Source organism: Podarcis raffonei, chromosome 17, assembly GCF_027172205.1.
Source record: "Podarcis raffonei isolate rPodRaf1 chromosome 17, rPodRaf1.pri, whole genome shotgun sequence".
Lineage (NCBI taxonomy): Eukaryota > Metazoa > Chordata > Lepidosauria > Squamata > Lacertidae > Podarcis > Podarcis raffonei.
Window position 1 is genome coordinate 5105254 of NC_070618.1, and position 110061 is coordinate 5215314.

The window sequence follows — 110061 nt, forward strand, 5'->3', positions numbered from 1 at the left end:
GGGACAGACTTCCACTACATGTGACTCAATGAGGGTGTGGTCTGTTGTACTAGCATGAAGGAGCACACGGCCTCCATGTTTTGATCAGTGTGTCTTCTCCATTTTGTATGTTGCTGTGTGTTTGGAGAAATGACTGCTTAGTTGCAGTCACTTGTTGGGACTAACTTCTTCATGGAATAGTTCTAGTTGTTATGTAACCCAAGCCTGCCTTCAGGGATATGTCTGTGAACCTGAATGAATCAGTGACTAAACTACTTTTATATTAACGTTAATCAGATTCTTGTGTTTATTCTTTTTCAGAGGGATTAGAAGGGATTTTACCAGGAAGGAACCTTTAATAGTAAGGCTCAGATGAGTCAGCAACAAGCTGATCACTGCGTAATTTTAAAAGAGGGATGTTTGGAACTCTGCTAGAATATGGAACTTGCTAGCGCAAGTTAGGAAGGATGTCATTAAATAGTATATCCTCTCCTGCCTCCCTAATCATCCCCACATCATCGTGGCCCTTGGTGGGCACAGAGGAGCACCGGGCCAGGCCACACTGGGAGTGCCTGTGGGTGGCACCTAGTTCCCGTCCCCTCAAAAATTTGTGCCTGGGACACAATTTTTTAAATTTACTGCATGCTGTACACTAAAAGAGAATTATATGAGAATGATGTATCAGTGGTATTTGACCCCTACTAAATTAGCAAAAATGTATAGGACAAGCACAAATACCTTCTGGAAATGTAAAGAAAAAGAAGGTACCTTTTATCATATGTGGTGGCCTTGTAAAGTAATAAAAGCTTTCTGGGAGATGATATATAATGAAATAAAAAAATGATTAAAATAGTTTTTGTTAAGAAACCTTAACAAAAAGCCTTTTTATTAGAGATTACAGGTACTGACATACCAAAGGAGCAGAAAAGACTTTTTATGTATGGAACAACAGCCACCTGGATGCTATTAGCCCAGAAATGGAAAGAAGACAAAGTCCCTACCAGAGAAGAATGGCAAAGCAAGCTGATGGACTATGCGGAGATGGCAAAATTGACTGGAAACCTCAGAACCAAGAGGACAAAAACTTTATAAAAGAATGGGAAAAAAATTATAAGTTATTTAGGAGACCACTGTAAGCAGATGGAAACAAAGGCAGGATCTTGATTTCACTTGTGGTGTAAAAATTACAATGGATAATATGGTCTGATATTAAAAAAAACTGGAGTGTAGATGAATATACAGTAGCAGATGTTCAAAATGAGACCCCATGGAGGGGAAGTCTTGAGATTTGGAGAATCTCTTTATATAGATATACGGTACTTTTTATCCTTTGTTTATTTGTATTTTGTATTTGTAAAAACCAATAAAAATGAGAGAGAGAGAGAGAGAGAGAGAGAGAGAGAGAGAGAGAGAGAGAGAGAGGGAGGGAGATTTTTTAAAAAATGTGACTGGGGCCATGGCCACCCTGCACCCCCATGCTACGCCCCTGGTTTTAAGGCCTGAATTTCCTAGCCAGCAAGGTGGGGGCTGTTTGCTCAAAACCTCTAAAGGGTACCTGATCCTACAATGAATGGAAGCGAGACGATTAAAACCTTCAGAGGAAAGATCCACCTGGGAATCATCTCTATAGACCAATGGTAGCTTAAAATTCCAGATGCTGTTTTTTTTAGAAGGGGAAACTTTAACGAACTGAGCTGAATTTAGTCAGCTGTAACAGCAGAGCCCTTGCTTCCTCCCCTGTTTGCCTGCCTTTCCCCTGTTATGCAAAAGTTCTATTTATGTGCAGCTTTCAAGGTCGATTTAAAGTCAGGCTTAGGAAGATATCACGCAATGCTGCTTCCCCCAAAAATCTTCTTTCTGCCTGGAAGCCTCCAGACAAAATGTCTGAAAAGAGGCTCGGCTGGCAGACTCGGCTAGCCTCGAGTCCTGGTTGAAAGCCGGAGCGCAACGCTACAAAGATTAGTTCCTAGGAGAACTCTCCGGGATGATTCAGCTCGCCTAGAGAGACAAAAGGATTAAGCTATTCGAGGTAACACATCGCTAAGGTAGATTGTAAAAACGGTCAGGAGTTTAATTCCTGCAGGCTGGTGGAGGATGCCAAGATAGGATTCCAACTGACAAAATAATGGCGTGCAGGATCCCAGGGAGAGATCTGAGGAGAATGAAAAGAATGCCATCTATTCATTTTGTAGTGTATGTATCAAATAGCTTGGGCAGTGGTATTTCCCCACATATTCAGCTCATATTCACTGAGAGCCTGTGTGGTGTAGTGGTTAAGAGCGGTAGACTCGTAATCTGGTGAACCGGGTTCGCTTCCCCACTCCTCCACATGCAGCTGCTGGGTGACCTTGGGCCAGTCACACTTCTCTGAAGTCTCTCAGCCCCACTCACCTCACAGAGTGTTTGTTGTGGGGGAGAGATTGTTAGCCGCTTTAAGACTCCTTTGGGTAGTGATAAAGCGGGTTATCAAATCCAAACTCTTCTCTCTTCTTAACACACACCACACAAACCAAGGGTAGCCTCTGCGATACCTTCTGGTTTGCTAAGGGTGTTGAGAGTTGCTAGGAGATCTTTATTCCCCCCACAGAACTACAATTCTCAAGAAGGCTCGGCAGCCTTCTTCCGCAGGACCGCTGGAAATTGTAGCTCTAGGTGGGAAATGAGTGCCTCCTAACAACTTTCAGCACCCTTAGCAAACTACAGTTCCCAGAATCCTTTGGGGAAGCCATGACTGTTTAAAGTGGCATCATAGTGCTTTTTTTCCTCTTTACATTTCCAGCAGGTATTTGCATTCTATGGAATAAGTACAAATACCTGCTGGAAATGTAAAGAAAAAGAAGGTACCTTTTATCATATGTGGTGGCCCTGTAAAATTATAAAAGCTTTCTGGGAGATTATATATAATGAATTGGGGGGGAAATGTTTAAAATAACCTTTGTTTAAAAAAAAACAGAAGCATTTTTATTAGGAATTATAGGTACCGACATCCCAAAGGAGCAGAATAGACTTTTTATGTACGGGACAACAGCCACTCAGATGTTACTAGCCCAGAGATGGAAAGAAGAAAAAGTCCCTACCAGAGAGGAAGGGCAAACTAAGCTGACAGACTACTCTGAAATAGCAGTGCTGACAGGAAAACTCAGGAACCAAGTGGACAAAAACTTTTTAAAAGATTGGGAAAAATTTGTAACTTATCTAGGAGACCACTGCAAGCAGATGGAAACACTAGAAGGATTTGAAACCCACTTGTAATGTAACAAATGCTGTGTACAATATGGATGGATATAAAATATAGAATATGGAATAATATGCAGTTGTAAATGTTGACAATAGGACACATGGAGGGGGTGGGTGGAATTCTCAAGATTCAGAGTAATCTCTGTATAAAGGTAAAGGGACCCCTGACCATTAGGTCCAGTCGTGGCCGACTCTGGGGTTGCGGCGCTCATCTCGCTTTATTGGCTGAGGGAGCCGGCGTACAGCTTCCGGGTCATGTGGCCAGCAGGACTAAGCCACTTCTGGCAAACCAGAGCAGCGCACGGAAACGCCGTTTACCTTCCCGCCGGAGCGGTACCTATTTATCTACTTGCACTTTGACGTGCTTTCGAACTGCTAGGATGGCAGGAGCAGGGACTGAGCAACGGGAGCTCACCCCGTCGTGAGAATTCGAACTGCCGACCTTCTGATCGGCAAGTCGTAGGCTCTGATGTTTAACCCACAGCGCTACCCGCATCCCACTAATCTCTGTATAGGGAAATGTATTTGGAATGTTATAAATTCATATTTGTAAAACCAAATAAATATGATTTTTTAAAAGAACATCTGCCTGCCTTCTGGGGTAACACTAGCAGCCCCACTCCAAGACCAGCCCTGTTCTGTGTTCCTGGGCACTCACTGCCCCCCAGAACTGCCACTGCAGGGCAAAACTGCTCACCTTCCCATAATTCCTTTTCAGCCACACACAAACACACACCCAGGAAAGGAAGAGATTTCAGCAGGAAGTTTGATAATAAAGGCTGTGGCGGTTTTAGGCAGCAATTTAAAGTGCATTACTGTGACAAGGGAGATTAAGTCATTATCCTGTTACTCTTTAAATATCTGTTTGTAAGGCTATTGTTTTATGGCTGGAAATAGATGTTTTATTTGTCACCTCTCTGTCCCAAATGGGTGTTTAAAGCCTTTCCGGTTCCAACTGATCAAGACGGCAAACGTGAAGACCGCAAAATGCTCTTGTTGCTGTTGAACATATGAAAGGATGACACAGCTGACAAAGGACAGCTGAGCCGCCGGGAGCAAGGAGAGGGATTTCTGTGTCATGGCTAGCAGAACGGGCGGAAGGGGGACTGTCACCAGAAAGGGAGGCTGATGCAAAGCCAAGCCAGCACTGAGCAGGAGGACTTTTGCATGCTGACAAGCAGGGCAAGAGATCTGGTAGCAGCTTAGTCCTCCTGGTTCAAAAGGCGAGACTTGGATTGAGAAATTAGCCCAAACACTGGGGCTTTATAAAATAAACCTCATTGCCTTACCCGCTCTGTGTAAATCGTTAATGTTGCCAGTGGAAGTTCTCTCCTGGATCCGGCCTCTTGTGTAGAAAACAAATTCTCATCACAAAAAAATAAGATTTAAAGCTTTACTTGCGCAAACTTGGTTTAAAGGTAAAGGTAAAGGGACCCCTGACCATTAGGTCCAGTCGTGGCCGACTCTGGGGTTGCAGCACTCATCTCGCTTTATTGGCTGAGGGAGCCAGCATACAGCTTCCGGGTCATGTGGCCAGCAGGACTAAGCCGCTTCGGGTGAACCAGAGCAGCACACGGAAACACCGTTTACCTTCCCACCAGAGCGGTACCTATTTATCTACTTGCACTTTGACGTGCTTTCAAACTGCTAGGTGGGCAGGTGCAGGGACCAAGCAACGGGAGCTCACCCCATCGCGGGGATTCAAACCGCTGACCTTCTGATCGGCAAGTCCTAGACTCTGTGGTTTAACCCACAGTGCCACCCCCATACCTAAACTTGGTTTAAACATTACAAAAACAATAAATGATGCCTTGTCTCAGCTACATCTTTCTATTCTTACATCTACTGATCCCAGTAAAAGGCTCAAGAACGTATCTTTGCCCAGAACCAATTTTTCAGCTTAAAAATCAAAAGAACTCTGTCTGCCTCTTTTTCCAGCTTGCTGCATCTTGGCGAACGCCCTGAGAGATCTCTGCATGCTTGCAAAACAAACTTGTGGCTCAGAGCGGTGTGGGCTACTTCATTAACGTAAGTAAAGGCTCTGAAAGCCTGTGATTCAGTCACAAAAACTTAGCTTACCCCACCTTTGCTATGGAAAAATACTAGCCTTTGTACATTTGTTCAAATACCCCATATCACTCAACTGTCCCGATTTGAGCGGCACATCACTGATTCACAGAAGCCGCCCCTGCTTCTGTTTGAATTCTGGGATGTTCTACTTCCACCTCCTCACCTTCGCTGCCTCTTCCTGGGTGGCCGGGACAGCCTCCGCCTTGGACACCCCTGCACAGCTGGAAGTGGGCGCAGCACATCTGGAAGTAGACACACCACTTCTGCCAGCGAAGAGGAATAGGCCTTGAGAAGACTATGAGAAGACCTACTGATGAAGCCAACCACCACCACGGCAGCAGAGGACAGACAGCGAAGGTTGTCAGGAACTTGTCCTACACTTGAGTAGGACCCTGGCAGAGACGCATGCCCGACTGGCATATTCCCTCCCTCCTGGTCGATCGTTCAGGAGCTTCAAAAGCTTTCTTCTGCCCAAACATCACAGCAACCAATGCCAACAAACATCAGCACACTTAGGGATCCACAGAGTCTTCGCAGCTTGCATAACAGACCTCAGCAACTCAGCATTTTGGCTAATCTACTTTATTTATATATCAACACACACGGAGCACTGCAACATGGCTCCCTCTCTCTCTAGCATCAGACAGCAAAGAGAAAAAAGAACAAAGGACAATATTCCCACTTCACGGAACACAATAACACAAACATCCCGTCTCCGTCACTTCCCACTCTGTGGAGTCAAAACATATACCGTCATGTGATAGACAACAATCCCATGACTGCAGTCACAGAGCAGGAATTCTAACAAAGGTAAGGCAGTGGCAGAAGAGGTGGAGCTAGCCTCTCCGGCACCCACATGCTGTGTACCTGGGGGCAGGACCCATAGGGGGTGGAGCCGCCCATTGGGGGTGGGGCAAGCCACCCATGGCAGGCTGCTTCCTGGGTGGGTGGGGGGAGGGAGCCACACCGCTTTGCCAGCAGCCTTCCTCCCTTCCCTCTTCCTTTTGACAGATCAGGGGAGGCTTCACTCCCCTGGAAGCAGCCCCCGAGTGGGGGCAATAGCGTGCTGCCCACCCGTGACTCCCAAGCCTCCCCCGAGCTGTCAAAACAAAGGAGGAAGGGGGGGAAGGCCTCCGGCAAGGCAGTGCAGCTCCACTCCTTCCCCTGACGGCTCAGGGTAGGCTTGGAAGTCACGGACGGGTGGCATGCCAAATGTCACCCTCCTCAGTGATGACACCCAGGGCGCACTGCTCCCACCGCCCCCTTCCTCCGCCCCTGAGTGGCAGGCAAGGTTGGCTGTTGGCAGGTGGGGGCAAGATAGAGCACAGCTTTGAGTGGGTGGGATAAAGAGCAAGGAATTTGGGCGGGTGGGGGGTCTAGAAAGAGCCTGTGCTCCCTGATTGGCTGGGAATGGCCTATGTGACTAATCCAGGAAGGGGAAGGATGCAATACTGGAGGGGTTGTGCTGGTGCAGGAGTTGCAGCCAATAAGAGAAACAACAGAGGAACAGGTGAAAAAGTGATTTATTTTCACGATAAAGAATTTTGACAAATATTCAAATATTGAGGTTCTATATTTGGCCTGAAAACCAAAACTAGAAAATATTCAGTGCAGTCCTAAAACTTACCATTGCCTAGCAGAATACCAAGAGGTTGATATTCATAAGAGGCACCACTCTCTAGCCAAGCATTGCAATACGTATTAATTTTTTCCATGGTAATTCAAGTTAATTCAGTGTGTTTCTTTCTCCCTCTAGTGGCTAAGTTGTGCAAAAGTACTCAGAAGCCCCAGAACCTAGGCTTTTAACTTGGAACAATGTTCTTTGATGCCATTTCAGTTCCCTCTTCACCAGGCAGTGAGACGCTCAAGACAGGAGTCTTTTCCTTCAGGGAAGAAAGCAGGATTTGCCTACAAACAGGGAAGGGAGGAATTTACAAGTAAATACAATCAGCAGGGATGGTGCGATTAATAATAATTGATCTTAACAAACAAAAAATTGCAGGGTGTGTGAAGAAATATTTATTTTGCCTTTCCTGAGTTTCCTACTAATCCATTTCATTGAGTGACCACAACTTCTGGTGCTATTAGTGGAAGGAGGAGAAAAACCTCTCTTTGTCCACCTTTTATCCAATTGAAAGGACAGTTGAATGGTTTTCCTGAGAGTTTGTGAGGGAGGTTTATCTGCACATGCCTGAAGACTGAAGAACGCATTCAGCTTCTCTGGTGCGAATACAGAGAAAGTTTTTTTAAAAAAAAAAAAAGTAAAAATTGAGAAAGAGTTCAGGAAAAAGCAGGAAGCGCAAGCACTCTCAATGCGTCATCCAAGCTATCAAGTAAACATCACCCAAACTGAATCAAGATAAAGTGATATAGCCTGGAGTTGGGATGCCAGTAAACTGAAAACCTTGTAGCAGGGAATTCCACAGGTTAATTTCAACAAGCCTTCTAAAATCTTTATCCCACTTGATATATGTCTTGGAAATGGATGGTAAGTATGTGCTGTTGTTCTAAACTTTTATATTTATAATGGGTTTTTTTTAAAAAAAAAGTTTTTCTATATGAAACTTTTTTGGAGGGTTGTGGGCTTTTTTACAATTTTTTATTGGTTTTTACCATTTACATTTATATTCAAATCATAACCATACATGTAAAGGATTCACTGAATCCTTGCACTTCCCTCTGCCACTCTACCGGTTCCGTTAGAATTCTTTTTTTTCAACTGCATCCTATAAAATTCTCCATTTCCTTAAAAATCCCTGTTTTCCCATAGTTCTTGTTACATTGCAAGTGTTGTTACAGTCCATTTTTAGTTGCTTACAGTGTTCTCCAAGATAAATTATAATTTTACCCCATTCCTTAGTAAAATTTCTATCTTCTTGATTCCTGATCTTCTTGGCTTATGAAACTTTTTGAGCTGCTACCAAGAGAAAAATATTCTTGTATGCAACAGCTGCTGCCAGAATACTTATAGCAAAAAATTGGAAGGGGGAGAAAATCCCATCTGTTTGAGGGGGCAAGTCAAATTTTGTGAATATATAGTTTCGGCTAGACTTATGGTGGTGATAAGAGGACAAACAGATCAAAAATGAATTGAAGAATGGGATTGTGTAAAGGAGTACCGTATTTTTCACTTTATAAGACGTACCAGACCATAAGACGCACCTACTTTTTGGAGGAAAACAAGAAAAAAAATATTCTGAATCTCAGAAGCCAGAACAGCAAGAGGAATCGCTGCGCAGTGAAAGCAGCAATCCCTCTTGCTGTTCTGGCTTCTGGGATAGCTGCGCAGCCTGCATTCACTCCATAAGACGCACACACATTTCCCCTTACTTTTTAGGAGGGAAAAAGTGAGTCTTATAGAGCAAAAAATACGGTATATGAAAAAACATTCTTCTGGGACAAATATATCGATATGCAATGAATAAAGTTTACAGGGTGGAAATATTGAGGAAATGGATGGAAATGTAATAAAAACAATGTAATATTAATAACACAACAAATAAAAGAAGATTAAGGGAACGAGGTCAAACATGGCTGGAGGGAAGTCTATGTTTTTATGTATTTTTTGGTGTGTTCTTTCTATTACATTTTATTTTTTCTTTTGTGTAATTTGTTATTTTTCTTTTTTTGCTTGTGATATTGTTTGGTTTTTGTTACTGCAATTCAATAAAGTATTCATTAAAAAAAAGAAACGTTTTGAACTGTTTTTATATATGTAACTGTTTTGCATATACCATTGCAAATTGCACTGGGGTGCCCCATCAGCACCCGCTGGTGTGAACACAAATAGAAAGAAATCTGACACTGTGCTGATGGGGGAAGCTAAAGGAGAAAGAGCTGTGAAACCCACCAGGACAGAAAATATGAACACCTCCTTTGTGTATGACTACAGATCAGGGGTGGTGCAATTTGTATTTGGCCTTGTCCTCCCAAGCAGATTCTGCCTGCTATACTTTACCCTATGTTCTCGTTTTATTTTTATTTGAACTTTGGGACAGACAACATGTGTGGTGCAGGGCAAAGCGGGTTGCAACCTTTTAAAGGTTTACTTCTTTCTGAGACTGCTATCAGACCTGCAAATCTAGCCCAGTCTACTCAGAGTGTCAGGAAATAAGAGCTACCGCCAAGTTCTAATGGAGTGGAGTTCATCGTTACCGCTGCTGTTTTATATATAAAAGCACAATGGAGTGTGATGGTTGTCATAGCAAATTTCCATCATGCCAGGCACTTGCAAATCCTTGAGAAAATGGGTTGGAGGGAAAACTAAATAGTCTGAAAGAATGGGGGGGGGGGGAGAAGCCATTTAAATAGCTTTCTCGAGTGGCATACATACCTCAGGTTTGGGTGGAACAAATTCATCACAGCAGCTTAAATAGCTACCTAGACCATCAATTGCCATCTCCAAACAAGAAAAGGCCCTCATTGTTATCCACCCAGCAGATTTCCATCTCTGCAGAGCTGCTGCAAAAAAGAAACACGCCCAACATGCCTTCATTGCATAGCCTATATCAGAATAATAACATTGGTAAACATTAGACACTTTCAGAAAACAGAAGGATAACAAAGTGTGGTCTACAGCAAAGTGCTGGAATTTATTTGACCTGGGACAGAGAGACTAAAGAAAGTGGTCATTATCTCTCAAGAGAATATAGAAGCCAGAGTTTAAGAGCCCACACGGGAGGGGTGTGGAAACTGTAGTCTTCTAAATGTTGTTCAGCTCCGACTCCCATCAACTCCCTCCGACTCCTAGGCACCATTGCTACTAGTCAGGTTATGTATATAAAATAAATTTTGATGATATGCAAAGTAGCAGAGCAGCTTACAGCTAGGAAGCTAAATAACTTCTCTCGGTGATTAATAGCTTCTTTGTAAAGACTATATATTGTCCAGACACTTTATATTCAAAATAACTTTACAGTGGTACCTTGGGTTAAGAACTTAATTCGTTCTGAAGGTCTGTTCTTAACCTGAAATTGTTCTTAACCTGAGGTACCACTTTAGCTAATGGGGCTCCTGCTGCTGCCGCACGATTTGTCTTCTCATCCTGAAGCAAAGTTCTTAACCCGAGGTACTATTTCTGGGTTAGCGGAGTCTGTAACCTGAAGCGTCTGTAACCTGAAGCGTATGTAACCCGAGGTACCACTGTATAGAAAAAGTGCAGAGCGGTGCTGAGTGAAAAATGAATGTACTTGAGAATCGTAGCTCCCCCACCATTTAAAAAACAACAACAAATCAAGTTTCCAGGCTTCAGCGTGAAGGTATTCTTGAGAGAGTGTGTGCACACCTTGTCTGGTGAGCTCTCAGAAGCCAAAGGCTGCAGATGTTGGATGGTGGCTAAGGGAGTTTTGTCCCATCCACTTCCTGATCAGCAGAGGCAGAATATGCAGACCAAGAGCCTCATTTGTTTAATTTGAATAGCTTATACACACCGCTGAATTCTGCTTTCCGCGGGGCTGAATCTGGGTTACTTTGGCAGATAATGTTGGGTTTTATTTTATCGAGGGGGAGAGTGTCGCGAGCCCTATGGAGACTCCTTGGCAGGGCTGGTCCAAGCAGGCAGGGTTGGGGGAGGAATGGGGAGAAAGTATGGAGCCTGTTGCTAAGGAGGGGCCAAGCAGTCGACAGTGTTGATCATTGGGGAGAGGCTGAGTGCTTAGGAGAGGAATGAATGACTTCCACTAATCCCTGTGTGAGTGCAATGGATTATCAGGAGTCCTCACATAAACTGACTATATTACAGTCACCAGAAGAATACAAATATTCTCTTTAACCATAAAAATCTTCACATTTTATCACTTACAAATAATACTATTTTAAAATACACTATCTTCTACTTCTAACCCTGCAGCCTAAATCCACTTCCAAAGCTATTCTAATATTTAAATATTAACATATTTTTTTCAAATATCCCTTAAACTTCTTCCAATCTTCTTCCACCGTCTCTTCTCTCTGGTCTCGGAGTCTCCCGGTCAGTTCGGCAAGTTGCATACAGTCCATTATCTTCATCTGCCATTCTTCGATAGTTGGTAAAAGTATGGTTAAAGTAAGTGTGATTTTAAAAAATGGTTAGAAACTATGATATATGTAAACTGCTAAAGATGAGGTAAAATGAAAATCAGATAGGGGGGACTTGGGGAAGCCCACCTAACAATGTTTAGAAAAAATAAGGTTAAGACAAGAATCTGTTTGTATTGTTTGTTTTCCTGTTTGTGTTGTTTACAGTGGTACCTCGGGATGCGAACGGGATCCGTTCCGAAGCCCCGTTCGCATCCTGAAGCGAACGTAACCCGTGTCCGCGCATCTGCGCGTGCGCGTGTCATGTTTCGGCACTTCTGCACATGTGCGTGACATCATTTTGACGGTCTGCACATGCGCGAGCGGCGAAACCCGGAAGTAACGTGCTCCGTTACTTCCGGGTCGCCGCGGAGCGCAACTCGAATTTGCCTAACCCGAAGTGTATTCATCCCGAGGTATGACTGTATTTGTGTTATAAAATGAATAAGAACAATTTGGGAAAAAGAAGAAGAATACAAATATTCTCAGATGCTACAGAAAATGACTTGGATGAGAGTGAAACCCCAGCTGATGATACCTGCCTTGTTTCTCTCCCTCTCTCCCTCTCTCTCTCTCTCTCTCTCTCTCTGTGTGTGTGTGTGTGTGTGTGTCATTGCCTGTCGAAGCAGAATTCAAAAAGACCCTGACAACAGTGGTCCCTGGAGGACAAAAATTGTCTGTGGCCACAAAGCTGCCCCCATGACTTGAGGCACATCTTTAATAATGACACGCCGTCTGCCCTGTCGCGGCTCCCATGATAAAGGTGCTGTCTGCCTGATGCTATCATTAATGAAGATGACATAAGGGACCAAAAGAGGTTCAATACGTGGGGCTGGCTGGCGGCGCCTTGGGGCCTGTCATTTCTAATTCATCTTGTACGTGTTGGTCTCTATTACTAAAGGGGATTGAGGGGAGAACACAAGATGTCATTTCTTGAAGGAGACAAATTTGTAAGAGAGGGTGCTCATCAATGCAAGGAGCGCACAGAGTAAAGAGAATGGATGTCTTCTGGCTAAAGGTGTAAGGCTACAAGAACATGGGGAAATAAACCACAGTGAACATCGGCAGAACAGCGCAACCTAAATAGAACCAAGAGACAATCCCAAGGAACTGAAAATTGGGCTGCCTGTGAGAGTTCCCAGCATGCTCTGTTTCTGTGTCATAATCTTAAAAGCTCAATATTCCACCGTACGCTAATAATGTTCAGAAGATTCCATCATGCAAATGGAAGTGTGTGGCCATGCAGATAGGATCTGGCTCTGCTCTCAATGGCTCCCATTGAATGCTATGGAATAGGCATCAGCAGCCAAGCCAACTTCTTCCACAAAGGCTCCTCTCCTAACTAGATGGGAATGGCTCCCTCACCATCTGCCCCAGCAGACAAGCAGAAAGTTTTAAATTTGGCCCTCACATGGAGGGCCAGTCCTGGCCTGCCTCGTTCCCACCATCCTTCAGTAGTCATCCATCTTGGCCCCAATGTGTGTTCCCCAGTGGCAGAATCCTCTCCTCCTTGAAAGGCTCTTTGTTATGTTCTTGCCCTGATGCACACACCCAGGTTTATGGTGGATTTTGAAAATTTCTTGGGGGTTTTCGTGCTTGAAAAGGTAGTATATAGTGTTTGTTTGTTTGTTTGTTTGTTTGTTTGTGTGTTTGTGTTTGTGTAATAATAATATCATATCATATCATATCATATCATCATATATCATATCATATCATATCATATCACATCATATTATATATTACACACACACACACACACACACACACACACACTTTTCCCAGTAGTGATGTATGGAAGTGAGAGCTGGACCATAAAAAAGGCTGATTGCCGAAGAATTGATGCTTTTGAATTCTGGTGCTGGAGGAGACTCTTGAGAGTCCCATGGACTGCAAGAAGATCAAACCTATCCATTCTGAAGGAAATCAGCCCTGAGTGCTCACTGGAAGGACAGATCCTGAAGCTGAGGCTCCAATACTTTGGCCACCTCATGAGAAGAGGAGACTCCCTGGAAAAGACCCTGATGTTGGGAAAGATGGAGGGCACAAGGAGAGGGGGACGGCAGAGGACGAGATGGTTGGATAGTGTTCTCGAAGCTACCAGCATGAGTTTGACCAAACTGCGGGAGGCAGTGAAAGACAGAAGTGCCTAGCGTGCTCTGGTCCATGGGGTCATGAAGAGTCGGACACAACTAAACGGCTAAACAACAACGAACTGAAACACTTCTATGGTGTGTCTAGATCCAGCCAAAGTTTGATGCTGCACACCAGGGGTGGCAGAGCAAGCCCCCAGCACCAGATCCAGGAAATGGCTTGCTAGGAAAGGGGAAAGCAGCAAAGCCGCAAAGCAGAACCTGGAGCCTAGGACCAGGCCCCAAAAGTGATGGGTCTATGCTTTGGCTAGACCCCCAGTGAACAGAAATGAGGTGTCTCTTTTCAAAAGTTAACTCAGGGCTCGGTCGGTGCTCTTTTCCTCCCTCCCATGTGACATAGCTCTAATTAAAGAGAGTAAATTACTCTTAGGGATGATTGCCACCCCAGCCTACGCTGCGGAAGGTTCTTCATTGCTTTATAAATAACGAAGTGTGCTTTTGTCGCAAATAGCATAGTACAAAATGCATGCTTTATTAACTCATTTGCTATAACTGTTGCGCAGAAAACCCAAATTAGGAGCTTGGTGGAGGCTGCAGTGTATGTGCACGCATTTAAATCTCTTTTAGAGCAGCAATGACATTAGGTATATATAAATTGGCCAAGCCAAAATTCATTTATATATATATATATATATAAACATTTTATTAGTTTTCCAAAAATAACAAAAATAGAACAACAATACAAAAACAAAACAAAACAAATTCACTTCCCTCTTGTCTCTTCTTTGGTTCTATTATTTATCAACATAAGGTAAAGGTAAAGGTACCCCTGCCCGTACGGGCCAGTCGTGTCCGACTCTAGGGTTGTGCGCCCATCTCACTTAAGAGGCCGAGGGCCAGCGCTATCTGGAGAGACTTCTGGGTCACGTGGCCAGCGTGACGAAGCTGCTCTGGCGAGCCGGCACCAGCACAGCACACGGAAATGCCGTTTACCTTCCCGCTAGAAAGCGGTACCTATTTATCTACTTGCACTTTTTAGGGGTGCTTTCGAACTGCTAGGTGGGCAGGAGCTGGGACCGCAGATGGGAGCTCACCCCGCCACAGGAATTCGAACCGCCGACCATGCGATCGGCAAACCCTAGGCCACAGCGCCACCCGCATCCCCATTTATCAACATACCGCATGTCAATTATTAAATTTAGAACCTATCTAAATTACATTGGTACCTAGGGTTAAGAACGTAATTCTTTCTGGAGGTCCGTTCTTAACCTGAAACTGTTCTTAACCTGAGGTACCACTTTAGCTAATGGGGCCTCCCGCCGCCGTCCCCCGATTTCTGCTCTCATCCTGAAGCAAAGTTCTTAACCCGAGGTACTATTTCTGGGTTAGCGGAGTCTGTAACCTGAAGAGTCTGTAACCTGAAGCGTTTGTAACCCGAGGTACCACTGTACATATTATCCATTCATAACAAAATTACAAGTAATCTTAAAACCCTGCTAAGCCAAAATTCAAATGAAAAATGAGGTTTTTGTGTGCATCAGTGACAAGGTTGGGAAGAACACTGGAAGGACAGGATTCTAGAAGCCATGGAACTCACCCTCACTATACAATTTATATCGATTTTATATCCATAAACCTTTCCTACATTTAATTACCAAACTCAGTGGAACATTGTTCAGGTGACAGTTGGACAGAGATAGGACTTATAAACCCCAAAGTCAACTGGCAGATTCACACAATAGATTTAAAGCACATGGTTCCCCCCCCAAGGAATCCTGGGAGCTGTCATTTGTTGAGGGGGCTGGAACTGTTAGGATACTCCTATTCCCCTCTCACAGAACTACAATTCCCAGAATTCCCTGGACCAGGGAGGAGGGATGACATAAACAGGCAGTTTGGAGATGCGGTATGGGTGGAGGCACTAACGTTCAGTACGAGTGTGAAAGGAGAAGAAATTACAGGTGATGAGTAAAGAAAGGTACTTTGAAGGTCATGTGAGGGTTTGGAGGCAGTAAATAAACCACAGAGCCTAGGGCTTGCCAATCAGAAGGTCGGCGGTTCGAATCCCCGCGACTGGGTGAGCTCCCGTTGCTCGGTCCCTGCTCCTGCCAACCTAGCAGTTCGAAAGCACCTCAAAGTGCAAGTAGATAAATAGGTACCGCTCTGGCGGGAAAGTAAACGGCATTTCTGTGCGCTGCTCTAGTTTGCCAGAAGTGGCTTAGTCATGCTGGCCACATGACCCGGAAGCTGTATGCCGGCTCCCTCGCCCAATAAAGCAAGATGAGCGCCGCAACCCCAGAGTCAGCCACAACTGGACCTAATGGTCAGGGGTCCCTTTACCTTTACCTTATCTGACGTTTAAAAGACATCTGAAGGCAGCCCTGTTCAGGCAAGCTTTTAATATTTGATGAATTATTGTATTTTAATATTTTGCTGGAAGCTGCCCAGAGTGGTGGGGTATAAATTGTTGTTGTTGTTGTTGTTGTTGTTGTTGTTGTTGTTGTTGTTATTATTATTATTATTATTATTATTATTATTATCATCATCATCATCATCATCATCATCATCATCACCAGGAAGAATGGCATGGCTTCTTGCATAGATTCTGTTCTACATTCCAGTAGAATGGGAGTCCTTGTGAGCAAAATCGGTGTTAGTGAAGGCTGGGATAGTGTTTTTATTTTGTCAGAGACGAATGTGTCACTTTGCATGTTCTGAACTGATCCCTGGTGCAAAAAGCAATAATATTGTTCTATTACGATGTTATGAAAAAGGATCTATCTTTTCTAAGGCCAGCTCTGCACTACAGACTAAGGGACCAACTACATCTTGCGTGGAAGAATGATTCTTCCCCCCACCCTCCCGTGGCATTCTTTTATTAAAATGTTGAGGCTGGCAGGCTCCCAACTTGTGTGTTAACCTTTTCTCCCTATGCCACTTTCCCCATCAAAACAGTTGTATTGTGCGTGCACGTAATATAGGCACCTAGAATGACCATTCATTGTTTCTCCCTAGAGACTACTGCTAGCTGCTAGCAGTGCTAGGGATCTCTCAGCAGAATGATCAGCGTCCTCACCAGACGACAATTCCTAGAATTCCTTGGGGGAAGCCACAACAAAAAAGCTTGCTTAAATTATTTTTACCCTGCCTCACTTGCATGCAGGGTGGCTGACCCAGCAGTAAAACACAAGGAGAAGGAGATGCAGTTAAAAATGAAACAATTCATCACCCTAAAGCCACAATAAAAATAATTAAACACTGGTGTGTGTTGTTATGAAGCCATTACAGGTTGTTAGGATATAATACCCTGTGTTTTTCTATAGTCTGGTACATGATGATAGCATGAAGGCTGTAATTCAGCGGTAGGAGAGTATTTGCTTTGCAAAGTCCAAGGTTCAAATCCCCGGCTTTTCCAGCTGTGCCTGGGAAAGAGGTCTGTTGGGAATCCTGGTGAGTCATTGCCAGAGACCAGGCTTCCTCAACCTGGCTCCCACCAGATGTTTTGAGCTTCAACTTCCATCAGCCCTAGCGAACAGAGCCATTGACCAGGAGTGATGGAACTATAGTCTACAACATCTGGAGCTGCCAGTTCGAGATGGCTGGTATAGTCCATCAGTACAATGCAAGATGGACCAGTGTTCTGGCTTGGTGTAAGGCAACTTCCAACATCCAATAGCAGCAAGTTATTGGGCAACAAGTTCCAGGAGGTTACTGGCTACAGCGAGGAATCCTGGGATGCACCACGTGATCACATCTACCTATATGGGTGGATGGCATGGGGAGAAAAAGAAGGCTGATCGCTGAAGAATTGATGCTTTTGAATTCTGGGGCTGGAGGAGACTCTTGAGAGTCCCATGGACTGCAAGAAGATCAAACCTATCCATTCTTAAGGAAATCAGCCCTGAGTGCTCGCTGGAAGGACAGATCCTGAAGCTGAGGCTCCAATACTTTGGCCACCTCATGAGAAGAGAAGACTCCCTGGAAAAGACCCTGATGTTGGGAAAGTTGGAGGGCACAAGAAGAAGGGGGTGACAGAGAACGAGATGGTTGGACAGTGTTCTCGAAGCTACGAACATGAGTTTGACCAAACTGCGGGAGGCAGTGGAAGACAGGAGTGCCTGGCCTGCTCTGGTCCATGGGGTCACAAAGAGTCGGACATGACTAAACGACTAAACAACAACAACTGTCTGAGGGCTTATCCACATTCCTCTTCTCCTACTGCTTTCCCCCAGGGAAAATGGCTCTTTAGCATGCAATTCAGGTTTCCTCCGGATTGATGTTAGCACTAAAGAGAGGGTTTTCCCTTGGAAAGGGGAACCAGACCCTCCTATTTTCCAGGGACAGTCCCCAAATTTACAGAAGCCGTCTTGGTTTCCGATTTGGTCCTGGAATGTCCTGCTTTTCCTGAGGAAGTCCCTATTTTCATTGGAGGAATGTTGAAGGATACGGAGTCATGTGACCCCCAAGCCAAGGAAATAAGTAACTATACAACGTATACAAGAAGACATCTGAAAGCAGCCATGCATAGGGAAGTTTCTCAGTGTTTAATATTTCATTATGCTTTTATATATGTTGGAAGACACCTAGACGGCTGGGGCAACCCAGTCAGATGGGCGGGGTATGAAGAAGAAGAAGAAGAAGAAGAAGAAGAAGAAGAAGAAGAAGAAGAAGAAGAAGACCCTATTTTCATCAGAGAAATGTTAGAGGGCAGGAAACCACTCAGATCCATGCCTGAAAGTGTGGGTCAAGTGGGAAAATGCTTGGACCTGTGCTTTCTAAGTACAAGACAAGCAGAACTGTGGAGAAGCACTGGATTTGATCAGTCCTCTACTTAAGAGCAATTCAAGGACAGTCCTCTATTTCAAAGGCTGTCTGGTTTTTTTTAATAAATAAATATATAACAAGGGAATGCAGGGCCCTTGAAGTTGCCTGTCAACAGTTGTCACCAGGACAGCAGATTGAGGAGGAGGAATGCATTGCATTTCTGTCTAAAGCATACTAATTATTTCTACATTTGTATCTCTACATATAAATTATTGTAAGCAGATATTATTCAAGTCAATGTCCTCTTTTGTAAGGGTGATACATTTCATCCTTTTTGGTGGTGCACAAGTGATCACCCTTGAATTTGGTCAAACATGTAAATCAGGCTGGAATATTGTGATAGGAATTTTATAGTCTTAGATATATGGTAATGTTCATAAGCGTACCAACCAAGCACGTACATAGATCAGCACAGGAAGACCGACCTGGAACCATTTTGACTCCTAAACTGAGCAAATTTCTGTTTAGACCGCCTTTTCTGTGATGTATGTATGATGTTTCTGGGGGTGGATCTTGATCTACAGGGTGGGAATTTCAAAAGTCTTTATAAGGCCTTGCGTGCCATTTTTGGGGGGTTCCTCTTCCTCTCCTGCGGGTGAGGGGAGCACCCTGTTGCAACAGATCAATAAAGATCAAGCTTACTAGCTGCTTTGCTTCTCAATATTCTCTGGTTGGCCTCTGTTATCTTCTCCTACCAATAGGGAACCTATGTAAGGACTTTATGGGCTCTTGGGTACCCCATAAGGGAAAAGGGCAATTTTTGTTTTCAACAATATTTTCCTTAGCTATGTTTCTGGCTATCAGAAGCCGCTTTCTAAGGCTTTGGAGCACTAGATTTTTGTGGGAGCTGGATGGTGCTACTTTGCAGCTATTACTGCCGATTTCTGTACTTGCCTGCTTCCTGCCTTCTCACCCTGTACATTCTCTCTCTCTCTCTCTCTCTCTCTCTTTCTCTCTCTCTCTCTCTCTCTCTCTCTCTCTCTCTCTCTCTCTCCATTCTGTGCACAAACAAATAAACATGTATTAAGAATAACACATCAACTCCAGCATTCTCCCTACTCCATTAGAAATGGATTTTGTAATGCTGGCTCTGAAACTTCCTAATGTACAGAGCAGCGGAAGACCTGAAACAATCTGTTTCTGGGCCAGGTTTAAATTAGCCCCTGAGATTAATAAAGCCAGAAACTCCTTAGGCAGAATAATTGGGTCTTCGGCAGCATATCAAGTGAAACATCTTGCAAATTATCCTAATCACCACTTGGTGTCAGCACCGCTCTTCAAAAGTAGTAATGATTGTATTGATCCAAGTGAAAATATGAGAGAAACTGGATGTGGTGGGTTGGAGGGATTTTGTCTGCCTACAACAGGAATGGCAAAGGTGTGCCCTGCAGATCTCTCTGGACTTCCAGCTGCCAGAATCTCTGGCCATTGACCAAGATACCTGGTCCTGGTGAGAGCTGAAGTCCAGTGCAGGCCTGGGCAGGCCGGGTCATCCTCTTATATACCTGCAGGGATCGACAAGGCATCTCATCCTCACCTGAATCTCATAGCTTTCCTGTAGCTGCCTCTGATTAGTTATCATTTTTCCCAGTACTGATGTATGGAAGTGAGAGCTGGACCATAAAGAAGGCTGATCGCCAAAGAATTGATGCTTTTGAATTATGGTGCTGGAGAAGACTCTTGAGAGTCCCATTGACTGCAAGAAGATCAAACCTATCCATTCTGAAGGAAATCAGCCCTGAGTGCTCACTGGAAGGACAGATCCTGAAGCTGAGGCTCCAAGACTTTGGCCACCTCATGAGAAGAGAAGACTCCCTGGAAAAGACCCTGATGTTGGGAAAGATGGAGGGCACAAGGAGAAGGGGACGACAGAGGACGAGATGGTTGGACAGTGTTCTCGAAGCTACCAGCATGAGTTTGACTAAACTGTGGGAGGCAGTGAAAGACAGGAGTGCCTGGCGTGCTCTGGTCCATGGGGTCACGAAGAGTCGGACACGACTAAACAACTAAACAACAACAACTCTTGGGGAAAATAATTAGCATCACATGTCATGTGCATGGAAGTTGCTGAACCAATTAACCAACTAGAAGGATTACTGTTAATAGCACAGTTTTCCTATACAGTGGTACCTCGGGTTACAGACGCTTCAAGTTTCAGACGCTTCAGGTTACAGACTCCACTAACCCAGAAATAGTACCTCGGGTTAAGAACTTTGCTTCAGGATGAGAACAGTGGCAGCGCGACAGCAGCAGGAGGCCCCATTAGCTAAAGTGGTACCTCAGCTTAAGAACAGTTTCAGGTTAAGAACAGATACCTTCAGAACTAATTAAGTTCTTAACCTGAGGTACCACTGTAACTTGATATTGCTGTATAGTTTTGCAAAAACATTTTTAGTTTGCTTTCTGTTGCTACCCTGGAACTTTTCTTTATTAGTGCCACTTGGTTTTGTACAATTCCTTGCAAATGAAGGAAAACAACTTTTCTGCTTGTATATGTTGATAATATAATTTTGGTTACTGAGGACATACAAGATTGTACAAAAACAAGGTTGGATGCAGGCCTGGTCAGGACATAGGTGTCCTGACTGTGACAAAGGTGACCTGTGGACTTGCTTGTTTGCTTAACAGCTGTTGGGAACTTCAAGGTCCCTGCTCTCCCTTCTTACGGTCCTTGTACTGGACCTGGAGACTCCGATAGAGAGCATTCCATGTCAAGGAGGGCAAGTGGGCACCCTATCAAATGACAGGGCAGGAGTTACACAGAACAGGGCCTTTTTACGGGTGGTGCCCATTGTATGCTTTGCTCTTCCCAGACCTGCTCTCTTTTGGCCTCTATTTTGGAGCTTTATAATTTAGGAAGACTTTGGAAGAACTGGTTGACAAGTCTTATCAGTTGCTGATATCTGGATTCCGGAATATGAGAGGCACAGTAGTAAAAAAGCCCATCACTCTTTCACTCTTAATCACATGTCTCAACGATGGGTAGCGTTTGGGCAAGGCCCAATTAAAGGCATTACCTTGTGGAATGAAAAGGCAATTAAAAAAATTATCATCCATCACTCCAAAATAGTGCATGGAATGTGGTTTGCAGTGGGCTCTCCTGGTAAATGGGGAAGGAAGAAAAGCAATGGAAGATGTATCGAAGGAATTAAACACACTCTTCGGGCACCTTTTTTGCCTATGTTTTCCAGACGCCCGCTGCTCATTTCTCAACACAGTCAACCTTCCTCAACCTGGTGTCTTCTTGAGGTTGTAAAAGTAGAGCCCTCCCTCTTTCTTTCAGGACTAGACTCTTTTCAGGCACCCACTGTTTATATTTCAGTTCACAAGCTAGAATGCGGCTTGGCACAGATTCTTACGGACCTTAGTAAATAAACGCTCTCTTTGTACCTGCCACAGAATAAATGTTAAACTACTTGTGTGCTCTCGCTCTCTCTCTCTCTCTCTCTCTCTCTCTCTCTCTCACACACACACACACACACACACACACTTTTTGAAAGGTCATTGGCAAAAGATTGCTCCTTGGCCCGGCACGATATAAGATAAGATAACAGCTTTATTGATTTTTATTATTGACGTCAGCAGGGCTTTCAAGTCCTCCCGGTTCCCAGCCAAGCCTAAAGGGGCAGCTATTCATGTATAACGTTTTGAAAGCTGCCTGTGGCCTTCCTCACACATTATGTTTTGTGGCAGCCAGGGTGGGAGGGAAATGGCATTAGCAGCACCGTTTATGACATTATTATTATCATTATTATTAGGATTAATTTGTGCAGAACTTAAAATTTTCTAAGCGCTTCATGGTAAATTAAGAACAAATGACAAATCCCTGCCCAAAGGCTTGCAATCCAAACAGAACCAGATGCAATACGGAGTGGAGGAGGGGGACTGGAGGAAAGGCATGCTGTGTATATTAAAAAGCACTATACCAAGCTGTTTCCATGCTACTCCCTCCTGGGATGCTCTAGAATGTCATGAGAAATAAAGAAATGAATTAAGTTATTAAATGACCCCCATGAAGGATGCTGCCCACTGTACCTCTGTATGAGTCAGACGTGTTGACTGTATGGGGCTGAGGCCTCTACAGCCCCCCTATGTCTGCTGGGGCAGGGCTGAGTCGTCATCCCCCCCCCAATCTTGGGGGGTCAGAGGAGGCCTGGCAGGGTGTTGCTCAGTGTCACACTGTGTCAGGAGCATAGCTGTCAACTTACAGATTTGAAAATAAGGGACCAGCAGCCTCAAAAATAAGGGATCAGCAGCCAAAATAAGGGATTTTCCAAGCACAGGTATGTTCAACTTCTGAGCCCCTCCGAGCCAAAGGCAGAAAGCCCAGCCAGCAGCCAAACGAAGCCTCAAGCGGTGGTTCCCACAGCGCAGCAACCCGGCAAAGGGGATGCAGCAAGGAAAACCACCGTCACCTCTCTGCTGGGAAGCGCTGAGGAAAGGCGAGTCCCCAGGCAACACGGCCGATTTGATCAGCACAAGGCATGCAAGCTCCACCCCCCAGTTGTTCTTAGATTCCTTATTGGGTGAGCAACGCAGCCAAGCAACACAGTTGGAGCCTCCCTCCTCCCTGGCCGGCAGGGAGGGAAGGAGATGAGCTGCTTCCTTTGAAACCCGGGAAATTTAAGGGACATCATCAATAAGGGACAGCAGTGGGACACAGCGCTGGGATAAGGGACTTTCCCGCCAAATAAGGGACAGATGACAGCTATGGTCGGGAGTTGCAACGCAGCCTGGCAGAAAGTTGCCCAGTGTCAGGCTTGTAGAATTCTTCCCTCCCCCGATGGCACCAAGACGTAGGGAGGAAACAAGAAAGTTCTGACTTATGATTTATTCAGTCATCACAGTGAAAGACGAAGAAATACAGTCATTCCTCAGTGATGGCGTTACTCACCCTGAGCTCCTCCCCCTTTCCCTTCTAGCAACAACACCTGCTTCTACGGCGTCTGTCAGTGGACAGCTGTCTCTGTGCCCTTTGTTCTTGCACCCTTAACGAACGCCACATTTTGGGAGAAGGGGGGTCGGTTATGCTGTCCAGTGATGTGTCAGCAAGCTGCTCTGCCTCTCGTCCTCCTCCTCCTAACACTTCATAACTCTGCTCTTCACCTTTCTCTGAGCTGTTATCTTCCTCAAAGCCCTGCTTTAATTCAAGACTGCCTTCCTTCTCTCTGGAAGCTACAGGAGAAGAGGGAAGAGACCTCCACCGTTCCTCCTCCTCCAGTCCAGTCTGTGCTGCATCGGGAGATGTCGCACGGACCAGCGTGGCCTGGCGTGCAAAGGATGCATCTGGAGGAGGCCTGCTCAGCCTCTCCTGATGCGACTGTCATCACACACGCAACACACGTGACATCATGCACATGCAACATGCAGTGTGCATCACAAGCATGATTGGGTGCAACTCGGCACCTGTAGTACAAGTTGCTGCTCCGTCCTCGTCCCCTTCTACTTGGCTTCTTCCACATCACTCCACGGGGTGTGACTAAATCTTTCAATTACTAAATCCGCTATTAGCCCATTGTTTACAATCCAGATCTGGAGTTTCCACATCATCATCGGCAGGGATTTGAATCACACTCCCCAGGTGACATTCTGTCACTTGCAGTTGCTCCAGTCTTTGGCACGCTATACGCCACAGTTGCACACACAGCCATTGTTGAGTCAAACTCTCACACGGGGGCTGAACGGCAGTCTTCCAGCAAGGCGGTTCATTCATAAATGTACCCACCAGTGCCAAAATAGACAGGCAGTGCCACACTGTTGAAGGTCAAAGGCCCAGATCAGTGTTATTTTTATAACATATGCTTTTTCGTTCAAAATCTAAGATTTTTGTAAAGCAGGGCAAACTTGTCTCCTTCCACAGGCTGACGTAGAATAACCTTTTCAGAAAGCTGCACAGCTCTTCTGTTTCGTCAGTGGAAGATCCCTTCAGTTCGCTGACCTGTTATGCTCTTTTACTGGAAAGTGGGGGGGGAAGCACCTTATTAAGAGCTTCAACCCACCAGACTAGAGGTGCTACCTTCAGCAGAGGTGTGTCTGTTTGAGTGGAAGAACCATATTCCCATCATCAACATCGTTGCTGCTTACCTAGATGTAGAGTTGCCATATGTCCTCTTTTTCCAGGACACGTCCTCTTTTTCATTGGTATGTAAAATGAGTCATCATAGCGATCCCTAGTTAAAAGTAGAAGTTGACAAATGTGTCCTCTTTTCTTACTCTTCAAAATGTGGCAGCCCTGCTAGACGTGATTGGAGAGAGGCAGCGCAGTGGTGATGGCGGGGGCTACTAAGAGGACAGCTGCCAATCTGGTGCTCCCATAGGTGCAACTCTCTAGGCTTGGTCTCACCACGACCCTGTGATACCCCACCAGGAGAGCAGCAATGGTGCTGAGGTCAGGAACGTGGCTCCATCTCACCAGACACGCTACTGCTGGTTTTGTGCTGGTCTTGGTGAAGTATAGGTGGGTTCCCACGAGGCAGGACAAAGTGATAACAGCAAGAACCTTTATTGAACTAACAGAACTGGACAACAGGGGCAAAGCAACTGCTTATATACATTTCTGAAGGCCTGGGCCACTCCCACTCCCAGCGTGATTGGCTGTCTAAACTTCTAAGCTGCGAATCATGACACAGAGGCCAATGGCAGAGGCCCAAATCCTGAAATGTTCTGTTATTGGATAAAGGTAAAGGGACCCCTGACCTTCAGGTCCAGTCGTGACTGACTCTGGGGTTGCGGCGCTCATCTCGCTTTATTGGCCGAGGGAGCCGGCGTACAGCTTCCAGGTCATGTGGCCAGTATGACTAAGCCACTTCTGGTGAACCAGAGCAGCGCACAGAAACGCCGTTTACCTTCCCGCCGGAGCAGTACCTATTTATCTACTTGCACTTTGATGTGCTTTCGAACTGCTAGGTTGGCAGGAGCAGGGACCGAGCAATGGGAGCTCAGCCCGTCGCGGGGATTCGAACCACCAACCTTCCGATCGGCAAGTCCTAGGCTCTATGGTTTAACCCACAGCACCACCCACGTCCCTCTGTGATTGGATCAAATCAGCACACAGCGGCTCAGAATCCTTAGTCCAGACTCCAGCTCAGGGAAACACAGACCATGGAATACATAACACCTGGAATCATGAAAAAGCAAGCCTAACCTAAAAATTAAACAAAAAAGAATCTGGGACACAACCTACGTCTATAATAAACCTGTAGGACCTCAGCAAACTTAATGTATGTTGTTGTTGTTGTTGTTGTTGTTGTTGTTGTTGTTGTTGTTTAGTCGTTTAGTCATGTCCGACTCTTCGTCACCCCCTGGACCAGAGCAGGCCAGGCACTCCTGTCTTCCACTACCTCCCGCAGTTTGGTCAAACTCATGCTGGTAGCTTCGAGAACACTATCCAACCATCTCATCCTCTGTCGTCCCCTTCTCCTTGTGCCCTCCATCTTTCCCGACATCAGGGTCTTTTCCAGGGAGTCTTCTCTTCTCATGAGGTGGCCAAAGTACTGGAGCCTCAGCTTCAGGATCTGTCCTTCCAGTGAGCACTCAGGGCTGATTTCCTTCAGAATGGAGAGGTTTGATCTTCTTGCAGTCCATGGGACTCTCAAGAGTCTCCTCCAGCACCAGAATTCAAAAGCATTAAAAAAAATTAATGTATGGCTGTCTGCTAAGGCAACATTTCCTGGTTGGGGTGTGCAGGCAGGGTGGAGTCCATATAACACCCTGAGTTCTCATCTGAAGCACCCTCTCTCTGCACCATCCTACTTTTCATAATAGCATTTTAAGAGTTTTATAGTCATTTCATCCTCACAATTAATCTGGAAAGTAGATTATAGTGCAATTTAGCAAAACAACAAAAAGAACAATACCAGTACTTTAAAGATTAACACATCGATTCCAGCATAAGCTTCTGGGGGTTAAAGTCCACTTCATCAGAGGCATCGTTCTTGGTAATCCACAAAATCTTATTCAATAATACGTTTGCTAGCCTCTAAAGTGCTACTGGACTATGATTTCATTGTCCTGGAAAAACTGGGAAACACTGGTTTATACCAAGGATACCTGTTGTAAAAGGTGACGGTAAAGGGACCCCTGGCCATTAGGTCCAGTCGTGACCAGCTCTGGGGTTCTGGCACTCATCTTGCTTTATTGGCCGGGGGAGCCGGCGTATAGCTTCCAGGTCAGGAGCAGGGACTGAGCAACGGGAGCTCATCCCGTCGCGGGGATTCGAACCACCGACCTTCTGATCGGCAAGTCCTAAGCTCTGTGGTTTAACCCACAGCTGTCTAAAAGCCACCCTGGGTCTAACAAGAGAACAAGCAGGCAGGATTCTGCAAGAAAGGCAAGAATGAGGGCGGCTTGATGGATTTGTTTCCATCTTTGTGCTTCATAACTCCCCAACCAGGCAGGCTGGCCAGCCTTGCAGATAAATACACAGCAGTTACTAACAGACATCCATTGTTACTTGCCCGCCTGCCTCTGTTAGTCATCTGTAGCCAAGAAGGAAAGAAACGTCAGCAATGACTAGTTGCCTGGGAATCACTCTTCCTTGTCACAGACAGGTGAGAGAAGCGAGTTAAAAACCTGAATTAAGCCTGTCCACCATAAATAGATATCTGTCCATGTTCTTGGTCTATGGTGCTTTCATATTCATGGCAAGTCGCCAAAATGAAAAGTATCGTTTATCTTTTGGGCAAATATTGACACGGAAATGTTGACCTTAAAATGCCAGCAGGTGAATAAGTTATCTACATATATTCAACTGCTGTTTGCACTGTGCACACAAGGAATAGACTCCAGCATGTGTTTTCAGACGTAGGACAGTCTCCTCGCAGGATCCTCCTCTCCCCAAGTAGAATAACTTTTCAGAGTCTGTTGAAGATAATTTTCTCAGCTACCAAATACTCCATCTTGATCCAAGGACTAATTTGGAGGAGAGTGATGATGGCAGGGGACAAACCTTATTGCCTGCATTCACAAGTTCTGGAGCAAACTTTAGAGGCCAGGAACTTATAGACCACCGCCTCACTGACATTGGGGTTTGGGGCGCAGTCCTTCAATGGCTGCGCTCATTCCTCTCTGGTTGGGGACGGAGGGTGGCGCTGGGTGGGGGGGGAATTGTAGATTTAGAGGCTGAAGTCTAGGGCCTCTCAATCTAGGGGGCCTCGCCAGCCTGCCCGCTCCCCAGTGCCACAGTCTCCCCTCTCCCAAAATTGCAAACCCAATATTTTATGTGAGGGCAGGATAACTCAACATCAGCAACTGTTAGACTCAGGGCTAGCCAGTGGGACCCAATTTGAAGCAGTGGGGCGCAACTTGGTGGTTTTTTTTTTGGTAGGGTCCCAGTTCACAGCCAAAGTCTGCAAAATATTATAGATATAAATAAAATCCATCTAGATTGCCCTGGTGTAGGTGCCTCCTTAGGAGCGTCCCGCGGGGCCCAATTTGGCCCAGTGGCTCCAATTGCCTTAAGGTCAGCCCTGATGAGACTGTGCGAGGGTTGGACTGACAAGCCCTGCACCTTCTAGGTTCCTGGTGTCACCATTCAGAGTACAGACTCAAGGACTTGTTATGGAAATAAAGGGAGGTAACTTATTGGAAATCAGTTTTGTCACCTCTTCCTCCCAAATCCCAAGACAATGAGCCCAGACACCTTTTATTCACAGTCACATAAGCACTACACTACATCATGGCCATAAACTTTGTACGTTCAACCGCTGAAATATACACCCAATATGTAGCAATGGAGATTTATGTTACTGCTTTATGAATGAACACAGTGTTTTATGAATGGACTCTGTATTTTGTGAATTACCTGAGAGCCACCAATAGGGAGCTCTAGAATCTGAGGGCTAACCAGAGGCAGCTACAGGAGAGCTATGAGATTTAGGTGAGGGTCAGATGCCTTGTCAATCCCAGCAGGTATATAAGAGGATGTCCCAGCCTGTCTCACTCAATTTTGTTTATAACACTCTTCCATTTTCTTCTAGTTGTGAGGGTGGGGGGAGGGGCCACAAGTGGAGTAGGTATAAATATATTTGGACACAACAAGTATACCTGGTGTTATGTTCCTTTTCATAAGTTGTGACCTTAAAAGTTGACAAACAACTCTCACTCCCAACGTGATTGGCTGTCTAAACTTCCAAGCTGCGAATCATGACTCAGAGTTTAAGGGCCAATGGCAGAGGCCCAAATCCTGAAATGTTCTGTGATTGGATATCATGTATCCAATCAGAACACAGAGGCTCAGAATCCTTAGTCCAGACTCAAACTCAGGCAAACACAGACCACTGAATACATAACACTTATGGACCTCTGCCTCCCAGTTTTCTCCCTCTTTCCCCTCTGACAACTCATTGTTGTCCCACCACCACTCCCCAGGCTCTGAGACGTCTTCCCTTGGTGGTTCCCCAGCTGGTTCCTCCCATCATTTCTCTGTGTCCAACCAGCCCATGACATCTGGCATCTCGCACTGCTGTGGAGATTTGGTGTATATGCAGCCTGACACAGAGCCTTGCCCAATGGCAGCTATTGTTTGAAGACCAAGACTGAGGAGTCTATGGTCCTCCAGCGCCCAATGGACCCAGCTAGCACAGGGCTCAGGGTGATGGAAACTGTAATCCAACACCTGCAGGGCCACAAGTTCAAATCTCCATTCCAAAGGAGCCCTGCTTTTTAACTGCAAAGCCCTGGAAGTGTTGTTCAAGATTCAAGTTGCTGTTCTGCCTTGGTACAATTACTTCTGCAGGTGTTGGAGCTATTTAAAGAAAGTCAGCGGAGCGTGAGAGTGAACTATTTTTTTCCAGTGAAACACAGCTGAACAGTTTGCATCTGAAACAGAACATAAATCTGAAGTTTATCAAACTCCCTGGCATTTGCCGTTTTTGTGCAACTACCGTTTCCTTTTCTTTACCTTCCTTCCCACCTGCAAGAGGCAAACACGCCTAATCCATACTTGACTGGCTTCTCACAAAGCAAACATTGTGGTGCTTTGTTTAAGGGAAGTTATGATCCAGCACAAGGAAAAGACGGGAGGTGGTCAAGGATACAAATCCGGAATTATGGTTCCCCTGGACTTCTCTGTGCTACTGTAGTGATGTAATAAAACACACACCAAGGTCTCAACAGGAAGGAAAATGTCAAGGTGCCGTAAACCTTAATGCGGCAAATATTGTAATCTAGTGCTGTGCAGCACACCATTTAAAGCCCCTAAAGCCTATTGGGAACTGTATTTTGTTAAAGGTGCTAGGAACTGTCCTGCTGCGGCGGGGGGGGGGGGGCAAACTACAATTCTTCCTTTTCTGCCACTGTTTCCACTTTGTAACAGTTTGTTCCTCTCTCTTCAGCAGCTTCAGCACCGCATTCTCTCCCCCTGATCCAAGTAATTCCAGCCATTCGGGTATCAAATAATGAATGGAATGGTACCACTAGGTCTTCTGTCCTCATTCTGAAACTTGGCCATGTGGCCAGTCAGGTTTTGCTGCCTGATGACATCACAAGGGCATTTCAGAGTGACGGTCATGTTACCTGCTCTCTGTCTGAATTTATGAACAATGTTTTCAACCTTACTTACCACCCCACCCTATGTAAAGGTAAAGGGACCCCTGACCATTAGGTCCAGTTGTAGCCGATTCTGGAGTTGCGGCACTCATCTCACTCTATAGGCCGAGGAAGCCGGCGTTTGTCCGCGGACAGCTTCCGGGTCATGTGGCCAGCATGACTAAGCTGCTTCTGGTGAACCAGAGCAGCACACGGAAAAACCGTTTACCTTCCCACCGGAGCGGTACCTATTTATCTACTTGCACTTTGACGTGCTTTCGAACTGCTAGGTGGGCAGGCGCTGGGACCGAGCAACTGGAGCTCACCCTGTCGCAGGGATTCGAACCGCCGACCTTCTGATCAGCAAGTCCTAGGCTCTGTGGTTTAACCCACAGCGCCACCCGCATCCCCTCCCACCATCTGAGAAGCTACCAAATGGAGGATGTTATGTACTGAGTTGAATAGGATTCAGAATGCAGCAGTCTGATTGGTCCTAGAATAATAGGATCCAGAATGCAGCAGTCTGATTGGTCCACAGGAGCCACCCAATCCAGCTCCAGATGGAAGTGAATCTGCAACCTGATTGGCCTACAGGAGCAGCCCGGAATTAGCCAATCATGTGGGGCCCATTGTGTAAATAATGTATATAAGGCAGACATTCTGGGGGAACTTCCATTCCTCCTCACCACTATGAGCTGAATAAAGAGCATGAAATCCACTCTCGACTCCGAGTATATTTCAGAGGAGGTGCCTTTTTTTGCAGGGAATGAAAATGTTTCTGAAGAGCTCTCTCTGCATTTTGACTCAGCCCTAACCAGTGCTATTTTTCTAGAAAAAGAGGTACCAGAACCCACCATGTACGCTTACCTGAGAGGTGCCAGAACTGAGTTCTTGTGAGTTCCAGCTGGGGGAAAAGCCTTTGCCCGAACTACTGCTCTGTCTTTATTGAGCTCCTGCTACATGGGAATTTGTGGAAGAAAAGAGAGGAGGATACAGGAGTAGGGTGTGTCTCTCCCCCCCCCCCGCCATTTCTTATAAACTACAGTATTTTTCGCTCTATAAGACGCACCAGACCACAAGACGCACCTAGTTTTTGGAGAAGGAAAACAAGAAAAAAAATATTCTGGATCTCAGAAGCCAGAACAGCAAGAGGGATCGCTGTGCAGTGAAAGCAGCAATCCCTCTTGCTGTTCTGGCTTCTGGGATAGCTGCGCAGCCTGCATTCGCTCCATGAGATGCACACACAATTCCCCTTACTTTTTAGGAGGGAAAAAGTGAGTATTATAGAGCAAAAAAATACGGTACTTTTGAGGTCGTGCTCTGACTTAATCTTGTCCACATGATAAGTTCTCATCTATTGAGCACAGAATCTTCAAAGTCCCAGAACTTTCATCAAGGCTTATCATATTTCGACATTTAAAAAGATGGTAACAGGGTGGGACTTAGCAGTTGGAACCTGTGACTCAAGGGCAGAGCTGAGTGGTTTTTGACAAGTCCGGAGACAGACACCAGCCCCAAAGCAGTCAATCCACCCAGAGTTTACATCCTTAAACAAATTGGCTGGGGAAATCAGAACAGACTTGCTCCTTTGCTATCCTGGTAACCAGATGAAAATATTATATTTAAAAATTAATAATTTTAAAAAGATTGGGCTGGTTGGGTTATTTTATTTTCATTTTTGTTGTTTTGTTTTCCTGGCCAATTAAGCACTTTCTTCTGCATTTTATTTGCTGAGTAGTCCTGAGATTTCCTGAGGCTGCTGTTCTGTCCCATAAAGGAAAAAGAGCCTGCACTTGTGTCCTGATTAGGGTTGTTATGGAAACAATAACTCTATATTTAATTAAACAATGGATGGGAGAGAAGAGAAGGCACAAAGGAGAAGCAAAGAAAGAACAAAGGAGCACACTTTGCATTTGTCTGTCTCTTGGGTCCTTTTGTCCTGCATTTATCTCCCCTTCCGGAACTATTCAGAACAAAGATGGATACACAGTAAGGTTTCTAGATGTCAGCTCACTCTGCTAACATCCACTGCTCTAACTTTGCCAACGCTCTTTGTATTCCAAAAGGTGGGGAAGGAGTCTGTGAAATAGCCGCGCCAGAAGTTGCAGGGGCTCTTGAAGGGACCTAATGGCTGAAACACCACGCCATCATCTTGGCAACGCTCTGGGCCACAAACCCGGAGGGAGCTCAGATAGCTCACCAACCAGTGTGCAAATTTGGAATTTTGAGAAAGTGCTATGGGCGCCAGTCAAAAAATGGCTGCCATGGGGGTGTGGCATAACACAAAATGGCTGCCACATCTAAGAGACCAGGAAAAGGAGTGCACTTAGTGGTGATCTTGCCCGGGTATCAAACATGGCCATAGCCAGGGAGGTGTAAGGGGGGAAGCTGCCCCCCAAATCAAGTAAATAAATAAAAATACAGTGGTACCTCGGGTTAAGAACTTAATTCGTTCTGGAGGTCCGTTCTTAACCTGAAACTGTTCTTAACCTGAAGCACCACTTTAGCTAATGGGGCCTCCTGCTGCCGCCACACCACCGCTGTGCGATTTCTGTTCTCATCCTGAAGCAAAGTTCTTAACCCGAGGTACTATTTCTGGGTTAGCAGAGTCTGTAACCTGAAGCGCCTGTAACCTGAAGCATCTGTAACCCAAGGTACCACTGTACTTAATTAACTGATCAATTGCATCACAGATAAAGCCAACATAAAGTCAGCTGCCCCGCCCCCCCAAATAAATCCTGGCTTTGCCCATGTTATCAAATAATGTATTAGGGGATATATTGGTGACTATGATTCTAGCTGGATAGCACCTTAAGTGCAGTAGGGGGTATAAAAATAGCGCTAGGAGTTTGGGGTGTTAAGATGTATTCAAGACCCCTCTATTACCAGGATCCAGCAAGGGTTAAAAGCTAACCAAGCCTTCGAATTCTTGGAATAGCCAAGTTAGCTTTCTGATGGTGTGATGGAGGATTAAGGAGCTCAGTGGGAGACGGAAAATGGCATGTCCTTCAACAGACAAAGCCAGAGTTGAGGGCAGAGAGTTTGCTAGATGGAGCAAGACGGCTTGAACATATTACACCGATCCTGGTCCGACTGCACTGGCTACCAATTAGTTTCCAGGCCCAATTCAAAGTGCTGGTTTAGACCTATAAAGCCTTCAGTGGCTCAGGACCACAATACCTCAAGGACCACCTCTTCCCATATGAACCTACCCGGACCCTGAGATCATCTTCTGAAGCCCTTCTTCATGTGCCGCCTCCTAGAGAGCTTCGGAGGGTGGTAACACGAGAATGGGCCTTCTCTGCAGTGGCCCCCTGCCAGGCGCTAGGCAAAAATGTTGCTTTTTAAACCAGGCCTTTGGTTGATCTGATTTACATCCTATGCCCTTTTAAAATGTGTTTTTTGTGTTTGTGTGGCGGGGGTATTGGGTTGTTGTTTTTATTTTTATTAGGTATTTTGTGGTTGTAAATCTTGATTTTATTCTGGGACCCCTGAATATAGGGTATAGGGCGGTATATAAATTCCATAAATAAATAGATGTAAAGCAGCAAACTGGGGGAAGACAGAAAGACAGGGCAATGTTTGAGGGATTGGCATCAACTTGAACAAAACATTGGGGAACCTGTGGTTTGATGTCTGTTTGAATCCAGGGCTGCAGGTATGGGAGAAGCAAAACCTTTTGAGGGTGTTAATACTGTGAACTCCTCCGTCATAGGCTCAGGTTGTAAAGGTAAAGGTAAAGGGACCCCTGACCATTAGGTCCAGTCGTGACCGACTCTGGGGTTGCGCCGCTCATCTCGCTTTATTGGCCGAGGGAGCCGGCGTACAGCTTCTGGGTCATGTGGCCAGCATGACTAAGCCGCTTCTGGCGAACCAGAGCAGCGCACAGAAACGCCGTTTACCTTCCCGCCAGAGTGGTACCTATTTATCTACTTGCACTTTGACGTGCTTTCGAACTGCTAGGTTGGCAGGAGCAGGGACCGAGCAACGGGAGCTCACCCCGTCGTGGGGATTTGAACCGCCAACCTTCTGATCGGCAAGCCCTAGGCTCTGTGGTTTAACCCACAGCGCCACCCGCGTCGCTAATTTAACTGGTAGTTGAATCTTATTGCAATTGAGGGCAGTAGGGTACAGAACAGGCCATGTGGCACTTACAGCTCTGTCTCCTCCCTGCACCTCAGCACCTGCCATCTGAGGCAGCTGCTTCATTTTGCCTCATCCTAGGGCCGGCCCTGTCAGGTGATAACTCCTAATTTGTATGCTTTGAAAAACAACAGCTGGTGTACTATGGGAAATAAATTAAAAAATGAAAGGCTTCTGTGCATCCCAAGCATCCACAGATAGTGGAGGCTGCCCTCTACGCCCCTATATGATTTACTGATTCACTGGTGCCTCCTTCTAGCCAACAACTTTCTTTAAGATTGACTGGCATTTAGCTTCCATTCACGTGGGCTGAAAAGGCTGTAGTTTTCCACCCCGCCAGCTCCACTTCTCTCTCTCAGTGTGACCAAGTCTGAAAATCCCTGTATGTTTCCTTATGTGGGCTGAGGAAAAGCTTACATTATTATTATAACCTGCAGTCATTTGCGACAAGCGAAACTCCAAATTCATTCATACAGAAATGTTCTTTCATCTCAGGGGAACTTTGCATAAGGCTTCTTTGTAGCAGGCGATTCGTGCATACATGTATTCCCCATTGTGCAGTCATTTATTTAAGCAAGAGGCACTAATCCTGCACACAAACCACCCAGAGCCAAGGAGAAGGCTGATAAAATCTGCTTGCCTAATTTGAAACTCGTTTTGGCAACATCTTAACGTGTTGTATGCTTGGAATTGCCTAACACAATGGAGTTCGGGAAAGGTTCACAACCCTAATGATTTTTATGATGACTAGCGTTACCTTGAGGGGACGCGGGTGGCGCTGGGGGTAAAAGCCTCAGCGCCTAGGGCTTGCCGATCGAAAGGTTGGCGGTTCGAATCCCCGCGGCGGGGTGCGCTCCCATTGCTCGGTCCCAGCGCCTGCCAACCTAGCAGTTCGAAAGCACCCCCAGGTGCAAGTAGATAAATAGGGACCGCTTACTGGCGGGAAGGTAAACGACGTTTCCGTGTGCTGCGCTGGCTCACCAGATGCAGCTTTGTCACGCTGGCCACGTGACCCAGAAGTGTCTCCGGACAGCACTGGCCCCCGGCCTCTTGAGTGAGATGGGCGCACAACCCCAGAGTCTGTCAAGACTGGCCCGTACGGGCAGGGGTACCTTTACCTTTACCTTTATCGTTACCTTTGGTTGGAATTCCTGGCACGCAGTAATGGAGAAAGTAAATGCGGGTTTGCCCAGATGTCACGATAAAGGCAAGAGCCTTGTGGAGTGGCTGGGAGCAAAAAGAAGTTCTGTGTCACCTTGTGGCTTCTGACTTCAGCTTCAGTTGGTAGATCAACCATCCAATGTTTAAAGTGTCACTCCAGTACTCATCATAGGCTATAAGTGAGGAAGCTTGCTTTGGCGCATAGACCCTCTTTGATGGATGGGGTGTCAGTCAATTAATCAGCGAGGGTAATTTTAGATCAGTGAGACTGAGAACAACAGGCACACTTTATTGTGAAGCCTATTTTGGTTCTGGTGTGTCAATGCAGTAGGAATTGAAAAAGAAAATGTTGACTGCAATTTTTCCTATTTATCATGAGCAGTAGTTTGCATGCGTGTATTTTTGGTTAGTGGTAATTTCACACTTTAGTAACTCCCAAAAAGTACCTATCTTAAGATTTTGGAGATACGATAAATGAATAATAATAATTTATCTGTATGTTAGGGAGGGGTTTAAGATGCTTCATATACCGTACATTATCCTTACAATTGTCACAACAGCCCTGTAAGATAAGGCACTATTATTTCCCATGGTGGAAGCTGGATTCCAGTGTTCTGCACCAGACAAAACTTTCAAAGCTGCCATCGGGGACAGTCCTGCATTGAGCATATGACAATATATCTAGCCCCAAAGTGACCAAGCCATGCAGGATAGTCAGATCTGTGAGCAAAAGCCTGCAATACGATCATGCGACTCCTGCACGATATGCACATTAATTTAAATGTAATGCATTAATTAATCAATCACTCCAAAGGCTCTTGATTATGCTGATGGAGAATCATACTTCATTTTGTTTCTGTAAAAGTGTTTTCAAAAGGATGTCTTTGAGCCGGCAAGCCTCTCTGGGGAAAACAGGTGAAGCTCTGATAAGAAGATGTAGGAGTCAGGGAGGTTTCGACTGAGTCCTTAGCAGCTGAGACCAAAGTAGAAAGCAACTCCTGTGGCCAAGCAGCATGTGACCAGCTTGCAAAAAAGAATCACAAGGTCTTTCCATCACGGCCAAACTGGGCATGACAGAATCCTCTGTTTCATTTTCCTGCTTTTCTTTCTTTTTAAAAGAGACACAGCCTTGAAAGTTGGGAGAAAGTGTTTAACCCCATCCTCTCCTGTGGCTCATCCACTCAAAGCCATTCCCTTAAGCAGCTTTCTCCTGTGTGTTTCTTTTCCCCACAAAGGTGAAAAGCAGTCTGGGGAGGGTGCTTTTCAGTGGGCAAAGGCAGGGTGGCAAAAGGTTAAGGCTGTTTTCCCAGTCCTGACTACAACCTCTTTGATCTTCCAATAAAAGAAGCAACTGTAGCGGTGAGGCACGTTGGAGACCGTGGTGCCTTTAGGATACAGTCGTACCTTGGAAGTACAAGGCACCATCCAACAGTCTTAGGGACTCCACTCCGGATTTGTGTAGGCTTTACTCCAGGGTTAGGCAACCTAAGGCCCGTGGGCCAGGTGCGGCCCAATTGCCTTCTAAATCCGGCTCGCGGATGGTCCAGGAATCAGCGTGTTTTTACATGAGTAGAATGTGTTCTTTTATTTTAAATGCATCTCCGGGTTATTTGTGGGGCCTGCCTGGTGTTTTTACCTGAGTAGAATGTGTGCTTTTATTTAAAATGCATCTCTGAATTATTTATGGGGCATAGGAATTCGTTCATATGTTTTTTCAAAATATAGTCCGGCCCACCACATGGTCTGAGGGACGGTGGACCGGCCCACGGCTGAAAAAGGTTGCTGACCCCTGCTTTACTCCTTAGAGAGAGCCAGTGTGGTGTAGTGGTTAAGAGCGGTAGACTCATAATCTGGTGAACCGGGTTCGCGTCTCCGCTCCCCCACATGCAGCTGCTGAGTGACCTTGGGCCAGTCATGTTAAGTTGTGGGCGAACATAGCAGACGACACAGCGATTTCTCCAGAGCAGCTCTTTATTTGTAAGCTGGACAGAACTGAACAGCAAACAGCTCAGCCGGCCTGCTTTTATAGGCAGCCGGCTGTCAACATTGTAGCAACAACAACCCAGGGTTTCCCGCCTAAAATAACTGACGTGGACCTGAGTGAAAACTATCTACGGTATCCCCCTGCTGGCCCAGGGTGAGAACTTCAGTACATAACAAGTCACACTTCTTTGAAGTCTCTCAGCCCCACTCACCTCACAGAGTGTTTGTTGTGGGGGAAGAACGGAAAGGAGAATGTTAGCCGCTTTGAGACTCCTTTGGGTAGTGTTAAAGCGGGATATCAAATCCAAACTCTCCTCCTCTTCTTCTTCGTCTTAGCTTTTTCTTCTCCTGAAGATATCCTGCAAGGCAGTAGAGGTTTGGATCAGTTTTCCTTCTCCTAAGTGGGCTACCTTCCCAGGTTGATGAGCCCCCATCTGCTCCTCACTTCCCTCTACAGCACATGCAGGAACCACCTTCTTGACTGTTGGATCCACTTTCGATCTCATCCACTCAGCCCTCCAGAGCCTGTCTTGCATGCAGGGGAAGTCCCTAACTCACTGAGGGTTTGAGACCCATTGGCTATCCTCACCTGGTTTAGCCGGCCAGTCGAAGCCGTTTCCTGGGAGTGTGGTTGCTGTCGGATGCTGACAGCTTCTATGAGCCACAGGTAAGAGCTGAGTGCAGGGTGGGGACTTAAAGTGGACATACTACCCCAGAAGGAGCACAGCATGTCCCCCACCAGAGGTACTACCACTCATCTAACACCCCATACACCCCAAGGAAGGTCGAAAACACAAAGATCAAGTGGTCTGGTTCAGTTTGTGGACAGGGCTCCTTATTCCATAAAGACAGAGGAGACGTGCATAAGTCAAAGTGGTACATCTCAAAATTCTACCATCTCACATTGCCTGATGTGTCGAGCATCTCTGCAAGCAACAGAGAGCCAAGCGAGCTGGATGAGTGACCTGCAGTGACACTCCCTTCCACCGAGTCCTGTATTCTCCCCTCAGCAGATTTCAGGCTTTGAGGAGTTAAAATGGGTGGACACAGTCAAGGGGAGAGGACTGGCAGCTGGCAATGCAGGCTAAACAAGGAGGAAGGAATGCAAGTAGAACCGCAAACAAGAAAAACGAGTGGTCCAAGTTCCATTCAAGGAAGTGCTCCCATATGACATGCTTTCTGACCCTGTTGTAAAAATACTTGCTTTGTCCATCTTGCCCCAGAGCAAATAGATCTATATCACAGGAAGTTCACATTCCATTTTCTGCCTTACCCAGAGTCTCAATAGCCTTGTGCAAACATCTTCCTTTTCTAGTCACAGGAGTGTCACGTTAGAGCAGAGTGTTACTACTATGAACAGGCCAGGATACGTGCAAATTTAAAAGTTCAACTTTTTTGAAGCAGAGCCGTTTTCTTTGACGTCTCTTGTGTGGGTCTGATCCACCTTCACATATGAACTAAAGGCCTTAACTCATGCTGAAAGACTGTGTGTGTGTGTGTGAGAGAGGGGGGGGGAGAGAGAGAGAGAGAATATACTTACCCTTCTATTTTCTTCACAAGTGTTGTAGCATTACTGTGACTCAGTGACAGCACCATAAAACAATTTCTGGGGGGGGTACAGAAGGGGCAAAGTATATTTCCAGGTGGGTGATAAAGAAAAAGAGCAGCATATGTTAATGACAGGAGTTCAGCAGGTGGGGGGCAGATGGCAGGGCTGTCACATAGAAGAGAGCAAAGACTTGTTTTGCACTGCCCCCAAAATGCAGTGAGAAGGGATAAAAATTGGCTTCTAGGACTCTGGCAAAATCAACTGTAAGGAATACTGTGCCTGAGTATTCTGTGCCAATTTATGATCAGCCAAAGTTAGCAAGATCCCCACAGTCAGCTGGATGAGCTGCAGTAATTTCCCTTAATGTGTTGGTTGTATGATCAAAGGATTTCCTCCCAATGAATTTTCTGTACAAGATGGAAGACTCTCAGAAGGAGCTGATTTAACACTTCAATGGAATGGATGAGCCATTGCGAGAAGTAGAAGGTAATCATGTAAGTTCATTTCCATTTGACAAAATATCTCCCCAAAGAAGTGATTTTCCCAAAGAAGAGGAAAGTTGATACCAATTCATTGGGATTGTTGCTAAGCAGAACATATCAACAAAACACAAAATAAAGACTGATGTGTGTAAGGGATAACACACCAGCTCAAATGACAGCCTGAAGCCAGTTTGGACTGAGCAATAACCAGTGTATCAAGACATATAGGAATGACATATATTTTTCCACTGCATCAGGCCTGTAGACTCTCTAGGAATGAACCAATAAATGCAAATTTAGAAAGGTTCATTGGCTAGAATGAACTAAACAAGTATCTTTGCCGCCAGGAACACATACTGTACAAAATTTGTTCAGGTTGTTTAAAACCTATCAGGAGGGCATGTACTTGTGAATGCATATTTCTGCATGAATGAATACTACAAGACTAGTATATTTCCTAGCATGCTTCTCTTGTATGGGCACCACCATTGCCGTGAATACTCTGTATGCAAAGGTACCAAGATAAGTGGGGATCTGCTACTAAGAGACAGTCATAATTACAAGTGAAATTTGCATAATGTCACTCATTTTTCATAACCTGCAATTTTTAAAAAGTTTTGAGCATGATGTATTGTGCTTTTACTAATAATGGGGTGGAGTAAAGAGCTGGCTTGGACAGCCTGCCCTCTCACTCACCAACTCATCTGGCTTCTGAAATTCCAGGAGGCTTTGCCCCACACACATAAGCATTGTCTTCACAGCCATAACGACTAGGAACTTGAATTTGCTTGTTCTTTAAATGAAATATTCTTGGGGAGCCGGATTCTGTGGCCGGTAAATTCTGCAGCTTTTCTGCCTTGTCACGAAACTACAGCTCTGATCATAGCACAGAATCATTGTTTTCGGAGGGTAGCTCATAGCAGTTTTATGCCACCCCCTTCCCAGCCTAATGAGTAACCAAGGTAATAACTAGGTTGCGCTAGAACTGCCTTTGTACTACCAAGCACACAGAGGTTCATAGAAATGTGAGCAAGGTCTCAGTTCACCAAAGTCAACAGCTCTTTGTATGTTCTCAAAAGAAGGAGGCACCAACCAGAGCTGATGGCATCCAGAACATGTCTAGATGAAGGAGTGGAAAGTAAGCAATAATGGCAGATGAATGAATTTTCATCTAGGTCATTCTGGAATTATTGCCCGGAGCTACTAGGGGAGGCAACTCATTATAGCAGTGGAAGAGCAGCTCTCTGGTGAACTCCCTATGACCTCCAAATAATAAATGACTGCAAGACAGTTTGGGAAAATATTAGTCCCCCACCCCACCCTTGCTACATTGCGCCGGAAACATACAACTTCAGAAACCCTTCATCATCGCAATTATTGCAGCCTGGAGGAAGATCTAGAGGCAGTTTGAACCAATGCGCTAATACATCTTTGGTGATAAGCCTGAATCTGCGTAGAGCAACTAAATAATAATGACATATTAACAGCGTGACTGGATGTATAGGAGAGAAGCCTTGTAAATCAGTGATCTGATCTTGTAGCACTGAGCTGGCATGACTCCATGCAAGCTCTGATGCTTTGTCCAAGTGGGGAACATAATCACAAGCAAGCATGGCAAGGTAGGGTGGTGGGGAGCTATTTTATCCAGGAGCTAGTTTCTTCTAGGATCCATCACTTTCCAGGTTCCTGCAGGATTCCACCGCCAAGAACTGGCAAGCAGGGCCTCTTGGGCAACTGTGCACACACCTTCATGAGAAACCCTGACAGATCAGGGCTACCTTGTCCCAGGTCAGAGGGTGTGTGTATGTCTAAGTGACACACTTTCAGGAGTGATTGTCTTTCCCCTGGGTCATTCTTTGTCTCAGTGACTCTCTGTAGCATATCACAGTGACAGTGAAAACAGGATGAGATGAAATGACAGGGAAATTTCAGTCCTTAAGCCCCAAGGGAAAGGATGGGAGATAGGTCCCTAACTAGGAAACCAGTCCTGTGAGGCGGGGTCCTTATCCTGGAGAGAGCAGAGTGTTAGAAATGGGGACTTCATCATCCCTTTCTCTATGGCTCTTACCTAGCACAGGTGGGCAATGGTACCCACACACCGCTCTCACTGCCTCTCCTACCAGTATTTCGCTGCATCTTCCACTGTGGCCGAATCCAACACAGGAGGATTGTGTTAGCCGCAGTTTACCTTGCAAAAAGGCAGCTTGCACATGGCTGCATTTGCACATGAAGAGCACATATGCAGCATTCTTCCCCAATCTGTGCTGGCTGGGGCTAAGTTGAAGTCCAAAACAGCTGAGGAGCATCAAATTGGGAAACGTTGACCTAGAGTGAAACCTTTATCTAGAGATAAACTCTAGAGCAAGGGTCACCAATGTGGTGTCTGTGGGGAAAAATGTCACTCGTGTGTGTGTGTGTGTGTGTGTGTGTGTGTGTGTGTGTAAAAGAGAGAGAAACTGGGATCACAAAAGAGAGACAATGCACACAAAGATACAAGTTGGAGCCAATAAAACAGACCCTCTTGGAACTAAGTATTTTTTCATGAGTTTCTCTCTCCTTGTCTGACCACCATCAAATCACAGATTACATCTATCTGTCTGTACTATATTAACCAAACAGTAAAAACCACACATCTTAGTGCTTTCCAACTCTGCTATGGTACAAAGACATTGATCCCAAGCACTGGTCTTTATTAATCCTCTCTTTTAAAATACAAACTACCATCAAATCATAGGTCAAAACATATGCTTTTTTGTGCAGTACATCAGTGTAGGCTTTACTTTGCTGACGTTTTGCTGGGATGAACGCTCCATCAAATCGTGGCAATTTAAGAGGATCTGTCTTAATTCTGCTAGATCTGACTTGTACCTATGCCCCTTGGAAAAGGTGTGTTTGTGTGTGTTGATATTATTATTATTATTTGTACCTTTAGTTTTAGATCTTATTATGATTTGTGTGGAAATTGTTCAGTTTGGTCGTGTACATTTTGGTGTGTTTTATTTATTGTTTATTACTTCTTTTGCAATTATGAAAATATACTTATGTTGTAAGCCGCCTCGAACATGATTTTAACTATGGAAAGGCAGCATACAAATAAATCATTGATGTTGATGAATCTTGAATGGTAGGCCAGATTATTCTGCCATTGCCGATGGGAGGCCAGGAGACATTTGCCTAAGGCCAGCTAACGGATTTTGAAAATGGGTGAGATTTTAACAGGGAGAGTTTCCTAACTCACCCCTTCATGCATGGTGACACCCCATTATTACGGCTATAGTGACCTTCCTAAGTGACTGAACTCTCCCAGGAAGTTCTGAGTTCGATTCTAGTTTCTGCCATGGGCTATACAGTGGTACCTCGGGTTACATACGCTTCAGGTTACAGACTCTGCTAACCCAGAAATAGTGCTTCAGGTTAAGAACTTTGCTTCAGGATGAGAACAGAAATCGTGCTCCGGCCGCACAGTGGCAGCAGGAGGCCCCATTAGCTAAAGTCGTGCTTCAGGTTAAGAACAGTTTCAGGTTAAGTACGGACCTCCGGAAGGAATTAAGTACTTAACCCGAGGTACCACTGTATGTGACAGCAGCATCTCCCCTCTCCGATATGGGGCTATAGCTAACGGCAACCTTCACTACAGGGTTGTTGTAAAGGTCTTGTCATGTAAAGCGCCTTTGCGCTTAAAAGGGGCCCTCTCTGCTTCAAGATGGAGACTGGCAAAGGTAATAGGAAGACTCAGAAACAATTCCATTGGCTGCTTTTAGGGGAATAGGAAAACTCTTTATGTTTTCATCTGGAAAAGAGGCTCAGCTGACATCCTGGTTGCTACGAAGGAAGGAGCAAGCATATGAATGAGTCAGATCTCTCTCTCTCTCTCTCTCTCTCTCTCTGAATGACTTTCGAAGGGGGCAGGGCTTCAAGTGGAGAATGGAATTCAGGTGCCCATCAGAGCATCTCCCGGGGAAAGCCAAGAGTTGCTTCGCCCGCTAGAGCAGCAGGAGGACGCCCAGAAGCTGAGATCCTCTACAGGATGGGGAGCAACGTGCGCCTTCGCCGGGAGCAGCAGATCCCCCTCGGTCCCCATGTAAGCGAGATCTCGACAGAGAGCCTTTTGTTTCGGGAACTGCGGGCGGGAGGGGGGGGGAGAGACAGACAGACAGAGAGCGCGCGCCTTTGGAAGGCAATGGAGAAAGCGAAAGGGTTTGTTGCGACGAATGGGGGACGTGGGGGAGGCGTTTTTATGTGTGTGGGGGTCCCTTCCATCCTCGCCTTTTGTGCCTTAAGCCACCCGCACCTTTGTAGGATAGGGACCCCGCACAGCTCAGAACAGAATTGGACCGGTGCATGCATACAAAACACACCGAGATGGGTCTCTCTCCCAGCTACAATTGATGCACCGAGTCCGCTTCTGCTCTGCATTTCCTCCGGGCAAGATCCGTTCTCCGGCGACGGAAAAATGTTATGACTGGCCAGCGATTGCCGTTAGCTCGTTTCCAGACAGAGGGGCAGAGACTGTCTGGAAACGTCTGAGAGACAAGCCCTATTCCTTTTTCCACTCCCATTCTGGTCAGATACTCAATAGTAGTAAGTTGTTGTTTGGCAGGGGGTTGTTCCCCAGAGTGTAAAGGAAATGCACTCTTCACGTGCTCAGGGGCACTCTCATCTCCTGGGAACAGACAGCTGAGCTCAGAGGAAGCCTGGTTTAATTTATACACCAGTCTTCGCTTAGGAAGTCCAGGTCGCTTTTAAGAGGGGCTCTGAGGAGGGTCACAAATGCAGGCTTAGTTTCAGCAACAAGAGCCTTCCTGGTCCTGGGCCACCCCAGTCGCAACCTCTCTCACATCTTGTCAAAACTCCCCACCAAGAGCTTGTAGATGCAAGTCTTGATATACTAAAGCACTTTCTAATTTGAGTTGTGCCGCAATTGCTACCCTTACTCTAAGGAAGCTATGCTGCTATCCCTGCTGTGTTCTAGTTTGTGGCAGTGTGTACTGAGGCTGCAACTCTGAGACTGAGCCCCACAGAACTTAACTGGACTTCCTTCTGATACAGATACATATAGGATTGCACAGCAAGAGTTTGAAATCCCTGCAGCAGTTATTTTAAAAGCAATTATCTGAGACCTAAAGCTCGTAGAGCTTTGTGTCTTCAGAAATGGACAGCAGGAAGTTTGGGGGGAGTGCCTGTTGTTTTATTGCAAGATGTTTCCTCTGGAAGTCTTTGCGTGGAAATGAGGTACATGTTTCATGTCATCAAGCCCAGTCTTCCTTCATATAAATACTCAGAAATAAGAAGTTTTCTTGGGAGAAAGCCCTGATGAAAATTGCATAGAATTAGAGCACTTAACGGGACACGGGTGGCGCTGTGGGTTAAACCACAGAGCCTAGGACTTGCCGATCAGAAGGTCGGCGGTTCGAATCCCCGCGACGGGGTGAGCTCCCGTTGCTCGGCCCCTGCTCCTGCCAACCTAGCAGTTCGAAAGCACATCAAAGTGCAAGTAGATAAATAGGTACCGCTCCGGCGGGATGGTAAACGGCATTTCCGTGCGCTGCTTTGGTTCACATGACCTGGAAGCTGTCTTCGGACAAACGCCGGCTCCCTCGGCCAATAAAGCGAGATGAGCGCCACAACCCCAGAGTCGGTCACAACTGGACCTAATGGTCAGGGGCCCCTTTACCTTTACCTAGAGTACTTAACAGACTTTTTAAAAAAATGTGTGCATTACAGGTTCACACACTCATTGAAAGGCTGGAATAGCATCTATATGTGTACCTGTGAGATTGTGTTCAAAGAATGACAAATGTTTGTGCACAATGAGCAAACTCCCTGCCGTGTGTTTGAGGAGACGGCTCTTCCATCAAGTATTAAGCAACCATGTAAAGCACAGCATGAATAGTAAAGGAGCTTGATTTAAATTGTACAAGTTAAACTGAAGTAACTGTTGCTGTGAACACAGGATGGTCTTCAACCATGTGGCACTCCCACCCCTGTGATCCTTGCTCTGTAGAATTGGAGAAATCCCCAGAGCAGATTTAGGAGGCACACAGGGAAAGGAAAGCACAGAAAAGTCCCATTGCACAAGAGGAACTTGTTCCGCCCAGGCAAAGTGCATAGGGCTGCATCAAATACAACCCATAACGTCCCAGGTGTCTTGCTTTGGAAATCAAACTGTTGAGAAAAATAGCTGAGATTATGAATTTATAGAGGATTGATATGGGAAGTGATTAAACGTGCTCATCATGGGGCAAAGTGACCTATTGACTCCTTCCACCCACTATGCATATATAGTAATTGCTACATGGATTCTTGCATCTTAATAGTACACACAACATAAAAACAAGCCTCACTTATGTTTTGGATCAGGGTTGCTGAGCTGGACAGAAAGAAAGCTTCTTTTGTGGTGGGGAACCCACAATTCGCAACCATGAAAACTGGATTTTTTAATGTATTTGCTGATAAACTTGACCAGGTTGCCGTGAGATGTGTAGAGGGGACAAATGCAGCATTGATGCAAGCGGAAGATAATGGCTTAGGTTTACTTTGCAAAAATGGGAAGTGACTCAGTTTTTACAGGTTTTGCACTTCTTATAAACTCAGCTGAACTCAGGTAGAAGTTTCTGAGTGAGATTGAACAGCATGATTCTTAGAGCCATAGGGAAGATAGGGGGCAGGGGGCCAGCGGGTGTGTCTGCCAAAAAATAAATTAGTTCTGCCCTGCCCTCACAGCATTATTTATTGATTTTTTGCATATAAAACAGAGCTCCTTCTCCTTTAGAATCCAGTGCACCCTTTTTCTTAGCTCTACAAATATTACAAGTCTTGTGCACCCTCACTGGGCAGATTCAGGCTTTTCTGTACTTCTTGTTCTACAGGTTTGCCAAAGCCACTGATTCTGTTATAGGTGACTTTTACTGAGACCCCACTGAGTAAAAAAAGGTTTGTTCTTAAGTGGTTTGAGAGACCACTTGCTAGACCACTTGCTAGTGAGACTGCATGCCAGGGGTGTCCTTAAGACGAAAACCATAAACACAAAAGTAAGTTCAGGCAGTGAGTTCAATGGAACACAGTTCTGAACAAGCATGCTTCAGATCACACTCCATATTTTTTTCCAAGAACATGACGAATTACTTTGGAGATCAAGTCTACCTGGAAGTTAGGCTGTCTAATCTAGAAGCCCTACTCCCAAATTTCAGAAGCATAGCTTTCTGTGGCTGGGTTACTTGTGGAAGAAATGTACACTGCACAGACTTTTAGAAGCACTGTTACACAGCATGTCCTGCACTCGTGTGTATTTAACATTCAGCTCTGAAAGGGTTTGAACCTTTTGCAGGGGATCAGTATGTGCGTTCATTCAAAAATGTGTGTATACCTTTAACTCTCATGCCCAATAAAGAATTTATCACACGAGGAAGTAGAAAAATGTTGGTTTATTACACAGAAATATTAGCAGAGTATGTGGGTGCTGCTTCAAACAGGAAGCTTACAATTATGCAGGCAGAAAATAACCATACAGTGCGTACACAGCTTGATTCTAAAGGGTAAAGAAGAGTCCTTAAACTAAATCCAAAGTCTGGAGAGGGAGCGCAGCAATGTGCTACAGACAATGTGCACTAAAAATAAATAAGAGAAGGGGGGTTATACTGTCCTTGAAGTGTAAAGGAACACAAAGTCTGGGATCAGAGATCTGTGCCTTCTATGAGACTTAAGCTACCTGCTTGGGAGTGAGAGTTGCTCAGTGGGTAGATCATGAGACTCTTAATCTCAGGATTGTGGGTTTGAGTCCACGTTGGGCAAAAGATTCCTAAGTTGAAAGGAGTTGGGTTGATGCTTATAATCACTGAGGAGCAAAGAGGGGGTCTTCCTGGAGCTGTCAGCTGACTAAGTATTGAAAATCAAGGGTTTGTTTATACTTCAAAGCTAACTAAACTTTATGAAAAGGAGAGGCGGCATCCTAAGCAAAGACCTTTGAACCATTGTTTATTCCTGCTGCTTTACTGAGATTGAAGTAAAAAGGCCTAGTTGAAGAGGAACGTTTTTTGCCTGGCATCTAGATATGTAACAAAGGCACCAGGCGAGCATCCCTGGGGAAAGCATTCCACGAATGGGGAGCCACCACAGAAAAGGCCCCTTCTCATGTTGCTACCCTCCAAACCTCTCATGGTTAGGATTTATCCCTCAAGCAGCTTCATCAGGAAGAATCCAGGTTCCCCGGCCACATGTCTGGCCATCAGTAGCCAAGGTCAGAGGTAGTCAACATGGTACCCTGCAGAAATTGTGGACTAAAACTTTCATCAGCCCCTGCCAGCATGGCTAATGGTCAAGGATGATACTAGTTGTACTCCAAAACATCTACAGTCATACCTCATGTTGCGTCCGGTTCAGGTTACGGTACATCTTTTCAAGTTGTGTCCCGCGGCAACCCAGAAGTAACAGAACAGTTACTTCCGGATTTCACAGCTCGTGCATGCGCAGAAACACTGAATTGCGTATGCGCAGAAGCACTAAATCACGCCGCATGCATGCGCAGACGTGGCGCTTCTGTATGTGAACGCTTTGAGTTGCTGACGTGCCTCCGGGACAGATTACGTCCGCAACTCGAGGTTTCACTGTAGAGGCACAATGACTACCCCAGCCTAGGGTATCAAAATGTTGAAAGCTAACCCTGTGCTTGCTTAATCATATAAAGACCTAGGCAAAATTGATTTATTGTTGTGGTAATTTGATTCTTGGAGACTTTATTATGTATTATATAAGTTTATGCTGTGTTCTGCTCTGGGATTGGTTTTAATGGACAGCAGCTTCTAAATTACCTAAGCAAATAAATAAGCAGACAATAAGTAGAAACATGAACACAACCAAACCACAGATGACTGCAGAATCACTTTAACATGTACATTGAGGCCTAAAATAAGTGGATAAGCAGAAAAAGAAACATAACCAAAACCACAGCATTCATATACTGAACAGTTTTGCATTAATCGATCAATAAGACTGCATTAGCGGGACTAATACATAACTGAAAAGCAAAGCATGTAGAGTTGTCTTTGATGTAAAAGTTATATTAAATACCATAAAAACAATTCCAGTTACAAATATCTGCAGGAATAATGTGTAGCAAAAGTACTTGGAATCCTCTCCTTGAGTCTCCTACATCCTAGATTAAAGATCGCCACCTCACATTACTGTTATATTCATTTTATTGACTTAGGGAAAAGATAAACTACTTGCTGACTTGGTGTGAGAAATTGAGCAGATTTAATGGCTGATATAATCAACTGCTGGGGTTTTGTAACATCACAATTTTAAAGTAAAGCTCTAATTGCTGGGAAAATGTCTTTCTGACTCTATATAAAAACGTTCACCTGAATTGGCTCTGGTGGAATTACACTGGACAGTAGCAAAGCCTCATATCCAAGCATGAACCCATGCAGAGAGTGTGTGTGGTAATTTCAAATGGGAAAATGATCAGAAGACATCCTGCCCCAGCTTCTGTTGCTCCCGGCTACATGATTACTATTGTATCTCAAGGGCTACATAAGCCATTGTCTAGTGTTATGGGGGGAAACAATAACATCGATAGGACTGCAACACTCCCTTCGTCCCTCGTCGCCACCCCCATGCCAATATTAAATACTTGTGATTCCAGTTTGTGGCACACCAGTTTTGCCATTTCACCCAAATCTTGCAAACTAGGGTTACAAATTATGTTGAAATTATATTTTGCAATTCTTGTTTGAATAAAGTGGCAGAACTGTGGCTGGTTGCAAACCTGGAACAGAAATTGCTACTCTTGGTGAGTGTGGCAGGAGGAGAGATTATGAGCCTGAGCTTATTCATGCTTGTTTGTTTCTACTTAACCATAGTTTGGTACAGTCGTACCTTGGAAGTCGAATGGAATCCGTTCTGGAAGTCCGTTCAACTTCCAAAACGTTCAGAAACCAAAGTGCGGCTTCTGCAGGAAGCTCCTGCAGCCAACCGGAAGCCATGGAAGCCTCATTGGACGTTTGGCTTCCAAAAATAGTTCACAAACTGGAATCGTCATTCCAGGTTTGCAGCGTTCGGGAGCCAAAACATCCAAGTACCAAGGTGTTCGGGATCCAAGGCACAACTGCTTTAACAGCACTGTAGTAACAATAACATTCCCTATGGTTAGCCTTAAGCTAGAGTTTGATGCTGGCTTTGAAATATACTTTAGGGACATACAGTGGTACCTCAGGTTAAGTACTTAATTCATTCCGAAGGTCCGTTCTCAACCTGAAACTGTTCTTAGCCTGAAGCACCACTTTAGCTAATGGGGCCTCCTGCTGCCACCGTGCCGCCAGAGCACGATTTCTGTTCTCATCTCGAAGCAAAGTTCTTAACCTAAAGCACTATTTCTGGCTTAGCGGAGTCTGTAACCTGAAGCGTATGTAACCTGAAGCATATGTAACCTGAGGTACCACTGTATATTCTATCCTTCAACAAAGAAAAGGGAACAAAACCAAAAACAGTTTAAAAGCTGTGTTTTTAAAAGAGCAGCATAAAAGTATTCAGCAGAAATTAGATTGAAAAGCCTGATTATTTTTATTTTTATTTTAAAAAAGATGCTGAAACTGCATCAGAGTATGAATTGGGTGAGTCTCCCTGGGCATGCATGCCGCAGTCAGAGTGCCACCACAGAGAAGGTCCTTCCCATGGTAGCCACTCACAGGCTAGCAGGAACACCAAAAAAAAAAAATGTATTCTGAGGAATATCTTGATGTAAAGGCAAGCACACTGCAAGCTGACCTTCAAAGCTTGGTTAAAGGTAACTGTGATTGTACAAGGCCACGTCTGCCTTCAAGCAAAACATGCTGTGTGCTAGGGAATAGTTTGCCATTCTGTCACTGAAGTCAGACTGTTGTTATCTTCATCTGCAGTTCCTTGAGTGAAGTGTATTTTAAGAAGCGATAATAGGAGAAGAAGTGTTTCAGTCTGGCAGGGGCACTTCTTTCTATAGTTAGTTCTAGTTTGCAGAACTCTCAGGATGCAGGCCCATACATATTTATCTGAGAGATAAGGCACTTTGAGCTTCTGTAATCATGCGTAGGATTGGCGCAATAAGCACATATGATGATTCATTCATTTTGTAAAAGCACCGAGTGGTGTATTCAATGCTTCTAGAGCATCCCCAAATCTTGCATATGAATAATGCTGAAGCAGGAACGTTAACCGTATCTGCCTTAAAAAATACATTTGCAAATCCATTATATCACAGAACGTTTACCCACCTAATCTGAGTCTGAAGCAACATGAACAATGTACCAGAATTTTTACTGGCATGGTGTTGAGCCTGAGGGAAAATATATTTGTCAGGAAAGTTTTGCATTTATACATACAATCAGCATTTTGGACTTTAGTCATAATTTGAAAAGCAGGAAAGTTCACACAGGGCATACTGCATAATACCTCCTCCCTGTGGATCACAAATACCTCCCCCCCCCCGGATTTAAAGCAGGGACAATAGCATGGAGGAAAGGGTTAATAAGACCCCCCCCCCATTCCACTCAAATTATCAAACAACCACCTCTTTCTCTTGGCTGCATCTACACCATAAAAAGCAATAGCAGATTGCCAGATCAATAGCAGATCTTCTGGCAAAATGCATAGCTTAACTGTCATTTGTGCAAATTATTCAAGTATGGTCTTTGTAGGCAAACATGCACCTCTGGGCACCACACTGCTAATGCCTTGCATAAATGCATAACACTTTTGTGAATGGTGATTACAAAAAATATTCCAACTACCTATGTTTTATAGAGAAATTAGCAAGAAAAATATACGTATCTCAACAGTTATCCATGTCCTGCACTCACAGAAAGGATTCATGTGAGTCTGTTGCTCCAAATGTAGCATGCAAGGAGTGTGTAACATTATTCACATGGGAAATGCTCCTCTGTAAGCTACAACAGTGTGTTTAACTGCTGTTTAGGTACCTGGAATTTAAATTCACTGGCTGACCTTTTGACCATGTGTAAATTGCACCATTTATCCATTTGCCCTTGTGCACTGAATTAATATTTAACAAGAACTGTTCCTTTCTAAAACCTAAAGAGATAACCAAGCTATATTAAGCACCTTATCATAGGCTCTCCCTTTCTCTTGAAATATACCTATTGCATATAGACAATAAGGAAATAAACACCCTAATTTTATTATCAATATCTACAGGGCAGCTCCAAAGTGTATTCTGAAATAAGGCTATCACCACAAAGCATTATGCTTCCTGTCCCATATGGCACCAGGCCTTTTTCCGGTCCCATCTTGCCAGTTCATACTCTTTCTCTTCTTGACCTTTTAGTAAACCCCTGGAGGAATTTTATTTATTTTCTCCGGAAAATGAATTCCCTATGTACAGGTAGACAAATTACGATCACTAGGAACATCTGTAGTCACTGACTGCCCAACCTTATGCAAGTTCTTTCAATAGTAAATCCAACCAAGGCAGCAACCCTTTGCACCCTTACTAGCAGAGCTGCCTAAATACTTTTTATTTATTTATTTCGAGCCTCTCCAGCTTTCCAGCTTGCTGCCTCATTTCTCTGTCACATCACTCTCCCTCATATCTATGCACTAAACAGTGTTAGAAACTGAGATATGAAAGCTTAGGAGCTAAATGGCACCTTGAACCTAGGTTATGGGCGCAACAATGGAATGTCTAGGCACACTTTTTTATAAGAGTACAAAGCTGAAAATGAAGGAACTGCAGCTAAAATATTATGTTCATTTCTCACATGGACTAGTCCTTCCCCTGCCCGCCCCCCTTAATATTCTTAAGAGGGTCTCCTCTCCAGAGAGTAGCTGGAAGTGGGGAGGCAGAAAAAGGTCCTTTCTTTCCACTCTGTAGTTTTAATTTGAAATCTTAGGCCCAGAGCTCAGAAACTGCTCACACTAATGAAATTCCCTGTCGCAAAATGCGCAAAGAACAATGGGAGTTTCGAACACTGACACTAAACTCTGGCTTTATCTGTTTGTTGAGGGAGGGGGCCCCATTCATTTCTCATCTTGCACCAAACCCCTTGATCTTTTGTTCTCTTAATGGCCGGACTCTCAGGCAATCACAGAAAGCTAACCTGGCATAATTAGCTTTTAACACTTGCTGGATCCAGGGATTATAGGGGTCTGGCACCCACAAACTCATAACACTATGTTGGGTTTTTGTAAGTGGCATTGAGTTGCCCTGGCAAGGAAAAGTGACTAATAAATATAACAAATAATAATAATCAGGGGTGTTTTTTGAGCAGGAACTCGGAGGAATGGAGTTCCCTTACCTTTTTTTATAAAAAAAAATTGGGTTGGGTGGGGTGCTGGAACGTATATATACCCAATGCCTGAGCCAAAAATCTACCTATAACTGTAATCAATAAAGTTGTGGCCGTTTCTAATCCAGACCATTGTCTGCTTGAGTTTATTAACCACATTTCAGGGGTGCCAACTTGTCCAAAGAAATTGAGGGGGGGCAGGCAGGCGGTAAGCTCCACCCTGCATAATCAATCACATGATGGGGTGCGCACACACTACAGTATTTGAATGGCAATGCCCATCAACTTTGTGGGGTCCAGGCGCCTCAAATATTTTATGAGGGGCACAAAGACTCCATGGACCCTAGGAGTTGGCTCCTAGCATAGCTGTCAACCGTCCCATATTTGGCAGGAAACTCCCTTATCCCAGCGCCGTGTCCCGCTGCTGTCCCGGATTGATGATGTCCCTTAAATTTCCTGGGTTTCATGCTCGTCCGGCTCTGAGGGAAGCAGCGTCTCGGGGTCCTCCGCCGAGAGAGAGAGAGAGAGAGAGAGAGGGAGAGAGAGAGGGAGTGAGTGCATGGGCTGCCGCGTCCCCGTCTCTCCCTTTTCCCCCTCAGGGGCGCGTTGTGAGGAGACGGGTGGCGGTGGGCGGGCGGGCAGGCAGCCCCTCTCTTGCGAGACTTCTGCCGCGCTGCCAGGGGAAGCCGGAGGCGGCAGCGGCGGCTGAGGAGGCGGCCTGAGGGAGGAGGAAGAGGAGGGGATGGGGAGGGACGCAGAAGGGCGGCGCTTCAGCGGCCGCGGCGGCGCCGCAACTGCCTCATGCTGGGTTCGCGGGCGGCGTGGGCGAGAGTCCCTCTTCCTCTCTCTCAGGCGGGGAAGGGCCAATGGAACTCCTCGCGCCAGGACGACGGCAGCCCCAACGTGCTGCTTAGCATCCCCCCCAACCAGTGCAGCATCTTAATGTAGTGATTTCCCCCTCTGCACCCCTTTCATAACTCTATTTTTATAAATGCCGTATTTTTCGCTCTATAACACGCACCAGACCATAACACGCACGTAGTTTTTAGAGGAGGAAAACAAGAAAAAAAAATTCGAAACGAAATAGTGGATATATGATTTTTGTGGTTCATGCTGTGGCCACAGACATGTGATCTGACAGTGAGTTTGGAGTAGCCCAATGCAAAAATCCTGAGGATCCATGTGGATCCATGCTTTGTAACCACGGAGGAGGAAAGGAAGGGGAACCATGGATCCTCTGCTCACGACTGCAGCAGATCCCCCCGGCCACCCGCAGGCATTCGCTCCATAACACGCACAGACATTTCCCCTTACTTTCTAGGAGGAAAAAAGTGAGTGTTATGGTGCAAAAAATACGGTAATTTGTCCATCCATAGTTCAAATTTTTACAAGTTTTCTGTCAATCCTACCAATCTTTACAATAAACTTCCCCCATTCTTTATTAAAGAGGTCCGCTTCCTGGTTTCTAATTCCGCCTGTAAGCTTTGCCATCTCGACGTCGTTCATCAGTTTTGTCTACCCTTCTTGTTTGGCTGGAGTTGCAGACCCTTAGGATCATCTAGTCCAACCCCCTGCAAAACACAGTCAGTGGCAGTCAAAGCAGCATGGCTCCATCAGTGCCAGATTTCTGCAAAAGCTAAGCCAAAAATCCCTTATTTTGGCTGCTGATCCCTTATTTTCCAGGGGGACACGGGTGGCGCTGTGGGTAAAACCTCAGTGCCTAGGACTTGCCGATCGCATGGTCGGTGGTTCGAATCCCCGCGGCGGGGTGCGCTCCCGTCGTTTGGTCCCAGCGCCTGCCAACCTAGCAGTTCGAAAGCACCCCCGGGTGCAAGTAGATAAATAGGGACCGCTTACCAGCGGGAAGGTAAACAGCGTTCCGTGTGCTGTGCTGGCTCGCCAGAGCAGCGATGTCACGCTGGCCACGTGACCCGGAAGTGTCTCCGGACAGCGCTGGCCCCCGGCCTCTAGAGTGAGATGAGCGCACAACCCTAGAGTCTGTCAAGACTGGCCCGTACGGGCAGGGGTACCTTTACCTTTACCTTTTACCCTTATTTTCGAGGCTGCTGGCCCCTTATTTTCAAATCTGTAAGTTGACAGCTATGGCTCCTAGCCACTGCCGGGGTGTGTTTGTGTGGCACTGCGACTGGGCCCATAATAAACAAACAAGCCAATTTGGTGAATTCCCCCACATTTCTTTCCAGAAAAACAACAACGCTGATAATAATTAACGACATCAACAATACTAATAACACCCCTTCGTTCCCCACCCCCTCGCCTCAGGCAAGTCTTTTCTGGGGTCGACCCAGGGGAAGGGGAGGAGAGGAGGCCGAGGAACCCCTTCCCGCCAATTCCATCCTCTCTCTCTGCAAGAAGGCGGCGGCCGCCATGGGCGAGCAGAAACCGCCTCCGAGGCTGAGGGCGAAAGCGGCTCCTCCCCGGACTGCGGCCACGCAGGTGCTGCGAGAGAGCCCGCGCGCTTAACGGTGAGCCGGGCCGCGGCCACGCAGGCACCTCGCTCCCAGCGACGCGGCAGCCGCTCCATCCCCACAGCAACGACGCGCCCATTTTGTTTCGGAAATCGCCTCGCCGGCGGCCCCCAGGCGCCTCCGCGGCAGAAGCTGCCCCGTTAGGCCGCGTGAGGCGGAGCCCAGGCCCGGCGGCGGGGGGCGGGAAGCGGAAAAACTGAGGTAAATATTTCCCCTCACGGATTTTCTCTTCAAGCGGGGAAGCGGCGAAGGGGTTGGGAGGCCGCGGAGGCGGGAAGGGCCGGGGCCATCGCCCTCCCTCGCCGCCAAGGAGCAGAGAGACACGGCCTCGGCAAAACGGGCATTTGCTTTTTTTGAGGGGGGGACGCCGTATGTGTGAAGGGCTGCTCTTCTATTTGGGGAGAAGGTGCCATGCCTGCCTTTCCAAAAAAGAGAGACTTTGCTGCAGCTCCCTCCCCAAGATGCGCCCGAAAGAAGCACCCAGATAAGGGGGTAGGGCGGGGGAACCCACTTGTTTTCCGTCTATATAATTTGGTTTCCATTCTGAAGGGGAGCGTGGAGAGTAGCGGGTAAATCGTGGCAGAAGGGATCGCTGCCCTCACATGGCAATCGGAGGAGGCTCTCCATCTCCTCCTCCCCTTCCTGCTGCTTGCGGGTTTTAACATTGAGGCTGCAAAAGCCTGGCCGAAGCAGGATGTTAGTTAACAAATAGCCTTAAAAAAAAAAAGATGATAATCATCATCTCGCAATGGGTGCAGCGGTGGCTGCTAGAAAGCAGATGCTCTGTGGTTTTAGATTAGCGGTTGGGAGGAAATGGAGGGCAGTGGGTGCCTTGGCATTTGGGGCCCACCGTGTGCCAGAGGCAAGATGTTATCGCTCAGAGAGGCAGCTTCGAAGACCCAGGAAAGAAGGCTCCAATCTGAAGGATTCCCTATTTTGCTTAAACTGTTTTAAATCCTAGTAAATGCTCAGACACAGGTGGCGCTGTGGGTTAAACCAACAGAGCCTAGGACTTGCCAATCAGAAGGTCGGCAGTTCGAATCCCTGTGACGGGGTGAGCTCCCATTGCTCGGTCCCAGCTCCTGCCAACCTAGCAGTTCGAAAGCACAAAGTGCAAGTAGATAAATAGGTACTGCTCCAGCGGGAAGGTAAACAGAGTTTCCGTGTGCTGCTCTGGTTCGCCAGAAGTGGCTTAGTCATGCTGGCCACATGACCCGGAAGCTGTCTGCGGACAAACGCCGGCTCCCTCGGCCAATAAAGCGAAATGAGCACCGCAACCCCAGAGTCGGTCACGACTAGACCTAATGGTCAGGGGTCCCTTTACCTTTAAATGCTCAGAAAGGTGTTCCCCCAAATGGCAAGACAGGGTTTTTTTTAAAAAAAAAAAATCAGGGATATGTACCAGAAAAGTGGATCTGTTCCTGGGTAAAATAGGGACAATTCAAACATAAGTACATATGTATGTATGTATGTATGTAGGTAGGTAAAGGTAAAGGTACCCCTGCCCATACGGGCCAGTCTTGCCAGACTCTGGGGTTGTGCGCTCATCTCACTCTAGAGGCCGGGAGCCAGTGCTGTCCGCAGACACTTCCGGGTCACGTGGCCAGCGTGACAAGCTGCATCTGGTGAGCCAGCGCAGCACACGGAAACGCCGTTTACCTTCCTGCCAGTAAGCGGTCCCTATTTATCTACTTGCACCCGGAGGTGCTTTCGAACTGCTAGGTTGGCAGGCGCTGGGACCGAACGACGGGAGCGCACCCCGCCGCGGGGATTCGAACCGCCGACCATGCGATTGGCAAGTCCTAGGCGCTGAGGTTTTACCCACAGCGCCACCCGTGTCCCTTATGTATGTATGTATAAATAAGTAAATAAATAAGTATACTGCCCTATACCAGCAGGTCTCAGGGTGGTTCACAAGATAAATATATTTTGATAATGGGTATCAATCACTATAGATTGGTCCCATTTTGAGGGTGTTTGCCTTGAAAGCCACAGGATAAATATTTTAATAGCACCAGTTCAGCTTCAGAATATTGCCATGGCCCCAACATCGTTTAATATTAAATTACTGCATTATTTTTAAGTGTTACAGCAGAGGTGGGGAACCTCTGGCCTGTGGGCCAGTCTTGATCTGCCGAGAGTTCCAGTTTGGTCCATGAAGCCATTGTTCAAAATCATGCCAAACTGTCAATCAGCTGACATCAATAGGTGGGTGACATCAGCTGATGGGTAGGGGTTTGGGGTTCAATTCTGAATTGGCTTCATATGCCAGTTCCCTATGGATTTAACACCTATGGATATACCGTATTTTTCGCTCTATAACACGCACCAGACCATAACACGCACGTAGTTTTTAGAGGAGGAAAACAAGAAAAAAAATATTCTAAACGAAATAGTGGATATATGATTTTTGTGGTTCATGCTGTGGCCACACACATGTCATCTGACAGTGAGTTTGGAGTAGCCCAATGCAAAAATCTTGAGGATCCATGTGGATCCATGCTTTGTAACCATGGAGGAGGGAAGGAAGGGGAACCATGGATCCTCTGCTCACGACTGCAGCAGATCCACCCCGCCACCCGCAGGCATTCGCTCCATAACACGCACAGACATTTCCCCTTACTTTCTAGGAGGAAAAAAATGAGTGTTATGGTGCAAAAAATACGGTAAGTAGCAGGATTTAATGCCTGCTCATCAGCTGATGGTTTAAAGTGGGATGTGTAGCCTGATTGGGCATGCTGCTGAAATCATGGACACTTTGCTTCTTCCCTACAGTGACCTAAGCCATGGGCTGGCTGAACATTATATTCAAGCCCAAATTCGTGGTTTGTTTTTCCAAAATGAACTACCTTTAAACCATAGTTTAGTTTAATTATGGTTCACACATCTCTTTAAACCATAGTTCAGTTTAATTATGGTTTAAAGAGATGTGTGGACCAGGCCATTATCTTACTCCCTGCAAATGTTCTTCTGTTTATTGGTTACTAGTGATATTATATTGTTCTATTGAATTAGGCTAACATTATAATGTATATCACATAGAGGCTGCAGCATTAGGTTAGGTTAACATATGCAAAAAAATAATATTAATCTCCAGTGGGTAGAATAACTGTCTATAAATATAAATGAGGTTTGCATTCTGCAAGCATAGGCCTATTTTTCTGGCTGCTTTTGCAAGTGTTCTCCAAATCCAATTGTTTTTTCTCTAGTCCTAATTAATGGACCTAGCTGCATTGAATTACTTTTTTTAGCTGCAAGGGTGCTATAACCTTGAAATGTTATAGCATCTTAGATTGTTTGTATTGAAATAAAAGTTGAGGGATGTGCATTTTGCCAGGTGTATTTCCTAACTCCATCCCCTTAGGATGTTTTAGCTATTAGGTCCTTTATCAAACCAGTCCCCCACCCTTTAAAAAGTAATGATTAACTTGGAGAAGAATGGGTTTTTTGTCTGTCTGTCTGTCTGTCTGTCTGTTTGTTTGTTTGCTTGTTTGCTTGCTTGCTTGCTTGCTTGCTTGCTTGCTTGCTTGCTTGCTTGCTTTAATCACAACTAATATGTTTATGCATATCTGGATTTGTAATCTTCTTTTCCCCTTGTATGTGGGTGACCCTATTTTGCTACATGGTATCACCCACTATTGGAAGGGAATATATTATGCAGAAAACAAATAAACTACCACGTTAAACAAGGCCGTGGATCCTTACCAGAAAGCATTCACAAAAAACCTCCATAAATATGTGACTGAGAAATCCAAGATAAGCATAACGTTGGTTGGGTAAATGTTTCAGCTTCTGCCTTCATTGGTAACACAAAACTGTTTAATTTCAAAAGGAACACTTGGAGTCAAGGTTCATCAAATGCTCTGGACAGAGGGAATTCTCAGGAAAGCTTACATAAAAAGAGATATATATGTGCTAGAAATATTTAAAATAGGATTAAAAACACAGAGAACCCTTTATGTATTATCCTTCAAGTTGAAGCCTTCAGGCATTTCAGTTTTCAGTCTGTGTATCTGGGTGTTGTCTCTTGCTTCAGTTCTGTTAGAAATGACTCTTTTTGGTTGGAAGGGAAGGGAGTGGATGCCCTGCCAGCCATAGGGGCAGCACATTTCTCTTCTTGTGCCCTCAACAAGCTCTGAGGAGGACTTTGACACAGTAAAGAGGGCTTAGGGGCAAGGTGACCTTGCCACCCAGTTGCCCCTTTGCTTTTAGAAGGAGGGCAGAGGTGCTGCCTTCTCACTCAGGGCAACAGTAAATAGTCGCTGCAGTGGTGACCACCAAGTTTGCTGAGTACCAAGAAAAAGGAGACCCTTGCTAAAGTGGAGAGTTGTTCTCAAGCTGGCCTCAGCACTTGATGGCAGCTCAGGGGTGCCAAGCAGTGGCACAATTTTTGCAACCCCCCCCAAGCCTATGCCCTTGGCAGGGACCACCCTAGCCAACCCCTACGTATGCCCCTATGTGGACAGTAACTGACTGCAATGGGTAAGGTAAAGGGACCCCTGACCGTTAGGTCCAGCCGCGGACGACTCTGGGGTTGCGATGCTCATCTCGCTTTACTGGCCGAGGGAGCCGGCGTACAGCTTCTGGTTCATGTGGCCAGCATGACTAAGCCGCTTCTGGTGAACCAGAGCAGCGCACGGAAACACTGTTTACCTCCCCGCCGGAACGGTACCTATTTATCTACTTGCACTTTGACGTGCTTTTGAACTGCTAGGTTGGCAGGAGCAGGGACCGAGCGACGGGAGCTCATCCCGTCGCAGGGATTCGAACCGCTGACCTTCTGATCAGCAAGCCTTAGGCTCTGTGGTTTAACCCACAGCGCCACCCGCCTCCCTGACTGCAATGGGAGGTGGTAATAAATAAAAGTGGGTTTCTGTCGCTGATCCTGAAAACAGTTCATAAACTGGATAACTTATTATCATGGTTTAAAAGCATGTACCGGTAATTTGTTTCCAGCTCCCACATTGCCACAATAATGACAATGATTTCAGCTCAGAAAAGTATACCTATTTAATTTTCACATTCTGCTTGGTTAACAGGTAACTGTTCAGTTTTGTAGATCCTTTGCTACTGCAGTTCACATTCCTTTGCTGTTTTGGCATTTAAATTGGCCTAACCCTTTGACTGAACAGGTTCCCTTGCTCCTCCTATACTGTATGTTGCATGCTGTTTGTTTCAGCTGAAAAAGTATTAAGCTTCAAAAGAGGAGTAATTTATGAGTTAAACATGACTCACTAGCCAATGTTGAGGAAGGAGAGGCGGAGTAATTCTGATGCAAATATTAGTAAAAGCTAATGTTTAATCCTTCACTGGGTGGTGTGCAAGGAGATAGAAGGTAACATTTCCTTGTTCTAAAGCTAAAAATATAAATACAAAATTATTGAAAGAGTTGTCCAAAGTAATACTTTCTACAGTAGCATTTTGTGTTTATAGAAGGTGTTTTACTAGGTATTAAATGAAGAATAACTTTTTTCTCTCTCTTTTGTGACTCTGAGGGAAAGCAGTACTTTGGCCACCAATATAAAGTTGTATTGCAGCCCATCACTAATGATAAATTTGTTGTGAACAAACCTGCCAGCAGCTAATTTACTGAGTTTAAACATATTTTATATGAGAAAAATAATGAATACTTAGATGTGTAACTAGACTGAGCATCTTTGACTTGTTAAAACTTTAAGGAAATGTCTGTTCTAGATTTTTGTAGCATGCCATGTAGTTATTCTGAGTTTTTGAGTGGAAAAAATAACTGAATGACATGATGTCTAGCACGGCCACTTAATGCTATAAAAGTTGGTCAGTTAATGGCTCTGTGCCTACTAAAGCATGCAAATGTGGAGGGGGATAATTGTTTTCCATTTATCCTTGCAATTGGGCAATAAGAAACCAGAGTTCAGTCCTGTTCTGTTCTTTTGCTTAGGTCTAGGAAGTCCTCATGGGAGAGTAAGCTAGAGAGGTTATCCAATTTAGCCTACAGCCCTGTATATACATTTACCTTTGAGTAAGGCCCAATACTGCTTACTACCAAGGCAAGCTAGATAAAGATCCTGGGTAAGTCACAATAGCCTCATAAAATTGCTTCATTTTGCAATATGTAAGCAAGGCATGTAATGAGGTGTGTAATAAAAAACAGTACAAAACAGTTTTGTACTATTATCAAGCAAGGGCAGAGCACAATTCATTTTCTGCTTCTTGGAAAGTACCGGTACTTTGTATTTATGGGTGTGTTCAGTGAGACTACAGAAGGAAGTTGGTTGTGTACTGTATGGTTACCTTTCTACATAACAAAACAAATGCTAAACACGTATTTTGAAATAAGTTGGAACTGAAACTGTGAACTCTCCTTATAGCAGGAGGCCCCAGATTTAAAGAACCCTTTACAAAACAGATTAAATTGAAATTAATGAGACTTTCCTACTTAGGTCATCTCTTCCAACTCTGGATTTCTCTCTTTATAAGACATGAAAATGAAAACTTTTGTTCTGTTTTGCAAAATTTTCCATCCTTAGAATCCTGTTGGCAGCATATAGACATGTGTAAAGCAGAGCAGGGCAGTTCAGAACCTGCTGGTAGGTCTCTGGGTGGTTTGCAGTAGAGCAGCAAAGGTTTCCTGCTACTAATGGTTTAAAAAATATGACACCCCCCTCCACTCCTCAAATTAGGCTGTTGAATCACCGGAACTCCCTACTCCTAGAGGTGTGTCTAGCACCTTCATTATACAGCTTTTGTATAATGCTAAAGGTGTACCTCTTTATCCTGGCTTTTGACACTTGGAGTGTATGTTTTCAGTCCCACCTTATTTCTATAATTTTAAGTTGTTATAAACTGATTTTAATATTTTAATTGTTGTAACCTGCCGTTGGACCTTTGGATAGGGGGTGGGTGATTAGTGACAACAACAACAGAGGAAGATGATGATGTTTGTATGAAACAATCTATGTGGTGCTGGTATGATTCTGGTACTGAAAACAAATTTCTGGGTGAACATATTCTCAGAGACAATATTTTCCTCATTTCTGTGTCCTTTCTAAGACATTATTTTGTATGTGGCTCCAGATGTTGGATCTCAGGATTCTCATGACAAAGTAAACCCACATGCCTAAAGTTTTCCTGCTTCTGCTATAAAGGAATGGTACAGGGTCTAATATGTAACAATGACCAATTGCTAAAAAATCTGCCTCACATATGGAACAGTTGCTTCATTTACAGAATGAAGACATTTGTGCACCCAGGAATATGTTGTGGATAAATAGACACTTCCACATAGTTATTTTTTCCTGTACAGTATATGCAGTATGCTATGCTATTGCTTATGCATGCATGTATTATTAGTTATTACAGTACAGTATCTTGGGCATGTGGCCTTCTAGCTTACAACCTTTGCATAGTGCCCGTCTTGCAATCACAATTGTTTCCCACCCTTGCTCCAACGAGCTCTTAGCAGCATGCATCATCACTCCACCCCGTCCCCACTGTCACCCCAACAGCTATTTGACATAGGTTAGGTTGAGAATGGCTGACTATCCCAAAATCATCTAGTGGGTTTCATGACCGAATAGTATCTGTCACCTTGTCCAGTACTCTGTTTAATACTCTACTCTTGACTCCTAGTGTAATAATTCTTGTGCGATTGTATCTCGCTTCCTACATTTCAGGAACTATATTTCACGAACCTTTCTAAACAGAAACAAAAGCGAGTAATGGAGAAGAATGGGAACAACCGGAAACTTCGGGTTTGTGTTGCTACCTGCAACAGGGCTGATTATTCCAAATTGGCCCCAATCATGTTTGGCATTAAAGCAGAGCCACAATTCTTTGAGCTGGATGTTGTGGTTTTGGGCTCCCACCTGATTGATGACTATGGGTAAGGTGTATAATTTTGTTTGTTCTGCTGTCTTGGCAGCCCTGAATATACTTGCTATCATTATTGCATGCAATGCTGATAAATCAAATAGGACAATCTCTATGAACTGATTATGTAACAATTTATTGCTATTTTTGCAAACAATATCAGACAATATCAGACACATAGTAGTAAAGCTGAATAAAATTAATGCCAACTTTCATTCTTCTAGGTCACTCATAACTGCAGTGCCTTTGTTCTGTAATAAAATGTTACCTTCTTGGAATATGGCACACAATATTTAATCAAGTTTAAAAAGAATGGTAGGCTAAGTCTTAGGGATGAGAATGCATGGAAAGCCTTTGGGTATGGAAAGCCTTTATTTTTCAGCTGCTTTTCAGGGAATAAAAGCATAGCAGTGGACATTGCTGGGAAGCAGTTTCTGCTTTTCCTGGGGTACTTTTTGGCACTGAAAAATCTTAGAAATAGTCATTTATTTGGGTTTTTAGAGATAACTGCCCTGAACATCATTTGCAGGAGGACTAGGCCAGTTTGATGATCATAGTCCTGAGGCTTTGGATTGCGTTTGAATGTAGTGTTCACAAAACACAACACAGTAATAAGTGTCTTCAAATGATGTTGCAGATATGAACCTAAAAGGAGAGATTTTGTTTTGCTGTACAGCAGAAGATGGGGGGTTGGCACTCTTAATAAAATGATTTTTTTATTGCAAAAGACTTATTCCAGTTTTCCTGATCCCTGTCCTGAACAACTTATTCTGCTAATATTGTAATTAAAGGTAAAGGTAAAGGTACCCCTGCCCGTACGGGCCAGTCTTGACAGACTCTGGGGTTGTGCGCCCATCTCACTCAAGAGGCCGGGGGCCAGCGCTGTCCGGAGACACTTCCGGGTCACGTGGCCAGCGTGACATCGCTGCTCTGGCGAGCCAGAGCCGCACACGGAAACGCCGTTTACCTTCCCGCTGGTAAGCGGTCCCTATTTATCTACTTGCACCCGGGGGTGCTTTCGAACTGCTAGGTTGGCAGGCGCTGGGACCGAACGACGGGAGCGCACCCCGCCGCGGGGATTCGAACCGCCGACCTTTCGATCGGCAAGCCCTAGGCGCTGAGGCTTTTACCCACAGCGCCACCCGCGTCCCTTAATATTGTAATTAACACCATGCTAAATCAGAGTTGCAGCTCCATCCATTTTTTTAAAGCATCGTTTTTCAATAGAAGCCTAATTACAGTGAGTAGCTTGCGATTTTTTTTTTTTATTTTTTACATAGGTGTTCGGTCCAGACCATGAGCAATATCTAAATTGAGAAATTTGTGAGGGCTATGTAGGAAATGCACCATAATTCTAAGGAATAATGCCAGCTATTAAGAAATTGCAAGGTCTAACCTTCAAGTCCTTTCTCAGTGATAGCTTTCCATTTTGGCAGGATGCCAGTGGTCACGAAGAAGTTAGTAGCTTTGCTAACCATCCAATTCCAATTGATGTGTTTGCTTGTTTTCTTTTAAGATAAAAAATAAAGAGTGCTTTGCTGGCTTTCAAACTTTTTGGCTGGAATTAGGGATTAAATTATGGACTGAAACAATTAAGAATTCCAATATAATTGAGGCAGGAAAGTAAATCACTTTTGCAGATGGAAGGAAAAAATTTTTCCTCCTCATTCTTATGACTCCTGACTTTTGCCCACTTCTCATTTTGCAGATAGTTTTGTGATTAACACTAATAATGATGCTGGAACATCTCAAGTGTTTCGTCTTTCCCCTTTCGTTGCGTCTCAGCAGTGTTCATTTCCTCTTACTAACAGCAAAATATAGTTTTATTTTGGCACAGTGCAGTTTCATTTTTATATTACTAGTTTTTAAATCCTATGATTATATCAGAAGTTATGTTAAACACTAGAATGCTGTCCATCTCCATATTCATAAAGTGGAATTGGAGCAACATTCACTTTCACAAGTGACTATAATGTTGATCATCTGAATCCATTATCACTTGGGATAAACTTTTGGAATCTAGAGTATCCAAACCTCTCAGCCATAGATAAACATAGAAATTTTAATAGTTTGTAACTAGTTGCATGGGTTTTAAAAATGTTATTATTTCCTAATGTTAGTCATAAATTGTCAAAGAAACACCATTTTATGAAACACCGTTTTGCAATTTTAACACTTTCCCCTCTTCCTCTTTCCAGTAACACTTACCGTATGATTGAACAGGACGACTTTGACATCCACACTAGGTTACACACCATAGTGAGAGGAGAAGATGAGGCCGCCATGGTGGAGTCTGTAGGCCTTGCCTTGGTCAAGCTGCCAGATGTCCTCAATCGTCTGAAGCCTGACATAATGATAGTCCATGGAGACAGGTTTGATGCTTTAGCATTAGCAACATCTGCAGCCTTAATGAACATTCGAATTCTTCATATTGAAGGCGGAGAAGTCAGCGGTACTATAGATGACTCCATCAGACATGCCATAACCAAGCTGGCTCATTACCATGTGTGTTGCACAAGAAGTGCGGAGCAGCATTTGATATCTATGTGTGAAGACCACGACCGTATCCTCTTGGCAGGCTGCCCTTCATATGATAAGTTGTTATCTGCCAAAAACAAGGACTACATGAGCGTTATCCTCATGTGGTTAGGTAGGTGTGCTGTGAATATAGGCTATCCGACCTGTGACCCTCCAAGTTGAATGCAGGCCACCAGCTTTATATGACAGCCTAATAATAGTGGTTGCAGGTACAGAGCAAAGGGGATGTTTTGTACCCCCTAATGGGGCTGCCATCATGGTTAGTGGGATGCATTTGGCTTGGTGTGTCACACATTGTGCAGTCTTTCTTTAGGTTATGTGTGGAGATTGGTGCTGTTCTCTTACCTCTAATTAGATGAGTAAGGAAGGCTTATTCAGGAAGACACAAGTATAATCATGTGAGGCTGGTTTGTGTACGGTTGGGCTGTGAACATTTGCCCTTTGTGCACCTCTGTTCCAGCCTTTCCCCAGTGTTATCCATTAGCTTGGGGTTACAGATCACAAGGACATCCTTCATACATTTGGTAGGCTGTCCTGCTGCTGACAAACTGACAATGTGTTAGGTAGGCAGAGGTAGGGTTATAAGCTCAGTTGCACTCTCCTGTCTCGCAGGATTATCCTTGCATGTTCCTAAATGCCCAGAGTCTTTGACTCCTGTTCATATCTTCATAAGTAGACATTTTGTAGTGAAAATTGGGGTCTCTTAATCTTGGGGTATATGGAGAATATTGCAGAACCCTGAGAGAATTTTGCATTAGGAACAATGAATGTAAGGCATGTACAATAAACAGTGTAGCAGCATATATTTCAGAGACTTCTGATTTGTTGTAACCATCCAGATGAGCGAGTTCAATTCTTTGGGGTTTGACAATAGAAGTTCTTAAATGTAAATCTTCTCCTGCATTGTGGGTACAAACTGCTTATTAGGTTTGGGGTGGAGTTCAAAATAAATTGAACCAAGTATTGTATAATATACAGAGACTAGAATCCAATATCTCTGTCTTTAAAATAAATGAAGACACTTTCCTTTTAAGGCCAAGGATTGTCACAAAGCTGAACAGATAAATGATTGTACTAAAATAATCTGGCACCGTGCATAATTCAATCTTGATCAGATCTTCCCAAACCACTGGTAGATAATGCAAGAAATACTCCAGGTAACTACTGTAATGACTTCAGAACAATTTATTTTTTATTTCACAGTGGAATAAATCTTGAGTAATTTCCCAGAATGAAATATGGAGTTTTTTGGTTCTTGTCCAACCCAATTAATTATATTACTTTTTTAAAGCTGGATTTTGTTTTTACTTTGCTTTTACAGGTGAAGATGTAAAACCAAAGGATTATATAATTGCTTTACAGCACCCAGTGACCACAGACATTAAACATTCCATAAAGATGTTTGAATTGACTTTGGATGCCTTAATCTCTTTTAACAAGAGGACGTTGGTTTTATTTCCAAATATTGACGCAGGTGAGGGAAAAGAGTTCTTATTCAAGGAATCTAAAGTTAATATTGTAGCCTGTGAAGAGAATGAAAAATACTTGCTTTTGAATGCTACCAGATGCAGCCCCTCGGGCCCATCAGCTCCCAAATGGTTGCCCAGAAGGGAATATGGCTCTCAGACCGAAAAGGTTTCCCCATTCATGGTGTACATAGTGATGCTTCCAAAATTCAGTTACTTACCATTAAGTGATCTACTGTTATTTTCATTACAGGGAGCAAAGAAATGGTTCGGGTAATGAGGAAGAAGGGTGTTGAACACCACCCCAATTTTCGAGCAGTAAAGCATGTTCCATTTGACCAGTTCATTCAGCTGGTGGCTCACGCTGGCTGTATGATTGGAAACAGCAGCTGTGGTGTGCGAGAGGTTGGGGCATTTGGTACTCCTGTCATCAATCTTGGAACACGCCAGATAGGAAGAGAAACAGGTATTGTATTCAAATAAGGCTAGCAGTGTTATCCTTGGTTAGTAGGCATATATGTCTGTACTGGATACATGCAGAGCTACCTTCCTGCATTTCTTTTCTTAGGTGCCCAGCTTTGTTACTTAGAAATGATAACTGGCAAATGGTTTTTGTGGCTGTTTTTAAATAAGAAAGTATCTTTTGCCATAGTTCAAACTCATCAGTAAGACTAAGGGAAAACTATATTTTCTGCAACCCATGTATCAGAAATGTATAATAAAGCAGTGCTTTTATTATGTCTTTTGACCAACTGAGGAAGCCACCAGATAGAACAGGAAACCAGACGGTAATGTTGCTAATGGAGCAAAGATTGCTTAGCATTCTCTTGGCATGGAGAAAAGAGCCTCATAGTTGGGGCAGGGGATAACTTTGACAAAGGAAATAAATCCAATCCCCACCCCCACCCCCGATGGAATAACTAAAGCTGCAAGGGAGGAAAGAAGGCGAAGAAGCTTGCTTTCAACCCATCTTTTGGCCCAGATGCTATCCAGTATTGTGAGCACTTTGAACCTATATTGCCAAAGACAAGCCTTCTTGTGATAGCTCTGTGGCTTCAGATACAAAGGGTCAGAACAAGCTCTCTCACACAAGCTCTCTGAAGCCATCATGGTGGAGGGGAGAGGGCTTGGGTGTGTTTTGTACCTGGCTTAAGCAGAGACACTGCTTGCCTGAATGTGGGGGCTGAAATGTCCAAAGAGGACGTAAGGTAAAATAAGGGGGGAAATCCTCTTCTTCCATGCTCATCTTTTTCTTCTCTGCCTTGTTTGGTCATGGGGCCCGTTTGTACTATTGCATTATCAAAGCCCATTTCATTGTGCAGCAGTGATCAAGGCACATCACATACTATGGAATTAATGGGCACAAGCAACCATATCTGTATTTGAGTTCCTGTTTTAGAGTCGGTTGTCCTACAGAGGATCAAACAGCTTGGGACCAGGCAGCTTGGGCTCCAAGTTCTATATAATGTAGCCAAGTGCCTTATGTACTTGCTTGGCAATCACACTGCCATAAGTGTGCTGTGCTTTTTTCCATGCTTCGAGGGAACACCATGTACACTTTTGCACGTTCAGCACTGTAGTTGAACTTTAATTCATATACACAGACTGTCATTGCCAAAAGTGTGAAAACAATAGTATCATTATCTTAAAATTGAATAGTTATAGTCAATAGCAGACGGTGGAGTGGGGCGGAGAGGCTCACTTGACTTCCCAACAGTTGAACCACTGTTTATTATTAGAGGGGCAAGGCAGTGGGAAGGTCAGTGCTGTTTGCACTTCACCAGCCTCCTCACCCCTTCCCCTCTCCTTCCTGACCAGGTAAGCACGGCCGCTGCACCATGCAATCTGCTACTGATTATACTAGCCTATCTGCCTGCAATGCAGGTGTAACATCTCTCCAACTCCAATCTCATCACTTGTAACTGTGCCTGGTGAGGATATGTTGATAGCGTTCAAAAGCAAGTATTTTTCATTTTAAATTCATTTTCTTCCTAAATATTACTGCTATCACTTTTCCAAAAACAAAATCAAGGTGAAAATGTCCTTCACGTTCGTGATGCTGACACACAGGACAAAATACTGCAAGCTCTGCACCTCCAGTTTGGGAAACAATATCCTTGGTAAGTACAGCCATTAAAATAGTGAAAATACGTTTGTTATGTTGCAACTTTCCCCTGCTGGTTAAGCAGCAGCAGTGCCACTGGTCAGGAAGGTGGCAGTGTGGCATCACACTGAGCTCCTCTGCCAATATGCCAAGTGCAGTTGCAGCATAGATTTGTTTAAAGCTATTACAATACTGACAGTTACATTTTTGTTAATCCTCAATACGTATTTTTTTAACTTTCCCTAATACATATTAAAGTTTGCATCACTAGCAGATAAATGTTAAGCTTTAATACAGGAAGGGCCTGTGGCTACACCAGCATATAGCTAACAAGTGCTGGTGCCATTCTGGTTTTGCACAGGTGTTGCATTTATATTGCAGAAATACGTGTAGATATAATTATTTAGGATCAAATTCTCATCTACATCTAGTACTGAAGTTTTTCCCCATGATGTTGGTAAAACACTGTTCAGCCACGTTTTATAGAGGATATCATCATTATGTAAAATAGAACTGTTTTATTTCTGTGAATTGATCTGATGCTGACAGTGTTGGTTGAGCCCCTTACACCAGAGTCTTAATGGCAACAAACTGTCTTAAAGTTGGGTATCCTACATTATTCCCCTTTCCTTTTTGTAATAAGAAGTTTGTAGTGTGACTATATTAAACTAAATTGCAATGTTGATAGTGTGCAGCAGATAAGAGACTGAACTCCAAATGAGGAACTCCCTGTTTTAAATCGTTTGTCTGCCATAGACAGCTTTAGGGCAGCCACATTCTCTCAGCCATAGCTCTCCCTTGTAATATAGGAATAATAATACTAACTCACATTACAGGATTCTCAGGATTACTGGGATAATGAATATAAAGCACTTTGCACACTCAAAAGCTCTATATACATACGTTCTCATCAGACTCGCAGCTCACTTAGGTTACTAATCCATCACATGGAACTCTTCAACATAACTGTATGAATATTTAACACTTTCATTCTTCTGTGGGTGTATTTCAATGCTTGATAAAAATGTGTCTGTACTGCACTCTTTCTCTAGCTGATCTTTATATCTTTACCATTTCCCATCACTTTCCTGTGCGTCATTACAATCTGTCTCATATAGTCTGATTTAATGCAGAGCTACTCAGAAGTACATCCCCCAGAGTTAAGTTTGGTTTACTTCCAGTTAAGGATGGATAGAATTATAGCTTCTGGTTTTTATGTACAGTGCCAAGGTCATAAGCACAGTAGAAATAGTTAGAATAATATAAGTGCATAATTTTGCCAACTAGGCAAAAACCCAGCTAGATTCTTGAATAAGCAGTATGCAGGTTGATATATAGATCTATGAAAAATGTCATTTTAGATATCCTTAAATGTAGTTTTCCAGTTGAAATAGATGAGATTTAGATTGACTTAACTTTTGACTAAATTCATTTAACTTTTCAAATTTATGTTTCCTATAAATTTGCAAATCAGTTATCACAAGCGCAAATTCTTCCTGAGAAAATTGTATTTTTGTCTTCTTCCCCCCTACTTGCAATCTAGAAATCGTTGATTAGGAATTTAAGGTGTGTAATTTTGTAACATGTCACCTACATTAATTGCTGTTATTTGATGTTATAGTTCAAAGATATATGGAGATGGGAATGCTGTTCCAAGAATCCTAAAGTTTCTTAAGTCTATTGATCTTCAAGAACCCCTTCAGAAGAAATTCTGCTTCCCTTCTGTAAAGGAAAACATCTCTCAAGATATTGACCATATCCTTGAGACCCAGAGTGCTCTGGCAGTGGATCTGGGTGGAACAAACCTCCGAGTTGCAATTGTCAGCATGAAGGTAATTATAAACAGTAAGACCGGGTGGGAACTTCTATTGGGGAGGTTGGGGTGGGGTGCACAGTGCAATTTTTAAGAAGATTAATGGATCACATTTAAAAAACCATGCAGAATGTGCATGTTTATCTATTTATGTGGTACTGTTTTTGAGGTTGGTCCAAAGGCTTCAGCTGGTGCAGAACACAGTGGATGGGTTGCTTTTGGTGGCAAACTACCACTAGCATATAACACCTTGCTAGTTAGATTTGTACTGGCTGCCAATCCGCTACTAGGCCACGTAGACGGTTTTGGTACTTACAGACAAGGGTCTATATAAAAGCAGCATATTTAATAGACTGCCTTATCCTTAACATACCATCAAATAGGTCACTGCATTATGCAGGAGAGTTCCTTATCAGAAGCCTGCTCTACAGTAAGATGGAGCAGGAATTTTAGTGTTCTGCCCCTGTCCTGCAGAACACCATCCCTGCTAAGATATGACATTTCCCAGAAATTATTGGATACATCTTTCTTTCAAAAGCTTCTGCTGCATGTTTTGAAAAGCTCATAATGTTAGTTTTGTGCTGTTTTTAACCGCTTTTGTTACGTTTTGTGCATCACTTTGGGACATATGTGGAAGGCAATTAATAAATAACAATTTCACTCAACCATAAGGCAGTTCTGTAGGGAGAGTAGCATGTTGGCACTAAATTAGCTGCATAGGAAAAGCCCTCTGAAACCCAAAGGCATGAGAATTTCCTATATCATATACAGCCTACTTCAATAAGTTTATATTGATGATCCATAGTCATAAAACAAAACTTACAGCTATAGCCATACATCAATGTCCCAGCAATCCAAAAAGGGTTGTACACTTGAATTCAAACAATTCACAGAAGAAGGTGCAAGTCAAAATCCTATTGAACACTCTTGGGAGTGGGATTGAACCACTTAAAAAACAGGAAGAAAGTCTGTCACATGCAGGTTACATCCTGGTTGATGGTGAAGCCTGCATACAAACAATGCATATCTCCAGCATATCTCCAACAAGATGAACCCCTGTGCTATGCAACTGGAAGGCATTATGCGGGGTGGGTCTACCATGCTAGTATTCCTGGTGAATAACTTAAAACATTTTTTAAAAAAGCTTGATTTTATTTAATGAAAGGGTTGGCATCCACCTGTCTCAGGAGACAGTGAAGGAGTGCATCTTGGGGGAGGGGGTGGCACAAAGTAAACCACTGGAAGGTTGCAGTGCCTGCTGTGGTTGTAAAGAACGATACGAGAGGGACATGTTTTGTTGCAGCTGGGGCAGATGAAGGTATCCAGTTGTGCTGCTGCAGATGTACCATGGCATTTCTTTTCTCTGCGCTCCTCCTAGCGGTCTTTCCTCTTCTGGTCACTGCTACATGTGCAGGACCTGTCTGTCTGTTTCCAGCCACTGCAGCCATCTGCAACCTTACATTATTTATTTAATGTAAACTCTTTTCAAAGTACAGGTGACAAGCACTGTTTCAGAAGGGATAGTCTCCTCTTCACACTTGCAGAGGAGGGATACTTTTCTAAGATGGCACCTGCTGTGAAATACTCACACGTCATCTAAAAACAAAGCTAGTATGCTTATTTCCCTTAAACGATTGTTTTGATTGCTCCATTGCTCCTTTCCTGCTGTAGAGTGTGTTGACCTCACCATTTTCCTCCCATCTGGAGTGCAAACAGTCTTTGGACCAGCAATTAAGCATAGACTGAGCTTGGGCATATAGCTTGTAGGAGTAAGGTAAAGGTAAATGTACCCCTGCCCGTACGGGCCAGTCTTGCCAGACTCTAGGGTTGTGCGCCCATCTCACTCTATAGGCCGGGGGCCAGCGCTGTCCGCAGACACTTCCGGGTCACGTGGCCAGCGTGACAAGCTGCATCTGGCTCGCCAGCACAGCACACGGAACGCCGTTTACCTTCCCGCTAGTAAGCGGTCCCTATTTATCTACTTGCACCCGGGGGTGCTTTTGAACTGCTAGGTTGGCAGGCGCTGGGACCGAGCAACGGGAGCGCACCCCGCCGCGGGGATTCGAACCGCCGACCTTTCGATCGGCAAGTCCTAGGCGCTGAGGCTTTAACCCACAGCGCCACCCGCGTCCCCAGCTTGTAGGAGTAGGATATGCCAATTGAGTACATCCCATCCCTGAATGAAAGCCCAGGGAGGTTGCATGGTTACAAACACTTCTGTCTCCTCAGCTTACATTTGTATACTATGCATATTCTCTTGCTCTTTGATCCCTGTCACATATTTGACAGCCTGTGGAGAAGCCACTTTTAATATAGTTGTGGTCAGTTAGAAAAATATGAGAAGCTTAATGGTGTTTCCCTCTCACTTAGGGTGAAATAGTTAAGAAATATACCCAGCTGAATCCAAAAACTTACGAGGACAGAATAGCGTTGATCCTTAAGATGTGTGTAGAGGTTGCCTCAGAAGCAGTAAATCTGAACTGCAGAATTCTGGGTGTGGGTAAGTTTTTAACAAACTTTTTTTTTTTTTACTTCACTAAAGGAGAACATTAAATCAAAGTGCTATATATTTCAAAGATAATTACTATATTTATTGATTTAGAACATTTTGTTGAACAGAGTTCCCTGGGTGGGTTACACAATGCTGGATCTGCTGTACAATTTAAACTGACTTAATACAGAAAACAGTTAAAGGCAGATCTGTTTGTAATTATAAACTGCAAAATGCATTACTATGTTATATTAATGCTTATATATAGTTCTGTAATTCTGCACCTTGTGCTTTTCATAACAAGTTGCTAAATTCTGCAAAAGTAATTTGCATTTGCACATATTTGATCATATTCTTTTCCTTTGAGACTAAAGGGGAAAAAGGCACTGATTGCAGTACTAAAGGTTGGGGTGACATAGAAGACACAGCCTTAATCAGCCTTTAAGTCCTTTGCAGCTTCTGGGATCCCTTTTACTTTTATATCCATGAGATGTGTGATAGACAAGGAACAATGAAGGACAAGTCAAAATCTGAAGCCAGCTAGTGCTGTTGATGCATCTCCTTTAAAGTTTGAAGAAAATGAGTGACACTTTGTAGCTTGCTTAGGGGGGATTACTGATGACTGCCTATTTTTATTTGAAAATCTGAAAGGTGTTTCTGAATGGCAAGATTTTTAATTTTTTTTGTATATTATAAACACCGGATTTAGATGCTCTCCTTTCTGGTTCTTTGTGGCTCAGGTATTTCTACTGGTGGACGAGTAAATCCCCGAGAAGGCGTTGTTCTTCATTCCACAAAACTTATTCAGGAGTGGAATACGGTTGATCTGCGGACTCCGATATCGGATGTGCTTCACTTGCCAGTGTGGGTAGACAATGACGGTAACTGTGCAGCTTTGGCAGAGAGAAAATTTGGGCAAGGAAAAGGAGTGGAAAACTTCGTAACCCTCATCACTGGTACAGGTATCTATCTATGTGCTTCGGCCAAAATCCAACGTAGAGCTAAACTACTGAAATCCTGCATTTAAAACACATTTAAATATTGTGTTGGATCATAATTGCTGACTCAAAGCAGTAGTTACTTTTTTTAATGAATTATGTGCCAGTGGTTGCCGTTTGAACCTGACTGTTCGCTATGACATTTAATTTCCCTTAACCTATAGGAAACATGTGGTCATTTTGGGTAGTAGCAGCTCAAATAGCAAGCTTTTCCTCATTGATTATGGCACTCATAGAAGAGCATGTATGAGTCAAATCAAACTTGCTAATTCTCAGATACAAGTTCAAGAAGGAATTGCTGCAAAATGGAGTGGGGGGCCCTTCCACAAGCATCCCCTATGCACCGTTTAGTGCAGGGGTAGGCAACCTAAGGCCCGTGGGCCAGATGCGGCCCAATGGCTTTCTCAATCCGGCCGGCGGACGGTCCGGGAATCAGCGTGTTTTTACATGAGTAGAATGTGTGCTTTTATTTAAAAATGAATCTCTGGGTTATTTGTGGGACATAGGAATTTGTTCAGATATTTTTTTCAAAATATAGTTCGGCCCACCACATGGTCTTAGAAACGGTAGACTGGCCCACGGCTGAAAAAGGTTGCTGACTCCTGGTTTAGTGCTATTCCTTGAGGTCCTCTGACCCTTTGGATAGATTTTCCTGGAGTACAAGGAGGAGGAGATGGAAATGCCCCTTCCATACTTCCTTCTGCTCACAGTTATATCCAAGCCGTAATGTTGTTTAACCACTTTGGGATGCGTTAACCGAGATTGATATACAGTGGTACCTCAGGTTACAGACGCTTCGGGTTATGGACTCCGCTAACCCAGAAATAGTACCTTGGGTTAAGAACTTTGCTTCAGGATGAGAACAGAAATTGTGCTGTGGTGGCAGTGGGAGGCCCCATTAGCTAAAGTGGTGCTTCAGGTTAAGAACAGTTTCAGGTTAAGAACGGACCTCTGGAACGAATTAAGTTCTTAACCCGAGGTACCACTGTATATAATTGAAAAATAAATAAATAGGTGTGGAAAATATATCAAAATGGAATGGAGATTTACAAATTCTAGTAGCAGAAGATGCCTGGCGTTTATTTTCTAGAATTTTGTTGTTTTCTATCTCATGAATTAGAAAGAAAAGAAAAAATTAAAGTGGCAACACAAATGTGTTTTCATGTCTTATAGGTATTGGCGGTGGAATCATTCATCAGAATGAATTGATCCATGGAAGTTCTTTTTGTGCTGCTGAGCTTGGGCACATTGTAGTCTCTTTAGATGGACCAGAGTGCCTGTGTGGGAGCCATGGATGTATCGAAGCGTATGCTTCTGGAATAGCCTTGCAGAGAGAAGCTAAGAAGTTGCACGACGGTAGGTGGAACCTATTTCTCTTTTTTGGTTAACCACATTATGTGCATATTGCAAGCAACCTAAAAGGAAAAAAGTTCATATACAGAATGTTCATTTAAATAATTACAGTGTCAGAATACTAAATATAGTTTTGGTAGCAGCATTTTCAAGGGCAATTTTACTTTGCTGTCAGTAGCCAAGCCAGTATAACTTACTTGCAAAGCAAGTCCACATCTGAACTATGCACACATGTTGCATAGGCATTCTCAACAGAAAGCCAGGTGTTTTACAAGACTGCTCAAAGTAGCCCAGTATGACTGAATATAAGGCAATTTCCTCCGGCCATATACGTGTGAATACCTTTGTTTGGTGAAATGCCGCTTTTTATGTCTTCTCAGCTGCCTCATTCTCATGATGAAACTTTGGCAGTAGCTACTTTAAGACCTCAGAGCAGCTTTGTTTTATTTTAAAGTTGATAAATTACTTAAATCACACCACTTTACATTGATAAAGAATTATCAGCTCCACTGGTTCTAGTCACCAGATAGTAGCTCTTCTGTTTATAGGGAGCAGAAAAAGAGAGGGGCCGGAAATCAAAAAACACCCCACTGATAATGAGTAGCATAGTATATTGTTTACTATATAATAGTATATAATATATATTATAGTATATCATTATAGCATGAGTAGTATAGTACTGAGTGGCATAATATCTGTGTGACTGGTGGGGCAGCCACAGCAATAGCCTCCAGGCAGTGGCCTAACTGCTACTTGGGAAAAGAGGGTTGAGGCAGAGGTAAGATTGGGACAGCACCTGCAAATTCAATCTGGTGCTCCTACTGTTCCACCTGGACATGCCTGACCTCACCGTTTTGCCTCTCCTGGTAAGTGCTAGTAATGCCCCTTTGTAGCTCTGCTCCACCAAACCCCACCCCACCCATGGTCTGACGATAGTTTAAGCAATAATACTATGTTGAATCATGCATGCACAAGCAACCCAATGGGGTATCTCTACAGAGTAGTTTCATATCATCAAAGAGCTACAAGGGCCTTGTACTTGCTTGCTCCCATCAGGATCTGTATTTCGTTGCCTTCTTATGTCTGGTGAAATGTAACAAACCACTAGTTTGTTTATGGTAGTGCTTGAATTGTAACTCCTTGTTCTCTTCCCTTTTCTCTCCCCTCCCCTCTTTTTTTTTGTTTTTTGTTTTGTTCAAGCAGAGGATTTATTGTTAATTGGGGGGATGTCTGTAATGAAGGAAGAGACAGTAACTGCTGCACATCTCATTCAGGCAGCCAAACTAGGAAATACAAAAGCTGACCATATTGTCAAAACAGGTAAGAATGCAAACAAGGAGCAGAAATCTTTGTTAGATCCTGGCTAGGGATAAAGATGTGATGTGGTGAGACTGGGGAATATTTGCTGTCTGAAAAACTGGTTCTGTTTGCAGGCAACGCATGGACGTTTTGCAGATAGCTGTCTGACATAACCTGAATTGAATGAAGGCCCTTGTCACTTCAGCTGTGTCCTGTTCTTCTCTTCTTTGCTGGGTGTTCTAAGCATCAGTCCAACCCACAATTTAAGAAACTATATATGCTCCTAAACAGAATAATACCTATCGGGGAATGTTGCTTTCTGGGACATTCTGGCATTTCTATTCCCGTGCTAGATTGGAGTGCAATATTATTTTGTGAATCTTGTGTTAGCTGTCTTGAGATCTTCTCTGGGATGTAAGCCTTCAAAATAAATAAGTACACATTAAATAAATGAAATTTGTCACATGATACCAGAACCTTTTAAAAATTGGTTTTAATGACTCTTGATATTAAGCTGCCCTAAAATAAAAGCAGGCAGTAGCTTTATTTTTGACATTTGAAAGTGGTGTAAGCGAGACATGGTGTTGCACACTCATCCCCACTATTACCTCTAATAAACATGTTTCATGGTGTGTTAAGAACCTTGCAAAACCTGTTTGTATATGACAGTGAAGCAAAAGAACTGTAGATATAGACCAAGGGCAAGACTACTTCTGTGGAAGTATTTTTCAACTTTAAAAAGTTGCCTCTTGACCACTGCCATATTCATACTTCTGTTTCTTCTTTTCACAGCAGGGAAAGCTCTGGGCCTTGGAGTTGTGAACATCCTGCACACTATTAACCCCTCCCTTGTGATACTTTCTGGCATCCTTGCAAGCCATTATATCAACGCTGTCAAGGATGTGATTCATCAGCAGGCCTTGTTCTCTGTGCAGAATGTCAAGGTGGTTGTCTCAGAGCTGTCGGATCCTGCTTTGCTTGGAGCTGCTAGTATGGTTCTGGACTATACAACACGCAGGATATACTAGGCAAACCATTGGAAACACATTACTGCAGTTTATAGCAGCTCTCTGAAAAGAGAAGTTTCTTACTGAAGTCAACTTTCTTTTTTTAAGTAGGCTAGTAGGGTCTTCAAATCTATATCTTACTTTTTTTAATGTGCTGTTTCATTGGGTGCTGGAAGAGCACAGGATCCTGGGAAGATTGCTCACAGGGAGACTTTCTCACAGATCTTTATGAAACTAAATAATTCTTGGGGATGTCTGAATGCCAGACATCTAAAAATAAAAATGAGAGACTTGAATTCCCTTACTACTTCCTACTCATGCATTTTCCAGCTACATGAGCCAAGACGTAGTCATCTCAGTAACCAGAAACTGGAAGTCATTAAAGAAAGAAACCTTCCATATGAATGTTTGCAACGGTTCCTGCTTCTGCAGAGGCTAAATGAGCAGCTATAATCTTTATGAGACTACAACAATCGTAATGCTAGACTATCCAGCAGTATGCAGTGATCATCCATGTATTTATTTGTTAAATTAATATTAAAAAACCTAGTTTGGAAGAAGAGCCCAATGATATATGATGCACTTATAAGTACAGCTTCCAAGAGCCTAGACAACATGCTAGGATGAAGAAGAAAGTGATTATCTTTGTCACATCCGCCTGTAGTGGCGTTTTATCCTCTAATGTGGAGGTTAAAGACACTTCCTGGTCTTTTGTTGCAGCTTCATGTTTAGAGGACTGTGCAGTTAACCTCAGTAGTCTTTTGTGTTACGTGGGTTCTTTCCTTATCCATGCTGGTAGCTAGACAACTGGTTGGAGAAAGGAATCTTGTCTGATGTGTGTGCGTGTGTCATTCAACACTTGCTTTGTCTTCATTGCCTGGATAAATTCAACACTTAAACTGACCTTCAAAGATGTCACAGCAGCCCAAGCACTAATCTATTTACATGCCTATTTTCTATAGGTAGATTTTTGTTAGGCTACCTTACAATGCTCCCAACAATAGCCTCAGCTATATGTTACCCCTTGAGGCTGCAAGTCTAAGCAGGCTTACTCAGAAGCAAGAACTGGTTCTTTATACAGCACTACAGGCATGCCAATGTTTGACGAATGTTTGTAGTAACCATGGTTGAAGACGTTAATTGGAGACTGGCTGCAGACTCATCAATGCCTGCATTCCTTGAGGTGTTTGAAGATGCAGTTCTCTCCGAACCAGCTGTGTGTGCTGATTTGGTTTGGTCCAAAATGTACTGCAGGGTCAGGGTCTTTTTAACTGTTTGAAAGTCCTAAATATGATTCTCTGTGCTTCTTTGTCTGGCCCTTGCAACTCTCCTTCGGCCACACCCTTCACCAGCCCTACTTTTCATGCCAAGTAGTTTTTGCTGGCTGGGATGTGTCTTTAAACTCTGGTAATGCCTCTTCCCTGCCTGGAGGGAGAATAGAAAGGGGTGGGTATAGAAATTGGCCTACTGCGCAAAGGTAAATTTTACTTTCAATGCTCTGCCCACTTTGGGTTCTGCCCTCAGCCCGTCCCACCATCCAGGCAACATCACAGTTCAAGCCAAGGTTTGGAGTAATGCTGTTGAAAAGTGTGGTGTGAGGGCCAGAAAGCAGTCCTCAGATGTTCCCCTACCTTGGGCTGTGTCCATTTTGTAACTCAAAGAATATTTAATTAGATCAAGTGAAGGGCTCTCCTCCTTTTCCTAATTAATCCCCCCACCAAACTGCAGGAACATTTTTAGCTTTAAAATGGTCACAATCCTTAAAACTGTATAGCTTCCTGGATTGGTGGGGGAAAGAGAATTGAATTGTGAGCCAAGTGCATATGCCTCAGTTCTCATTCTTTCAGCCTCAGACAGTTTATCCTAAAAGGTAGTGTGTGTATACTTTTACTTATTTAAAGAGTAATAGTCACCTCTCCTTCAGGTTCATGTAAGCTGCTAGTAGAGACTTGATCACACCAATTTTGTTGTCCTTCAAGTGATGCTGTTGCCCTACATTCCGTGTCTTCTGGAGGGCAGTAAGCATGCTCATTCCTCTGGCTTTTTTTAATTGCACAAACTGATTATTTTTTCTGCGTATCTCGAAACTTGCCAAATATACAGAAACTGCTACCTTGTATGTGGTTAGCCACTGTGGGCTACCTCATATGTTTTGTTGCATGGGACCACAAAGTCCAGTATTGGATGGAACAAGGAGGAGCTCAAAATGTAGCGTAGCTCTGACTTGTTTCCAAATTATTAAGTACAGGAACACTGAAGTTTGATACTGGGAGGAGTGGTAGTGATGACCATGTAATATGTAAATGGATTGCTGTGTTGTCAGTTTACCTCTGATTTGTCTTCTGTACACACTGGTGTGACTTGCAGAATTTTCTTGACTTGACTGATAAGCAGATTTGAGAGCCTTTGGTACTCACCAGCAGAAGCAGACTTGTCTCGTGCTGCAATTTTCAGTACATGGCGGTATGCTTCACTGTCACACTTTAGCCAGCAAGCAAAGGAAAGAAGGATTGCAAGGGGTGAGGTGGGGTGGAACAAAAATACTACGTACCCATCTTCATTGAGGTATGAATCCTGTAACACTGGCTGCGTCAAAGGTATATAGCTCAGTTTTCTGATTTATTTATTTTTAAACCATTGTCACCCCAGTTAATAGAACTATGGTTGTTGAATGTGGGTTATGTATATGATAACTGTTGGGCTTGCAGAGGCACACACATCTCAGATGAAATGTCAGATCATCATCAGGTCACTTTATGTGTGGAGGAAGGGAATGCCTATATTGAAAGACCCCAGAACCAGTAACTGCTTATGCTCTGCTCTCGCTGAATAAGGATAAATTGGGAGTCCTCCCTTAGTGTTAGAAAAATATCAAATATGTGACACATACAAGGCCAGAATTACAGCGGAGTAGCAAAGACAAATGCACTCACCAACAGAGGGCAATACTGCACTTTTGTATTGTTTTAATTGCTGCTCCTATATAAATGGTACTCCTATTTATATTCAAATACCTTCAGTAGCTTCCTATTTAAGACTGCTCTGAATTGTTATCACCCCCCCATACCACAATGAAACTTGAGAATCAGTTTCCCTAAATGCTGTCCAGTTTGATGGGGGATAATATGAACTTTTTTGGGGGGGAGGGATTCCTGTCTCAAATCAAAATTAGTGTGAGCATGTTAGCAATGGCTGCTTGTCCACTTTTAACTATTTCGTAGTCAGTGTTAGAAATTAGCCAGGCACATTTTGCGACTGGCACGGGTTCAATTGTGACCAGATGGAGATCTCTGGATGACAGGCTGGTGACTGACATCTTCACCTGGCTTGGCCCCTCCAGCTTTCTTAAGCACGCAAGCAGAAGAGCTTATTTACTGCCTTTCCATCCCACCTTTTTCTCTAGGAGTACACGTTTCACCCCATCCTCAGTTAATCCCTACAATGACCCCGTGAGGTAAGTGAAGAGGCTGTGACTTGCCCAAGGTCACTTGGTGAGCTTCAGGGTTCAAATCCCCACTCAGTCATGATCGCCCAGGTCCAAGTCCAATACTCTAACCACTACACCACACTGGCTTCCTAGAATGCTTCTGCTATGGGGCAGCTACTTAAATTAAGTACATAAATACGGAGAAAGGAAAATATCAGAGAAGGATCTGAAATCTTGTCCTTGAAGCTTGAATTTGTTTTATACTGGATTGTTTTATTTGGTGCTTTAATGTTTTTTTTCTTTAAAATATAAAGTGTTATAGAAATGAAATAAAGAATAATCCACACTGTTGGAGGGTGGGCATGACACCTAGACATACCATTATGGCTGTAACAGCCACATAATTATTCTTTCCAGGAAACAGTGAAAGCATACCGCATAGAGTAGGCTTTGGAATGAGGGGGAACTCTGATGGAATGAATTTATGAGTTGCTTGAAACTGCTGCTTTTATTAACTATATTGAGATAATTATTTTTGAATTTGTGTTTGGGGGATATAAATGTCTTTCAGTATGTTATAAACTACCCTAAGGCCTCTGGCAAAGGGCAGTAGATCTCTTGATAAGCTGAATACCAACCATGTTGCTTTTAGGGGTGAATCATGCCCCTTCCTGTTGAAAAAATACATTTGTTGTTTGACTCCTTATGAAGTAATCACCTTTGTCTGATGCAATGGCGTGCATAAATGGTTATACTAGAGAAAGTTGCTTAAGTGATGAGTGCAGAACATTAAATCAGTAGAGAATTACTGTATCAGATTTCATTGCCATTTTGTATTGCAATTTTTTTTGTAACCACAAAGACTTGAGGATGTGAACATTGTCCTCATTATAGAAGCCTAGTTTGCCTCTTAAAATTAATGTACCATTTTACTCTTTGGCCTACCAATTACATTGAAAGACAAGGTTGACGTAGGTTACATGTTAGGTTGAACACTGAAAGTTTAAATAAAAATGAAAGCTATTATGTCCCAAGTTTCTGGAATTATTTCATTTTCAATGAACACATCACTCATGTAGTCTAAAGAAACCATACACATCAACCTATTACCAAATTCCTAAAATTGAAGGAGTGAAGCTGTATAGAACACTGGTATTCAACTTGTGAGTCGGGAGTTGCCAACAGGAATGGACACAGCTGGCAAATCTGGTAAAATGAACTCCTAGCCGCAGAGAATACTTGGGCCCCTAGTGTTAGCTGCGCAAGATGCCCAACATGACTGCAGCCTATTCATTCATAGGCCTAGCTCAGATGCAGGGAACCTTTGGCCTTCCGCATTTTGCTGAACTGCAACTCCCATCATCCCCGGTCATCTAGAATCCTAGGATTGTAGAGAAGAAACCGTAAGGGTCATCTAGTCCAACCCCCTGCGGTGCAGGAAAATATCTCATGCTCTACTGACAGAGTTATGCAACATCTGCCATTCATGCTGGGGATGGTGCAAGTTGGAAGTTCAGCATCTTCTGGGGAGCAATGTTTCCCCACACCTGGCCTACTTCTTAGCCATGTGCAGAACACAACTACTAAACCACACTCAGGAGGTTCTCCCTTTGGCCGGCCACTAAGGAGATTGGGGACTCCGTAAGTGAGAAATGTGGAGGTTGCCAACACAGTACACTCCTATGCCACTAGGTAGGGCAAGCTAGGAGACATTCCTGAAATTAGAAACACTTCCAGCTCTTATGTGGAGACTGCCTCTCACCCCTCCACCCCCACCAAGCTAGCAATAAAATGAAGAAAGCTTGTTAGTGTTAGTATTAATGTGGAAGTTTGTTCAATGAGAGTTGCAAGGGGGGGACCCAGCTTTTCTGGTTAAGGTGGGACAAGGGGGTGGATGACATTTTCCCTAGGAGACTGGCTGTTTAATAGGATGCTTGAGTTGGTCCTGCCTCTGGAGTCCAACAAAGGAATTAAAACAATCCACGCTGCCCTCAAAAGAATAGCAGTTACACCTTTTGGAGGTGGCTTTTAGGCAGAAAGCTAAACTATTGCCACACGCTAAGAACAGCATTGCCAAGTTCCAGCCATTTGTTTCTTTGACAGCAAATATAATTTCACCAGCTACATACAGGTTTTTCCTGTTGTATCACTCAAGAATGACTTCTGCCACTGAAGGAATTTTCCCTGCTGCCATCTGGAAAAATTTAAGTGCCCTCAGGTTCTGGATTTGGAAATCCTTTTCGCACCAGAGACATCCCCCGTCCCCAAACCTACCTACAGGTTCCATTTGTTGGACCCAGTTTCTGTTAACCACTTCCAGTTTTTCTACCATTCCTCTAAACACACACCAGCCAAGAGCAGCAGCAGTTCAGAAAGAAAGCACAGCTCTACATTAAGCTAGCAGTTAGGGGGGGAAATGTATGAACCAACCCCCAAGCCATCTGCCTTAATACCTGGTGCTACAGCTTATTCCACTGAAGGCACAGCTGTAGGGGGTAAAGCCTCTTGTAAAAAAACAACACAGTGGAAAGGGCCGTGCATTAGATGATAACTGTAAAAAGAGAACTCCATTTGCTTTGCCTTTTATAGGACCATTAAGAACGTGATTGCTTCAAAACACATTCTTTAAAATTAGCACCCATACAGACCCGAGCCCAGCTACTGTGCAAGCTTTAACAAGAAAGTTGCCTTGACTTATTAAATCCCACACAAGAGTGCCGCTTAAACAGATCTTTAATTTTCAGTACAGCTGAAAGTGAAGTCTCTGCGCCAGAGAGCCCAAAGACTACAGTTCTTGACGTCTCTTCCCAGTAATGTAGAACCAGGAGGACACGGATAAGGGGGGGAGGAGGAGAAAAAAAACATGCAATCACAAAACAATGATCAAACTCTAAGTACGTCATGAGGTTTGGTCCCAAACAAAAAAAAACCCCCAAAAACATTGAAACATAATTAATCCAATTACTGCAAACACAGCTTCTCTGAGTAAAGTTAAAGATATTGCATTTGTAGTGTGGCGTGCACTTTCCCCTTCAGCGAACCAGCGGAGCCTGCTTGAGTGAAATCAGCACCGAGCGCATGCGGGAAACATCCTTTGCCTGCTTACTTGACTTGGGGTTAAAGTCACAGAGCCGAGCCACACGTTCCCACTCAGTGCCTGGGGAAGATTCGTCAACATCGTTCACAAAGGCTTCTTCAGCTGCCCTAGAAGCAATGCAGTGCAATGTTTGATTTCATCCGTGAACATTTCCTGCCCCCAGGAGCCCCTTGCTTCCTGGAATCCATCCCTCGCCCCTACACACAATGGACTTCCAAGTCAACTGTAGCACCTTGAGGACTTCCCCCACATCCTCCTCCCCAAAAAGTCCTGACAAGGGAGATTGGGTAGCAAGTCGGGCCCACAGAACCGGAGAAGCCAAGTAAAATGTTGGAATACAGGTGTTTAATTTAAGTGAACAGTATAAACCCAGCCTTGAACTACAAGGTACCTTCATGGTGCTGTTAAAGGGTACACCGGCTATGTATAGCGAGGGAGACTGGGACTGCCACAAAATCAAGGTGTGCAGTTTATGTAATCGGGCCCAAAAGGGTGGACTTTACATGCAGAGGTCCCTGTGCAAACATGACATCATCCAGTGCACAGAATTCAGATTAACTGGCAGGGTCAGGCAAGATTCCAATCTCCTTATCATCCTCAAGTTTTGGATAGGGCACACATTCTTTGGGGAGGGGGGCGCTAACCATCCCGGTTGAGTATGCTAGGAATTTGTGCTAAAAACTGCCCTTAAAGTTTTCAAATGCCACCATTTCCAAGGCTCACAAAACCATAGTGTAAGAGAGTATATGACAGCATTTCCAATGCTATGGTGAAGCAGCAAAAGAGTCACAGGCCTCATGCTTGTAAGTGCTATGGACTTGATGGTATCGGTTGGAGCAGGAGAGATCAACAAAAGGTCAGCTCAGAGGATAACTTTGCCTATTCCTCCATACACACAGTTGTGCTCAGTGGACATCTCTGTAAGAATCTATGTTATCCTTCCAACACTGGTGCACTGCTAACCGTATTGCATGAACAAAATGATTCCCACCCACAACGGCTGGTTAAAGCAAACAGTGATGCCCTGGATTTCACACATGGGCGGATGCCGTGAGCACCCTAATTATGGGATAGGGAAGAGGATGACTTCATCTACTCCAACAAGCAGTATAGAAAAGAAGCAATGATGATGGGTCCCATGAGGTTAAGCACAGTACACAAGGATGATTGTATTTTACAAGCACCACTGATGACGAGGGGGTCACTACAACACTGCTATTTCATGTGACAAAGACACTTAAGGGGCAGTGAAGAATTTACTTAACTGTTCTAGGCTGTAGCAAGGATGGTTTATGTTTGTGCTTAAAGGTGAAGAGAAACAAAAAGGAGAGTTTAAGTCAGATATAGAAAATGAAAATGAGCATAATGCAGATGATAAGTAAAGCTGGCCAGACATGCACTTCTTGCAGCACCGTCTACAGTCAGGAAAACATGCCACCCATGTTATCCTGCAGCAACGGCACTGCAGAATTTTCTCCCCCACTGGCTACGGGAAACAAGTCCTTCTGCATTAACAGAAAAGGGCAAACACCACCTGTGAGTCCAGCATTTCACAAGTCCAACACTATTGTAGGTAACTGTCAAAACCAAATTTCCACCGGTAGGGGGGTGGGCTTTAAATACAAGACACGAACAGAAACTTGCATGCAAGAACCATCTGCCTCTTCAGGTGCTGTCATGAATCTCCTGGTGGACCAGACAGGCTGTGAAACAGGAAGGATCTGATGTATAAGGGGTTCCCAGTTTGATCTGCTATTTCCCAATGGGTCATTTGGGTGGGGCCATGTCAATCAAATAAAGCTTGCCCCACGAAGTGGGAGGCAGAGCAACTTCTGCCGCCTCCTGATCTTGTCACTCGGGTGACGGCTTTCAAAAACGAAACCAGCAACAAGGGCACTGTGTTGCTCTTGCTCCTTTTCATTGCTTGGAGCAGCCTTCCCTAATTTTGGGTCCCCGGATGTTGCAGGACAGCAACTCCTGTTATCCCCAGCCATTGGCCATGCTGACTGGGGATGACAGGTTTTGTAATCCATCAACGTATCAGGACCCAAGGCTGGGGAAGGGTGGGCTTAGAAGCATTGCCACTATTTGGCAAGGCAACAGCTCTGCCTCCTATGACGATCCTGCTCCTCAGTCTTGACTAGCACTAACCAGCATAGGGACCATCACCTTCTTAGTATGTGCACTGCAGGGTGGACGACTTCCTAATTCAGAGTACCAACCAACCAAGAAACATCACATGTGCAAGCAATCCTAGTATGGAAATGGTCATCCTGTAGATTTGAGGTTGGTGTAGAAGAATATCAGACAAATGAATCTAATGTTAGAGTAAAAACAAGTCTAACTTCCAGAAATAGAAAGATACTGGTTATTTCTTCTCTATATGAAGTGCAACAAATCTGACCTGTTCATGTAGTATATAGCAGTCCTACCATACTTCATGCCAACATAATTGGCATTTTAATCAATTAATTTGATAAAACGCATCCAAGCCTTCTGCACTCCCTACTGACTCCTATCCTGTGTTTTATATACTACTTACTGCTCATCAGGGACACGCTGTGGGTAAAAGCCTCAGTGCCTAGGACTTGCCGATCGAAAGGTCGGCAGTTCGAATCCCCGCGGCAGGGTGCGCTCCCGTTGTTCGGTCCCAGCGCCTGCCAACCTAGCAGTTCGAAAGCACCCCCGGGTGCAAGTAGATAAATAGGGACCACTTACTGGCGGGAAGGTAAACGGCGTTTCCGTGTGCTGCGCTGGCTCGCCAGATGCAGCTCTGTCAGCTTCGTCACGCTGGCCACGTGACCCGGAAGTATCTCCGGACAGCGCTGCCCCCCCGCCTCTTAAGTGAGATGGGCGCACAACCCTAGAGTCGGACACGACTGGCCCATACGGGCAGGGGTACCTTTACCTTTACTACTGCTCATCAAGCACAGCTTTTTAAAGCTATTATAGCACACATGCAGTTCTGAAGTTGGACATGCTCCTGGCACCCAACTTCATATGGCCAGATTTCTAAACTGCGCAATATGTTGCTGTTTAGCTGCTGGCACACAGAAATAACCAAGCACTGGTTCTTCCAATCTTCAGATTTCCAAATACCTATCGGCTTAATTTAGTTGGGAAAAAATCTCAACTGCGCTTTGCTAAGAGGCATTTCCTTTCCAACATACCTTTGACAGCTACCTTTCAGGCAGACCTGCTTCCTGCAAGACTTACAGAACTCAACAGTGTGACTTAGAAGCAAGCAATGTTCAATGCTACCATTTTATTTCAGCCACAGCATGGATGGCCAACTCCCATATATTAACAGAAACCATGCTGTTCTCTCATCAGCTGTCAAACTAGGCAGGGGCCGGCAAGGTTTACCTCGCCTGGGCTGGTTCACTGCCGTGGAGATCGCTCTGTGGGTCGGATCGCGCATGGGGACTCACCAAGCAGGCGGCTCGGTTCGGGGGTGGCTCGTGGGCCGCTTAAACAACCCCCGTGGGCCGCTTGTGGCTCATGGGCCACAGGTTGCCAACCCCTGGACTGGGGGGTAAGTCTGTTTTGCAGTACAATCTACATCCTTTCATGGATCGTCAGGCTCTAGTCAAATCTGTGCCACCCTGAAATTACAGTCTTCAGCATTTTATTCAAAAGCCAAATGAGAAAAAGATTAGCTGTGGAACATCTCTCCTTCCAGCTTAGGAAGCCCTTCTTCCTTCTTTCAGTTTTACTTGTAAACTTTCATTATACTCTCGATTAAAAGTTGGTAGGACAGCCAAGGGTCCCATGAATTGCTTCATGGACCAGATGTGGCTGCAAAGAAGCCAGATGGCCATCGCTGAGCTTCAGTATTCCTTCCTACTTTATCACCACCACTAAACAGGCCTTTCCATCTTATGAATGAAAGCTGTACTCGCCCTGCCCCACATCCTTTCCACATCCTGGATCCTTGTGATTTGTTCTATTGCAGAACGTGCCTCTCTGCCCCAAGTTGTTTGTTCTCGGGACGCTTTGAGAACAGTAAGCCTCACAGATCAGAAGTGCTAACTGAAGCTGATGGAGAATGGTTCAAACGAACGAACAAAACAGTAGTTAGGCAACATACACATAACCAATCATGTCAGCGAAGGGTTGTTTGAAGAAAGCTTCGTCTGCCACCCTAGGTGGCGAGGTGGTCCACAGAAGAGGCAAGCAGGCAGGAGAGAAAAAGAGAAGAATAAGCAGAAGGAAAAAACAGCTGTAGTCGTATTAGGCTTAATATATTAAAACATGCAACAAGACCTTAGAAATATTAAGAAATTCCCAGGCAGGAAAAATATTAAGAAAATGGTTTAAGCATCGTTAAAAGGGTGCTCTGGTCCAGAGCAGGTAGAAGGCTGGTTCCCAACACACCATAATTTTCATACTGAGAGTCGGACTCAACCACACCACCCCTCCCAGCCCAGGCCTTCCTTATGGTTCTCATTACAGGTGCACCAATGCAAACCAAGGCGCTCTGCTTGTAACTACTGAAATAGATTTGTAAACTGTGACTCACTAGGGCCCTGGGCTTGCATTAGGCATATGTGTTAGTGCTTTGGTTAAGGCCAAGAAAGGAAGAGAATTGCGCCAGAAAGCAAATGAGCACAAGTTCACAAGGCTGGCTCCCAATCTGCACACCGTGGTTGGTACAGGTAAGAATTATGTCTGCACCAGCAAACTGCCCTGTGACATCTGTGCTCTCTGTCATGTCGTCCCCCATTTTAAACAGTTCACATATTTGTACGAGTTTCAAAACTGCAGCACTGCGAAACTTAGCTAAGTAAGAGACAAGTTCAGTTTTCTGTCTTAAGAGCCTAGCAATTAAAGGAAGAAATACTGTACTTTTCCATGTATAAGACTAGGGTTTTTTTTATACTAAAAATAATGATTTAAAAAGGGGGATAGTCTTATACATGAGGGCAATCTCCTCCCCATTTTCTTAATTTTGAGTCCCCAAAAATAGGGGGCGTCTTATACAAGGGGGAATGTTATACATGGAAAAATACGGTAATTCTTAATGTCATGACCAATCCAAGGTAACTGAACGCTATAGGACTTTTTTTGGGGTGGGGTGGGGGGGATAATATTTTATTGATCTCTTAAGAAAAAGTGGGGGATACATAAGAAATGCAGCTATAGGACTTCTGAACTATCCTAAACAGGAATATATTAGTATTAATTTGAATTATTGGTCACCTGAAACAAAAATAGCATACTGTGGATTTGGTAATATTTTTAACTTGTTGGTTTTATAGACCCAGCTGCCTTACTAGGTTATGAAAAAGCAGGGTTCAAAAACCTGTGCAACCACTGACTCATCTGCCACTAGCAAATAGGACTAGGATGCCCTGGGTTCAAATCCACATTTTGGCCACAAAGCTCCATCCACAGCCTTGGATAAATAGCCACATTTTAGCCTAAAACACATCAGAGGTTGTTGGCAAAACAGAAAATGTGACTTCAGGCACCCCACCCTGAACATTCTTGAGGAATGACAGAATTCTTCTTTCCCCCTTTGGCTTCTTGCAGTTTTCAACAAGAAGAAAGCAGGTCTCATCTAGATTTGAGAGTTGGTTCTTAAGATAAAAGGCAGTTAGCCATTTATAGAAAGGGGGGGAATGAGAGGGGGGAAAAGGACAGAACAAATGATCAGCTAAGAGCAATAAGCAGACAAAGACCAAGCTACCTCCCTGCTAATTTATACCATCATCATCATCAAAATTTGTACTACAAAATCTCCTCCTCTAAGATACTCCCACCCACAATATCTTGAGTCAATACACCGTAAGCAGAGAGCAAAGTACACTTAATCTCAATTAAATGAGTGGCCTGCTTACTACTTCTCAGGGAGTCCTACAATATAGTATTTATTTTGCTAGTTGATTTATGAAGGAGGCCTTCAGCAACAAACATGCAAAAAAAGGCTCTCAGGGCAAGACACACTGAATACAACTATGCATTCGTGTTCTGCTGAAGTCTCACTGGTTCCGCCAATTTCCATCGGCTGAGGACACCCAGTGGATTTTGCCTGAGTCCTAGTGAATCATTGCTGCCATTATTATGCGTCCAAGCATACGGCTTGAGAAGAAAGCCCAGACAATGCCAAGTGTTTTAAATTAATACTGGCATAAAACTGGCAACGCAATCGGGCTCTACACTGGCTTCCCCAGGACTAATCACCATTAGAGTTCTAACTCCTCTTTTGAGACATGCTCAAAGATTTGGCTACACCCTGCAATTTTTTCTTTTACTCCTTCTCTTTGAAAAAGACTTTTGCCCTGCAGAATCACAACTACTACAGAAATAAGCCCCTTTAATAAAAAGAGGATTACTACACAGCATGGGAGGCTGTTGAGCAGCTTGTGTGGCCTAGTTTCATGATCGTGTTGAATTGCACGATAAAGCCTGTTCACCTTGCTGGCATGAGAAACCGCAAGTATTCGGAATCCAGCATGTCACCTTTTCCTTTTCCAGACTTGCCATGAGCAGAGTTAGGTTGTTGGTTTTTTTAAGGACACATGGGAAAGAACCATGTAGCTCTTAGAAGGGCTGCTTAGCATCGTAATACAGTGGTACCTTGGTTCTCAAACGCCAAAACCCCGGAAGTAATTGTTCTGGTTTTGGAACATTTTTTGGAAGCCAAATGTCCGATGCTGCTGTTGGCTATTGTTTCTGGGGTGCCTGCATCAATCAGAAGCTGTGCCTTGGTTTTTGAACATTTTGGAAGTCAAACGACGTCCGGAACGGATTAAGTTTGGTGCTTATTGTTTTTGGTATTTATTTTGCGTTTTTGTTTTTGAGGCTTTTTCAGTTAATTTATTTTTGTGACTGTGTGGAACCCAGTTCAGCTACTGATTGATTGTGTGACTGCAGAAATGGATAAAAGGCCCTCATCCAAACAATGACTATCATCAGTGCAGGTAAGTTGTTTTTTTTAAATTTTAATCATCTACAATACTGTCTTATTTATTTTATAGTGTAGTACATTGATTATTGCTTTCATTTTATGGATCTATGGTCTTGTTAAGATAGTAAAATTCATGTTCAATTGCCGTTTTAGGGGTTGTTTTTAAAAATCTGGAATGGATTAATCCGTTCTGCATTACTTTTTATGGGAAAGCGTGCCTTGGTTTTGGAACGCTTTGGTTTTGGAAAGGACTTCCAGAACGGATTAAGGTACCACTGTACTTCCTTTTGCCTTCCCCATTATTGTACAAGGAATATGCCATTCTTAACTTGCATGTTACAGGGTTCTGCCTATACAAATAGCAGCATGTCATAACCAAGGTCTGATCTTCGGGAGCAGTACCCACAGGACGCTGGCAACAGTCGGCCTTATCATAAGGGATCCGGTGCAGGCACAATGGCAGCTCCCTGAAAATCACAACCAAACCTAACCTTGGGAATAACTGCTTCCTTGCCATTTCTGTCCAAGGAAGGGGATTCCCTCCATAGGCCTCACCCATCATTTAGTGTAATAACCACACCAAAGTTTAAAATGGCAAGCAATGGAAGGGAGTGGCAGAGGAATTCACACAAGAGAGGGGAGGTCATAGGGGTGGGTATTCTGGAGGCTGGCTTCCCACTTACTATTTATGGTTTGCAGGGGGCCAACACCAGGCTGGCACTGGGCCATACACCAGAGAATGCCAACTGGGCCGCAGCTGATCCACAGCCACCTCTCAGTCCCCTCCACAAAAAAAGCTGGCAAACCCTCCTTACCTATTGTTCACTTTCGTTTTCTGTAGCTGCTCGTCTTGTCTCGCATACCATTCCTCCAACTCCTTGATCGCCTTCTCTTTCCACTCTGCTTCTTGCTTTCGAGAGTTTGCATCTGGAGTGTCAACACAAGGGGGCTTGTGAAGAAGACGCAGCAGAGACTGTACTTTTTGAGAATTCTAAGGAAAAACCATCTTCCGCAGAAACTGCTGCTTGCCTTCTATCACTGTGCCATTGAGAGCGTGCTCACTTATGGCTTATGTGTGTGGTATGGAAGCTGTACTACCCAGGACAGGATGGGGTTGTGCAGAGTTGTTAAGGCAGCAGAGAGCATTGTTGGCTGCCCACTCTCCACCTTAGAGCAGATTTATGCCACAAGGTGCCATAGGAAGGCACTGGACATAGTAAAAGATCCATCGCATCCTGGTCACTGTCTCTTCGAGCTCCTGCTGTCGGGACGGAGATACAGGACGATGAAGACAAGAACGAGCCGTCTTAAGAACAGCTTCTTCTCCAGAGCGATCTCGGCCCTGAATGGGAAGCCTGGACTTTGAAAGTCATCTAATCTTCCTTGCTGTACTATACTGTATTGTTTTAATTAGTGTTTTTATGGAGCAGTCAAGTAATTTCGTTGTCCCCGAGAGGGGGTAATGACAATAAAGATATTATTATTATTATTATTATTATTATTATTATTATTATTATTATTATTATTTAAAACAGAGGCAGACGAGAATGAACGGACATTTGCTCTCAGAGCTAAATATAGCTAAGATTCTGAACTATAAGTAGGCAAAGGCTTTGGGAGGCAGGGAGCTGCTGGAGGGCGAAGAGTCACCACACTAGCAGAAACCACTCAGCTTGATATCCGAAATGCTCCCGGTGTTGACAGTAACAGTGTTGGATTAAAGGTCTGTTGGAGGGGGGACAGAGGGGCTCAGTGGTTTGAATCCACAGATAAGCATTAGCTTCAGGTACACAAGCTCAACTGGTAGCACAAGTTTGACTGTTCTGTCTCCATTTCCCAAACTCTCCATGTAATTTTGCAAATGTTCACCAGACTGACCAACACCCACAGCAGTTCTTAACCACTTAACTCTGCTCTCATTTGTTCTTTCTTTTTTTAAAAATGAGAAGTCCCTCGCCCCATCAGTTGCAAGAGTTGCTTGAATGTATGGGCAAACAGAGGATCAGTTGACTAAGATTGCCAGCGGTCATGTATGAAAGGGGGAACTGATGCTCCCCCTAGAGGCTGGTAGACTCCCAACTTCCAGGGTCAACGGTTATGGATGGTGTTGGAGTCTAGAATTATCTAGAGCAGAGGTAAGCAACCCAAGGCCCGGGGGCCGGGTGCGGCCCAATCGCCTTCTCAATCTGGCCAGCGGACGGTCTAGGAATCAGCGTGTTTTTACATGTGTCCTTTTATTTAAAATGCATCTCTGGGTTATTTGTGGGGCCTGTCTGGTGTTTTTACATGAGTAGAATGTGTGCTTTTATTTAAAATGCATCTCTGGGTTATTTGGTGGGGATAGGAATTCGGTTTTTTTCCCCTTCAAAATATAGTCCGGCCCACCACATGGTCTGAGGGACAGTGGACCAGCCCACGGCTGAAAAAGGTTGCTGACCCCTGATCTAGAGGGCTGCTGCTCACCCAGCCCAGATTAGGAGTTCAGGACACTAAAGCTGGCATTGCCAATGCAACCCCTCCCTCATAACTGGCAGAGGGAGAAATATACAAGATAGGGGTAACTATATAACATATACATTAATTTCCAGGAGTTTGAGTTACTACAGGCAAGAAATTTGATTGTGTACTCTGTGCTTACCCATAGGAAGCTATACATAAGGCAATAAGGAATCAGGCTTCTCTCCTGTGTTGAAGAAGGGCACTAATTCTTAAAACGGGCCATTACGGCAAAAGGAGCTACAGAAGGGAAAGGCAACGGAGAGTCTGACGATGACCAAGAGTCTCCAGGATCTTTCTCATCTAGTCCCTAGTGCAGGGTCCAGTGCTGAGGCTGTTCAGACATGGTCTCCTATGCAAATTGCAAGCAGAGGGCAACAGAACTGCAACAGAAGCACTAATAGATTTCTCCTCTTATGTGCAAAAGCGAGGGAGGTGCATTCAAGGAGATCCCAACCAATTCTGCTATTCACACTGGGATTGGGGTCAAACCGGCCCTTGACTGCATCTCAGAACAAGGGATGGAGGCACCGTCCCTGCTCTTTAGGTCTTGTCAGAAGCTAGGGGTAGAAGTGTGCATGTTCCTTGGCTCTTACCAAGTACTTCTAGACGTTCCAGCTGCTCTTCTCTCCATTTGCGGATGCTCTCTGGTTCTGTCTGCAAACGATCGGCTTGCGAAATAGCTGCATAGCAGTCCGTTGGACCGTTGCTCTCCTTGAACCACACAAAAAAGATCAGTCATTTTATGATAGCCATTGGATAAAACTGCAGTTCTTAAAGTAGTGCTACTTTTGTAGTAAAAAAAAGAGCTACCTGCCTCAACTGCTAGTCCAGACTACCTACCTACCTATATGAAATAGTAAACCTAAATTGCCTCCACTCCTAATGAACAGATTAGAAGCAACTCTTGTGTCAGCAACCATCACAATACTAGCCTGTAGGAGGTACCAGGACTGCACCCCTGCAACAATAAATGTGTAGGGAGCAGGAAGAGAAAGTAGTACCCAGCTGACAAATTGATGAGTCTTTTTCTCCCACTCATCCCACAACACTGGTTACCCATCACCTGTCTTACAGCAAGCCAGTGGTATTCAGAAGACTGTTGTTTTATAGTAGGGTTTCCGAAACTTGGGTCTTCAGCTGTTTTTGGACTACAGTTCCCATCATCTCTGATCTCTGATCTTGCTACCTAGGGATGATAGCTGTACAGTGGTGCCTCGCAAGACGAAATTAATCCGTTCCGCGAGTCTCTTCGTCTTGCGGTTTCTTCGTCTTGCGAAGCACGGCTATTAATGGCTTAGCGGCTATTAACGGCTTAGCGGCTTTAAGAAAAAGGAAACAAACTCGCAGGAACTCGCAAGACGTTTCGTCTTGAGAAGCAAGCCCATAGGGAAATTCGTCTTGCGGAACGACTCAAAAAAACGGAAAACCCTTTCGTCTAGCGAGTTTTTTGTCTTGCGAGGCATTCGTCTTGCGAGGCATTCGTCTTGCGGGGCACCACTGTAGTCCCAAAAACAGCTGGAGACCCAAGTTTTGGAAACTGCATTTTATAGAATGCACCAAGACAAGACAAATTATCTAACAATTCTCTCCAAAATACAAAGTGATGGAAGAAAATAAGCAGCTGATACAATAAATCCCCAGTTCATGTTGGATTTTCCCTAGTATCATTAAGTTTGATGTCACTGATCTTTAACAACAACCCATATTAGTTAGGCTGCACAGCTTTCCAAAATCCAAACTTTTAGAGGGGTACATCTGCTGCTTTAAAAGCACAAATTCAGACAGATGTATGACACCCTTGCTGCCGAAACACCAACATACTTTAATAGATGGTGTGCCAGACTAGCGGGTGGCAAACCCGGGTTCAAATCTGCTTCTTTTCCTTCCGTGTAGACAGAGGCAAGAGATGACCTCTTCCCATGAGGACGGTAATGGAAACCTTTAGAGCTCTTCCTTTCACCCACCTCAGTTGCTCATTCTTGGGTGTGTGGGCTGTGGAGAGGCAGATGAGGACTGACAGTGCTTTTAACCCACAAAACCCTTTGCCTGGCCCTTCCACCCTTGTTCAGTTAAAGAATGGGCTTGTTGACCTTTGCCAACTCTGGCATGCAGGAGGCAAACACCATTACGGCAATCGAGCGCAAATCTGCTGACAGTCTGGATGGGAGCAAAAGCCAGAGGAATAATAAAACTCTTTATCAGGAGAGTCATCCAACAACTAGAGTTGCTTTAAAGCTCATTTCACTTCCATTTACCTGGTAGACATCACCGTTCGTCACCCCGTCAATTGAATCTGCAGAAGAAGAAGAAGAATTTATCTGTGTTAGCTTTCTTTTCTTTTTACAAGAAAGTGTTTTTACAGACAATAACCGCAGTTCAAAGAGTATGTAAGGAGGGAAAAGACTGGAGGGTTTTTACATAGCTGCGAGGACACAGGCTTCGGGCACTCTCTCAACAGGGAATTGGAAAAGGATGGTGTAGATTGGAGGCAAACAAGAGGCGGAAAAAACCTGTTCCGAGGCTCATCCAGAACACACTTGGCGATCTTGGGGGAAGCCGTTACTTTTCAACCTCACCCCCAATACCCTGCCCTTGCTGCAATATAATCTTGATCTCTACAAAGTTATTTTAAAAAGCATCCGACAATTGTGGTTATGAAGCACCTGGAATGCTTTAGCACTAGCATTCAGTTTGTAGGCAGAAAAGATTCACTGCTCAGTTCTTATAAGCTATGCAACAGGGACAGCCATCCTGGTGCCCTCCAGATCAGACACAGGCACATTTTGCACCTGGCTTTCGACCACTTGCGATGAAGTGAAGATGCCCGGATGCCAGGATAGCGCCTGACATCTCCACCATCTGGGGATCATTGGATCTGGACTCTTTTCACACACTAATACCCCATCCTGTAGAATTCTATCAGTTATATTTTAAGTGCACAATAAAAAAGAATTTCTGGAACCAAAATGCTTTTTTTCCCAGTGCTGCCTAAGCAGCAGCCACAATTAAGAAAAAGTGGTTGGAATAGGTCAATATATTTGTGGACTGTCCCTGGATCAAGTGACTTTTCTTCTTTAAGTACTCAAAGCTCTTAAGCTGGCTCAAGGTTGTCATCTGAACTAGCCAGATGTTTAACTGAGACTCAATCGCAGTCAGTCCATTGCCCCAAAATGGCAACTAGACCTTCCATTTTGGCAACTCTCTTTGGTTTAAGGGGCCATTTGGCGCCTAGCATATGCATATATATATATATATATATATATATATATATATATATATATGAGAGTTTCTAACACTGCTCCAGATGTTGTGTACTTCTGTTCCCATCACCTCGGACCAAGCAGAATAGGGCCAACGGGAGTTGTGGCCCACAACAGAGTAGGGGGGGAATGAGGGGAGACTGTGCCGTCAGACAAGCAGAAACGCTTGCACTGACAGAGATCTCAGTGTTGCTCTCAATTTCACCTCATGGAACATGGAACTAGAAGTGCACTTCTTTATGAACTCTCAAAAGCATATGGTTCAGAAGCGCAGGAATGGACAAATACATTATCTTAGCATTTATAAAAAGTGGTGAAATGCTACATAAACAGCATACATCTACTTATTTAAGATATTTGTAATCCTCCCTTGACTCCCAAGATCCCAGGGCAGCACTTAATCAGCATTAGAACCATAATTAGCAATAAGTTAAACTAAAACAAAAGTAACTCAATATCATCATAAAATTCAGTACCATTTATTTTAGGTATTTGTAAATACAGGCAAACCACCATTTATGCATGCTCAATATGTGCATGACTGCACATACGTGCATCACACTGAACCGAGAAGTGACCCAAAACTGTCACAAAAAGGGGCAGAGAAGAACAGGGTGTCTGCAATCTTTTTCAACAGTGTTTCAAATATACATTATTTCACTGATGCACACACTGCCTTGGAACTTAACAAATGGGGGATTGCCTGAAAATATGTATTTTAGGTATTTGCACATGCTGTGACAGCAACCTCATGATGAATTCCCTCCCCAAAGACTTGAAGGCAGTAAGCACATTTCTTTCATCGGCCTTAACAGTGTTTAATTAGCAATACAGAAGCTTTCATTTCTTCGCTCTTTGCTTTTAAATCTATGGCCTTAGTTGCTTAAATGTTGGTTTTTATTTTACACTGAGTAAATGATTTAATTACTTTGTTTTAGTACATGAAAACACTACTGCGCCTCCCGACAGATGCAGCTGGACTCTCAACTCCTTCAGTTACAAACAACATAACAAACTATAGAGGAGGATGAGAGCTGGAGCCAGGCAACTTCTAGAAGGCCACAGGTTTACCATTCCCATTTTTAAAACGTATTCTTCACCACTCCTGTCTCTTAAGGCGTTGCAAGTTGTTTAGGAGGCTTGAAAAGCAATCTAGACATATCCTTCTAAGTAAAATTCACCAAGCTTAAGCCACTGCCATCTCTTCATGCTGCAAAATACCAGTGCAAAAGGGTACCGACACTAGGAACCGATTTACTACACAGACGTAGTAACACAACAACCAACATTGTATAGATTTCAGTGCCTACATTATTTAGTATTAGGAGTCTGGGTAACAATTGCTGGCCAGGTTTATAAGCTAGCACGCAGTCAGACATGGAAGAGACACTGCCCTGCAAGTACAGTACAGTCGTACCTTGGTTCTTGAATTTAATCTGTTCTGGGAGTCCGTTTGACTCCCGAAATGGTTCAAGAACCAAGGCGCAGCTTACGATTGGCTGCAGGAGCTCCCTGCAGCCAATCGGAAGCTACGGAAGCTGTGCCGGACATTCGGCTTCTGAAAAACGTCCGAAAACCGGAACAATCACTTCTGGTTTTCGGTTGTTCGGAAGCCAAAAGGTTTGAGTTTAAAGGCGTTCGGCTTCAGAGGTACGAATGTATACGGCTTTCAGTATCTTCCAAGGAAGGGATCAGCTAAGTGTAGATTCGTTTGCAAGACCTATTTCCACAAACTAAGAACAAAGGAGACAGAAGCTATCAAGAACTGCCAGAAAGAACAAACAGCTGCTTCCCATGGTCACTTTTTGTTTTAACAAATCCAAAACCATCTTATCTTTGGGGAAACACTATCAGAACAGGAAGGTTGAAGTCAATACAGCCCACAAAACATCCTGAGACGGCAAAGATAGCACATATATTTCTCCTAACATTGCTGCCTTTTCTCTTTCCTTTTTCTCATTTGGAGCATATGCAGTGCTTGCCTAAACCATCACAGCAACATTTGCTTTCTTGAGGTGGGTTCAAACTGAGCGATGCTAACAAGACCACAGGTCCGTCCTGTGAAGATACAGACTCAATACTGACGCCACCATCCTGGCTTTTAAGAGACCTAAATGCATTTAGCCTGAAGGTTTTAAAAAGGAATTTCCAATACAAAAGCAGGTACAATTTTCATAATTGTTAAGAGCAAAAGAAGCGACTTACAAGGAGTCCCAGGTTCAAATCTTCTTACCCCAGCGATGAACGCAAGGGATTTACACAAAGCCACTACATTTCAGTCTCACCATGACCAATCGGCAATACGAGAACAGTGCTAATCTACTTTTTGTGCAGGTTCAAAGGTTAGCGAGATATGTGAATTGATGCAACTCTCTGCACAGCGTGACCGCCGCCTCCAGCAGAAATGGCCCCACACAATCTGGCTTGAAAAAAGCATCCTGAAATAGGAATCTCTTGCCAAGCCTTAATGTGGCAGGTTAAGAGTAAGAAAATGAATGTATGTATTTTGGTGGCCCCCACAAGAAGTGTGACCTTTGAACTAAAATGGTTCCCCAACCCTAGTCTAGAATCCCACTTTAAAATGTTTTGATTTATTGCTCATGACTATTTCTGGTATTTTTTTAATTGAGCAAATCTTTTCATGTTGTAAGCCATCTTGACCATGGTTTAACTATGGAAATGAATAAACTAACATGATGATGAAGTTGATACAGTTGTACCTTGGCTCCTGAACACCTTGGGAGTCGGACGTTTTGGCTCCTGAACGATCGAAAACCGGAAGTGACTGTTCCAGTTTGCAAACTATTTTTGGAAGCCAAATGTCTGGCGGGGGTTCCGCGGCTTCCAATTGGCTGCAGGAGCCTCCTGTAGTCAATCAGAAGCTGCGCTTTGGTTTCCAAATGTTTTTGAAGTCGAATGGACTTCCAGAACGGATTCCATTTGACTTCCCAAGGTACGACTACTGTACTTCAAAAACAGCTGCAAGACCAAAATGTATGCAGCCCAGTAGAGATCCTAAGCTGTGCAAGCCTTGCCAAAGTAGGAACTATTTAGCACTTGATGTCCTAAAATGCACTTCATACTACTCAGATGACAGCAATGGCTGTGTAGTGCTCAGGGAATAGCATTGGAAGGCAAAAAAGAACAAATAATGATATTGGAAACTGCTACATTTAATTACAAGGAAATTCAGATGGAAGAGATCAGAGGAAGTCAAGTAGTATGTTTATGAAGATGGATTTTAATTAACTAATTAAGTTTTAGTGTATGTGGTGGTATACGGGATGTGGGAAGTACTTTATGTTCTTCATTTTCTCTTCTTTTTTTCCCTTTAGTATTGTCTATTCTCTTTTTTGTTATGTTATGCTTTTGTATGAAAATTAATAAACATTGTGGGGGGAAAAGAAAGAACCACATGTTTAAGATACACTAGAGCTTTTGCCATTCTCATAGTGACCCTCCATTTGTGCCAGCCTACGCCAAACTGCCCAGCCGCCGCTTTATGTGGATCTTGGGGCTAAAAGATTGCCAACCTTTGTGGCAAAACATCAAGAATGGGGAACATGAAAATATATGCGACATATCAGTGGCTCTATATCAGTGACCTCATCTTTCCACAAGAACAATGTTCCGAGCAAAGTAATCCAACGCAGCAATTCAGAGGCCTGAAGAGAGGCAAACAAAAGCCAACTCACTAGTCCACCTTATTAATCCACAATGTGCACAAGCCTTAAAGCTGCATGCTAAAGACAGTTTGAGTAATTTAACCAGAGTTTCTGAGAAACTGGTTTGAGGAATGGAGCAAACCAGGACTAGAAAGCAACTGCTTTGTCCTCACACTGGTAACACTCTTTCCCAGTTCATATATAATAGGATACTATGGTAAGCAAATTGAAGCCCAATTGTGTAGTATTGGCTGGAAGTTTAAGGGAGTCCAAGTCTCAAAAATGCAAAAAGTCATCTTCTGCTAATAACAGATTCTGTCCTCAACTGCTAAATATGGTGTTTTCTCAAAGGCACGTAAAAGGCAAAAGCAGTTTATGCTGGTCTGGCTTCAATAGACCCTAGTACACTGTGCAAAATTTATTTCCAGCTTTGTTAATATAAAGACTCTTTACATCTGCTTCTTACCTAACCAGGAATATGCATAAGGCACAAGACAGATCCGGATAACAGCCAGGCTTTATATTTTCAAAAATGGGGGCCAGATATAGTTTCTTCACCCCACACAGTCCACTCTGATAAATAAGTGAAGTACTAGTGGGCCAATAAGTATATTCTTAGAATAAAAATAAAGTTCCGAAGTGGGAACATAATGGGGGCCCACACTGGGAAGATGCGGAGCAGAACTCTGACACTCACCTGCATTGCAATCCATGCATGTGAGAGCATGAACCTCTTCTCCACAATGCAACAAAAGTAATGTATTATGCAGCGGCTCCATGGAGACTCAATTTCCATTATCCTTTATTGCCCCTTTATTTCAGAAGAATAACTGTACATGTGGATTACCATGTAAAAGACTATATAATACATTACTTTAGGTCAGGGGTCAGCAAACTTTTTCCAGCAGAGATCCGGTCCACTGTCCCTCAGACCTTGTTGGGGGGCCAGACTATATTGGGGGGGGGATGAATGAATTCCTATGCCCCACAAATAACCCAGAGATGCCTTTTAAATAAAAGCACACATTCTACTCATGTAAAAACACCAGGCAGGCCCCACAAATACCCCAGAGATGCATTTTAAATAAAAGGACACATTCTACTCATGTAAAAATATGCTGATTCCCAGACCGTCCACAGGCCAGATTTAGAAGGTGATTGGGCCCCCGGGCCTTAGTTTGCCTACCTATGCTTTAGGTGTACAGAGGAAAAGGGTGCATGTCCACCTTTCCATCTCCCAAGAACTACTGCCCAGGTAAGTATTTCAACCAGGCCTATGTGGTGATGCAGTCATATTGACAGCTATAGGAATCTGTCAATGGCTGTTCATAAAACATTTGAATATTTGCTTTTAGAAGTGCTTATCTATATTGAATATCCAGAAATGAGAATGACAGTAGTCATACAAACTGTGTTTTAAGATTGCTGGGAAATTCAGTTTTAGAAAATCAGAAGAAATGTTATTTTCTCTCCATCACCTATCACCGCAGGATATCCACATTGTTCTTTTTAGATATGAGGAATGCTGCTAAGCTACTGAGTCATCAGCTCTCTTACAGAATACTCCAGGGCATCTTTTCATAGACACCCACTCGTAAAACAGTCATTCTTACTATGTAATTTTACTCACACTGTAGTTTCAATAAAGCACCTAAGATGCCACAACTACCGCTGGGATACCGTATTTCATTCCAAATCAGAGTCAAGCTTGGCACAAGCCACACATTTCAATAGCAACAAATTGAATAAGATGGTCTGGAAGGTTACGAGTTATAAAAAGTAAATCCACAAAATCCCCAGCTGCTCTCCCTGCTTAAGTGCTTAAAATTAACAAGGGTGCAAAAAAGCGGTTCGTCCGCCTGTAGCTAGTTAATTTTGCTCTGCATTAAGAAATTGGACAGCCTTTGCCAACATAGTTCTATTTACCAAATGAAAGTAAAAATTCACTGGTAGGGGTACACAATTTTTAGGCATCTTGGTAGCCAATCAGGTTACTACTTACCTCTCACCTCAACAGAAGAGGGGATGGATCCTGGCATATGCCATGTATGCAATGGGAGAGGTTACTGTTAGTGTTTTAACTAGTTTCATTGCTTCTCTTTCCCTATTTATATCAACCTGCAGAAAGGCAATTTCTACATGCAAAAATAAGCAAAGCCTTTCAGAATTCTAAGATAAAAAGAGTTCATTAGCACCTCTTAAGCAAGTCTAGTTGGGTATCTTTCCACATAACTCTATATAACTTGAAATTTCTTCAGAAGCATGTGCCACCAAGCTTAGTGGAATGCAAGTCCCACTGTGCTTGCATAAAATGGCAACTTCGTTATTAATACATGCCCTATTTCTATCCATCAACTATAGTAAGTTCATGAAAGAGCCTGTCTGGATTTAAAGTGAATCCTATTTCTGAAGGTTTGGCCCAGTACACCTGAAACAAGAATTAAGTCCAAGTCAAACTTCCTATCAGCATATTTGTCATGTACTTGGTCACAAAAAGCAGACATTCCATGAAAATTTTTTCCCATTATAGTGCAAAAGATTGTTTTTCTATACTACCATTTCCTGTTTTTTAAACCGTGTGTGGGTCATTTGGCCAAAGACAATAGTGCTAGTAAGCATCTTTCTCTGAAGTGCTAACAGTAAATAAACTATTGAGATCGGGGCACTTAATTACGATCCCACTTTTCCATTTTCAAAAGCAGAACCCAAGCGACCAGCCGTTTAAATTAAGAGCAAGTCAAGCCACTTTTAACACCACATCCAAATGCCAGAAGAAACCAGAATGTCTTCAGGAGACACCAGGGAAAACAGTCCTGGTAAATATCCTAGAGCAACCCTAGTGAAACAATGGGAAATGCCCTTTTTCATATGCCTGCCAAACATACCAGATCATACAGCAGGGCCTCCCTTTCTGATCCTAAGAGACAGGAAGGACCATATAGGATGCATCAATTGCTTCAATATCCCAGTCATGACCCATTTAAAGGTAAAGGTAAAGGGACCCCTGACCATTAGGTCCAGTCGTGACCGACTCTGGGGTTGCGGCGCTCATCTCGCTTTATTGGCCGAGGGAGCCGGCGTACAGCTTCCGGGTCATGTGGCCAGCATGACTAAGCCGCTTCTGGCGAACCAGAGCAGCGCACGGAAACACCGCTTACCTTCCCGCCAGAGCAGTACCTATTTATCTACTTGCACTTTGACGTGCTTTCGAACTGCTAGGTTGGCAGGAGCAGGGACCGAGCAACGGGAGCTCACCCCATGGCGGGGATTCGAACCGCCGACCTTCTGATCAGCAAGTCCTAGGCTCTGTGGTTTAACCCACAGCGCCACCCATTTAGGGCTTTAAAAAACAACAGCCAGTGCTATAACCTCCAGTAAAGTTGGCCAGCAGCTATTCAAACATTTACCTTCAGGAAACCATTTCTGGGTTGATGAAACTTGTGTGCATCTGCCGAACTACACCAGCATGCTACAGATGCTTCTGGGGCACGTTCTAAAGATACCCTTGGCTCACATGTGGCACTAACTAGGTCTGTTAAGTGTAAATTGCTGCCTTGCAAAATACGGGAGCTGGGTCAGCCTAAATGCCTATCTAGTCCACTGGCCATGTTGAGTGGCCAACCACATACCCATGGAAGAGTGATTTAGAACATGGTCAATGCTCTCTCGTAGTGGTACCCATTTGTCATCTTCTCTAGTAGCGCATGGGCAAGTGATCTGCTAAATACTGATCTCACTGATGAGCCTGTTTTTTCCTGATTACAATTTGAAAACCACAGGGGCTGGAGAAGAAGAATCCATCTCTCAAAGGTCTTTTCCTTCTTACAAGGCAGCTGGCAGCAGATATGGAATTCTCCAATCAACTGTTTCAACCTAATGATGCAGAGGTTTTTGTTTTTAGAAAAAGTGAAGCAGCAAAGAACTGCCAATTCTTAAAAACCAGATGTTTTGTTTGGCTCCATTTTACCTTACCATTTGCTTTCCCAATTCCTAGCGCCAAGTGTGCTTCAGTCCCAGAGGAAGCCGACACCTTTCTGCACTGATGGAAGATAAGTCAACCAGCTGATTTAATAACTCCAAGCATCCAGAATCTAGAAAATGCATGGCATGGCATGCAACATATCCATGTGCTTAAAACCTGGAATGCCCTCAATTATATATAAAGGAGAGTAGGAGGAGAAACATTTTAAGACAAGACAAAGGCTGGGGAAGTCTAATTGCCTCCAAACCAATGTCTTCCTTCCCCCAAATCTGCCTGCAACATCACGTTCCTTCAGCTGCACTAGATATACCAGAGATGAGCTCACTGGGGAGAAATATTGCTGGGTAAGGCTGCAGAGTCAGCGTTACTTATGCCCAATATTTATATTTGTTGCTGAGCTATTGCTGTCAGTTTAACCACACTCCAAGGAACTAGTACTGGACAGCTTATCTTTATCTTAAGACATTTTAATACTTTCATTTACTGCTGCAATGAACCTGCATCTAGGTATTCTTTTTTTAAAAAGAGCTAAGAGATGCCTAGAATACAAGAGACCAGTTTCAAGAGTACACTGAGATGATACTGGTATGGATCTAACCAGTTGGCAATGTCAGTAGTGAGCATCAGCTGTTTCCTTCATGTCTCTGAAAGACTTTCTGAAAAACTAGTCATATCCAGCTGTCTCTCTCTTTTTTAAGTTTCAGAGGAAACCCAGTACTTTTAGTTTTAGAAATACAGTACTACTCAGTTCACTGGGCTCCACCACGTTACCCAAATCATTCTAGAACTCAACAAGTTCATGTATTGCTGATGATATAAGGACGCTGGGGCCCCTGAAGTAGCTCAATCCATACAGTTAAGCCTGCCTCTCAGTGAGAATAATCAGCCAAAACTGCAGATAGCAGAAGACACACAATGTTGTGGGCATGACAGCTCTCACAGGAAACAAAAAATTGCTACTGGGCAGATCTAGGCTGAGTTATGCTTCAGAGGGAAGTGATCACGTGTTATCGTTGCTGCGAGTACAACGCAACCAATGTTCTGTGCTAGTCTAAATTACATTTGACAGCTTTGCAGTTGTGTGTTAAGTCATTTGCTGTAATCTCTTGTGTTGCTGCAAATTATTTCACCTCCAGTTTTTATAAAATCAATTTATACCACCTTTCAGAACTCAGAAGAGCCTCCAAGTCCACAAAACATATAATGTTTTATATGTTCATATAAAAAGGAATTTCTCCCTCAAGCACTACTTAACCCAAATTTCCAATTCCCTTTTGTTTTTGCTGCTATAATTACTGTTGTTCCTTTTTTTGATCACTGCTTTGTTATTTAATTGCTTTCTGGAGTTTTGTTAATGATAATTTCTCATTATTACCATCTTATATGCTGCTGATCTGTATGTTTTATAATTATGTCTATAATTTATATTTTGTTCTTTATTATTTTCTTCCCCCAGAAGAGTCCACCGTGATGTATATAAAACAGATGAACAAAATTCCATAAAATAGCGTGTGTATTCTCTCTCTCTCCCTCTCTCATCTGGCCATTTTTATGCTGTAAAAAACAACAACACCTTGAGGGTTTCTTGAAAATATGCAGGGTCTAAGTTTTAAAATAAATAAATAAAATATTGGAGCTAACTGACTTATGTCATGTGATCAAAAAACTTAACAGGAAACCACAGAACAGATCAAGTTATTGCTTTAGTATGACTGTGAAAATATCTATCAATAGATGGGACTGAAGAGATTTAGTATAATGAAACCTGTAGAAACTGAGCGACAAAAAAAAGTCATGTTTTTAAGAACCTGGGTGGGTGGGGTTAAGTTTTGGGAGGTTACAACTGCAACCCTGAACACTAGCACAGCAGGTGATTGGCAGAGTATGAGATTCTCCATCTCAAGGTTGTGGTTTGAGCCCCACCGGGGGTTGGACTAGATGATCCTCAGGGTACCATAAAACTCGACAAGTCTATAATTCTACGTGACTAAGAGTTTGGCTTGAGCTTTCCCAGCTAATGGCCTCATCTCCCCCATTAGCCTGCTATACAGCCCTAAGTGAGATTTGACACTGCAATTCACAATCACCAGAATGTGCCTCAGCAAAAGTAGCCTGTTGTAAAAGGTTTACTGAGAGTATTTTGCATATTTAAGATGCACTATACTGTAATAAGCCAGCATTATAATTTAAAAAGAGTCGCCATGTTCTGAGAGTGTCTTCTGAGAAGATTAAAATGAAATAAACACAGGGATGGGCATCTCCATCAAGCCCTATCTATAAGCAACCCAAAGCCTCCTGGCTTGCCAAATGCTGGGAAGCCATAATATTGGGTGTGGATCCAAAAGAGTGATTTTTTTAAAACTGGAGGGCTTCATTTCCTAAATAAATGTGGGAAGGGAAGGTAGCTGCCCACTAATGAAAACGATGGGGAGGAGAGTGAAAAAGATTAGAAGCACAATTCTAACAACGTCTACTCAGAAGTAAGTCCTATTGGATTCCATGGGGCCTGCTCCCAGCTAAACAGGATCAGGATCTAAACTAAAGAGCAGCAATTAGAGAAGTGAGAATAAGAGGAGACCAGTAGCCCTGCACCTTTGCATCACCAACTCTCCTTGGCTCTTGAATAACCACCACTGCCCTCCCCCATTTAACTGCATCAAGCACAAATTTGGGGGCCAGGGGTTATTGTTTAAAAGGCTACTCTTGCTTTTACTAACACCAGAGGTGCAAGGAGGGTGAAGCAGCTTGGATTTTCTGCCTGAAGCAAGAGGAGCACCTTAGGACCTGTGTCGGGTTCACACATGCAATCGCCCAAGTGTAATAAGTAGCAGCTTGAATGTACTGAGAAGCTTAATGGTGTTTCCCTCTCACTTAGGGTGAAATAGTTAAGAAATATACCCAGCTGAATCCAAAAACTTACGAGGACAGAATAGAATTGATCCTTAAGATGTGTGTAAAGGCTGTCTCAAAAGCAGTAAATCTGAACTGCAGAATTCTGGGTGTGGGTAAGTTTTTAATAAATGTTTTATCTTTTTTATTTCACTAAAAGAGAACATTAAATCAAAGCGCTATACATTTCAAAGATAATTACCGTATTTTTCGCTCTATAAGACGCACCAGACCACAAGACGCACCTAGTTTTTGTAGAAGGAAAACAAGAAAAAAAAATATTCTGAATCTCAGAAGCCAGAACAGAAAGAGGGATCGCTGCGCAGTGAAAGCAGCAATCCCTCTTGCTGTTCTGGCTTCTGGGATAGCTGCGCAGCCTGCATTCGCTCCATAAGACGCACACACATTTCCCCTTACTTTTTAGGAGGGGAAAAGTGAGTCTTATAGAGCAAAAAATACGGTACTATATTTATTGACTTAGAACATTTTGTTGAACAGAGTCCCCTGGGTAGGTCACACAATGCTGGATCTGCTGTACAATTTAAACTGACTTACTACAGAAAACAGTTAAAGGCAGATCATGTCGGTTCACACATGCAATCGGCCAAGTGTAATAAGTAGCAGCTTGTATGTACTGTGATTCTCGTGTTCCAGAAGTGGGGCTGAAAGCGGGCTATGCAAACGGATGAGATCCAGTCACTTGACTGGTTACATATCCTTCCCAAGTACCCCAAGGCAGCATATATGGTTCTGCCCATCCTCATCTCATCCCACAGCAACCCTGCAAGGTAGGCTAGGCTGAGAGGCGTTGACTGGCCTCCCTCGCGAGGTCACGCCGTGAGCTTCAAGGCCGATTTGAACACTGGTCTCGCCCAGGTAAGACTCTCTAATCCAGGGGTCAGCAAACCTTTTCAGCAGGGGGCCGGTCCACTGTCCCTCAGACCTTGTGGGGGGCCGGACTAGATTTTGAAAAAATAATAATAAACGAATTCCTATGCCCCACAAATAACCCAGAGGTGCATTTTAAATAAAAGGACACATTCTGCTCATGTAAAAACATGCTGATTCCCGGACCGTCCACAGGCCGGATTTAGAAGGCGATTGGCCAGATCCGGCACCCGGGCCTTAGTTTGCCTACCCCTGCTCTTAAGAATATTGGGGGGGGGGCAGGGGAAGCAGTAGACCCTGTGAAAAATGAACATAATATTTTAGCTGCAGTTCCTTCATTTTCCTCTTTGTATTCTTATAAAAAAGTGTGCCTAGACATCCCATTGTTGCGCCCATAACCTAGGTTTAAGGTGCCATTTAGCTCCTAAGCTCTCATCTCTCAGTTTCGAACAGTTTAGCATGCTCTAACCACTACACCTCACTACCTTCGCTCCCTCAATCTCTACTCCGCCCCGTCTCCGAACAAGCGCCGCATGAACGCGCTACCCCACAGTTGCCACCCCCCCACCTATACTGCAAGAGTTCTAAGCCGTGGCGGAGGAACTATACCCGCGTCAGCCCGTTCACACGTGCCAGCCATCACGTGAACGCAGCTTTCCGCGCGCCCCCCCCCGGCTTACCCGCGGACAGCCCCTCCTGCATCCCCGCCGGCACCTCGCCGTTCTCCAGGATGCTGTAGCCCTCGTCGTTCTCGATGCCCGCGATCTCGTTCTCCTGCTGGGCCAGGAAGGCGGCGGCCGGGTCCTCATCGCCGCCGCCGCCGCCCAGCGCTCCGTTTCCCGCCGCCGGCTGAGGGGAGCTGAAGAGATCGAACTCGGCCATGGTGGGCGCAAGAGGAGGGAGGGGCGGGGCAGGCAGGCAGGAAGGAGCCAACGGAAGCAAACGGGCCGCGCGGGAGCGAGAAGCCCGAAGAGCGCCCAAGGAAAGACCGTTTAACGGACTCGGCTACTACTTCCGGCCTCCGCGAACCTGCCAACTCCAGCACTGCCTCCCCGCTCCTTTTAGACGGAAAGCTCCCCAGAGCGACGGCGCGGCGCCACCAACCGGCTGAGAGGGGGACGGAAACGGGGAGCCAACCAGCGCGCCGAGGAGGCGGGCTTGGCGGGGTGCGCCGCACGTGATCTACCTCCCTTCCCCCAGCTTTCCCTCTTTCTCCGCTGAGGGGGCGGTGTGGCCTAATAGTGCGCACGCGCGGGCGGCTTCCTCCTCCTCCCCCACTTTCTTCTCGGTCGCGCTGTGAGGAAGACGGCGCCCGAATGGTTTTGTGAGGGGCATCTCTCAGTCATAAGAATCTCTCTAAACGGTTGGCATAAAGACACAGCAACGGTCAATGGCGGTCCCCCCCGCCTGAAAACTAGATAAAAATGAGACGCAATTGTAGCGGGCAGAGCAGTAAATAAGTTCAGAAAACTCGAGGGCAAAATGTATATGTTATCGCTCCCCAAGTGACAATCTGGCTATAGGAGGACGAGCAAATCTTAAAATCCTGGCCTGGTCCTGCCTGATTTACGTATAAGCTAAACAAGCTATAGCTTAGGGTCCCACTCACTTGCCCCCCCCAAAAAAAAATGTAAAGGAAAAAAACCCTGAATGTACATTT

The 110061-nt window shown here is 44.3% G+C and overlaps 2 protein-coding genes across 7 annotated transcripts; one reads left to right on the forward strand and one right to left on the reverse strand.

The window, feature by feature from the left end:
- Positions 1-43013: 43013 nt before the first annotated feature.
- On the forward strand, positions 43014-82237 carry GNE (glucosamine (UDP-N-acetyl)-2-epimerase/N-acetylmannosamine kinase). 3 transcript variants are annotated; one of them, XM_053371274.1, is made up of 12 exons: positions 43014-43179; positions 62517-62725; positions 64911-65362; positions 66572-66724; positions 66970-67182; positions 68749-68836; positions 70442-70652; positions 73004-73133; positions 73865-74086; positions 75296-75478; positions 76679-76795; positions 77567-82237. In XM_053371274.1, exons 1-12 carry the CDS (start codon positions 43126-43128, stop codon positions 77800-77802), a joined length of 2268 nt encoding a protein of 755 aa, XP_053227249.1. In that variant the 5' UTR covers positions 43014-43125; the 3' UTR covers positions 77803-82237. The 3 variants fall into 3 exon arrangements, with proteins under 3 accessions (XP_053227249.1, XP_053227250.1, XP_053227251.1); XM_053371275.1 differs by lacking the exon at positions 43014-43179 and adding an exon at positions 54831-55065; XM_053371276.1 differs by lacking the exon at positions 43014-43179 and adding an exon at positions 59770-59903.
- A 1686-nt stretch (positions 82238-83923) lies between these two features.
- CLTA (clathrin light chain A) lies at positions 83924-109495 on the reverse strand. 4 transcript variants are annotated; one of them, XM_053371282.1, is made up of 7 exons: positions 109082-109495; positions 95973-96010; positions 94311-94428; positions 92034-92145; positions 88396-88449; positions 85571-85606; positions 83924-84412 (listed from the first exon to the last, which is right to left on the reverse strand). In XM_053371282.1, exons 1-7 carry the CDS (start codon positions 109281-109283, stop codon positions 84241-84243), a joined length of 732 nt encoding a protein of 243 aa, XP_053227257.1. In that variant the 5' UTR covers positions 109284-109495; the 3' UTR covers positions 83924-84240. The 4 variants fall into 4 exon arrangements, with proteins under 4 accessions (XP_053227257.1, XP_053227258.1, XP_053227259.1 ...); XM_053371283.1 differs by lacking the exon at positions 85571-85606 and having other exon boundaries at positions 109082-109493; XM_053371284.1 differs by lacking the exon at positions 88396-88449 and having other exon boundaries at positions 109082-109491.
- Between the last annotated feature and the right edge of the window lie 566 nt (positions 109496-110061).

What these genes read in the sequence shown, in the direction of transcription:
- GNE (XM_053371274.1), top strand. Translation starts at nt 43,126, where the DNA reads ATGGGGAGCAACGTGCGCCTTCGCCGGGAGCAGCAGATCCCCCTCGGT. An exon ending in AACCCTCATCACTGGTACAG is followed by an intron (nt 74,087 to 75,295) that starts GTATCTATCTAT and finishes CATGTCTTATAG; the next exon opens with GTATTGGCGGTGGAATCATT. An exon ending in AGCTAAGAAGTTGCACGACG is followed by an intron (nt 75,479 to 76,678) that starts GTAGGTGGAACC and finishes TTGTTCAAGCAG; the next exon opens with AGGATTTATTGTTAATTGGG.
- CLTA (XM_053371282.1), bottom strand. Translation starts at nt 109,283, where the DNA reads ATGGCCGAGTTCGATCTCTTCAGCTCCCCTCAGCCGGCGGCGGGAAAC. An exon ending in GCAGGAGGGGCTGTCCGCGG is followed by an intron (nt 96,011 to 109,081) that starts GTAAGCCGGGGG and finishes CTTCTTCTGCAG; the next exon opens with ATTCAATTGACGGGGTGACG. An exon ending in CCTTGCTACAGCCTAGAACA is followed by an intron (nt 84,413 to 85,570) that starts GTTAAGTAAATT and finishes CATTGCTTCTAG; the next exon opens with GGCAGCTGAAGAAGCCTTTG.